This window comes from Scleropages formosus, chromosome 16, assembly GCF_900964775.1.
Source record: "Scleropages formosus chromosome 16, fSclFor1.1, whole genome shotgun sequence".
NCBI classification, from domain to species: Eukaryota; Metazoa; Chordata; class Actinopteri; order Osteoglossiformes; family Osteoglossidae; genus Scleropages; species Scleropages formosus.
The window spans coordinates 2,300,720-2,442,611 of NC_041821.1; the positions used below are offsets into that span (position 1 = coordinate 2,300,720).

The 141,892-nt window shown below is 48.0% G+C and overlaps 2 protein-coding genes across 10 annotated transcripts; both read left to right on the forward strand.

Annotated features, from left to right (window-relative positions):
* The first annotated feature begins 32,303 nt into the window (after positions 1–32,303).
* Positions 32,304–84,876, forward strand: fat1a (FAT atypical cadherin 1a). Of its 9 annotated transcripts, none has more exons than XR_001965297.2 (31): positions 32,304–32,376; positions 36,715–40,007; positions 48,350–48,664; positions 54,279–54,340; positions 57,753–58,082; positions 58,169–58,379; positions 58,803–58,871; positions 59,254–59,393; positions 62,224–62,499; positions 62,675–62,885; positions 63,301–67,374; positions 69,695–69,891; positions 70,006–70,159; positions 71,213–71,446; positions 72,665–73,054; positions 73,224–73,438; positions 73,914–74,051; positions 74,320–74,463; positions 74,850–75,047; positions 75,626–76,430; positions 76,538–76,669; positions 76,754–76,911; positions 77,853–78,315; positions 78,518–78,671; positions 78,767–78,877; positions 78,963–79,573; positions 80,138–80,275; positions 80,502–80,561; positions 80,834–81,652; positions 82,123–82,158; positions 83,488–83,810. XR_001965297.2 is itself a non-coding variant. In XM_018735799.2 (29 exons), exons 2-29 carry the CDS (start codon positions 36,743–36,745, stop codon positions 84,018–84,020), a joined length of 13,764 nt encoding a protein of 4,587 aa, XP_018591315.2. In that variant the 5' UTR covers positions 32,304–32,376; positions 36,715–36,742; the 3' UTR covers positions 84,021–84,876. The 9 variants fall into 9 exon arrangements, 5 of the variants coding, with proteins under 5 accessions (XP_018591315.2, XP_018591320.2, XP_018591316.2 ...); XR_001965299.2 differs by lacking the exon at positions 83,488–83,810 and having other exon boundaries at positions 80,834–80,876; positions 81,593–81,652; positions 82,123–82,142; XR_001965296.2 differs by having other exon boundaries at positions 80,502–81,652.
* Positions 84,877–90,524: 5,648 nt separating this feature from the next.
* Positions 90,525–110,910, forward strand: mtnr1aa (melatonin receptor 1A a). The gene is made up of 2 exons (XM_018735644.2): positions 90,525–90,941; positions 109,968–110,910. The coding sequence occupies exons 1-2, from the start codon at positions 90,758–90,760 to the stop codon at positions 110,834–110,836; spliced, it is 1,053 nt and encodes a 350-aa protein (XP_018591160.2). The 5' UTR covers positions 90,525–90,757; the 3' UTR covers positions 110,837–110,910.
* Positions 110,911–141,892: the final 30,982 nt, after the last annotated feature.

Genomic DNA, 141,892 nt, shown 5'->3' on the forward strand with positions numbered 1-141,892 from the left:
TCCCGAAAAAAAATCTGCGCTGTCCGTCAGCCGGGAAGAGGTCAGAGCGCCAACGAACACCGCGACCAAGTAATGGCAGCAATAAGAGGACCATTACACTGTCATTTTAAAATCTGCGATAAACAAAGCACTCAGGAGGAGAGTCAAACCGCGGAAACGGCCTCGTGCGGCCACGTGATGCACGCCACGTCTCGCCGTTCACGCCTTCGGAGCGCCCCTCACGGTCATGAAGTGGCGCGGGGTGGACTTTGTTCTCGGCCCGAGTGTCTAAGTGCCTCCGCGGGAGGTCAGCGGCAAATTGGTGTAATTTACCAAAATGGGATTCAAGCCAGGCAATTTACAAGGCGGCTTTCAGGGAAAATGCAGCGGTCCTGGGCAATCGCGCCTTCTCTGACTTTGACAGGGGGGCAGCGGCGGCAGCGAGGCGCTGGGGTCTCCAACCCGGTCCGCAGAGGCGCACGAGTGCACCTGTGCCGTCTTTCATTCCAGCTCATTCACCGGGACTAATTGGTCCAATCAGTAGTTAATCATATACGCTGTTATACGTGAGCCAAGTGCCAGAATCACTTAGGTAGAATTTGCACGAAACCACGCCCACATGTCCTCCTGCAGCACGGTGTGGATTTCACAAATTAAATGTAAAGAGCGTGTTAATATTTTTCAAAAGAGCACCGAGAAGTGTTTTTCAAACATTTCACGGTTTTGGTGAGCAGCGGGCTCCCGATCGAGCCCCGTACACCACGCTCGAAGTTTCCGCAGGTGTGCAGAGGGCGCAATGGTGCTCGTGTTTGTGACGACAGCCAGGTGGGCCAGGTTAGCTCCGCTCGGTCCACGGCACTTCTCGGCGACCATCAGCAATCCTCTTTCACGAGATAATCCGTGTTTGCGCTCTGCGCCACGTCACTCCTTCCACCGTTTGCTCCCCAGCTAATGGGATCCGAGCGCTTGGATCGGACCGCGGTAATCTCCCCGGTGTTCGGGAGCAACGTCTGAGCGGTCGCTGGTAAACTGAACTGATTTGTTTAAGGACGAACACGCGGAGTGGGTGTTTATTCCGCTCACATTCAATTATAAACTACAGCCAATTTCGGTGTGGGCAATGTGATGTACAAGTGATAAGCCTGGGACCAATCAGCTTACAGTTTTAATATTTCATGGAGATGATCTACAGTTTAATGATTTAAATCGCGTGTTCCGGGTGTGTTTTTTTTCCCTGCCAAACACACATTGGCGCAGAACCCAGAAGTCCCACACACAGCAATCCAATGCAGCACCCTGTGGCCCGCAGTGAAAGCTTGTTACTGCTCTGGGATTCGGTCCAAGCCCCCCCAACCCCCAGCGTCCAGCCCCCGGCCGCCCCCGTCCATTCACTCCCCGTGCCGGCCACCCGGCACCAGGCAATTTTGAGAAGTTCTTGCGTAGAGGTGTGGAATTAGTGCAGTGAGTGATGGATTCTGGGAGGACTGGGGGTGGAGGCTGAACACAGCGGATCTGAAAGCAACGTTCTGCTCCTGCCGTGGATTGTGAGGAGACCACGGTATCCCGTGAGCGTGTGTGTGCGAGCGTGCGTATGTGTGGGGTGGGGCGTTTGGTGAACAATGTCTCGTTGCCCTAAATTCAACCCCTTTGTGACACTGACCTACGAAGCGCGGATCTCGGGTCCGCTTCCCGTCCGAACGGTGTCCTCTCTGTGGCCACGCCCACTCCACACCAACATTTCTTAGGAGGAAACAAGCACCAGTGCAACCACTTCTGGAGCATCAGGAGACACTTGAAGAGTGAAAGACCAGTCATGAACTTTGACTTTGTATTGGAACTAGTGAGCTCTTGAGTTTTGACCTTTGACCTTTAGAGGGACGAGATTTTGCTGACGTATAAAATTCTGTGGTTTTTGTATATGACGTTTGCATTTTCGGTCATTCATGAACGTCTCTGTTTTCTTAGCTGTTGGGCTGAGAAGCATTTCCGTTTCCTTCGCTGTTTGACTCCGAGCTTTTTTTGTGTTGAGTTTCTATTAAGGGAAAGAAAAATCCTAGACTGCAACTGGGGGTTGTGAGCACAGGTCAGTCTGTGTGGGGTTTGCATGGTTTCCCCTTGTTCATTTACATGTTTAGCTGATGCTTTTCTCCAAACCAACTTACAGTATTAAGGTCGCAATTATTTACCCATTCATGTAGCTGGTAATTTTAGGGTAAGTACCTTGCTCAAGGGGACTACAGCCCTAGGTGGGAATCAAACCTGCAGCTCTAACCACCGCACTACCAGCTGTTCATATGGGTTCCTACCCACAGTCCAAAGATAGAGTTTTCAAGCAGATTGGTGACTCTTCTACACTTCCGGGAATATGTGCGGCTTAATGAGCATGTGATTATTCTGCGAGGTAAATCGCTGGGTACATCAGTGTAAGTACTTTAGTGTAAAAATCTCACGCACTGAACCTGCTCCCGGGTGGACATGGGCTCCAAACCTCCCAGTAAACTGGCCCTTCTGTAGCCAGGCGGAGATGCATGAAGCAGTGTCTTTGTTGCGCAGTTTAGACTTGAAATTGCGGCGAGAAGCCAGATAAGACGCTGATGGATCGAGATGATGGCGGGAGCGTTATCTGGGTAATGGACTTATTTCCCTTTTTTTGTGTTTGCAATAGAGCTTATCAGACGTGGTCTTTTAAACAAGCCCCTTCCTGCTTCCTTCTTTCTCTCTCACACTCACTCACTCACTCACTCACACACACACACACAGAGTTAGGAGAATAACTTTTCAAGGTTCCCTTTTGGTTTATTCTTCCCAGTGATGGATGCATTTGCAGCAGACGTGTGTTCCGGCTCAGGAAGTTAATGAGCAGTATAACTTTTCCATTTAAAGCCTCTTTTGTCCTGCGATTCAGCTTCGAGTTCTGAACAACAGCCGCTCTGGCTCGGAACCAATAATTTCAATTTACAGTTGTTTTTCATTCTATTATGTTTAATAGATACTCCAGTCAGGTGTGTGTAAATGAAAGAGGCAAGGGAAAGGTTTTTTCATTATTACATTTTATATATATATTTATTACACATCTATGTGTGTTGTGTATGAGGGGAACAACGAAAGAAGTGCACGTGATGCACGCCGCTTGGGTTCGAATGCGATGTCTGCGCGGCACTTCAGCGGGGTTTAAAACACACTTATTGGCACAGCTTGCAACACTCTGCTTTCTTATAAGCACCTTTATTACAAGATAGCCGTGAATTAATAATGTGTCCCAGGTTTCATTTCCCTCACTGTGTCCATTTTATGCGTCATCATTTCACAAGGTGCGTGGATGTCGAACATTCAGGCCTTCTTCATGAGCACCAACTGCAGTTATTGATTGTTGTCCCCCCTCCCGTTGCCAGCCTTCTTAATATTTCATACTTCACTGTGGTGGAAGGGGGGGTTATATACTCTACGTAAACCAGGTAATGTCTGTAGCAGCAGGGGACCGTATGGCATTTGAGGAAACGTGACACGGGATTCGCCTTTAAAGCTCACGTCCGAATCCGAACGGCCAGTTTTCCTTAAAAACGAAATTGAAATGTCCAGTTAATGTGTCCTTTGAATGAGAAAATCTTCAAGCGCTTCAGTGACACATTCCCTCTCCTCCCCAGAGGCGTATCAGTACATTGTCATGCAGGGTGTGGAGACAATCTGGGTTCAAGTCCCCGTTGTAGCGCATTAGATGTCCTCGTACGAGACACTTAGCGGCGAAACGTCCCACTGAATGAAATTAAAGCTCCGAACGACACCGACTCCCCGGGGCACCGGTGTCCGAAACGATGAATTCTCGACGCAAAACATGCTAATGAATAGATGTCGCAGGAAAGCGGCATGACTGGCACGAAATCCCCGGCGTCGTTGCTGACGGGCGGCCTGCTTCATGTCCTTCGCCTGCATAATGGCGAGGGATACGCACCGGTGACCTTCCGACCTTCACAGCAGCTGCTCTCTCCCAGCTCCAGGTATTGAGAGCACCTGGTGTCTCCCCCCGGCTCGTGCGGTTGATCCGAGCCAGGCCGTCCCGCGGACAGTTGGCGTTAAGGTTAAATTTAAAATTAAACCTGGGCAGCGGGTGGCGTGGCGGTTCAGCCTGGTGCTTTTGGGCTCAGAGGTCACGGGTTTGAATTTCATCTCTTGCTGCGGTAGCCTTGAGAAAGGTGCTTCTCCGAAAAGTGTTCCTGGGAAAATTACACAGCTGTATAAATGGGTAAATGATTCTCAGTTAATTAATCAATGCTGTAAATACACACACACATTTTCAGAACCGCTTGTCCCATACGGGGTCACGGGGAACCGGAGCCTAACCCGGCAACACAGGGCGTAAGGCCGGAGGGGGAGGGGACACACCCAGGACGGAACGCCAGTCCGTCTCAAGGCACCCCAAGCGGGACTCAAACCCCAGACCCACCGGAGAGCAGGACTGCGGTCCAACCCACTGCACCACCGCACTCCCATGCTATAAATATCGTTATTTATTGTATGAATAAGTGGATGAAAGTGGACCAGGCACATAGTGTCCAGTGTCCATAGGTCATGTCTGGTCAGAGGGCTCCTTGGGCGACTCTTTCTTTCCTCTCTTTTGGAGAGCAGTCGGGCCTGGGGGCTGTTGGTTGTGTGTGTGTGTGTGTGTGTGTGTGTGTGTGTGCGTGCGTGTGTGTGTGTGGTGGGGGGCCTCCACCCCACCCCCACTGGGGTGTTTTTGATGCCACCAGCATGAAAGCAATCAACACTTCCTGGGGCTTGCGCCAGCGGAGCACCAATAAATCACTGGCTACTTCCTTCAGCCGAGGGCCACGGCTCAGGACTCCCCCCCCCCGCTAATCCACTTCCATGAAGGAACTGTGAAAAATGAAATCCTCCCCCCGGGACAAGGTTCGGGGGCGGTGGTGCGAGAGGAAACCCGCGGAGTGTGGTAGCACTGCGAGTACGAGCGACTCGCGATAACAGCCAAAGGTGCTGGGTTCAGCAGATGTTTTCCCCGCGTCCAAATTAGACTGAACCTCTGGGGGGGGAGGGGGGGTGTCACTTGCGAACAACTGAACGAACAATAAACAGAAGTAGACAAAGTACCCAAGGAGCCTCCGACAAGGAGACCTGTCCAGTTGCAGCTCCAGAGCAAGAACAATGGAGGTTTCTGGGGGCTCTTTGTCTAAGAACACAAAGTATCGAACGTAATAAACATTCAGTATTAAAATAAATATTGAGAAGTTTGTCCTGTTTAATTTTTCTCATCGCCGGGATGTTTAAACTCCGCTCCGCTCCCTCTGCTTCCTGTTTCTACGCCGTGCATTCATTTCCATCTCCAGTCCCTCTAGGGCACCTTGAACTGTCTCTCAACATTAGGACCAAACTTCGAGCTCCGACTTCGAGCACCAGGCGTGCCTTTCTGAGGTGGAGGTCGAACGAGGGCACCGCCGCGCGAGGTGGGATCCAAACCCGGGTTCTGCGTTGGCAAGGTGACGATTCCGGTTGCTGCCGCGCCTGCTGCACCCACACGCACGGTCCGGCCTCCAGTGCTGATGGAACCAAGGTTTAAGTGGACCCTGGGAAAAGAGACCCATGTCCTCCTGGGGATGCAACGGCACGAATCAAGTTGTACTGCACCCTACTTCTTCTTTACAAGGGTCACAGTAGAAATGATGCGAAGCTCTAACAGTGTGAAGTGTTCGCACTTATTAAACTACTTTGTATTCCGGATCACCTGATGGCAAGAGAAGAGAAGATGCCATTTTCCAGACAGGCCGTTTATAAAAGGCAGAAATAGGTTCGGGGCCCATTATGTGGTTAGAGCCACAAGTCGGCCATTTTGAAATCCACTCGGGAGCTAGAAGCCGTTCGGCCTCTTAGAGCCAATAAGTGCTCCGGCGAACGAGTTTCTTACCCCGCTAAGTAACGCCCCGCAATTACGCTTTGCGTTTTTTCACTGTGTGAGAAAGGAAAAAGAACGGAGGCATCGGATTTAATGCCTGCCGCTGACAGCGGAGGATTGAGTCTGATGAAAAAGACAGACGCTTCCCCCCCCCCCCCAGCTCTTTCTGACTAAATGGAAAGCGGAGGGAGCGGAGGAGTTGCGTCCGCTAAATGAAACACCGGCGCTAAGTGCCGCCGGCCTCCCCGCTCTCCGCTTCCACCTTCCCCTTCCCTCTCGAGCGCCGGGTAGGAGAACATTGTGCGCGTTTCAGCGCGCCGTTGTCAGTTCTCCATCCTTGGTGGCGCTCTTCATTTCACTGACGCGAGGCGACGCGACGCGCTCCTGCTCCCCCCTACATGGCGGTGGGAAGCGGTTGCCCTTCAGCCAAGCGTTGCCGAAACCCGGCCTCCTTTTCGCGAGCTTTGTTTCGACCCCAATCCGCAACGCGCCGTCTCCCGCCGCCACGTCTCAGGTCATCTTCGAATCGACGACTCTTTTCATTTCAATTTCATTCCCTCCTCTCCTTTCGAAACAAGTCATTGAATATTCATCGATTTTCCCTCCAGAGGTCAAACAGATTTGCCATTGTTTGTTTTCTGTGTGAACTTGAGAATAAAGTTGGAAAACAAATCAAGGCTCGTGTCTACCGACAAACCCGTGAGACGCCGTACGTCGCCACAACTCTGTTTTAATGCGGTACGGCAGGGATCAAACTTCTTCCACGTGGATGTACTGTATTAAACTAGCGGCTCACACATGCACTCAGAGCTGCTCAGATAGAAGCAGTAAAGATGCGAACAGTGGTTCAGCTCACACTTATGGGGTCATTTATGGAAGTCACACATCAGTGCACTTCTGATATGAACTGGAGCAGATGGTATATGTCTACATATCATGTACTGTGTGTATTTAAATATATATATATATATATATATACGTGCCCCAGAGGGGGTGCGGTGGCGCAGTGGGTTGGACCGCAGTCCTGCTCTCCGGTGGGTCTGGGGTTCGAGTCCCGCTTGGGGTGCCTTGTGATGGACTGGCGTCCCGTCCTGGGTATGTCCCCTCCCCCTCCGGCCCTACGCCCTGTGTTGCCGGGTAGGCTCCGGTTCCCCGTGACCCCGTATGGGACAAGCGGTTCTGAAAATGTGTGTGTGTGTGTGTATACGTGCCCCCAGTTTATAATTAGATGAGTTTTTTCACACCTTCTAAAAAAACATACATGTAAAGGATTTGCATTTGAAACACACTTTAAAAGGGTCTCTATGAAATATTGCATATAGCGACTGATTGTCTTTGTAGCGAAGCTCTTATCTTTCAGGTTCGGCCACTGTTTGTAGATCTCAAGGTCCTGCTTTGATGATGTCGGGCGAACCAAGGTCCACTGGCATGTGAAGGCATTCCCATGGCAGCGAGGGACTCTTCACATCCTCCCCCAGCGAGTCATGTTTGACAGGAGGTCCAGGTGAAGAGCTCTGTGTGCACTCACTGTATCTGTAACGGGTCGCCCTTATCTTTCTCTTCCTTTGAGGTGTGAGACATAGTGACTCAAGGTCATCCAAGAGAACCCCTGGGTCTTGATAAAAGTGTAGCCGTTAGGCCTCGGAGACAAGGACCCCAAGAAGAATAGCCGTCCATTGTATGACATGTGACCTGGATGGTCTACACATGGAGTAAGTTAAAACCAAGGAGACATTCTCTGTTTTTCAGATCCGACAGGAGGAACATCTGTGATCTTCTTTGTTACTCATAGCGAAGAGGAGGAAGGTCTCTGCCATTCTCTGTTTTTCAGGCTGAAGAGAAGGAAGAACTGTGATGTTCACTGTTTGTTAAACCCAAGAGACAGAAGGTGCGTGAAGGTCCACAGCATTCTTTGTTTCCAAAACTTGCGTGTGCACAAAACTCCATTTCAGTGAAAAGCTAGAAAAGAGCAGAAGAAGTGAAAGATTAAAAAGATCATCTGTTGTCAACACTCTCCACTGCTCCACTGCAGTTAATATTTCTCCTCATGTCGCGAAGTGTTCGGCTTGGATTCTCCCGTATCTCTTCCCAGACGGCAGGAAGCTGAAAGGCTGTGGAAGGGGTGTTTGGGGTCTCCTACAATTTTGGTGGCTTTGCGGGCACAGCGGACATGGTAGACGTCATGTGGGGAGGGGAGCGGGGTACCAACGATCTTCCCAGCTGTGGTCATTATGGGCTGTATGGTTTTTTTTGGTCGGAGACACTGCAGTCTTTTTTTAATGCCACTGACTGTTTCTGCTGAAACCTCATTTAAATTGATGTCCATACCAAGTGCATTTCTTAAATACATTCTATACCAACCTACATTAGGTCACACTACCGCTCATTTCCACAAACAATTATTGCACAAAAAACCTTACTTTTTTCACTTTCCCCTGTAAAATCTGTTTACATTTCTATTTTTTTTAACTGAACGCTGCACTGCACTTTATCTTGGAGGGAGTGTTTTTAATTTGGTAGCTGGTTATTGTAAATTTTTGTAATAGTGATAGTATACAGTATGTTGTCCTCTGTTTTCACACCGTGGTCCAGGAGAAACGCTGCTTCAGTCCAGAGTATGTCCAAAACATATGGTGGGAATGGCAATAAAGTTGACTTGGACTTTTAAAGCTGCAAGTGATGCTGTTTGGGCTACATTGTGCCCCATATTGACTTCTCTGAAGAACATGTAAAAATTCTATTTGATTCAGCATCATGTCCCTGAAAGTGAATATATGTTATGCTCCTCAACCTCCGGGGAAACTTGGTCACCTTGGTTTTTCTCTCATTTCCTTCATCTTTTCATATTTCACACATTCCTCTATAAAGAAACACATCTTTAGAAGTGTTCAAGCAACAGAATCACATTGTGCCTGAATCTTGTCAAAAAAACAGATTGTGATATTGAGACAGCAGATGGACACCTCTCATCAGGTGTCAGTGATCACATATAATTTCAGTGATTATATTAATTTTGCAAACAAGTGCCTGACATTCACTCTCATATACTGTTATTTATAAATGAATATATACTGTATATATATGTCGCGCCAGGCCGACAGAACCGGGACGGAAAGACCCAAGTGCGGAGTCGTTCGTCTGGAGTCAGAGGATCGGGCAAGTTCTCAGTGTCGGGGACAGGCGGTCAGGGTCGGAGCGGGAATCCATGGGCGAGGTCAGGAGATGAAGCGAAGAGTCGGTCGAACGGCGATCGCAGTTGAAACGAAGATCCGTGGACGTGGTCGAGAAACAAAGCTAGGGGTCAAAATCGGAGAACGTGAACTAAGAACTGGAGATGTGTGTGAGTGAGGAGTCACAAGGAAGGGCGGTTGTCCCTGACGAGATTCCGCAAAGGTATGGGAGCTGAGGAGGGTCTTTTAAAGGGTGTGCGGTTAATCAGGTGCTGGAGCACAGTCAGGTGTTGTCGGTTGAGTTGTGGGCGTGGACGTGACAATATATCCTTTATTCCTCTCTCCACTTTGATAGAGACCTTCTGTGTTTCATTTTCTTGCATCAGAAATGTCAAAACCATCATGCAACAGTTAGCATGTTAGCAACCATGAGAAGGGATGACCTCATGCTCTAAATGTTTTATTCCTGGAATTCATTATTCAGGCTCTCAAACTGTAATTAGTGTCTGAAAACTATTCATAGTGATTCTTGGGCTGCTGCTTTTAAGAAAAATATAAATTTCCACAGACCAGTTTCTTAATGTTTCTTTAAAGTGTTGATTGTTTTGTGGCTAAACTCCTCTCAATGGGCCTTGTTTTCCTTGATTGCCATTCTGAAAGGAAAATCCATCGTCATTTTTCTCTTTTAATGTCAAATAAAATATTGCATTTTCCACGGTTGTTTATTTCACTGAGCACAAGTATGTCAATTAACATTTAATAACAGGCCCAGTTTTTCTTGTTGATGAATCAATAACAGATTGATGCGAAAGTTATTCTTGATGAGCTATCGAACGCTACAATTGGCGAGTTCTATGTTTTTCAAAATGGCATTATCAAAGAATAGCTGAATAAATCATACAGTATCTACTCCTGCCAATCTGTGACTTGTATCATTTCACCATGATTGCTTTGGACACAAAGAAACCAGTGTTTTGTGCCCGCTGCGCTACGAAGTAAACGAATAAATCTCTGAATTGTCCGACAACATCCGTCTCCAAGACGCCATCATCAAGTTCCCTCTAAACCCTATTTACACTCAATATGAGAAACATTCTTTTTGTTAGCATCTAATAGGGAAGAATGTGCCACATTCAGGTAGAGTCATTTGCCTTTTTTACCGTATTTGGCCCCTAATATCAAGGCGTCATTTGTAGCACGTTTGTACGTTTCTATAATCGCCTGTTATAACTGGAAAAGATGCATGTAGTTTATTATTCATTGTGTCCAATTTCAAATGTGTTTCTAAAGCGGCTGTCGGGGAGAGATAAGAGGCACTGTGCCGTATGTGCAGGGAGGTGACGTAACGACGGTTTTATATATTTATCAAAAAAGCGCAATGTGCTGCAGTTCATAGTCTTTATAAGCTGTCAGTCACTAAACTCGTTTGCTTTTCAGTGTCTTCCGCAACTGACATGAAAAAGAAAAACGGCACAAAAAATATCTGCAGGCCTGTGGATTCGCAGTACTGTGTGCTGCCTCCTGTGTTTGAGCTCCTACTCAGACACGGTGCCTTTGTTAATTCTGCTCCTTTGAGTGTCTACGGCAGGAGAAACTCTGCGCGGTCGCGCCATCGACAAACGAGCGAAACGGCCAGCGGTTACGGTCGGCGAACCCGGTCAGAACACCTGGCCACCCTGCCAAGAAATCAAAATTAATTTATAGGACCCCGTACGCTGCCTGTTGTCTGTTGACGGCGTGTGCTGTCTGCACGGTCCCGTTCGAGCCCGAACTGCCAGCCAATTCATCCCGTAGACGTGCGCAACGTTCCTCGTCTTGCCACTGATCGCCAGCGCTCGGGAACACCGGACAACTGCTGTAAACACTGTGGAAGTGAGTTGAAGTAAGGCGGAGCCACACATAGCAGGTAAGCACGGCTTCTGTTTGCCCTGCTGTGGGCAGAAATCTTGGAAAACATCTTTGAAAATTGTCAGCTTCACAACACAAGGAACCAGCGGCGCAGTTGTTTGTAAGCCTTGATGACGAACGCGCGATTACAAACACAAACTGGGAAAGGTGTGGGGGGAAAGAATTTTCCTGCTGGTTGCCTTTCCGACATGGGATTACATTTACATTTACAGTTACATTCACTTAACGGACGCTTTTCTCCGAAGCGGCTTACAATGGAACGGGATCTGCCTGGAACATTTTCAGAAAGCAAATGACTTGGACCGACTACGAGAGAAAACACTTTTGGCGTCTTTATTGGTATAAAGGTTATGTACTGACACCTGCCTTGCCTTGTACCTCTCCACAGGATCTCCTTTGATTTATCTGTAACTGAAGGGAAGGGCATGCGGTGCCCTTCATGAAGTCCCGGAAAATGAGATGAGATGGGATACTTTTTTCTCATTGAATGCAATGCAGTGTAACGAAATGTTGTGTGGTAGCCCTCAGGACAACAACAGCAGAAAGAAAGAACACTTAAAATAAGTAAGTAAATAAACACACATTGTCTGAAACCACTTTTCCCAAGTGGGGTTGCGGTGAACCGGAACCTAACCAGGCGACACAGGGCGCAAGGCTGGGGCGGGGGGGACGCACCCAGGACGGGACGCCAGTCCATCGCAAGGCGACCCGAGCAGGACTCGAATCCCAGACCCACCAGAGAGCAGGACCCGGCCAAACCCGCTGCGCCACTGCGCACCCCGGTAAGTAAGTCAGTAAGTTAGTAAATAAATAAATAAATAAGGTGGAATTAAATTGAAACTTTGAAGTCCTTTCATGCAGCTTTTGTAATGCTAATGTAGCCTCGGCTTGTGGGGGAATGTATAGTGTACCCTACTGCACCAACTGCTGTTCACATAGATGCGCAGTCCTCCTCCTCTGCTCTTCCTAAAGACCCTTGTTGGATTTGCTTCTCATCTCATCCATCTTGTTGGTAAAGACCTGGGGGTGTCAAGGAAGAGGCTCGGAAGCGTTGGTCTATACGGGTTAGCCTGTAGCTGAGCACGTGGCCCGGGTTGGCTTCCCCGCTTCCGTTTCCTCTCCCTCCGGCGCCTGCACTGCCTTGCTGGTGGGATGGCAATTCCGACGGGCTCCGTGGGGCGTAGGATCTCCGAGAGGATGAAAGCGGTGTCGTATCTAGCGCTGGAGTTGGTAAGGAACGGGCTCGGAAGCGCTGGTCCGTACGGGTTAGCCTGCAGCCGAGCACAAGCACAAACAAACGTGTAGGAATGCGTCGTGAGGAATGACCACTGCGAGGGATTTTTTTCTTCCCAGGATGAATGTTGACTTCTTGTCTCCTGAGGTGATCCACTTTCGAACCAATTACTTAAACGTCATTACAGGTTTTCCTGCCTGCATTCCTTCGTGGTGAAGAACACCGGCAACAAGGACTCTGATTGTTTTCCTCGGCAACTTACCCAGTATTTTAAGTAAGAGTCGGATGGGGGGGAGGAAGACTTAAAAGCAGCCTGAACTCTTCAGAGTGCATTCTAAAACCATAATTAGTATTTTTAATATATATTGTTCCTTGGAACTAAGTGCCAGAGGAAACCACTGCTTTGTATGTAGGATATGTAGGTGCGAAGCATGACCCACATGCAGGATTAGAAAACATCTGGGCTTCCTTCTCCCACCTTAGTCCTTAGCAGCTGAAGGAAGGTAATGATGGACGTCTACAGCTTAAAAATATCGAGGCTCGCACCCAAACGTAGAAGATTGAGGAGCACTCCTCCACATGGGTGAGCAGAACCCATCGGCTGTTGGCAGTGCGTTTGCATACCTGTGGCATGTCTCACAATCCCGTTCCATCAGGAGCTCTGCGTTGAGGCCAAGGTGGCCTTAACTCGGGGAGACGGAGACACGGACGAGCAAGGTCCAATTTTATGAGGAAACATCTTTGCTGGCGTGGAAATGGACCGAAAATAGGCTGTGCCACAGGCGTGCCAAATTCCTTCCCACAGTTTGACTTTTCTTCCAGACAGTAACTGTTCCACTTAGAGGACCCTGTGACCACAGATGCTGCCGGTTTACACCAGATTTTACTTTTCGAGGGCATGTGTGGGCTTCTGAGAGGAGTCTAAATCTGTCCGAAGGCAAGGATCAGACAGGCTCGTCGGAGAGCGCGTTGCGCGCTCAGCCGTCAGCGGGTCGTCGACCGCGACACCGCCGTGCAACGGGAATTTACAAGGCTTTGCACGTCCGTTGCCTAAGAAGACAACGCATCGTTTTGCGCTGCGAACCCTCGCTGTCGGTGTCAGCTGTGACAGCTGAAATGACCAGCACGAGGGAGCCACGGAGGTGCTCCTGAGGAAGAGACGAGCAGAAAGGACCCGACGCGGTCGCTCCTCGCGCTTTCGGAAGACCGTTTCCGCTAGACGGCTTGCAGCCCGAAAGCGTAAAGCAGACGCGGGCATGACCAAGATGTTGGTGAATCATCCATGTGGCAGCGTCAGCGGGCAGCGCCGCAGGGAAAGGATACATTTTCGGAGGGGAAAGAGGATACTCGCCTAAGTAAATGAAACATAGGATCCTGCTGTTTGGCAATGTAATTATCTCTCTGCGATAATGAGTGACTGGGTTTCGGGACTCTCCTAAAGAGCACCTTTAATTCTCGTCTACCTCGCACACCGCTCCTCATCAGAATGCCATCAGCTTTTGTCTCGAGATCTTTGTCTGGAGACGTTCGTCTGGAGGCCCCGCTGAGCGAGACCTGCACGGCGGAAGAAACGCTACGTGACGAGATGACGGGGCTCCGTGGACACGGCCGCAGCCTGGATGTGGAGGAGCTGGACGGCGCCGAGATCGGCCGGTCCGAACGGCAGCGCCGCCCTCCGGCCGACAAGCCGGACCGCTGAAGCGCATGCCGGGAACCGCACGGTCACACGTCACGGGGCCGATAGGACTCGCCGCGAGTTCGGCTTTGGCGACACGTCTCGCACGTCTCGCACGTACCTCCTCGTCCCCTCCTCGCTACACGCGTACATCCTGGCATCACTCATCCTCACTCTCCTGCGCACATATATGCTGTGCGCTTATGAATCGATGGCTAATTTTTCATCATTTTCAGGCTGCGTTCTTGGACAAATGCACAAACAAGGGGCTTTTGTAATTCTCGGCGATCCGTCCCGAAGCAGACGAACTCTTCGCCAAATGACACTCCCGCCGGATTCATCATTTCATCGACTCCAGCAGAGGCCTTGATCTTAATTTCCTAAATATGTGCAGCATTACAGCCTTAGCTGGATTTAGCAGGCAGTCAGTAAGCAAGATTATCCCTTTAACTCATTTTCTGTCTCATGATTGAAAAAAGCAGAAAACAAGGAAAAAAAACATTTTCTGATGCAGATTTGCTGCTTTATTCAATAACCTGTAAGTCATAGTATCACTCAAGGTTTCGATGTTGCTGCACAATAGTAGACTATCTCATCTGGAGCTCTTAAACACTATTTAAATGGATTCCTGCCTTTTCTAACTGAGTAAATTAATATGATTCTTCTGTGAGCAAAGGTCAGACTGAGTTTGAATCCAAAAAAAAATAAATAAATTTCCGCCTATTCATTTAAACGGGAACAAACTTGTCCGACTCGGCAGTTCGTACCATCCATCCGCGGGGTTCCGGGTTTCAATCTACTTGTCTTTCTAGATTTTGTATGTTTCCCCACATTCGCATGATGCACTTCCAGACACACTAGCTTCCTCTTGTACTTCCAGCTTCGCTCTTGGTGCGTGACTAGGACCGATTGCCAGTCTAGCGTCCCCTCCAGTGTGTATATGAGAACCACCTGGGACTCGTACCAACAACCTTCTGGTTATAAACACATGTCTTTCATATTGTATTGTTCTGAATGTGTGTGTAAATGTCTGTGCTTATTTCTCTGTGTGTGTCTGTGGCATGCGTGCGTGTATGTGCGTATGTGTGTGTGTGTGTGTGTGTGTGTGTGTGTGTGTGTGTGTGTGTGTGTGTGTGTGCGCGCGTGGGCACATGTGCCTTGTCTTCTCCGTCTAACACTACTCTGCGGGTGTTACCGGGGCTCTGTGATGTACCTCTGCTGCGCGTTACTCACAGCACGCTGTGATCCCAGATCATGCCGTCTGCCACAAAACCAACGACCCACAATGCACCGCCGGCAGGGCCGGTTAATGTCACAGCGTTAGGGTGGAACTGAAGGCAGCAGCCCGTCCACGACTAAAAATAAAGGTCTGCGAGTCGTGGTGCAGCTTTGAATCACGCTTTCAGGGACATGGAAGGAGTCTGGCTGCGAGCCGCTGGGTATCTGAGCTCCGAGAGCCTAGCAGGGGGTGCGCACACACTCACAGCAGAGCTCAAACACAAATACAGAACCAGGAGATACACAAATTCAAATGAAAGATTTCACTGTTCAAAGGCAAACGTGTGCGCTACTGTTTAAATGAGTGCGTTTACCAGTGTAAATTCAAAATGAGGTGAAGAGATGGGCTGGCAGTGGCTTCGGGACCCACCCCGATGGGGTCCGCATGGAGGTGTCTCCTGTCCTGCGCAGCCCTTCCCGGCAGTCGGCACTCGCTCTTCGGGCTCTTGTGCAGCGAGGGCTCCGATGTGATGGTTAGGTGACGCTAATAAAGAAGGCGAACGAGCCGGTGCACTAGCAACCTGACAGCAAGGAACCTCCCCCACCCCCCCTCCTCCGCACAGTTTGGGTCTTTACAGCGAAATGGGCTCACAAAAGAGCAAGAAGCTCAACCAGCCTAAAGAAACAGCAGCTGTTCTGCAGAAGAGAGGTGGCGCTTTGTGGGGGGGCGGGGGGGTTGGAACAACCTCTCTCTGGATCTGCAGGCCTAGTCAGCTGATCCCTGGTCTGGGTGACTGGCAGGCAGCAGGACGGGGGGGCTTCTGAGCAACAGGTAGCCCAGCGTTTGGGGAACTTGGTTTAAAGCCTAACATTCTTGGTTCGAGTCCCAGTGGGAGCCTGTGGTTGGACCAGCCGGAACGGAGCTTTGCTCCTTGCTGAAAACGTCCAGCTGTTTCAAATGGTACCACTGAGAGCTGTGAGAGTCACTTTGGCTAAAGGCATCTGCTGAGCATCTGACTAATGTCACGTAATGCAGTGTAATGTAATGTAATGTAAGGTAATGGACCCTGGCTCTGAAACATCCACTGAAACCCTGGCCAGGACCCTTCTGTGTGGGAGGCCCAAAATCCTGGCTTTCACGCCTCACTTCCAGCCCCATTTACACCAGGAGAAGAGAGAGCTCGCACAAAAGGGCAGAAAAATATTACAATAAGAATTACCATTTTGAATGCCAGGCGGACGGCCCAGCTCTGCAGCTCGGCTCAGGATGAACCTCCATCTCTTCACTCTTCGCTGCTTTCCTTTCCCCCCTGCGGTTCCAGCAATGTGTCCGTTAAGGTCAGCCTGGCCTAAATAAATGCTTCTTCTGAATGACAATGTTGCAAAAGGACTGACAGGTTAAGTGCGGTAGCAGTAGGTGGCTTTCCATGCAGATTCCCTGCGCCAAAGGTAGCGGCGCAGCACCAGCTGACCGCCTCGCTCCGGCTGTGTTGGCAGCAGCAGCTGTGATCCGTGACATAATGAGCTGGACAAGGCAGCGCGGCGGGTGGCCGCTCGCTGTGTCCAAACACGGCCGCCCATCATCCTGGTCTCCCACCGCTCCGCTCGGCCAAGAGCCCAACATGGTTTCGCCAACGTGCCTCCTCTGCTTTTTCTGGAGGGCTCGTCCTGTCCTCGCACCAGGCCTGCAAGACGGCCGCTCACCCTGGACCGCATCCATTTGTTGATAAAGCTGTAGCGGAGCAATCAGAGGTGACGTCTGCCCAGGGGAACGAGTACCATCAGTGGGAACTGACTCACTACTTTATTAGTTGACTGCTTGGGTTGTCTATTTGTTGAGTGGTTGGTTGGTTGGTTGGTTGGTTGGATGGATGGATTGTGGACTGAAACCAACTTTATGAATGGAGAGTTTGCTGGGTAACTGGCTGGTTGGTTGCTTGGCAAGTTTCCAGGTTGGTTGGTTGGTGGTTTAATTGTTCACTGAGTGGTTGGTTTATTGGTTGACCGAATGGTTAGTTGGCTGATTATTTGGTTTGCTAATTGGTTGGTGCTTGGTTGCTTGGTTTACAGATGACCGGATGGTAGATTTGTGAACTGACTGGATGGTGGGTTTGCTGAGTAACTGGCTAATTGGTTGGTGAATTTCAAGGTGGGTTGGTGGATTGGTTGGTTCATTTTTTCACTGACTGGTTGATTTACTGGCTGACGCTCACTTGGTTGGTTGTTTGGTTGGTAAAGAGGGTGACTGGATTGGCGGATTCACTGCTTGATTGTTTCAACAATGTGTTTCAATGAAGAAGATACCAGAATTCATTGCAAAGTAAGATGTTGAAGAAAAGTGACCGTACTATAAACCAGCTTGTAGATTTACTGGATCACTGGTTGGTCCCTTTCTTGGTTTACTGGTTGACAGGCTAACTGGTTTGTTGATTCACTGTTGAATTTACTGTTTACTGTCGGTATCTCGGTGAAGAAAGTGCTGGAACTGGTTCATGAGCGAGATGCTGATGGAGAGTGAGCTCATTATGACACCGAGCAGTGATTCATGGGCCAAGTGCTGGTTCGGTATGACGGTCCCTCACTTCTGTGACCATGGGGCCTTTCTAAACGTCCTCTTCTTGACGCCCATGCCTGCACCTCTTCCTCTCTAGTTCCCACACTCATGGTAATGTCCACTGAGATGATCTTTGTCTGCGTTACACCGGTGTATGTGTGTGCGTGTGTCTCTATGTGTGCGTTCGGGCACGCCGCCAGCCCCGCCAAAGCAGGGTTTGGCAGAGAGCTCCGAGCTGTTGACGTGTCTCTGGCATGCAACATCGGACCATGTTCAGATGTTATTAGCTCTTGATCTGTCCCCCCGGACCCCCGCGCTGAGTGGGAGTTTACCTGAGCACAGCACCTGTAACTAAAGCCCTACCCGGTTGACGGCTTCCTGGGAAATGTGTCCAAAGACGGCTGAAGCACTGATGAACATTACGCAGTAATAAACAGCGCGTGTGTGTGTTATACATAAATCATTCTCCTGTTGCCGAACGACAAAGGTGGCTGGTTACATGATGAAATAAACAAGCGGGCGCCCGTCCTTCAGCCGAGTGCTGTTCAAACACTCAGCTGCAAAGTGGCTCCAATTTTGTGTGTAAAAAGTCCACCCCCTCGCCCCCACCAATAAAAGCTGTCAGAGGAGTTTTCCTGCCCTAAATCATCCATCATCTCAAGCGGCCTCATTTCCCATTCCTGCCGCTCTCCCCCTGTCATCGTCACTTTCTTTCTCTTTTAATTTCTCCTCTCATTTAATTTGAAAGGGGCCTTGGAACGGGCGCTCTATTGACAGTTCCGGATCAGGGGTGCGAGCGGAGGTGGATTTTAGCACCGAAAGCCTCCCGTGTAGCAGTGGTGCAGTTCGGTGGAGCCGCTGGCCTGATCGGAGCCAAGAACCCTCTTTACGGAGGGTGGAGCGTTACGTTTACGTCTATGCACCTTTATACATATGTTTACTTTTAGGGGTTTAGCCACAGCTGTCCTCCAAAATGATGTATACAACTCAAAGTAATCAACACGGACAAGGAGCTTTAGACACAAGTAGAGGATTATGGACACACAGCAGTGTATCTGACGCCACCATGTTGCTGGTTCACATCCCTCCAGTAATTCCTACAGGAGTGACATTCAAGTAGCAAATACAGAGATAATCATAGCAGATGGTGTTGGATTCATTTATGGAGCTGTCAGGAGATCAGGAGAGAAGTGGCTCTCAGAGTGATGGCTTTGAGACCCTTGTTCAGTGTGGGAGGGATTCAGCAGCTCTGAGAGACACACTGTTCATGGGGACAAAACCAGGAAGCCATAAGAAGGAAAACGGTGTCGCGCTGCTCAGGAGCCTGTAGCGCAAGGGTGGGAAGCAGAGTTTAGAGCTATGGAAACATCAAAAAAATAGAAAACATTTATTATTTGTAACGGGTGCGGTGGCGCAGTGGGTTGGACCGGGTCCTGCTCTCCGGTGGGTCCGGGGTTTGAGTCCCGCTTGGGGTGTCTTGTGCCGAACTGGCGTCCCGTCCTGGGTGCATCCCCTTCCCCTCCGGCCTTACGCCCTGTGTTGCCGGGTTTGGCTCCGGCTCCCCGCGACCCCGTATGGGACAAGCGGTTCAGACTGTGTGTGTGTATATTGTCTGGAAAATTTTACACTCTGCCATTTTCTTGCTTCTTTGGGATGTGAGTTGGATCCAGAGACAAATTAAGATCAGCAACACAAGTGACCTCCTGGTTCTCACAATATTTCCCTCCACGGACATTTATCCGCGTTTACTTCCATCCTGTATCACGTAAGGCCTCCACTCAGATCTGTATGCATAATAGACGCCCCAGGCAGCAAAATCAATTGGACTTTCAGGATTTGAGCTTTTTGGGGAGGAATCGAGAGTAATCAATTTCTAAATGGCATTAATCATTTATAGCTCGAACGAGGGCCAGCCTCACCGAAGCCACTGCGATGTGCAGAGTTATTTTTCCAGAAACGCTCGCTTTTTCATCTCAGGAAATGTGATCTGGTTACGGGAAGGGAGCCCAATCAAAGTATTATTCAATAATAAAAAAAAATCAGCCGCAGAGCCCATGTCACTGAAACAAAATGTGGCCGAATAATATTATCTCCAGATGCGTGACGTGAGTATAATCCAGGAAGCTGGATGCGAGAGCCAGACGGGAGTTAGCAGGGGACGATTGTCACCGGAGAAAGAGGTCAGCGCTCGGTGCCGGGGCAGTTGGTTCGAGGGCTCTGACGTAGCGCCTGCCCATACAGCGGGGGATTAGCGGTGCCCGAGCTGCGACACGCTGCCTAGCGCAGGCCTGTAATCCGCCGCCCTCCTGTGCGGGGACACCGAGCGTGTGTTACCAGCTGCGGGTTACGACCCCGGAAGGTCTTTGCTCCTGCCGTCCCTCCGTTTCGGTCCCTGTGCCCAGAAGGAGGGGTTACCGAGCAGAGTTAGTTCATTGGGCACTCGGCATGCCTTTCGCAGCAGCGTGGATGAATTCCACCGCAACGCATTCCACATCGGGAACTAGACGCAACGTGCATGTCCCATCCCGTTGCTTCCGGTTGGTTCCGTATTTATTTGAACCTGTATTCAGCCGGGATGTCGAGATCCTGTGTGTTTGGTAGCACAGAGATCACCGCTGCTTTCCTTCTGCCAAAACCAGGGGCAGCTGACAGGACAGCGGTTAGAACTGGTGCTTTTGGACCCAAATGTTGTAGGTCTGAATCTCGCCTGTTGCTCTAGTACCCCTGAGCAAGGTACTTACCCTAAATTTCTCCCGAAAATGACCCAGCTCTATAAATGGGTAAATTAACATTACATACTTTTCTCCAAAGTGACTTCCAACAAATTCTACGTAGTGTTACCAGCCCCTACACCTTATTCACCACGGTGACTTACACCGCTAGATACACTATTTACACTGGGTCACTCATCCATACATCCGTGGAACGCACACACTCTCTGTCACTCACACACTATGGGGGAACCTGAACAGCATGTTTTTGGACAGTGGGAGGCAACCAGAGCACCCAAGGAAATCCACACAGAGAGAACATGCAAACTCCACATATACTGAGTGGGGGCTTGAACCCACAGCCTTTCACACCCCAGAGGTGCTACTCACTGTGCCACCATGTCACCCGTCATATCTAAGTCACTTTGAAGGAAAATTTCAGTTAAATTAATGGATCTGTCACTCAGGTGTGTGTGTGTGTGCGTGTGTGTCTCAGATACCCATGGCACACTGTTTATAAATCCTCCTCAAGCTGTGAATTTCGACTTTCCTTCTGATGGAAGTGCAGATATGAAGCAGAGTGGAGACCCCCGGCCTTCAGGCGGCTCTCTGCGGTGCATTCTGGGCAACGCACGTGCAGGTCGCTGCGGGGATTAAGCGGAAGGTGCCGCGACCCGAAGATCTCGCATTCCCGGGAAGGGTCCCGCTTCATTTCTCTTGAGTCGGACGCCTCGCCCACCGTTCTGCTCTATAAGCTGCGTAAATGAGTGAGATTTTCTTGGGATAAAAATGCCGGCAGGATTTAAATTCCAGCGAAGCAGGAATTAAATGTTTGCCACACAACCAAATTCTTGATGTAAATAGGATCCTGGCCCGGATATCATTCATTACTGTTGGAGAAGTTGCGGAGTCTAAATGAAAGTGGAACTGCGGTTTGCAGTCTACCTCCGGGTTTGCTTCTGAGGGATAAAAACCTCATCTCTTTCTTTCACGAAATGAAAGTGCTCAATTTCTGGTTTCTCATCAAGTGTTTCTTTAAGATTTCGATCTGGGCTCTGCCCGGTAGGGAACACTGATAGCTTGTTTTTTCACGCCAGAAATAAAGCTTCGGGGAAATGGTGATAAACCTTGATCTGTTAAGAAGCTCCTTTAAAAAAAGGGAGAAATAATCTCTTTCCGGGTTTCCACTGAAAGGCCGACGCAGTGACGCTCTATCTATGATCGGAGTGGGATCGGCGGGCTAATGGGCCTTCCTGTATTGCCATTTGTTTGTTTGTCAACACGCTATTACGCCTCCGATGAGTTACGGACTCCACCCGCATTTTAAGTCGTGTGTTTCACCCCACCTGTGTCTTCCATGGCGTCACCAATGGGCCCGGGGGGGGCGGACGGATGGCTCGGGCAGAAGGTCACCAGGAGGTCCGACTGAAGCTTCTTCCAAAATTACATTTGCGAAAACTGTTTTTTTTTTTCCTACCGGTGGCCAACGATAACAAAGACGGATACTTTGGTCGACGTGAGTTGAAACAGGGCTCGTTTTGCAGAAATAACATGTTAATTAAAGTCTCCTCCGGATGGACTTCTAAGAGTCTCCTAACGGCTCCTCGAGATGCTGCAGAAAAAACACGGTGGTGTGGAAGTCCTTTAATGCACTATTGAACGTGCTCTTCCCCGCTGTTTGTCTTCTCGGACAGCAGAAGAAGCAACAGTCCGTGTATTGAACAGCAATTCCTAATTTCCCAGGAGTCTGATAGTAACACTGGGCTCATAACAATGGGGTTCGAGCAAAGCGGATCGTTTTTTAAAACTTCGGCGGAGCCGTGCGTGTCTGTGTCTGTGTGTGTGTGTGTGTGTGTGTGCGCGCGTGTGTCGGGGAGGCGACGTCCTGGGAGAGGACACCCGATTGGCTCGTTAACCAGTAGTTATGCAAATACTGTTAAATACATGCGCTTTCAATATATTGATGTTTTTAAAGTCGCTTGACATCACGCTTAAGCATGTGTCCAATTCAGGGTCTTTGCGATCCAGAGTCTATCCCGGAAGCACGGGGTTCAAGGTGGGGCGCTCATGGGGCTGGACGTCAGCCCATTGCGGGTATTTATTATTCCGAGCCTTGAATAATGTTTTTAAATATATGGCAGCGTACTTTGGCTCCACAGGACACCATTAATCAGCCGCAGGTGCTCTCTGGGGTAAGAGTGGCAGGAAAACCACCTCTGCGGCTGATCTGCCTCCCCGTCTGGACAAAGAGGCACAACACAGGATTAGACAGATCCCCCTCGGATGATGTGTCACGCTGATTGATATCTCACCTTGGGAAACTCTCTGTTTATAAGCCAGCAACAGCTCCGCCTTGCCGTTTTGCTTGGGATGTTTTTTCCTCTTTTTCCCACATGTGGTACCCAGAGAAAAATGCAAAATGCAGAAAGCCACCATGACAAGGTGTATCGTCGCTGTTGCTCTTTACTGGGGGAAGCACTGACCTCTCACAGGGATCGTCGTGAGGAATCTGCATTTTAGTGCCGTGTCTGGGAAATTAGGCGGCTTTTGAAGACGTCGCCGCGATGACGGCGGCTCGCCGGCTCCCACCGGATTTCTCGAGCGCGGGAATCCAATCCAGGCGTATCGTCGTGCCGAGCGGAGATCAGACCGCGGCGGCGCGACGGCTCTATTCATAGGCCGCCACGGCAAACTGACAGCACCTTAGCACCTCCTGGGCCCGGGGTGGGGTGCGAGAGCTAGGTGCGGAGCCCGCCGAAGGGTTCCCCAGATGCACCCGACGCCTAAATGTTACGCACCGGGGGAACGTGGCAAAAGTTGTGACGGAAAACAAGCGAATGGCAGCCGAGAGCGCTCCGAATCCTGAAGGGGGAGGGAGATGGAGATAAAATGTGGCCCCGTGGGACTCGATTCGCTTTGCGTTTTGTTCTGGGAAACGTCTCACCAACGGCGGTGTGAAAAAAAAGGCGCTTCTTGCCCAAGGGTGCTCTCGGCACGTGCTGCAGATGTGCTGCGCGGCCATGGGGGTCCTCGCTCATCACGAGACAAGGACCGGGTGGTCCGCTTTTTGGACAAATGATGGACGCCGAAAGATGGGGCGCAGACTGGACCGGTGGCGTGGAGTGTCCCTGGCTGTGGTCGAACCCCACATCCCTCAGGTTCCTCTTTGCCAATCGGCTCCGCAAGCGCAAATGCACAGATCTCCACGGTTGGACAAAGCAGGAAGCGAACAAGAAGCAGAGAGCGAGAGACAGTCAATTAGCGGGGGGGGGGGGTGGTAGGTAGACAGAGAGCGGGAGGAGGGAGAGCGCGAGGGCAATAATTAGACAATTATTCAGGCGCGAGCAGGAGCCGATCCCTCTCGGTGACACCCCCAGTCAGATAAGGAGAGCAGAGATGTTAGGGAGACAAAGCAGATCGCATCTAAAGGGGTCCAGCAATTAGAGCAAGCGCTCGGCTCCAGACCTCGGCCACCGCGGGGTACATACATCACGCTCCACCCCGGCCCCGAGCGCCTCTCGCCCACCCGGACCCCCGCCGGTGGCCTGCGCCGACACCCCGGGGGACAGCTGGTAGTGTAGCGGTTAGAGCCGTTCCCTGTGGACCCAAAGGTCGCAGGTTCGATCGCTGGCTATGGTAACCCTGAGCAAGGTGCAAGGCTGCAAAGTGCTCCAGCTGTATAAACAGGTGAATAATTGTAGGTAGACTAACACCGTAAGTCTCATGTAACCCCATGCAGCCTCCTGTCTTTCGGAGAGGGATTTCTGCAATTTGGCCATAAATGTTCAGAGTCTTCTGGAAAAAGAAAAATGCATTTAAATACAGGAATAAAGAAGAAAAACTACAGAGGCTGACTGTCTCAGCGAGCAGGAGCAGGAGGGAGGGAAGTGCACCGTCATGCAGTCTCATCTCTGTAGGAGTAAATTGGATTTGTTTTCATAATCAAGACAGAAGCTTTTGATGGGTATGCATGAGTCGGTAGCCGCCCACCTCGAGCTCGGAGCGGGAAGTTATGTCCCGCGTGACCCCCCCCCGGAGGGGTCGCGGTCCACGAAGCGGGGGATTTCGCGGCGTCGATCGAGCCGAGGCCCGCGGGGCCCCGCGGGAGAGCGATCGTTCCAGCGAGATCTAAACGGAGGCCTCTCCGGGCGCGGCTCGCAAGGATCGCGCGCGGCTCCCGGCCAAAAATCCCTCCTTTTTCCACAAGTTAAGGAGAATGCGTCACGTTCCTCCGGAGCCCTGGCGCAGCACGTGGAATTTTACAAGGACACGGCAAAACAAACGTCCCACGAGTCAGATTGGTTGGATGTACCTTCTGTGCAAATCAGACTCGGCTTGGTAATATGAGCATAAAGGCACATAATTAGCGTCCGGAAACAATACGGTAAAGTGCAGCGCGGTGCGAGGGGCTGCTTCCCCGTCGGTGCGGCGAATTAATGTAAAATGAATGACACTGGATGGCTAGAAACAAACAAACACAGAAAAGCTTTTTACTTCGTATGATTTGTCTGGGTTCATCAGCGTTACGGTCACGGCACAGCGAAATAGACCTGGGAATAAAATAAATCGGAGCCCGGTGCCGAACGTCACTCTTCGTTTGGGACATTCGTAATGACTTCTGTGTTTTCCTTTTGAATAATGGCACCGGAAAGGAGCAGCACGCAATTACGGCGGCGGCCCTGCCCGCGGAAGCTGCCGGGAGCGTGTTTGGCTCCGCTGCCGTGGCGTCCCACCGCGGCCGACGAATATTACAGCCTGCCACGACTGCAGATCTGGACACGGGAGTACGGAAATGGCTCCGAGGCAGAGCGGGGAAGGGCCCCTAAAAATAGCGGGGCCTTTGGGAGAAGGGGAGCCGGCCTTTGCTGTGATTTATTCTGAGAAGCGGATGTTTTTTTTCCCTCTCCGAACACATGTCACAGTACGGCGCCGGCGTGCTCGCTAACGAGGAGCCGCCGCCGACGAGGCCGTGACGGGCCCCCGGCGCTCATCCTATTCATCATTCATGAACTCCCCACACAAACACTTCTACGGCTACGCCGCTCTACCTGCCATCTCTTCCCGTGTGTGCGTGTATGCACGTGCGCGCACGTGTTTCTCTTCTCTCCTACGGTGCTTCCGCAGCCAGGGGAACTAAGTAGCCCACCGACATCCACCCTCCCCACCCGGTCCGATACACCGTGGGCTTCAGCGTGTGGCGCTCCGGCTGCCGAACACGTCCTCTCTTCCACGGCAGCCCGTTCAGCTCATCGTCGTACGCCTTCGTCCGCATCTCAGATCAGCCGGTAGCGCAGCGGTCGGAGCTTCTGCCTTCAGATCCGAAAGCTGCCGGTTAAAATCTCGCCTCCTGCTGTAGTACCCTTGAGCGGGGTACTTACCCTACAATAGCTCCGCTAATGTGACCCAACTGCTCCAGCGAGCGAGTCGCTTTGGACAAAAGCATCAGCTAAACGAGTAAAGGGGAAAGACTTCGGGTTAATTGTTTCGCTCCGCTTTCCTCTGCGTGGACTGAGCCGGGGACCTTCTGCAGGGGAGTCCAGGTCGCGGTCAAACGGAGGCACCGCCGTCGATTTGAGCACATCCAGGGAACGCAGAGCGCTCGAACCGGAGGCACGTTTGCCGAAAAGGTGATGCTGCCGACAACCAGCGGGCCGCTGGCACCGAGTCCAGGAAGTGACTCATTATCTCAACAGCGTTTCAGTGGCGCAGAGTGTCAGCATGCTGAAGACTTTATGAATCATCCACCTCTGCTCCTCTGTGGAAACTTGTCTGATCATCAAACGGCAGCAAAAAAAGCAGCGCAACCCGAGGCAGCGTTTATTAGCGGTGTTTACATATCCCTGAGACCTGGGGTTTCTGGCACCTTCTGTGTGGTGAGGGTGTGGCGTGCCCTGAAACCGTGGCGCATTCCTCAGGTGTGGAGCAGCCGTGGGTGTTGCTCCCCCCGGCTCCATTGACCTCGGAGCTTCTGACGAGCCTTGGAGACGTCTTCCGAGGAACACCCCACATAATGTAGAACATTCATCTATGTTTTATAGCACCGAAGTCATAATTTATGGGTTCGCCACTAATCCGAAGCAGTGTTGACTTTGGACTTAACCGCACACTGTCACCAGGAGGACGACTCCAAACGTGTTTTAGTCCTGCATTAGGACAGCCTTTGATGTACACGCTGGGAGTATATTTAATTCAAAGCAGAGAGCATAGTGACACTTGTCTTCCATAAATCAGATTTTATTTAATACGATGGGGCCTCGACTTCACGGCAACATCCCAATTGAAGATCCCTTTGAACACAAAGGCTGTCATCTCTAGCGCCTTTGCCAACCCCCATCGAAATCTTCTCGAGCTTTGAAAATGCAAAAGCCATCCCACTTGAACCAGAAGAGTCTTCAGAATCGTCTTATGCGCTCGACCAAGACAAACAGAGCGTCGCCAAGATGTGAAGAACAGAGACATGTGTGTCTGCGAGACGATCCCTGAGCCCTGCGAGAGAAAAAAAAAAAAAGAAAAAACCCTGCTTGTCTGCATTCGATAAGCCCATGAATTCATAGAATTACAATGCACACGACATGGACCACTCGCATGTCTCTCCCCTGGAGGATGCGGAAAAAAATATCGGAGAGGTGGGAAAATAGCGGGATTGCAGACACGTGTCTCGATCCCAGGCCCGACTCCACAAGGAAGTGAGTGGGACCACCGGATAAGATGCCCGCTGCGTGGACTTGGCTGTCGGAGCGGCGGCAGCATGACGCCAGAGGCAGGACCTTCGGGCCATTGTGTCTGTTTCGGTCTGATAGAGAAATCAGAGCTGAACCGGAAGCAGGCACTCCAAAAACGTGCAGACGGAAGAACCGCGCGGCCTATCTGCGGGGGGGATCGGCATGGCCCCGCCCCCTCCCGCCAAACAAGGCTCCGTTACAAGGCTTCGATAATCCGGACTCGCAAATCCTCGCCCGCAATCTCCCCTTTACGGATCGCTCCGGCACGGCCTGCGGGCGACTTAAATCGATGAGCTGCAGGTTCGCTCTGCGGACGGCCCCTCAAATTAAATCACGCGTCTCATCCGCGAAATGGCAAAACTACACAAGAAGAGGCGATTTGCGCGACTCTTCGGCGGAACGGCAGAAGAATAACCCATTGTGCGGGACCGAACGAGAAGGATTGCACGTGTTTTCTTCTTCTTTACATAATCCGTTATCTATGCGGCCACATGTCTGCCGCTGATATGAAGATTAGGACTTGTCTTCCTCCTTATGACAGCCTTTTACTTGTCGAGATCTTTGTATGTACCAGATTAGGGTGTGTTATCGTGCGCCCGTGCCACCGTATGCCATTGCTCCCTGCGACGAGCGCCAGGGTTCGGCTCACGGAGGGCTCCAGCTTGATCTGGGGTCGATATTAGGAGCGCCAGGATAGGCCGAGGTGAGCCTGTAAGAAGACGGGGAAGGAGATCTCCAGCACATGAATCGCACTTTAGGTGACCATGCAGGCCCGACCCAAGAGGTTCGTAGATGTTCGAAGACATCCCGACCTCGGCGGTCAAAGGCCACAGGGCACTTCTCCATTCCTCTCGACAGTCGGCGCGCTCCGGAGCGCATTTCAACTCGTGCGGCATCGCTGCCGCTGCAACTCCCGCCCCGCACGCTTTCCGAAGTGCTGAACCGCAGTGGATTCAAGGAACGACTCCGATGCCACTTTCTAGCGCCACGGTGCTTAGCTGTAGATGAGAAGCTCGCGGGCCGTCTGTTTCTCCTCCGCAGGAAAGCACAAACAAACAATTGAAGGGATGTACCAAAGTGTGTAAATCTAATACCAACAACTGGTTTGCATTCTCCATCCAACTCATTCCTGCACTTGGCTTTAGTTAAGCGCCGTGTAAGAAAAAAGCATAACTTCTCCGGGTGCCTTTGAACGCGGTAGGGATCCGCCGCAAACCCCCAGAGAGCCGCCCAACGTCGATGTGCGGAGAAACGGTTCTGTCGACCCTGCATTATTCAACAATCGTTTCAATATCCGTTTTCTCCAGCGCTTTTCGCAAAACCTCCTTTGCTTTGTCTTTTTAGGAACATTTGCGGCGCCGATTTCCAGTAAGTGCCTCATTTGTGTGCCCCCCCCCCCCAGCAGCATGCAAAGACACACACGTGCTTTTTGTTCGTCTGATCGTTCGCGCCCTCGCTTTTGTTCCCAGCCCCTTCCCCTCTCTCCACACAAACCCTGTCTCCTTGTGAGACATTCGACTCCTGTTTACTGCTTGCAGACAAACAGCGCACGCTGGCCGAAAATTGACTTTGTTCTCCGCGGTAACGAGGTTACAACTGCCTCTTTATTACAGCAGTGCTTTGAATCTCAATGGCCCATCCAGATTACCTGGGCAGGAAGGACCTCGCTGTCAGCAACGCAGCAGCACCACCTCGTTATTTACCGGTGCGAAGAAGCGGTCGAACGCAACCGAGACGCTGAGATTTCCGGGACCCTTTGCTTTCACACGCGGGCGGCCTTGGTGGCTTTATCGAAGAGGGAGCGACGATTTCGTCACGCTCGCGTCCTTCGCGTCGCACCGAACGGCAGCAACAAAACAATGTGAGTCCAGAAGTGGCTCGGAATAACCCTACCCAGGGCAAACACTTGTGAAACGGGCACAGGGGTGAGTCTGAAACTTTAAAACGGGCTTCGTCGGCAGAACCCTCACAATCACACCAGTGTTCAATACCGCATTTTAAACGGCATACTTAAATAGGGTTTTTCTTCTCCTGCGATTCTGCTCGAACGGATCGCAGATGAAAAGGAGTGTGTTTCTGTCTGTCAGCTGCTACCGGTAACTATGACAGACTGATTTATTGCTAGTCTAATACGACATTTACAAGGGTGTGTTCTCCCGAGCCAGAGAGATACCCTTCTGGCAAGCGGCAGAACAATGGGGTGCTTGTAAGCGGGCTTACTGACAGAAGACATGTTTGTGTGTACTCCTCAATCGCCCCGTCTTTCCGGAACAATCCGGAACAAAAAAACCTCTCCTGCTTGTTGAACGGCAAAGCTTTGCCGAGGTCTCCGCTTCTCTGCTACGTGAATCACAGAGGGTTTGGAACATCTTCCTTCTGGTGCTGTGACCCGATCTACCAGGTGATGGCGGCCCGAAGTGTGAATTTAAAGGGAGCCAAATCTCCGCGCCGCAACCCAAACTCACCTCTTGTCAGGCTTCAGTTCTGAAACAACGCGTTAACTCACAGATAATGTGAGTCTTCAGTCATCGTCTGCTCACTCTCTGTGCCAGTTAAAGAAACGCGCTTGTAGCCAAAAGGCGGCGGGTTCAAGTCCCAACAGGGGAACTTGGGTTTGTACATCAAACTAAATTGCTTCAGTCAAATATCCATCTTTATAATCAGAGTAAAATTTTAAGAGAAAGACAACACATATAGACAATGTAAATTCAAGGTAAAAAATATATATATATATCCTTAACAAGCTTCCTAAGGTTTCCAGAGAAGATATTTTTATTCCTTCACTTTTTAGTGTTTACTGTGTCTTGTTGATTTTGTCCTGAGGAGACAGAGTCTCATCAAACAGCCGACTTTAATGTTTCATGAAAGTACCCTCGGATCCCAATCAGAGCAATGAGTCCTTTGCTGGTTCTCCATCTCTGATCTAAATAGAGGAATATAACCACGTCACGTGACTGCGATGCGAGAACAGCATCCTGTGGCGGGCTCTAAATAAGGATCGGACCGCAAACCCATTGAAAGCATCTTTCTCAGAGAAGCAACTGGGAAACGGGCGTCTTAGATTATGTGAACACGACGAATAACGCGGGCGTGCACTTTGTGAACGCACACTGACTTTTTGGGTCAGGGCTATTTTTGACCAAATCTGTACACCGGACTCATAGGAAGCTAACAGACAAATCTGCTCCGGTGGGAAACGCGTGAGCACCATGTCATTCCCCGAGGTCCTACTGTTTTTCCTCTGGAGCCTTGATGGGTGGTTTGGAAATCAAGGTGAGGGAGGGTCATCTAATAAGGCGACCAAGCAACAAAAGGAGCACATTCCCAAACGCTGTATAACTGTAAATTACACTGGAGTTCATGCAAATGAGCACATTAATGAGAATGCGCTTTAAAAGCAAGAAAGAATAGAGCACGCTCTCCCTAAAACCCAGATAATCCCACATTCATCCATTAGATGTAGCAGCTGTTCCAGACAGGGCCACGGTGATCAGGAGGCTTTCCTGGCAAGTTCAGGGTACGAGGTGGGTAACAACATGGCCGTGACCCCTTCCGTGACACGTGCCGACGACTCACCAGGCGCACTTAAAAGCACATCTTTAGAGTGCGGGAAGGTAGTGGAGCAGCCGGGGGAAACCCGTTGCGAAGGAATGGAAAATACATGGGCTCCTTAGAGACAGAGCTGGGAGGTGAAAGAGCGAACCAATAACACTGCGGCAGTACGTGGCGAACATCCCTCGTATTCCAGTGGTGGAGACGGGGGCTCGTTGCCTTTCAACGACAGCTGAATGGAAGACTTTAAACGGAAAATGAAAGGGCAGATGGACACGGAGCCGGAGAAAGAAGAGCTTATTCTAAAAAACCAGTGAACCGCTGCAGAAACGGAGGAGGAATCGTTGCCCCTGGCGAAACCGAAAACCCCGTACACCCAGAATCCAGAACCGGAACCCAGATCTTGCAGTGAGGAGGCCACCTTTCTTCCTCCCTAATGCAAATATGAATCATTTGGATAAACGAGATGGGCACGTAGAAAGGGCATTGTTGAAAAGCGCATTGCGTTGTTGCAAAAGCCAGAGCTGTGTAACGCTGTGGCCGGATGAGCCGGAGCTGGAGTCCGGCAAAGGAACGCCGAAGGAACAGCAAAGTCCCAGCAGGATCCAGGAGTCACGACCACACGAGCGGAACCCGGTGAAACGTTTATGAACAACCCCAATCAAATGCTCACTGTGCTGGATCGGGCCCTTCCACAGGCTAAAATAAAGGAGCATCCCACCTTCCACGTAACACCTTACGGCGGAAATAATTTTAATAAGTAACCTATAAACGAGAAGCAGACAGAGCATCACACTACCCCATTATGGGAATATTCTTTTAATTTCTTTTTAATTCTGCTGTGCATAATATATGCATGTGCGCATACATGAATACAGATCACAGCCTGTCGTTATTTCAGGAATATTTTGCACCTTTAAGCTTGTGGATATCCTACACTTGATTACATCCTGCTCTACATATTGCTACTGTATATAACCTACAGCATATATCTTACATTATATATCCTTTATGTCCTACTCTACACATCATATAGTGTTTATCCTATACTCCCTATCTAACACCGCAGGATCTGTGTTATACATTGTGATCTGTACATCGAGCCCTATATATTCTGACTGTGGGTTACACTGTATCATTTCCGATAGGATTTATAGAGCCCACGGAAGCAATCTGTTAAGTTTTGTTACAGTCGGTGATCAATGTTTATATATATGAAGCTACATCGAGACACATCAATGCAGGGAAGATTAGCTGAAACAAAATTAGATAAAAATACACCCTGCGAGGGGTGATGAGTCGTAAACTGACAGAGCTCCCTCGCGCTGCGTCGTGGTTCAGGGTATCACAGTGGTGGGGGTGGGGGTGGGGGGGCAGATGGAGCTGGACAGCGATGACGTCGCAGCCCCCGAAGCCCAGGCATCCCGGCGAAGGCGAGAGCGCAGCGTAGAGAGAGCGCGCGCACGGCGCAGCCGCTGGATTCCCACGCGCCGCCGCCGCCGATCGCTACGATGTGGCCGAAGCGCGACTCCGGCGCCTGGATTCCACCCTCTCTGCGACTTCTCTCTCGGAATTTGTACTTTTCTTAAATTATTATTATTTATTTATTGATATAGCTCCGTCGGGGGACGCTACTATATACATATTATATATATATATCTTTACCAGTGGCGCGAGATGCTGGCGCGCGCGACGTGCCAGCGCTGTCGTGGACACGCGTGAACTGCTCCAACTTGTCTGCAGCCCGCGTGGTGAGTGGGGAGTTGGAGGTGCGTGGACTTCCAGGGAGCGGGGAGCGCGTGGCGTGTGGCGCGTGTGCGGTGGGTTGGCACGAGACGAGCTGCGGACGAACACACGTTAAAACTGTCAAACGCGCGTTTCTCGTGTGTGCAGCCGTGTGCGGCGGCCAGAGTTTGAACGGCAGCAGCGGCGATGAAGTGCCGCGTGCGCACATTTATGGAAACGGTTATTTAAATGGGGGGTGTCTCTGTCTCGCGCTGGTGGGTTCCGATCCCTGCGTGTACCGGAGCGCTTCGCGAGCAGAGTGCGCGTTTCCTAATTAAATTCGCGAGTGGAGATTCAGGAGTGTTTCGGAAGGCGAGACGAGGAGCCGCGGAAAAGCCGGGGAGACAGCGCCACCTGGGCACGGGACTGGCCGCACCGCCGGAACGTGGGAAAGCGCAGCGGCAACTCGCGTGGTCGCAGCGTGTTTGTTTCAATATACTCTTTCTCTGCTGTACTGTACTGCACTGCACTGTACTGTATTGTAGTGCCGGACCGTGCGCGTGAAGGAGGCGCGCGCACTGCGGGCTGCTGTGCGGAGGGAGCTGCGGGAAGTTCGGGAGCGGCGCCACCGAATCACCCCCTACTAGGCTACGGGCATCACGCGCTCTGCTCCAGGTGTCGATGCCCCGCAACGGGGGAAACTAAGAAAGGCTGCGGGAACCGCGGACAGGCGGTACCGGCTCGTGGGTCAAAGTGACTGTGCTCCCGCAGCACCGTGGACACGGTGTGGATGACAAATATGTGTATGACACGAGGCGACGAGCACGTTTTTTAAAGGGTCCGAAATCCTCTCCGCATCATCAGTTTGGGGAACATCTGTTTTCTCTCTTCTTTCCTTTCCTGTGGACAGATCTCAGCAAAAGGTGGCCGCGCGGATTTTTGTCAGAGGAAAAAAAAAATGCTCACTGCTCACCTGCTAATAAAGGTTTATTATTTCATGGATTATAGGGACGATCTGTTCATATCCTAGATGTGCCGACTGAGTCCTGGACTAAGTTGCGAGAGTGTGACTCCAGAGGTAACGCCGGTGCGTGTTAAAACTCTGTGCACACTGTCACCATATGGTATATTTGGGATTTAATTGCAAGCAAGGAACAAAACAACACTGTATCAGTGTAACAAAAAGGACTAGGAGAAATCAGGTAATATTTACTGCTGCTTCCACGGCTGTCAGCAAGAAATACACCATTTTAACTCATGTTACGGTCCTGACGCCTTAATCCCAAGCGACTGACTGGTGTTTGACGGTTTCGTGCAGCTGGGCATTTTTTTTACTGGCGCATTTAGGGGTGTATACCTCGAACAAAGGTACCGCAGCAGAACCGGGACTCGAACCAACAAACTTCCGGTTACAGGTTCACATCGTTACTGCTGCCAAGGGGGTATGAATATTTGACAATAATTTTGCTGCTTTAGTTTTGTTCTACGAATTCAGCGTGCCTCGGAGCACTCTAAGTGCGGACCTGAAAGAGAGCGACAGAAAGCACGAGAGAGAATGATGAGAAGGAGGGAGAAGCGAAGGCTCTGTAAGTAGGTCCGGCCGAGCGGAGCGCGGAGGGATACGAGGGGGCGCTCCACGGGGAGCTGGACGGTGGAGACGTAGCACGACGCAGGAGGAGACGGGGAGAGTGCTGTTCCGAGTGACCATGCCGCGTCGGGAGCGGTCGCGACTTGATGAAAACGGCGCAAATCTGGCACTTTAGGCGGAAAACGGTATGTAAACCTGCAGGAAAACGTAGCGGTTTTCGCGTTTAAGATACAGAGACGTTTTCCAGTCCTTTGATAGATTTTCCTCCAGAGAGAGTAGTAAAGTTTTCTTTTTGTCCAGGATCATGCATTGCCGTTGAGCTTTTGTAGTTTCCCCTGTGGGGGGGGGAAGTCCCGGGACGAAGTTGGCCAAGTTGTGGGCAAAGTGCGGCGACTCCGTGGTCTTACTGGGGCTTTTGCGATCCCAGCGGGGGCACATTCCAGCCGGTTGCGTTTGTCGGGTTTAGTTCTTGTTGTTTTGGGCAGTTTTTACATCCTTTTCATCTGACAGAAGCGAGCGAGTACGTGAGGCGAATGGAGAGCGGCGCGAGGGGGGGCTCTCTCTCTCTGGCGCGCGCGCACAGCACACGCACCGCCACACATTCACATTGCACCGAAAAGCGCCTTTTTTCCACATAAAACAACACTTTTACGACGGTCTCGATGCGAAGTCAAGTTTGAAAGACGCACTTTTCCCTCAGCTTTTCGTTTTCATACCTGCTAAGTTTGCGCGTTACGTACTAGTATTCCAATCGGTGGAAAAACGGAACAGTTTCTGGACACTTCTGTGTCTGTTTTTTTTTTTTTTAACCGCGCTATCAAACCATTTTTTCCTGTACTGAATTCCTGCCCTAAGGTGACAAATACCTCACAGTAACAGTATGTGTTTGCATAAGAAAAGGTTTTTTTTTTTTTTTGTTCTGCTGGAAGGCACAATGACTGTGAATGATGCAGAGTTACGAGTTTTATTGTCTTTTAACTTTTGTTCGTTTAAGTTTTGTTGTTGTCATGATCATGTGTTTAGTTTGCAAGCCTAAAAACAATTTTGTTATTTTTATTTTCCGGAAAAAAAATTAGTCGTATCCACATCCAGTCAGTCTCAGTATTTTGCGTGTTTTTGTAACTTTAACGTTTTTGTAGCAATTATTACATTAACGAACGCTTAAAATAATAAACATTTACTGGACGCAGAAAGGGGACGTGTACAATTATTACAACAACACATTCAAAGCTTTCGAACGAATGTCTACTGTTAAACGAATAGCCCGTTTCTTTGACATCTCGGAAAAAAAGTCGATATTTGGAAAAATTAATTATTGCTTCATCTGCAAATTCCGCAGCACTGAATTATTAAAATTGTAATTATTTATTATTCTGACACTTTTCTCGGAAGAGAACTACAGTCTTAGTTTTGTACACTAAGCTACTTGGATTCTAAGTATGATTTTTAATATTCTAATAATGATTTTTCTGTTTGTACAGCTGGGCAATTTTTACTGTATTGATTTATGGTAAGTACCTTGATCAGTAGTAGTAGAGCAGGAGGTCGGATTTGAACCTGGATCCATGTGTCTGTAACCGCTAGGCCTCTGCCTTCAAAACATTTGGTCTTGGAGTTTGAGCATCACTCTTTATTCACTTGTTAATTCATCTCACAGTGGTTGGAAGAGTTTTGTGCTTGCTGGAGTTGAGTAAACTGGGCTGTTGATGTATTTCGCAAACATGCTTGTGGGTCCGCTCTCTGTTTTGGAAAAAGTCTCGCAGTCATGGCCTTCCATTACTCAAGCTCCCGGGTGGAAATTCGGCAGCGAGCTCCGATTCCTGCATGCCACAGAATTTACCCCAATTAAATAAAGATACTGTCTGAGTGGCTGAAAAAAAGCAGTGTCTCCAGCCTCACAGATTCTCACGCCTTGCATCGCATTGTGAGTCACTCGTAAGGACTGGAAGACTGGCGTCCTATCGTCCGGTCTTTACAAGCCTTACCTTTGCTCTAATGTCTGCTCAGGCAGTTTGCATAATGCATAGCAGATCAAAGAATGTAGGAGATATGTAATTTAAGTGTGATAAAAGGGATTTATAAATCTGTGCATCTTTACTTTGAAGTGTCTTTTCCTTGACCCTTGGATGAACATGAAGCAGTTTTTAAGTTTCTCTGCCTTTCAGGTATATTCCTTAAATCCCTAAGCCTAATACTTTTTTCTCTGCTCTGGAAATGTAAGATTTTTCTTTGGGTGGAGGAGTTGTGAGTTGTTCTTCATAAACATTTGCATAGTTCTTGTTTGCAATTTTTTTTCTTGCTGGGACATAGAAACAGAAGCAGTGTCCAAGTGTGGTGTCGTCTTTCTGCCGGTTGCGCTTGCTCCAGTCAGTTCACAGTGTTCAGCCTCACTTTTCATGTGCGCTCTGAAGAACGAGCTCAGTGAAACTTGGCGTAAATAAGAAATTGTGTCCAACCCCCTTCACCGTCAATGAAATCTGCCACCTATTCGATGAACTGTCCATGGCTCAGTTGTTAAGTCTGGTCCACTTTTTTGTTGTTCCACATACATGTGTTAGGTGGAAAATGCTGATTACTGAAAATTTCCTGATGTCAGTAATGCATGTCTTCAAAGTTTACTTTAATTTTTTTTAATTTACAAAAAAGGGGAAAATACCAAAAATTTCAGATTGAGACTTTCAGTTGAGATTTATTTACGTGGGTATGTTTATCATCAGGCTCTTTCTCTGTCCTTTGCACTAACACATTTTCTCTCCTCTCTTTTGCTGTGGTGTAGGTGTTTCATTGAAGCGCATCGTGCCGCCATGGGGAATCGCCTGACGTCGCTGCTCTTGGCTCTGCTGCTGTTTGTCTCCAGCTGTGTGCGGAGCCATGAGGAGGCGGAACGGACACAAACCATGCGATTCACACATTCAACCTACAATGCCACCATATATGAGAACTCCGCTGCCAAGACTTACCTGGAAAGCCCGGTGAAAATGGGCATTTATGTCTTGGACCCAGCTTGGGAAGTGCGGTACAAGATAGCATCCGGTGACACAGAGAACCTCTTTAAAGCCGAGGACCATGTAGTGGGAGACTTCAGCTTCTTGCGCATCAGGACCAAAGGAGGCAGCACAGCTATTTTAAACAGGGAAGTAAAAGACCACTACCTTCTAACGGTCAAGGCGTTTGAACGGACCACTAATGCTGAAGTCCGCACGAGAGTTAGAGTTCAGGTGCTGGACACCAATGATCTCAGGCCCCTGTTCTCGCCCACCTCGTACAGCGTGTCCCTGCCAGAGAATACTGCCATAAGGTCCAGTGTGGCCAGGGTTACTGCGACAGATGCCGATGTGGGCACTAATGGCGAATACTACTACAGCTTCAGGGAGTGGACGGACATGTTTGCGGTGCATCCTACCAGTGGAGTGGTGACGCTCACGGGTCGCTTGGACCACTCAGAGACCCGGCTGTACGAGCTAGAGGTGTTGGCAGTAGACCGTGGCATGAAGCTCTATGGGAGTAGCGGTTTCAGCAGCACCGCGCGGCTCACTGTGCGAGTGGAGCCGGCCAATGAGCATGCTCCTGTCATCACCGCTGTCACTCTCACCCCCTCAGACAGTGATGGGGACCCCACATACGCCATGGTAACAGTGGAAGACGATGACCAGGGACCAAATGGGGAAATTGCATCACTGAGTGTTGTGGCAGGTGACCCACTTCAGCAGTTCAAGGCTATGAGGACCAGTCCTGGCAGCAAGGAGTATAGGATAAAAGCAGTAAAGGATGTGGACTGGGACAGCCAGCCTTATGGATACAACCTTACATTGCAGGCTAAAGATAAAGGAAACCCTCCTTTATTCTCTGCTGTTAAAGTGGTTCATGTCACATCTCCAAAGTTTAAAGCTGGTCCCCCTAAATTTGAGAAGAGTGTTTACAAAGTGAGCCTTAGTGAATTTGCCCCAGTCCACACACCTGTAATAATGGTGAAAGCTGTCCCAAGCTACCCCCAGCTGAAGTATGTATTCAAATATAAGATGGAGAAAAACCGGTTTGCCTTAAATCCAGATACGGGACTAATTACCACCACTGGGCCAATTCACGCAGACTATGCCCCTAAATATGAACTGGAAGTCGTTACCAGCGACAGTAAAGCAGCCGCTAAGGTTGTGATTGATGTGATTGACATGAATAACAATTCCCCTGACTTTCAGCAAACCTCGTATGAGGCCAGCGTTGATGAGCACATGCCAGTAGGATCCAGTGTGCTAACAGTGAGTGCCAGTGACCTCGATGATGGGGAAAATGGCTACGTCACTTACAGCATTGCCAATGTGAACCCACAACCTTTTGCCATAGACTACTTCACTGGTGTCATTAGTACTTCAGAAGACTTGGATTATGAGTTGATGCCCAGGATTTACAATTTAAGAGTTAGGGCATCGGACTGGGGGTCTCCATTCCGCCGCGAAGTTGAGATTCCGGTCACAATCACGCTGAACAACCTGAACGACAACAAGCCCCTGTTTGAAAATATAGACTGCCAGGTTACTGTGCCAAGGGACCATGCTGTTGGTGCGCAGATAACGACGGTGTCTGCCATTGATGCAGATGAATTACAGTTGGTTCGATATGAAATAAAAGCTGGGAACAACCTGGGCCTTTTTGACCTAAATCCAAATTCAGGAGTGCTGTCATTGAAGCAGTCATTAAACGAGGGCGAAGGGGCGAAAGTGTCCTTTTATAGTTTACAGATCACTGCGACTGATGGTGAACATGTTACTGCACCCATGACTGTGAACATCAGTGTGGTAACAGCCCATAAGCCCATCCAGCTGAAATGCATAGACACAGGGGTTGCTGCCATGTTGGCAGAGAAGCTTCTCCAGGGCACTAAGATCCACAGTCACGTGGAGCCAGAGGATAACTTTGTGGATATTCATACGATTAACCGCTACGCACCACAGTTCTCTGAGTCGTTTCCCACATTTATTGAGGTCAGGGAAGACCTCCCTGTAGGGGCCAGAGTTGCACTCCTCACTGCCTCAGATGCAGATAGTGGCTTCAATGGAAAACTTGTGTATGTGATTTCTGGAGGGAATGCTGAGAGCCGGTTTATTGTTGACATGGATACAGGTTGGCTTCAGGTATACTCTCCACTAGACAGAGAAGCAGCAGATCATTACACGCTAAATGTAACAGTTTATGATCTCGGGATACCTCAGAAGTCCTCATCACGTCTCCTGGATGTCAACATCTTGGACGCAAATGACAACAGCCCACTATTCTTGCAGGGCAGTTACTCTGCAGAAATAAGTGAAAACACAGTGATTGGTACAGAGATTATTCAAGTTGAGGCTACAGATAAAGATCTCGGTGTCAATGGGGAAGTCCGATACTCACTGGTGGCCGATACCAGTCAGTTTGCTATTCATGAGAGGACTGGCGTAGTGACAGTGAAAAGTCCTCTGGACCGTGAGGTGCATCCTGTTTATATTTTGAAAGTAGCTGCCCAAGATCAAGCCACCAATGAACCACAGTTGATATCTACAGTGATCCTGAAAGTAGTTCTGGAGGATGTCAATGACAACCCTCCAAAGTTCATTCCGTCGAGTTACCAGGTGAAAGTACGGGAAGATCTCCCAATCGGTACTGTGGTGCTGTGGCTAGAAGCCTATGACCCCGATGTGGGCCAGTCCGGCCAGCTGCGCTACAGTCTGGTTGACAGCGGAGACGGAAACTTTGAAGTGGACAAATTGAGTGGAGCAGTGCGCATTGTGAAAAACCTGGATTATGAGAAGAAGCAGGTGTACAACCTCACAGCACGAGCTAAGGACAAAGGAAAGCCTGTGTCCCTGTCCTCTACGTGCCACATTGAGGTTGACATAGTAGACGTCAACGAGAACCTGCATCGCCCCTCGTTCCCCTCCTTCGTGGATAAGGGCACCGTCAAGGAAGATGCTGCTATTGGCACCTCAGTTATGAAAGTGACAGCACAAGATGAAGACAAGGGGAGAGATGGGGAAATCAGATACTCCATTCGTGATGGATCAGGCCTTGGAGTGTTCATCATTGATGAAGGCACTGGTAAGTCCAAAGCTATCCTATCAGATGTATCACAATAAGGACTGTTATGTATAATTAAAAATGTATGTATGGTTGTGTACATGTGTATGGATTTACATCTTTGCTGGTATGACCAAGCAAAAGGGTGGAAGCCAGTACTACTGTCCCACTGTTTAACGTCTTTGAACTGTAGGACTCAGAGTTGAGTCCTCTGCTTTTCTGGAGAGGAAGACTATTGATAGCTGTGGCAGATGGGCCAGCTCTCTTTGAGACTCAAGACATTCCAGATGGGTTGCTTAGGAAGCCAGAGGAATATGGGGTGATGGGATTTTTTTTTTTGCCTGTTCTCGATATCTAATTATTATGATTAATTCACTGTGAGGCAGATTATTGTTTTTTGTTACTTGAGGTGTTAAGATATTTTGCATATTTATCCTTTTATCCCCCAGTTTGAAACATTCTGTTGAGTTGGCATGAAAAGTCTGGAGCCACATCACTGATAGAAGTAGATGTTTCTAGATGCTTTTCTGTTGTTTAGATCCACTGGGCCACCTGTGCCACGTGCTGACAATAAGTAATGTTATTCAGATGGTTTTGGATCCACAGAGTATTTTGGTCTTTTTGTCAGGAATGTGACAGCCTCATTCTTGACTTTCTGTGGCCCAGGGAACAGTGTCAGCTTTCTGCTTCTATATACAAAATGCACTGTCCACACATGTCAGGGAGACTGGGAAAGCATAAAGTGTTAGCACTTCACATGTACACATTTTGTGGAAGCCCAAATTGTCAGTGCCTTCAGTTCAGACTCCAGTAACTTTAAATAAATAAAAATAAATAAATATGGGCTACATCTGTATTTTTTTAAAATTGAATGCAGTCACTTTCTTTTGGTGAATGTGAAAGTTGTTTCAGTTGGTAAGACGTGTAAATGAGTGGGTTGGGGAGTGCAACAGCGGGTCAGGAAATCTCCCTATTCTGTGCTGGTAAACGTACCGTGACGCAGACTCTTCGTCTCCCAGCGCTCTCCTTTCCACCCATCTGTTGGTTATTGTGCAAATCCAGGCCTACAGCCATTGCGTTTAATGCCTTATTAGAGTGGTGTTTGACTATTGATTCCTCTTTCTTTTGTTCAAAAATGGAAGAAAATGTAAACTACTGTGCCCTAGGAGTGGTATTAAAGAACTGACAGTTTTTATTTCAGCTTTAACTAGGTTTTCAGCTTGAACCTGAGACTACTTCTGAACTTGCTTTGGGTGTAAAAGAGTCTCTTAGGTTGATGCGAAAACTGGCTGATTGATGTTTGTAATTGCTTCCAGTTATGAAAAACATTTGCTGTGGACATCAGATGTGAAGTGCACGTTGCATGAATTCCTATTACTGTGTGATCTGTGGAAGTGCCCATGTTAAAGTGAGCATACAAAAGAACATCTTATACAAGGGGTTGCTGAAATGATGTCCTTAATGTTGATGTTTCTAGCTGCTCTTCCTTTGCCTATCCTCATCCCACCTGTCCAGCTCCTGTGCTGCTTATTTATCTCAACAGAGCCTGATAGGATTGTCTTGCATGGGGAGCCTATTGTTCTGAGCACAGCCGGAGCTGGTAGCAAACCATATATGCCCAAGGCGGTGTCTCCCCTGGGAGTACGGTGGGGGTGGGGCTGTATGAGGGTGTATGTTGCATTGGAAGGAGGGCTGATGCTGTGGGGAGGTGTGAGGTTACCACATGTGGCTGCAAGATTGGCTTCTTCTTTGCAAGGCAGTTTGGGGAGAAAGAAGTAGTTGGCACACCCATGTTCAGTGCCTGTTGCAGGCAAGAGCACATGGGGGAGATAAGTATGGGTTTTAAATGTGGAGGGTTGTACATTTATTCATGTCTCTGTGTGACCCACCATTGAAAGGAAGACTCTACACAGCTGCAGGGGTTTTGGTTTCCCTGCGCTCTGTCTCCGCCGCTTTCCGCATGTGCCCTTTTTATTTATAAACTTTTATTTTCTCCCTCCAGCCCTTTAGAGGCCTCTAAAGTAGGGGGGTGGCGGTGAGGAATGTGAGATTGAGATTGGCTGCATACTTTGAAGCCAGTCCTGCCTCTTGGTTTAGGAAGAAAGGAAAAGCAGGGTCCCCCTGTTGATTTGCCTTTTTTTCTTGCAACAAACGCATCACATGTGTTCAGTGTGTCCATGTGTTTTGATTGTTTTAAATGTCAATTAATACCTATAATATAGTTTTCCACTAAAAGTTTTAAGAGAGAAATTGCAGTCATTTGTTGCTTTGAAATTGGATAGCTGTGGTTTCCTTCATAGCTTTTTTCCTCCATCAACAAGATCTGATTGTCTGAGCTGGACGGTCTGTAAAGCACATAGAGATGTTCGAGTTGCCTTTGTCTGCAGATCACAGATGTGTTAAGGGATAGAAGGGCATATGGAGACCTGGTGAGATTTTATTTGCAAGCCACAAAGAACTCAGGCCATGTAGTGTTCCATCATGATGTCTTTGGGCGAATTTTGACCATGAGAGCATGCGGAAGTGGCAAGGTATGCTGCTATCTTGATGGATACAGCTGGAGCAGTTTGCAGAATTCGGTTGTTAGCAGCAGAGCTGTAGCAGAATGGGCGCAGTGCATGAAAATTTGATTATACAGTGTGGGGAAAAATTAGGTAATTAATTAGGGCTGCATTTGCTCAAAGAGCACTAGCTTTTACCTTCTGGGTGAGGGCTATTGTGTGATTTCTTCTGTGTTCAATTAAAGCCGTCTTCTGTTTGAACTGCACCTCGTTTTCCCTTGCAATTCATTTAAGAAGCTGGCTTAGTCAGCGCCTCGTATGAGTGTCTTAGAGGACCAATTCTGTCCATGCTCCATCCCTCGTCTTTAATTAAAGTCAGTATTTTCATTGTGTATTAAAACTAAAATGAAAGTAATTGAAACTCGTCCCCAGGACATTATTGTATTACAGTATTTATTTTAGCACTCGTCCTTATCTGCTGCACTTCTGCATGTTTTACAGTGTAATGTTGTGCCTTTTTTGTGCAGTCGGGTATTTACTGAAGGAAAGTCGCTTGTGTATGTACAACCAAGGATACTGTGAGTAGCAATCAGCCTGGCATCTGAACCCTTAACCAACCAGTACTCTGGGAAGCAGAACCTAATACTTTTGATCATGGTATGTTTAAGTGAGTTTCTCTTGAAGTTTCAGTTCATCAACCTTGGATTTCCTGAATGATCTTAGCCAAGTGCTAGGTGAACTGTGTGTGATGCCTTTGTGCAGCTGGTTTTTGGTAACCCATATCTCAAAAGTGGCATTTTTGGAAGGTGGACAGAAGAAACAACATCAAGGACTTGGAGATGTTCTCCTCTTTAGAGGCCTCAGTCTGCTCTTCCTGTTTTCTAGCCACGTCAGATAGCTGAAGAATGCTCCCAGTGGATTGTTTTACCAGGTTTGGCTGACTACAGATCCGGCATATCTATGCCAGATCCCTTAGAGATTAATGTGAACTAAGTACCCCCTGTCCACCCACCCACCCTCCTGTCACACTTTACTTCTATACAACAGGCTTGGGCCAGAAGTGCGACTTCAACACACTCAAAGAACGCACAGCTCTAAATAGTGTTTGCCTGAGCACGGTTGCCTGGGTGACCCAGGCCAGGAATGTGGAGAGAGTCGAAGCTGATTGCAGGGTGCTAAATGAAAACGTATGCCTTACCCAGTTAAAACTGGTTACTTGCCCTGCTACCAAGTAATTTCGGAATTACAGAACTCCTCAAACAGCCGTCTGCCTGTCCCTCTAGTCTCTGTCCATTGTGTTGAATGTTTGCTAGTAGGTCTTACTTCAAATTGGGGAATTTGGAAGCCTCAACGCCAGGCCCTCTAAACACTTTGAGAATAACCTGGTCATAGTAAGGGGTTGAACTCATAAATGGTTCTTGAACAAGTAAAATCTTGTAAACCAATTTAGGTGCTATAACTTACGGTTTCAATACCCCAATCATGACCGCTGAATGTATTCACCCAAAAAAGAGCAATGATAATTCCATAACTTTTTCAGAAATAATAATGACCAGGAATAACTTCTCCTCCTGTATATTTGCTGACTGAATGGTTAAAAGCTGACTCTCAACATCCTGGTGTTCTTGTGGTCACACTCTACTAATGCTGGCAGGACTCTGTTTGCTCCCAGAGCTCAGAGCTCATTCAGCCTTGTCTGAACCTTCAGAGAGGAGATGTGGAACAAAGCCCTTGAGGTGAACATTATAAAATGCAGTTTGTGTTAAAACAGTCGGGTTAGAAACTTACTTTAAAAAAAACATTCATACAGAAGTACTGAACGGTAAAACTGCACTTGGGGACTAGCAGAGGTCACACCGAGGACAGCACCAGCATTCTTCCTCAAAGACGGTGGTCAGTGTTTCTGCTGCATCTGCTGTTTGACCCCTGATCGCTGTCAAATTGCTGGGGAGCCAATCCAAAGGCCTTAGCACAAAAAAGCAGACTTTGTCGCCTGCCATTAACCTGTGACAGATAACACATTGTCATTGGTTGCAAGCTTGTTACTGGTTAGAAAGAATTGTTTTCTGTAAAGTAACTTAAAATTTGTCCTTTTATACAAATGGGTGTATTTGAGCATTTTGTGGGAGTAAGTACCTGGGTCAAGGGTACCGCAGAAAGAGGTGGGATTCGAGCCTGGGTGACTGTGAGAGGTGATTGCTAGATGAATCCCAGACTGTGTGAAAGGAGTATTTGGTTTCCACAGTTTGAGGAAACTTGGTGTAACTTGAGGGGTTCTGTGTTCTGATATTGGGAGATGGCACACTGTTGTCATGTCATCCGGTTTGGTGGGCTTGTGGAAGCCCCAAGGGCCAGTGGATTCTGGCACAGAGATGGGATGCTGGACACCGAACTCCTGAAATAACATCCTGTTACGGGACAATGGCAATGGTCCACACTTGCCCCAATGGCTCTTTTGGACTGGAAGTAATGGGCTACGTCCCATCACTTTCAATCCTCCTTCAGCACCCCATCATTCATTGAATTTTTTTAATGAATACTTTCATTCATTAGTGTTTTTTTTCCTCTCCAACTGAAATATTTTTGGAGCTACTTCAAGCATTTTGCATCTGTCTTTCTTTCCTGATCCATATTGATTTAATACCACTGTAATGCTGCTTCAGTCACAAGTTTTTTTTTTTTTTTTTTTTTTTTTATAAATAAGGATCTGATTGCAGTATGAATTCAGTGACAGGGCAGTGTGTCACTAAGCCATTAAAGTGGTACTTTGGACCTGATGTAGTCATGTCTGTGCCAACTTGAAGGTAGCTCAGTTTCTTTTGATGGTATCAGTGTACAAAACATACGGTCAAAGTGGACTTTCTTTTTGTCTGTTGCCAGACTGGATGACTCGCAAAGTTGTAGCTGCTAGCCTGTGACACTTGTTAGATAACACTTTTTAAAAACTTATCTTGTTTGCTAAATTGCCATGCAGTAATTTGAAGATAGTGTCCAGGATTTATATTTGTGTACTGATAAAGCTGGTGTTTCAAAACCCTTACTGTACCCAGGGTGTGACAGGATATGAACATTTTACAACTCGATTATATTCCTTATATGGAAAGGCAGTTATCTCGCCTGAGGACCCAATTCTGTGAGCACAAATTCCAGCTGTATTCAAGAAGCCACAATTTGATTTCCATGTGTGCCTTGAATTTTTACAATTACATTTAATGGTGATGCTAACTTAATGTAGGCAGGGGGAAATATGTGGAAATATTGTATCTGTTAGTGTAGCCTCAGACCCTATCCAGTGCCTTCAGAATTGAAGCTGAACTAATGTTCAGAGGAAAGAGTTGAAGAGCAGAAGTGCTTTAGCTTGGGGGTCATTGTGGGGAAACTAAGCTGTACAATGAGAACGCTGAGCTCCAGGAGCTAAATTTGCTGCGTTCTCTGCCATGGTGGAATTCGGAGCATTTCAGCGGCTGGATTTGGGGGTGATGGTGGGGGGGGGGTTGATGAGAAAGTTTATATAAGTGCAAAGCAGGAGGCTGGGGAAGGCCACGGAATGTGGAGACTGTTGAAACAAATTAGCGGGACTGGTTCAAAGCAAACAGACTGCTCGCTCGGCCAGGCGCCTGTGAGCAGCCCAGTGAGCAGCCAGAGCAGGCTTGTGTGGCCTCTTCTCTGCTCCTCTGAACAGGCTGTAAATTAACCCACAAAGGGTACAACTGTCCGGCAACCCCTGTCACCCCAGCCCAATCAAGTGGTTGCCCCTTTTAAAGCACGTTTCACAGAGATGAGGTTCTTACTCCACCCATTTGAAGCTTGTGTTTGCTAGCAAGACTGTTTGCGTTAGTTTTGATGTTTTACTTTCTGTTGTCTGTTTGTGTGCAGATGGAGAAGTTGTAGCAATTGTAATCCTCTTCTGACAAGCACTAGTCTTTTTTGAAATCATAATTTGTTTGCGGCTTTAATCTGCATTCAGCAAGAACTATGTTTGAAGGGCATTGTGCTTTGAATGTTGAATACATTTTCTTACTCTTACATAGTGAATCACATATTTGTCAGAAATGTCAATACTTGTGCTAATTTTCCATCCTTCATGCTGTCATTAACCTCAGTATGATTCAATAGGAGTCAGTGTGCTGAGGAGAAATGGCTGCATTTTCCACACTTGTTTTGGAAGTTTTTTTTTTCTTTTCTTTTTTTTCTTCTTTGCTTCGCTTGTTGTGTTGAAGTGTGAGAATATATATCACTGTGCTTGGGTTTAGTAATGAAAAGGACCAGAAATAAGCTTATCTAATAGGTTGTGTGTGCCCTCCAGTTAGAAGCACAACTTTCCACTTGTTCTATAACACACATTGAGGGACTGGAAGCCAGCTTGTGTATGTTTAAGCCCAAGTTTAACTGTTTAATCAAATCAAGCTGCTTTTTGAGTTCACTTCAGCAGACCCTGAACCAACTGGCTAAATAAGTCACCATACAAGGTTGATGGTCTTTATTTGACACCATCAGGTGGTGTTTTGTTTGATGCACAGTATGAGGACACCTGTCCTTATTGTGTTGGCATTGGCACCCTGAAACACAAAGGTGCAGAAGTATGATTACTATCAAAGTTTCCACATATCACAGTGATAGTGCTCCTCCCATATTAAACATTCTTACAGAGCCTGGGTTATGGTTTGTTGAAAGCCATAGGTCTCAGTTTAACCCTAGATGTCCTGGTCATATGTCTGGCCCTGATCCAAACCCAAGGTCACCAGTTCCCATGTTTAGCTGGCCAGTGGTTAATCAGTTGTACATCATCCTTGTCTTTGCTGCAGACTGCTAGTGGGTGCAAATGTAGTCCATACCCAGACCTTAGGTTTCCCATGGGCAGGAAAGACATTCTCTTCTGTTCTTGTATGCAGCTGATACTGATACTTTAGTAACAATTAAGCTGAGCCAAGGAACCTGTGAAGGCTATATTATACCCATCTGAGAATACTTAAGGTCTGTAGGAAATGTCAGTCTTTATATTTTTGCGATATTTGATACTTCTTGCTTAGCCTTACCAAGAGCATATGAAGAGTAATGATCAGTTGAGATAGAAGTCGGAAGAAAACAAAAAGCAAGAATATGAGGAGTTGGAGACGGATCGAGTGAATGACCCCTTGGGGGGAGGCAGCCAACCAGATACGTGAGTCGCAGTCTTGGAGGAAGCACAAAGGCAGAGGCTCATGTAGGAAAGGCAATGCGAGGACACTCTCAAAAGCCCTGTTTGACAGGGGATGGGGTTTTCCACCTCCACCATGTGTGGTGCTCACTAAAAAACAGCTCTTCTCAGACGTAATACATCCACAATTTACCACCTTCATGAGCAAAGTAATCAGTTTGATGAGACCAGTTCTTTATGGTCAGACTTGTGATTTGGAGGTTGACTTGTTTAGCAAATAACGAAATGGTATTTTACTGTATTGATTTATACTCCGCAGCACTTTCCCTCTAAAATGTTTTAGTTGTTCTTTTTGTTTATGAGTGACACAGTGGCACAGCATGCTGACCTGTGGTTTCTGATCTGGGGTCAAATCCATCTGAGTACGTGTGGAGTTTTCAAGTTCTCTCCATGTTCGGTTTCATCCTACAGTCTAAAGATGTGCTGAAGAATGCAGTGATAAGCCACTTTCATACCTTCCTCAACCTTAAAAACCACATGGTTGCGAAGAGATGACTGTGGCTTAGTGGTACTTACCATACCCTACTGTTGGGCTATGGTTACTGTTGAGTGGCAGACATTTGCTGTCTTAGGTTCCAAGAGCCTTCATCTCTATCAGGTGATGTAATGCAAAGAGAAGTGGAAATGAGCAACCCTGATTATGTCTCTCTGTCTCACTTTCACAGGTGTCATCCGAACACAGGAGCTTCTTGATCATGAAACCACCCCCCACTACTGGCTGACAATCTATGCCACAGACCAGGGTGTGGTGCCACTCTCTTCCTTCATAGAAGTCTACATCCAGGTGCAGGATGTGAATGACAATGCCCCACAGACCGCTGAGCCTGTGTATTACCCCACTGTCTTGGAGAACTCTCCCAAGGATGTGTCCATCATCCGTGTGGAGGCCTGGGACCCTGACGCTGCCTCCCGTGACAAGCTCTCATACAAGATAACTAGCGGGAACCCTCAGGGTTTTTTCACCATTGACTCCAAGACAGGTGAGATGCCCCTGTGAGAGTATTCTTTAAGATTTTAGATACTTTAACCTTTAAATTTCTACCACACACCTCTCTTTTTTTGCTTTTTAATACACATGGTCAGGACACATGGTAAACTTCCAGTACTTGGAGAGTCTCTATACATGGTAGCCTTAAAACTGTTACCCTGAATTTTTAGTGGAACTCTTGCTTTGTAGAGTTTAGTGGAAGCAACTCAAGTTAAAATGGAGTACATTTTTCTCTGAAAAATCAAAGATGCTTTGCTTCCCAGATGATTTGAGTTGTGATGAAACGATGAGAAGATTGACTATGGAATACCACTGTCAAGATACCCCCAGGATGTGCTTTGTTCGCGTTTGGGCCAAAAGCCTGTAGATCTGTGTCTGTCCTTTTGCTGCAATGTCCTTGTGTGGGACTGCAGAATGCGCGTTTCAAAGCATCAACAAAATGCTGGCAGTCTCTGGTGGCATGAGACAATGTTCGTTTTCAGACCAAGTAACAGTCCCTTCTCCACCATGCGTTGATCTCCAGAGTGGTGCTGGCAGCAGTCCAATGAAAATTTAAAAAAAAAAAAACAGAACTAGGACAGGAAGCATTCTTCCCCACTGGCAGCATTAAGCACTAACTCAATCTGCAGACACACTCCTTAATGAAGCTTAGTCTTTGTGGCCCCTGTTGGCGTGGGCATGCAGAGGGGGATCTGCATCTCTTCCCATGAATATTGGAATACCCCTGTGGGAGGGTGCATGACGTTAGCAGAGGATCCTCCTCAGATCTGTGGGTGTGTACTGTGGGTTGCCCAATGACTTCATGGCCCCATTCATGGTGATATTGATGTATGCAATATTGTTTGCTTTTTTTCTTGCTCAATTCAGGATAACTGTTTGCTTAAGATGGGAAAGGTGAGCATCTTTTTTTTGCTGTTTGGTGTTAGTGAGAGGAGACTTTCATCAGTGCTCACCTATTGAAAACTTCAGAAGCTCAGTCTGAATGCTCCCACCTAACAGTCGAGGCCTGCTTTGTGGTGTGGTCCCGGGTCTGTTCTGTGCCTAACCCTGTGATGAAAGGCTCGTTTGTTTCTGCTGAGCAAACACGGCTGTTAGATCAGCCATTGGTGTCTAACTCAACTGGAAGCCAGCCCCCTGGTTCTCTTTTCTATACACAGGTCCCCATAGATGCAGACTTGTCATGTGATCCCAATTACAGTTTGATTTATTTGGTAATTTTTTGAAAACTATGCTATATTGAATGAAGTGGATGTGAATATGACTCAGTCTGTGTGGACTTTTGCATGTTTGAGCTCCTGTGCTGTGGATTTAGAAGAGGATTATACTAAGTACAGTACAGCAAGGTGCCATAGTTTGTAGCACAGTGTGTCTCAGTTCTTGGGTTGTGGACTTGGAGGTGGGTTCGAATTCAGCTCAGTCTTTGTGGAGTTTATATGTGTAACTCTGTGAGGGCGATTCCTCTGAGTGTTCCAGTTTCCAGTTTTACAGCTGAATTGGTGGCTCTTAATTTCCTTTCTGTAGTCTTGGCCAGTTGGCGGAAGACCAGACACTTTTCAGGACAACTATCCATAGAGTCCCCGTGAGTCGACACCAGCTCGATGGCACCTAACAACAACAAGAATTGATTTTCATGTGTTTGAGTGTGTGACAGAGAGAAAGACCACTCTGTGATGAACTGGTTTCCCTTCTAGGGTGTACTCTGCTATACACCCAAAGCTTCTGGGACAGTCAACCGCAACTCTTCACGAAACATGCACTTGTTGATGATGGGAGGTTAATCTTATTAGGACTGGATAGGGCTCATTTGCAAGCCTCTGTGCTGATGATGATGATAATTATGACCCTAATGACTCGTCCAACTCGTATTTGGAACTTTTCCAGTGCTTAAAGCCACACTGCATCTGAATAGTTCACATGGTTAAATTTAGTGAGCTACAGCAGACCTTAGGAAAGGGCCATCATTGGATAGTTTCTAAAGATAGCCAAAGATCAGCAATATTCCGTGTGAATTATAACTGAAATTAAGAATGAGTTCATTAACTCTTCATTTTGAAGTGTGTCTGTGTTTTAGACTTTCACATTCTGACAAGGGACTTTTCCAAATCTCTTGTTACCTTCTGTAAGTTTTTTCCTTTTTTTTGATTATGTTCCAGTTGGATCTCAACATATAATAAATTTCTCATTGAGAGATATGTACCTTTTGTTATGGGATATGCCAATCACATCCACTCTTATATTCACTACTGCAATCACCATGTGGTTTGCTATGCAAAAATAAAACTGCACTGTAGCTTGGGGTTATTAGCAAGCAGGCTTCAAACTGTGGCTGAAATTTAAAGGAAAGGCAAACTTGGGTGATTTTATGGACTGAAATGATTGAATCCCACCCCCATCACCCTTTCCCCTTCCTTTGCCTCTTATGCTGCCAGGGGCAGAGAGGTAATCATTGTGGTAAATTGAAAAGGAGTATGTGGGTAATTCTAGAGGCTATGGATTCCTCTGTCAAGTTCACATGCACGGTTAATCCCCAGACTTGCATAAAAAGCCAGAAAACACCCGCAGGCAGCAGGGCAGAGCAGCGAATCGTCCACATGGCCCTATCGGTTTCCAACAACACCCGCTCAGTTCAAAACGATGTCGGCAGCTTTTCTTTTCAAAAGGAAGGCTAGATAGGAAATGGATACTACCTTCAACAACTTCCTGCCGTTTCCTGTGAGCATGGAGCGGCCAGTTTCGGATGTGAAAGGGCACATAGGGAGGGGAAAAATTCCTCCACTGCTCAGTTTAGGGAATACTTTAAAGTGTTTGCAGTGTGGCAATATTTATCTGTCTTTGTCCTTACACACCTGCTGTGTTGGAAACCTGCACAGTGTGATGGCACAGGAACTCAGATAATTTTTCTTTTCTCCCAAAAGCAATTTAAAATTCTTTATGCCATTGCTTATTGTTGCTAAAACATTCCACAGAACGTTTTTTTTTGTATTTTCCTTTAATTTCAGAATATGTTGGATTGGTGTCCTCCCCCAAGTGTTCATTTGTCCTTCAGTTAATGGACTGGGGTTGGAATGAGTTGTGATTTTAACAGCAGTAGTCCAAAAGTGGTGCAAAGAGTGCATCTTTTTGCAGGTGGAAGTTCATTTTTGTGCTGGTTATGTTGCTTTACAACTAACTAAATGACAGGAAATCAGACCAGCATTTCTTCCAGAGAAATGTGTATTTCAACCCATTTAACATTCTTCAGTAGGGATTGTGTGTGTCTATGGAGAAAACAATATGGAATGTAAGCAGGACTTTGCTCTTTGAGTAACAAGTAGGCTCTCACCCTCCTAGTTCAGACGGAAGCAGTAAGAAGGGGGGTGCTGCTGGCACTGTAGATGTGAGCTGCGGTGCATGTGACGTGTGGCGCACCATGCACAATTCCCACAAGGTTTTCCCTGGAGGAACCTGCCTTTTAAGTCTTTTCATGTTGCTCCTGGTTGGGCTGCCTTTACTCGTTATCCTGGGGTTTGGGCAAGGAAATATCTGTACAATTCAGATGAAGGCAGCTGTGAGTAAATGCTCATCATTATGAGATAATTGTGGCCTCAGGGTGTTTCCTTGAAAAGCGATGGAAAAGGAGGGGGGAATGTATTCTAGGTGGAATTGAAATAAGAGAATCCATAGGCTAAGTTCATTTGGCTGTTGGCAAGTAGGCAAGGTTATCCAACCTATCTTCCCCCGACCTTTGCTGCATCTGCATACCACTGCAGCACCCCTGTGGCCAGCTGGACTCTGTCACTGGTTAAACAACATCCATGTAAGTTCTGGAAATTTCTGGTACTGTTGGTTGTGCAATACCCACTGGTGATTTTAAAAAATTTTTTCTTAGTAATTACCTCTATATATTTCAATCCACCATCCCCAACAACAGGATTTTTGAAGGATGTTGCTGCAACTATAGGATTTTTCTGAAACTTTGTGTCCTGAAGTTGTTTTAGAGAACCCATCTGTTTCCAGTTTGAGTACTTTAATAATATTTAATAAAAACATGACTTAATGATTTACTGATTCTAGAAGTTTTAGCAATGCATATTTCATTAAAACAATTCCAGTTGCGTAGTTTTCTCAAGTGTACAAGCAGACTCCTCTTCTGCACTTCTAAAGGCGCTTGTCCCGTAGTGACTGAACCCTCTAGTGGCTCACATTAATTAAATGTGGGTTCTATTTGTTGTCCCACCTGCAACACGGTTCTAATGCTGAGGGTGGGAAGCATGCCGAGAAGCACTTTTTAAAAACAAACACTACTGCAAGTTTAGCACTACACCAAGAGGCTGACCCATTCAACCTTCAGCAGAGCTGTCCTCACCTTTAGCTCGTTGTTTAACCCTTCATGCTTCTGCCTCTCCAGTTTAGTTTGTTGAAAGTGCTGAGATAGGACGAGAGTGACCTCTTCAAAGGGCTGTGCACTCTGAGTCAGACCATGACTAAACAGGGTGAGGATGTGTCTGGATCTGGAGATGAACGGGTGGCTTTGACTTTATCTAAAATGTTTGCTGTCCCGCAGTAATGTTGATACACGTAGAGAATGGAGGGTGTTCTTGGAACAGATCATTTTCATTTATTGCTCACCAAACACAGTGCATCCTTCCTATGCATAGGTTCAATGCTTCTTTTGTCTTCCTAAGCTGTAGCAGGAAATCTGTCCATATACCTTTGCGTAGCTTTTAAAAACAGCACATGAAGCTTAGCAAGCAGCAGCCCTTCCCTCGTACCAGGGCCAGCAGCTGCACTATTTTTGCAGTTCTGTAAGTTGTGGTTGGCTATTCCTGTCCTGGGCATGTGTGCCATGGATGGGATTGGGTTTCGGAAATCCCTTTTTATGCTAATCAGACGCCGCGCAGTCGTTAAGCGTCCCTTGCGCGGTTTACCCTGGAGTGCTTGTTCCGCCCTGCTCTGCCATTAAACTGGGAGTGAGAATACAGGCCTGCTTTTAAATTTACACTTATAATTAAATTCGGTTGCAGCTTGTTTGGATAGTGTTTTTGTTCTTTCTTGTTTTTGTTCCCTGTTGTTGAGTTTGATTCTAGTTTGATTTGGGCTTGGCTCCAGGCTGCTGGGATATTTTTGTGTAAGCGTCATGACTTGATTTGCGCTGTTGGCAAGATGAGGGGAAGAGGTTCTGCTCTTGGATTATGCTGCTTCCAGGGCCTACCTGCCAGGTGGGCCCAAATGGATTGAGGTGAGCCTGGTGGGACTGCTTGCTTTGGGACCAGGTATAGCTGTGCCCCCCCCCCCCCATTTTGCCACTCACAGAATCCTCTCATGCAAATAGATAAAGGTGCAAATGGAGAGGTCTTCAAAGGGTGGAATCAAGGACCTGCTTCTGCATTAAAATGAATAAACTTGGCTTGACACCCCACATATTATAGCTTTTGCTGTAGCATTTTTTGCATGGTTTATGCTAATCTTTATTTTAAACTGTATTTAATAAGCTGCTTCAAATCACTGCCTTACATCTTAACTGTATAAATTGCTATGGAGAGCTAGTGCTTTTCCAAATGGAATTTGGCCAAAAATAGATTAAGTTCTTTGGGAGAGATTTTAATTTTTTAAAATTTCCCTGTCAGGTCTGGTCACCACAACATCAAGAAAACTGGACCGAGAACAGCAGGATGAGCACATTCTGGAGGTAAGCATGAAATTAAAAATAAATACTTGTGTTATGGGGTTTTCACCAGCAGTGCACCAACTGAGCTTCAGCTGATCATGTAAACATCCAAACCCAAGTGCAGAATGTTGTTCATGCAGAGTTGCTTTAAAATGGCAGGCAGCAATGCCTCGGTGTGGAAACTGCTGCTTTTTCTGTCCACTCCTGTCCTGCTGGAGGAGGCAGGTCTCAGTCTGATGTTTTGCCACTGCCGGAGTACAAAATGGCCAGTGGCAGCTCAGTGGTGCCTTATAATTACACAGTTGCAGGTCTGTTGAATTGTGGTTAATACTGCAGTATTAGTGCAAGCCGCCTGTATTTGTTGTTAATACTTTTTTTGTGCACTTTGCTTGATTGAGTTTAATCTCATCCACAAACTGTGATAGTCAAAAGGGGATTGGTGCTTGTGCTGCCTGGCAAAGGAAAGGATCTTCATGGTGATTTTCACAGTTTATAAATGATTTCTTTCCATTCCAATTTATTTTGTGTCTGCTTCAAAAACAGTTGACATGAGAGACACTGGGAGAATTTTTGTCCACCCTGGGGACAAAAGGGGTTTAAAAAAAGTACAGATCGGTCAGGTGCTGGCAGTCAGACACCTAGATCCTGAAATGAGTAACTCGGCATCGTCACAGGATTATGAGGAAGCCAACACCTTTAATCATGGAGAGGAGCAACTGTGAGTGATAAGGGTGTGAAACTGTTCTGTGAACAGTGCAACGACAGGTGGTTTCAGGAGTCACACCCAAAAAGAGTTCAAAGTTCATAAAAACATGTTTTAAAAAAAAAAAAGCTGCTAGATCAGAACAGAATTGCAGCATGGGAAACGTATCCAATTTTAAGTGGTTGGGTTCCTACTCCATCTGAGTCAAGCATAAGTTTCTGGCTGTTAATTGTGAGCTGGTGACTTTTGCCCCAGTTTCCTACCCACATGGGGTAGAAGTGGATTTCTGTTATGGTTACTATGGAGATTGTAGTACTCTGAAACACTGGTGAGTGCAGGGCAGAGTCCAGCTGGGAGCTTTCTATTGACCAAGGCTCCCCTGGGGCAGGAACCCTTGCGCAGGGGCAGTGCTGTGGGTTTCTAAGGGCAGGCAGCCCCTGATGGAGGACTCCTGCTGGTAGGTGGGAGGGGTTGCCCATGGACCTGTTAAGAAGGCATGTTGAGGGGTGGTTCTCTCTTGGTTGTCATTGGTCAAAATGGCAGGATGGAGGTCAATGATGTTGAAGGCTCTCAGCGGAGGAAACGCAAAAGAACCCTTCAGCCCTAGCTGACAAGGCTATTTAACCACTCTGTCTGAACTTACTGATACATTGTGAAGTTCTTACGATGAAGTTGGGTTTCAGGCTGTTCTCCCCTTACTTTGCTTTCCTCTGACCTCCAATCCAGTCTGAATATCAGATTGCCAGCCTGCTCAGTATATCTTGCATTTACTTGCAGTTAATGTGGTGTTTTTTGGACTGTTTGACATGTGCCTGTGCAGACTGCTGCAGTGTGAAGGTTGTAGTGCAGGACTTGACATTGGTCCCTAAGAGTTTGCAGAGACAGACTGTCCTAACAACCTTGGAGATGTGAAAACAAGCTACACTAAATTAAGAGCCAGCACCAGATCGAATACAGTTGTCTAACTGCTTTCAGAACATCTGCACTTTAATTTGAATAACTCCCATGTGCTTATTAATGGTCTATACAATTAAGCAACATTTACCATATTAAAAAAAAAAAAAACATACTGAAGGGAGGCTGTTGATTTTCATCCGTTTTACTTTAGCAAAACATTTACAGGGTTTCAAAAAAATTCTCTTCGGTTTACTTTTATGAGTGTTTTCAGTGTTCAGGAACTAGTACCTCATTGTGGTTTAAAGAAATGCAAGGCGTGTACAAGCCTCCCTTTCCCTAGATTGTCACTAATGCTTGTTCTGTGTAGGTATCAGAATTTTTACCAAGTACTGAGAGTATTCCCTCTTGATTATCATGAGGGGCAGGAAAATTAAAATTCCATGAAGAGCTGTTAGTAAATATGCATTTTTTTTTACATTCACATTATTAATTTAGATGACGCTTTCCTCCAAAACGACTTAAAATATAAAGCTACCTATCAATTTAGGGTAAGTAACTTGCTCAAGATTAGTATAGCTGGAGGTTGGATTCAAACCTGCAACCTTTAAGTCCAAAGCCGCTCTAACCACTATGTTATCTGCTGCTGTGGTTCCCAAAAGCACAGCAGGACATTCAGAATTCAAGATTCAAGAGTTTGTCATGTGTACAGTAAACCGTTTGTTACACCATACAATGAAATTCTTACTCTGTGAATCCTCTCAGCAGCCTATGACATAAATTCTAAGGACATAAGGAAAGAAAAACACAAGGTGTAAATCACAAATTTACAAAAATTACTATTAGTGCAAAAATGCAAGATACGAGGGGGCGCGGTGGCGCAGTGGGTTGGACCGGGTCCTGCTCTCTGGGAGTTCGAGTCCCGCTTGGGGTTCCTTGCGACGGACTGGCGTCCCATCCTGGGTGTGTCCCCTCCCCCTCCGGCCTTACACCCTGAGTTGCCGGGTTAGGCTCCGGCTCCCCGCGACCCCGTATGGGACTAGCGGTTCAGAAAGTGTGTGTGCGCGTGTGTGTGCAAGATACAAAGTTATATACGTATATAAAGCGTGCAGTGTGCAATGTAAACATGGAAGTTGTACATGTGCAAAGTCCTGCAGCGGTAGATTGGGTCTATTTCCAGCTGAAAGGGGATGTGTATTTGTGTGTGCAAGGTATGCGGAGGTAGTCTGTGGTCTCTGATGTTGTTGGCGTTGTGGATGTGTATGTGTGTAGGAAGGATGGGGGGTAGTTGACACCTCTCAGGCTCAGAGGGTAATCTGTGTCTACCGTGATGGGTGGAGAGGCAGTGGATGGGTGTCGTTCACAAGCCTGATGGCCTGTGGGTAAAAACTGTTTTTCAGCCTTGAAGTTCTGGCTTTAACACTCCTGTAGCGTCTGCCTGATGGTAAGGGTGTGAAGAGACTGTGCTGGGGATGACTGTTGTCCTTGATGATGTTAATGGCGCTCTTGATGGTTCTGACTTGATATAGGCTCTCTAGTGATGGTAACATAGCTGCATAAGGCAATGCCTTCAGTTTCACTCGCTGATTGACTGACTGACAGCTATACTGGGGAGCTACCAAGTGAAAGGGGAATTACATATGGATATGGAGTCAGCCATCATCTCTAAAATAGCTTTTTTTTAGTTTGTCTAACCATATATGTGTTTAAAATAGTTTAATTATTTGTATAACAAATGTCTAGTTGTACATCTATGCCCAGAAATTCATTTTCTTTTAAAGAAAACCTTTAAAAAAATTTCAAGTTTGACTTAAGTTGTTAATTTTCACCCCAAAGGTCACAGTGACCGACCACGGGACTCCCGCCAGGTCCACAGTGGTCCGGGTCATTGTGCACGTGTTGGACGAGAACGACAACCGGCCACAGTTCCTGGAGAAGATCTATAAGATCAAGCTTCCGGAGCGGGAGAAGCCGGAACGGGAGCGGACTTCTCGCCGTGAGCCTGTCTACAGGGTTGTGGCTTCAGATCGGGATGAGGGTCCCAATGCAGAGATCTCCTACAGCATTGAGGAAGGGGACGAGCATGGAAAGTTCTTCATCGAGCCAAAGACTGGATTGGTGTCTTCTAAAAAGTACTCGTCAGCTGGAGAGTATGACATTCTCACTGTGAGTATGCTTTCTTACTTTAAGCATTTGCTTAGCGGCAAGTTTTGTCCACAGCTTAAGGGCAAGTTATTTGTCATCATCTGCAGATCAAAGCGGTGGACAATGGACGCCCCCAGAAGTGGTCCACCTGTCGGCTGCACCTTGAATGGATTCCCAAACCCAAACCGTCCGCCCAGCCGCTAGCCTTTGATGAGCCATCCTTCTCCTTCTCTGTTATGGAGAGTGATCCCGTGGCCCACATGGTGGGAGTCATCACGACCGAACCCGTAGACACACCTGTCTGGTTCGAGATCACAGGTATCCTTGCTGCAGATTTGCCCATCCCTTCCTTTGTACCCACTGCTTGCTGAGAGTAGAGGGAAGCAGGACCTTACCACTTTCTGCAAAGTGTTGTGTTTTTAATTGGCTTACTTCATTAGATTCACACATTGTGTGGCTTAGCACACAATTGTACCTGATCTGAAGTGTGAGCCTGTGAACGGCTAAAACCTTCTGTGTTGCTGCTAATCTGTCTCCCTGCATGGCATGTGACTCAATGAGTTTTCCTTGTACTCAGTGCTTTTCTCCTCCTTGTAACCTGCCTTCCTTGACTGACAGCTCTCTCTCTCTTTCTCTCCTGTGTTTTTGTGCTTTTTGCCTCTTTTTTTTTTTTTTTTTTTTTTTTTTTTTCTGGAACATTTTTTTTATTCTGTTTTTGTTTCATTTAATTGGATTGGCAAGGAGACACTCAGGCTAAAGAAGTGTTCTCCATCGTTCAGATGGCTTGTGACCTGAACTGTACAGCAGAAGGTATCTTCTGTGATCTCAGAATCTGCTGCTCTTGTGTTCTAAGAGACCTGTTTGAACGGTTGTGATCATGTGACCTTGTGTGGTGCCTGTGAAATGTAGTGGCTGCATCAGTGTGACTAAACTGGTGGTCCCTCCACTACTTCCTAAACTTTGGGTTTTCAGAACCTCTCTTTTTACTTATCTTAACATTTATATAGCAGCTGTACACATATCATGTTGGTATTGATGTGCCCTTCGTGTCATGCTATTTTTTACTGCATAGTTGAATTTGTTTGCCACTGTCAGCCATAAGCTCTCAGATATGTAGTCATGTGCGTATTTCCCAAAAAGTGCACAACACTCACTTGGTGTCCTTTTCCCCCTTCCTATATGGGGAAACCAGGAGGTAACCACGACAGCCGTTTTGACGTGGGCAAGGGCAGTGGAACGATCATCGTGGCCAGGCCACTGGATGCCGAGCAGCGGTCCAGTTATAACCTGACTGTGGAAGCCACAGACGGAACCAGATCTGTTAGCACCCAGGTAATTCGCTCACCGATGAAATGTGCAGGGAAGGTGAATTTGTTCCAGATCTTTCTTTGATCACCCATGTTATGTAATGAGGCCAACTGATTACAGCTAACTGCAGGGAAAAAAATAACCAGTTAAAGGTGTTTTTGTCTTTTTGTATTTGTTTGTCTTGCGACTTGCTCTTAGTCCATGGAGTGTTTCTCGGTTTACATGTTGCAGCTGCCCTTCTATCAAGTTTACAAGACTAGATTTCTTCAAACAAGCTAATGGGAAAAATAAGTGCCTTCCAAGTTAATGGACACCCTTGCTTCATGTTCTTTTAGTATTTCTTAGTGATTCATCAGATTATTTAGCATGAGTCATTGTTGGCTTCTTGCATCGTTTCACCTTTTGTGCCTACCTTCATCGTAGCTTGAATTCTTCAGGTCCTTCATAACAAAGACAGACATTCCCAGAAGCCCTTGCTGCAGGGCAGCTTGCTGGCAGTGTGTGTAGGGGTTAGGTGAGCATGGCACAATTAGTCACACTGTTCCTTAAGCAAACTCCAGAGTAAAAATTGTAGAATTTATTCAAGTTCTTGTTTTAATTTCCAGTCCTCCCCAGGCAGCAAGTGATGTGCAAATTTTTTGGCATTTCTCAGGTCCAGTGCCACCTTTCCAGCTTCAACGTGATTCTACATTGAAATTTTGGGTTATGAAATGTAACTTTTCATTTTTTCCTTTTCTGCAGCAAAAACTGAGAAGTAAATACCAGACAGATTGAGTGAACGAAAGCTCTTTTTTATAACAAACCAGTTTAGCAGCATAACTTAATCCAAATGAGTGTTTCTGTAACAGTGAGAACATTTTGGATTGTGTCCCCTTGTTCACTTTTTTTTCCTTCAAATCCACATTTCATATCCTTGTGATCTTTGTTTAGCTGTGTTCTTGGCTTCAGACTTCTCATTTTCCTCATCTGCAAATGTAATGGTCTTTATCACACACACACACACACACACACACACACACACATTTTCAGAACTGCTTGTCCCTTACGGGGTCACAGGGAACCGGAGCCTACCCAGCAACACAGGGCGTAAGGCCAGAGGGGGAAGGGGACACACCCAGGACGGGACGCCAGTCCGCCACAAGGCACCCCAAGCGGGACTTGAACCCCAGACCCACCAGAGAGCAGGACTGCGGTCCAACCCACTGCGCCACCGCACCCCCATTTGGTCTTTATCAACTCCTCAAAAATGTTATGTAAAATTTATATGGAACTTCATGGCTGAGAAGAAGAATAGCAGGCTGGGAGTTGTGAACCTGCATTCCATGGCTCATGTATGGTCTCTTTGAGTTATTACCCTCTTGGTGTCCCTTCTTGTGAGCATAACGTGGCATATTTGTATCAGGATGAGGTGACTGCTGGCAGCAGACCAGTGATCATGTGTAGTCTGCTGGTAAGCTACTCCACCATGGTTTCTTTGTAGGCAGGAATCCAAGGAACCAGGTCCACCTTTACTGTGATGCAGAGTGCCTGTTTCTGTGGTACATTGCTCCCACCATTACTCCAGTGCTGTCCTGAAACAGAGGCGGGTCCCTCAACTCCCCCATGCCACTGCAGAACTGGCACTGCCACAGCTAACATACCACACACCCTTTTCAGTGTCAGGTACCCATTAGTGAGGAGCAAAGCCTTATTGTGTTGCCCAGTGTTCATTCATTAGAGATTATCCACACTCCAGGATGGAGAATGCAGAAAATGGCTAATGGGGAGTGTCGCCCCCTGGTGTCTGCTGAGGGTTTGGTGCTACAAGAGCAAAACAAGTTTGAGAAGGAATGTGTGTCTCTGTCTTCTAGGCATGTAAAACCAGGAGGCTCAGTAAATTCACACATTTATGGGTACCTTTTTTATGAAGCTGTAAAAATGGCAGGCTGTGGTTGCAGTGTTTTTGTACTCTGCCTTTTGGGCTTTTGTTTAGTAATATTGTTTGTTGTCTTTACATTTACTTATTTAGGAGATGCTTTTCTCCAAAGCAACTTCCAATGAGCTCTGTGTAGTGTTATCAGCCCACACACCTTATTCACCAAGGTGACTTACACTGCTAGATACACTACTTACAATGGGTCACTCATCCATGCATCAACAGAACACACACACTCTCTCTATCACTCACACACTATGGGTGAACCTGAACAGCATGTGTTTGGACTGTGGGAGGAAACCAGAGCAACTGGAGAAAACCTGCACAGACACAGGGAGAACATGTATACTCCACACAGGCCGAGCAGGGATTGAACCCACGTCCCCTCGCACCAGCCAGGCGCTATGAGACAGCAGCGCTACTCACTGTGCCAACATGCCACCCTTAAAAATTACAGGTTCAGCTCTTGCCCTCTGTAAATATCAATTTCTCAAACAGTTGATATGAAGAGAATAAGCCAGTTTGTGTGTTGGCTTATAAGTTGTGTCTTGGTAAATTGAAAGTTCTTTTAACCTTTTATTACAGCTTGACCAGTCTGTACTTTTTTTTTTTTAAATCTTAGATGGATCGTAAATGTCATATTGAACAGAATTGAAGAGACAAACATTGGGGAAAAGGCTTCGAGAGAAAACATTTTCCCCACCACCTGTATAATTTAGTTGTGTGACAGTCTGTTTTTTTTTTTTTTTTTTAACTTGTTTCTTGAGAATTGCTAATACTGATAATATGGTTTCTTTTCTTGAACAGTATGTATTCTTGTGAGGCCAAGTCACATAGAATCAAAGCTAAAACAGTTGATTTAGCAAGGCAGAATTTTGCCAGCCTTCAGTCAGTGCTGGAGCTGTGATGGAACGCTCACAGCGGCTCTCTCTGCAATAGGTCTCCATCCGCATCATCGACACCAACAACCACCGGCCCCAATTCTCCCAGCCCAAGTATGAGATCAGCGTCCCTGAGGACACGGCACCCGAGACTGCGGTCCTACGGGTCAGCGCTACCGACCGAGATGAGAAGAACAAGCTGACATACACACTACTGAGCAGCACTGACCCGTTCAGTCTGAGGAAATTCCGTCTGGAGCCTGGGACGGGTGTTCTCTACACCACTGAGCACCTAGATCATGAGACCATGCGACGACACATCCTGACTGTGATGGTATGTTCTTTAAACACCATCTCTCGAAAACACATCTTCTGTTTGTTGTCATACCCTGAATGTTCCATTCTGTGCCCTTTATACTCGCTGGCTATGGACTTGTTCAAGAAATGGAAAAAACAAAATCACTGTGTAGGCAAACAGGCATTTATGCAAGTCATTTTTTAACTTACAGGTGCGTGACCAGGACATTCCAGTGAAGAGGAACCTTGTGAGAGTAATCATAAATGTGGAGGATGCCAATGACAACGCACCATGGTTCACAAGTTCTGCCTATTTGGGCCGTGTGTTTGAGTCCGCCTCTGTGGGTTCTGCTGTACTGCAGGTCACTGCTCGCGACAAAGACACAGGCCGCAATGCCGAGATCATCTACAGCATAGAGTCAGGTACACCTCTCTGTGGTCCCCTCAAGGGGATAGATGCTGTGTATAGGGATAATGACATTGACTGGAGCCTAGAAAACTGCAGTATGCAGTTGCATCAGTTTGCTGGTGATTAGTCAGTCCCCTGTATTTAGTAGTGTTAAAAAAGCTGTTAATTACTTCCGTCACTTATCACATCTTAAATACAGAAGTCTGCTGTTTACATGATCCCTGGCCAGAATTATGCTAATGGGAGCTGGTGGTCTCAGCTTTGTTCGTTCTTAATATCCTAATGGTTTAATTTAATTTGTCTCAAGAGGATGAAATTACACTGATTTTAATTGCATAGATCCCCGTTTCCCTGTAGAATGAAAATCAATACTTGAACTAATGTGGTAATCCATCTTTTGTTTTTTGTTTTTTCCTTCTTTTTCAACAGGAAATGTTGCGAATTCATTTGCTATTGACCCTGTCCTTGGCACGATAATGGTCGCGAAGGAGCTTGATCGCAGCAGCAAGAACCAATTTGATCTGGTTGTGAAGGCTACTGATAAAGGACTTCCTCCACTGAGTGCAGTGACAACCATCCAGATTATGGTAACAGTATCTGATAATGCCGTACCTAGATTCACCAGTAAGGAGTTCTCTGCTGAGGTCAGTGAAACAGCTCTGCCTGGAACATTTGTAAGTTTAGCCACAGCGTCCAGCCAGTCTTCCGTCTTCTACCAGATAAAAGGTGGAAACGTGGACAGTGCTTTCGATATTAATCCCAACTCTGGTGTGGTGGTCACTCAGAAGATTTTGGACTTTGAGACATTGCCTTCATACAGGCTGGTAGTGCAGGGGACCAGCATGGCTGGCCTGGCCAGTAACACAACGCTCTTAATACACCTGAAGGACGAAAATGACAACGCTCCGGTCTTCATGGAGCGTGAATTCAAAGGTGTGGTCAGTGAGTCAGCCCCAGTAAACACCATGGTTCTCACAGGAGACAACTCTCCATTGGTGATCCGGGCCACAGATGCAGACAGAGACTCCAATGCAATGTTGGTCTATCAGATTGTGGAGCCATTTGCCCACAACTACTTTGCCATTGACTCCAGCACAGGAGCTATAAGGACCATCGCTGTGCTAGACTATGAAGACAGGAGCTTGTTTCGCTTCACCGTGCAGGTTCACGACATGGGAATGCCACGTTTATTTGCTGAGACAGCAGCCAATGTGACAGTCCTAGTCAGAGACATCAATGACTGCTCTCCACAATTCAGCCAACCCCTGTATGAGGCTTCTGTCATCTTGCCAACTTACAAAGGTGTCCAAGTGATTGCGATAAATGCCACCGATGCGGACTCTGGGCCAAATTCCAAGCTTTTCTTCTCCATTTCGGGCGGCAACATTGGCGATAAATTCAGGATGGATCCGAACACAGGTATAATTTCCATTCAGAATGTCACCCAGCTCAGAAGCAGATACGAGTTGCGAGTAAGGGTTTCTGATGGAAGGTTTGCCAACATGACCTCAGTAAAAATAAATGTGGGGGAGAACAAGGAGAGCAGCCTGAAGTTTACTCAGGAGTTATACACAGCCTCTGTTCGTGAAAACTCAGCAGAGAACAAGACTGTTGCTATCATTGCTGCTGTGGGGAACCGTGTGAATGAGCCAATGTTTTATGCTATACTGAATCCTGACAGGAGGTTTAAGATTGGCCATACGTCTGGGGTGCTCTCCACTACAGGCATACCATTTGACCGCGAAGAGCAGAACTCATTTGATATTGTTGTGCAGGTGACAAAGGAAGACAGATCATCTGGGGTGGCCCACGTTCTTGTAAAGGTGACCATTGAAGATGAGAATGACAATGAGCCAGCGTTTGTCAATTTGCCGTACCACGCTCTAGTGCAGATGGAGGCAGAAGTGGGTCAGGTCATCAGGCAGGTGACTGCAGTGGACAGAGATGTTGGCAGGAATGCTGAGATCCATTACCACCTCACCGAACATCACAAGCATTTCCAGATAAGTCCATCAGGTGAAATTTCTTTAAAGAGGAGGTTGGAAAAGGATGCTCTCAACACAGAGTTTGTAATTTCTGTCATGGCCAAAGATGGAGGGGATCCAGCCCTTTCATCAGTGGTCGAGGTGTCCATAAGAGTTGTGGACAGAGCTGTTCCCATGTTTGAAAAGCCCTTTTACAGCATAGAAATTCCAGAGAACATACCACTACGTGCTCCAGTAGTCCACGTCCAGGCCAGTGACTCTGAGGGACCCCGAGTTGTGTACACCATAGAAGAAGGAGATCCACTCAGCCAGTTTTCCATCAGCTTCAACACTGGGGTCATACATGTATTCAAACCACTAGATTTTGAAATGCACCCTGCCTATAAGTTAAGTGTGAGAGCAACAGACTCTCTGACTGGGGCACATGCTGAGGTTTTTGTGGACATTATTCTGGAAGATGTCAATGATAATAACCCAGTGTTTCAGTCAAACCAGTACAACGTAAGCCTCTCGGAGGCCTCTACCCCTGGCACATCTGTGTTGCAGGTGACCGCTACAGACTTGGACTCGGGCAACAACAAATTAATTTCATATCAGCTAGTTGAAGATGCAGGAAAGAATACCAGTTATTTCACCATTGATTGGGACAGCGGTATTATCTGGACAGCCCACATGTTGGACTTCGAGGAGGCATCTCGACATGAGTTGATTGTGAGGGCTGTGGATGCTGGAGTCCCTGCTCTTTCCAGCGAAGTGACTGTGACAATTTACTTGACAGATGTCAATGACAATGCTCCTGTCTTCACCCAGCAGTTATACAATGCTACTGTCAGTGAACTTGCTTCTCGTGGGCATTTTGTCACACAAGTGCAGGCTTCTGATCCGGATCGTTCTGATGTGGGAAAACTGGAGTTCTCCATCGTCACTGGAAACGAGGACCAAAACTTTGCCATTGACCGGGAAACTGGTGCAATTTTTATTTCAAATCATCGCAAGGTGCAAATGGAATCGAGTTATGATCTGGAAGTGTCTGTGTCTGACGGAGTGTTCAGAAGCTCAGTTGTGGTCACGATTGTAGTCACTGGTGCCAACTTTCACAGCCCTTCTTTTACTCAGATGGAATATGTGGTAGAACTTGTGGAGAATTCCCCAGTTGGCACACTGATTGCAGAAACCAAAGCCATTGACCCCGACTCGGGCACCTATGGACAGGTGTCATACTACATTGTGAATGACTTTGCCAGAGACAAATTTTCTGTTAACGACAACGGAGAGGTTTATGCTCTTGAGGTCCTAGACCGCGAGAACCTAAAAGAGAAGGTTATCTCTGTAAGTTTGATGGCTAAAGATGGGGGTGGAAAGGTGGGATTTTGCATTGTTAATGTCGTCCTAACTGACATCAACGATAATGCCCCACAATTTAGGGCAGCAGAATACAGAGCAAACGTTGCATCAGATGTTCTAAGGGGAACCACAGTGTTGAGGGTCGCAGCATCTGACATGGATGAAGGCAGCAATGCTGACATTACCTACACCATTGAGGCCGAGGTAGAAAATGTAGTGGAAAACTTTGAGATCCATCCCTACAGCGGTGCCATTGTAACGAGGGAAAGCCTCATTGGACTTGAAAATGACCTTTACACATTCTATGTCAGGGCGAAGGATGCAGGGAATCCACCAAAACAGTCTGTTGTACCTGTGTACATCCAAATACTGGCTCCTGAAGTTCCTGTGCCAAAGTTTGTTGAACCTCACTATAGGTTTGCATTAGCTGAAGACCTGTCAGTGGGGTCAGAGATTGATGTTATTCAAGCAGAGAGTGAACAACCTGTTGTGTATAGCCTTGTCAGAGGAAACACTCCTGAGAGCAATCAGGATGAGGTTTTTGTTGTTGACCGAGACACTGGCAGTCTGAAACTGGAGAAGAACCTTGACCATGAAACGACCAAGTGGTACCAGCTCACATTGCTGGCACAAAGCATCCACGAAGGCATTGAAACTGTGTCCTCTGTGGACATTAGCATTCAGGTGAAGGACATCAATGACAATACCCCCTTCTTTGAGTCCAACCCTTACAAGGCAATTGTGGTGGAGAACCTGCCAGGGGGCACCCCAGTGATCCAGGTGAAGGCCAACGATCGGGACTCTGGTACAAACGGACAAGTTGTTTACAGCCTGGACCAGAAACAGGAGACTGAAGAAATCGCAGAGCTGTTTGCCATTAATGGCGAGAATGGCTGGCTGACCACCCTGAAAGAGCTGGACCGGGAGAGGCGGAGCACATACACCGTGGCCCTAATAGCCACCGACAGAGGAGAGAAGAGACAGCTGATTGCCAGCACCAAAGTGGAGGTGACTGTGGCTGACGTTAATGACAACCCACCGCGTTTTACAGCCAAGGTCTATAAAGGTACCGTGAGTGAAGATGATCCCCCACCCAGCGGAGTCATTGCCATTCTCAGCACCACTGATGACGATACAGAGGACATGAACAAGCAAGTTAGTTACTTTATAACAGGTCAGTGCACTGTCTTCCTTTTGGAAGTCACAATGTTGATATGTGTTCTCTACATGCCTCATAAACAGTAATTTACATTACATTTACATTTAATTAATTTAGCAGACGCTTTTCTCCAGAGCGACGTACATCTCATAGAAAACACAATATGTGCATTACCTTAGGAGAAAGACATAGTTGCAGATGTGTGATTAAGCACGGTTAGTTCCTTTCACCATGTGCACCAATGTTCATCACACAAGTAGCTGCATAAAACTTTACCAGAATATCAACGATTTCTAATCACCTTCCTAGATGTTTTTTTGAAATGCATGTACAGTAAACATTTGTTACGTTGCAGGAGTAGCTGTGTAAGGGATTGATCCAGGCATTACCTTAAAGTTATAGTGCATGAACATTTATACCTTGCATGAACTTAAGAGATCATGGGTGAAGTGAGTCTAGAGGAGGTGAGTGTTAAGACCCTTTTTAAATGTGGGTGAAGATTTGGCAGTTCTGAATGGGGTCGGGGGGGCCGGGGGTGTTCCACCACGACAGAGCCACAACCGAGAACCTCAGTGCTTTACCTTTCATGCGTGGCACCACCAAGCTGGCAGAAGTAGATGAGCGTAGCGGTCTGGTTGGGATGTAGCGGATAATCAAGTCTTGTAGATAGCTGGGAGCAGTTCTGTTGATGCATTTGCAGGCTATAACCAGGGTCTTGATTGATCCGGGCAGCTATAGGAAGCCAGTGCAGAGAAACGAGTAGAATGCTTCGGCAAGTCAAACACAACTCGGGCAGCAGCAGCGTTCTGTATCGGCTGTAGAGGTTTCATGCCAGTAGCGGGAAGGCCACGCGAGAGAGCTGCAGTATCCAGATGGGATGTCAGCATGGCCTGTAGTTAGGCAGAGTCGGTTGTGAGGTAAGGACGGATCCTGCGGGTGTTATGCAGGATGTATCCGCAGGTCCGGGTTGCGGCTTCGGTGTGCTGAGAGAAAGATAGTCACGATAGACTCGAGTCTCTCAGACTCTTAGCCGAGGAGGTCGGCAAAATGAGCGAGTTGTCCAGTTTGATCAAGAGAACGTGCGAGGAAGACGGGCCAGCTGGGAGGTGTAGGATCTCTGTTTTGGAGAGGTTGAGTTGGAGGCGACGATCAGACATCCGTGCGGAGATGTTCGACAGGCAGGCAGCAATGCACGCGGAAATGTCCGATGCTCGAGGTGGACAGGAGAGGAAGAGCTGCGTATCATCAGCGTAGCGGTGGCATTTTAATCCATAGTAGTCAATGACAGGGCCAAGGGAGGAGAAGTAGATCGAGAAGAGCAGAGGGCCCAGTACCAAGCCCTGCAGGACACCAGTTGAAAGAGGCAGAGAAGAAGAATGGGAGCCCAGTCAGACCACTTGATAGAATCTGTCAGATAGGTGGGACTCGAACTATCTTAGTGCCATTCCTTTGGTCCCAAGGTGGCTTAGTAGAAGATCCCTAGAAGGCTTATTACATTAAAAGTAAATTAGCTGAAAGCACGAGTTAAGTATTTGAGTCGTTGAAGAAAAAAAATAACTCGTTCTCTCAAAAGTCTTAAACTGACTGGGCACATGCAAAACCTCTGGTGCTAATTAAGTTGTGCACACATCTGTTCCAAGTGTAATACTTTGAGATGTAATAAACAAGAATTGCTATATTTACAGCTGCGCACGTCTCTTAAGACAAATTGAGGCAAATGGAATCAATGATAATGGAGGGAGGTGAAGAGGTGAAAAGCAGGCTTTTCTCCATGTCAGGGTTCCCTGAGTGTGTGTGTTTGAAATCATTTTTAGGATTGTTGATTTTGTCACCACAATATACAGTAATGGGCAAGGAATGTGCAGAAAATTGAAAGTGTTTTGTTCTAGAGGAGGGCACGGTGGCGCAGCAGGTTTGGTTGGGTCCTGCTCTCTGGTGGGTCTGGGGTTTGAGTCCCAGTTGGGGTGCCATGTAACGGACTGGCGTCCCGTCCTGGGTGTGTGTGTGTGTGTGTGTGTGTGTGTGTGTGTGTCCGGCCTTGCACCCTGTGTTGCCGGGTTAGGCTCCGGCTCGCCATGACTCCGCTTGGGACAAGTGGTTTCAGACTCTGTGTGTGTGTGTGTGTTTTGTTCCAGAAGTGTATGAACTTTGGCTCAGGCTGGAAATAGATTGTAATTTGTGCCCTGGGTGCTTTCCTAGGTTTTGGGCAGGTGGGTCCTATTTAGAACTTTCACAGTAGCTGATGGCTGTACATGCAGAACATTTTACAGACTAGGTATCATGGACCATGCAGACCCTTGGTTTCTACAGCATTTTGTGCCACTGCTTATTTCAGGAGGGGATCCGCTGGGACAGTTTGCCGTCGAGCATGTCCAGAGGGAGTGGAAGGTGTCTGTCAGGAAGCCCCTGGACCGGGAGCAGAAGGACCATTATCTGCTGAACATCACTGCCTCTGATGGCACTTTCATGGCCAAGGCTGTGGTGGAAGTGAAGGTACTGGACGCCAATGATAACAGCCCTGTTTGTAAGAAGGTGAGTTCTCCTACCTCCTCTGTACTGTCATGTTTGCAATTTTTCCCATCTTGAAGAATACGATATAGTTTGTCATAGTGATGAGAAAGTCTGAGCGATCCTCTTATCCTGCAGATGCGGTATGAGGAGTCCGTCTCTGAGGATGCCTCAGCAGGCAGGCTGGTGCTGCAAGTATCTGCCACAGATGCAGACATTCGCTCCAATGGACAGATCTCCTATGAGCTCAGCGGATCTGGGTCTGAGAAATTCAGCATGGACTCGGAAACAGGTAAGTAAGCTTTGTCTTTGATTGTTTGTGAACTAGAGCAGGAAAACCAGGAGCAATTTTAGTGTAAGTACCTTGCTCAGAGGTACTACAGTAAGAGGTGGGAATTGGGAGTAGCTCTAACTACTACGCTACCAGCTGTTTTTGACGCTGCGGAGAAGACCCCATAGTATGCTATAGCAGTCCAAAGAGAATGTAGTTTACGTTTTGTGATCGTATGTTGGCGCTGAGAACTTGACACCATCTCGTAGGATGAGATGTTTATCATGGCTTTACATGGAATAAGCAGAGCAGAGGTCTGTCCTCACAAATGTTTGCATTTCGCTTGAGCTGAGCATGGTTGACTGGGTTCATCAGAGATTTTAAGCAGTAAACAAGTTTTGTTGGGACCCAACAGTCTGTATTACTTCATAAAGTATGACAGTGAATCTGTAGGCTGGCCAGCTCTGTTCTGAAGGAGAGCTACCATTTCCTGTGAGCTTTAAGTGTCACAAGATGCCTGTTTTTTTTTTTTTTTTTTTTTTCTTCTTCTTCTCTTTGCAAAGAGAGCGATTATTACATGTTTCAGTGCCAAGTTTTTGAACCACTGTCTTCTGAAAGCTGTTGTGTATCCCTGGACACCTGCACTGTGCTCAGAGCTGCTCTTAGCAGCCTGTCAGTCACCCATGTGGTCTCCTTCCTCTTTTAAGGCCAGTTTATTTCATTCATTCCTGGAACCTGGTGCTCACTCGCCTGCGTGCCACTCTTTAATCATGTAGGAGGAAGCCTAGAGCACTCCGGTCACGCAGATAGACCGATGGCATATCAAACCCATGGAGCATGTTGCAGTTTGGCAGGAAAAATAGTCTCCCTTCCAAGAAGTAGTTTGAAGGCGAGGAGGTTGTGCGATCTCATTTCAGTTAGTTAAGGCCTACGTTTGAATCAATTTTTGCATCTTCTCCCAGTCTCGCTCCGCATGGCCAGAGGCTAGTTTTGCGAGCAAACAAGACCCTTTGAGGAGGGCAGCTGTGTCTTCAGTGAGATCTCCAATCACATTTCAGCATATGTATCCGGCAGGCGAGCTGAGGACTCTGCTGCCCCTGGACCGTGAACAAGAGGAGGACTACCGTCTTGAGGTGCGGGCACTGGACGGCGGGGGCCGCTACTGCCAGGCCAGTGTACACATAACGGTGGAAGATGTGAACGATAACGCTCCGCAGTTTGCCTCTGAGTCCTACAGTGTCACAGTCTTCGAAAACACGGAGGTGGGCACACCGGTGGCACGGCTACAGGCCTCAGACCTTGACCTGGGTAAGTGCATAAATGGCTGCTGATATCCCCGAAAATGCCTCCCACTCTACCCCGCAACTTTAATGCACCAGGCTCTCACCAGGTATTACTGCTGTGGTTTAGCTCTGTTCCATCTTGACAAGTCTTTATGACCAAAGTGTAACCACTTATGGCAACCACAGGGGGCAGCAGATTTTTGGTGTGATTAGAGCTGTCAGCTTGCAGTTGAACAACATAGGTTTGGATCCCTCCTTCTACTGTGGAATCCTTGATCAAGATGCTAACCTTGAGTAGACAGAGTAAAAATTATCCTGCTGGATGAATCAATGCCAGTAGCATAGAGTATAAACCTCACATTGTAAGTCACCTCAGAGAACAGTGTTAGACAGGTGAACATAATGTAAATGCTTCTTGGTTTCTTCTGGCCTCAGTGACAGTAAGGAGAGAGGTCTTTTTGAGAAGACGCCTCTCACAGCTGCCAGGAATGTGCTGGGCTTTTCTATATTTGGGTTACGTGGTTGCTGTGTTGTGTGTGCCCGTGGTTGGTATGCACTCGCCCCATTACTTCTGTGTGCCTTGTTGATCCCTCTAACTGGCCTTATCAGTCACATTATGTGGGAAAGAATGAGTTATATCCTCCATCTGTGATAAGGGGAAGTTCTGCCAGCACATTCCATTCTTGTCTGTCTGGAGGTTATCTTTTTGGAAGTTCCCTCTTTCCCTCTTCTCATATACCTCCAATCACAAGCCTTGTGTTTTTTTTCCCTCCATGCAGACATAAATATGTGCCCTTCTAATCATGGCAGAGGGGGGCCCTAATGATAGTTGCAGCCTGAGCGTGTTCAGAGATAGCAGCTTGCAAAGGAGTTTGACGGGAGGCGTCCACAAGTGTTTACTGATGGAAATAAAGATGGCGGGGTAACTTGGCACCGTCTGCCCCAGCAGCAGCTGCGCAATTTCAGCCCACTAATTTGGGTTCTGATGCAAGTGGTGTGGACGCTGTAAAGCAATAAGAATATGCCTCCTCTCATACTGGCTGCATGGCAGTGTGTGATAATAGGAAGGCCTTTTCTCCCTATTCTATGCATGTGAATGTCATAACAGCCGGTCTGCAAAATGCATTAACCTTATTGTTATTATCCATCTTTGTCTTGTTTAAACTGTTGCGCCTGGCTGGTGAGTAATGATGCTGATATAATTATTAGTTTATTTTGCCCCCCAACCCCACTTTTACACCAGGTGTGAACGGAGACGTCCTGTACATGTTAGAGGACTCCGCCAATGGCTACTTCTCCATTGATGAGCGCTCAGGCCTTGTCCGACTCCAGAAGTCACTGGACAGGGAGCTGCAGGCAGAGTATGAGTTGACGGCCCGGGCCACCGACCAGGGGACTCCACAGAGGATGTCCTCAGTCTGCCGGGTAGCAGTGTCCGTACTGGACATCAATGACAACCCACCGGTGTTTGAACGTCATGAGTACGTTGCCACCGTGCCAGAAAACATTGCCGTGGGAACCCAGATCCTGCGTGTCTTTGCTGCTAGCAGGGATGTTGAGGCCAATGGCGAGATCTCCTATTCCATCGTTAGTGGCAACGAGCACGGGATGTTCCGAGTAGACTCCCAGACTGGTATGTTTTCTTTACCTTTCTGTCCTCATGCTTGGTAGCTGTTTTCTGTGCAGCAGGTCACATAGTGGTTAAAGAAACAGGATTTGGTGGGACTTGCTCTTAAAATACTCTTTTTTTTTTTTTTTCTGCTGATGTTGGTTTACTGGACTTGGCCTTCTCCTCATTGCAGGAGACTTATTTGTGATCGAACCATTGGACTACGAGATCTCCCATGAATACTACTTGACTGTGGAAGCCACAGATGGTGGTGTGCCTCCTCTGAGTGACCTGGCTACCATCAGCATCAACCTGACAGATATTAACGACAACAGCCCTGTGTTCAGTCAGGATGTCTACTCGACTGTGGTCAGCGAAGACTCCGAGCTGGGAAAGACCATAATGGCAGTGAGTTTCCCTAAAGGCAACCCCATCCTCTAGCATTATACAGCAGTCTTACTGCATGGCTACAGTCTGGACCCAAGACAGCTGTGGATTGTAGGCTTATGGGAATGAAATAATTCATTTGACGCGGCCCTTCGGTTGTCAAAATGCAGAATGTACCCTCATGTGGGAGCTTCGTTTCCACAGAACACTTAATCTCGTTTGCTCGCTCCCCCCCCCCCCCCGCCGAGGTGACCGTTTATCAGTCATGTACCTTTAATCACCTACGATATGAATTATCCATGTGAAAATGAGATTTTAATATCCACTGGTGTCAGTCTCCCAGACCCACATAGTGTCTGATTTCCCAAGAGAGTCCCTAGCGACGTGTGGCAGGTGGAGAACATCTGCAGCTGCCGCTGTGGCCCATCTATTAAAATGAGCAGCCAGTGTTCAGTGTTCACCGTATCATGACCCCTCCCCCCCATCGCTACTGCAGCTTGTAGCAGAGGACATCGATGGACCGTCACACAACCGCGTCCGGTACGCCATCATGGGTGGAAACGAGGGTAGCCCCTTCACTGTGGACGCTGCCACCGGTGTGCTGAAAGTGGCTCGACACTTGGATAGAGAGAAGGTAGCATGGTCATTTTAAATATATATATTATATATTATATATATATATATATGCACACACACTATATATAGTATATATACATACACCATATCTGTGTGTGTATATATATAAAAATAAATAAACTTGTATTGGAGAGCTTGTGGATGCAAGTCCCAGGAGTGGACCTGTTGTTCATGTCTTTTGTAAAACATCTAGTTACGTAAGTTAGCAGAGGTGTGACATTAAATGGGTAATGTTTTATAACAGCTCAGTGCTTTCTTCCCCCCAGATATCTGGATACACACTGACTGTGCAGGCCACCGACAATGGGAGTCCACCTAAATCCAGCAGCGCCACCATCAACATTGACGTGTCTGATGTGAACGACAATGCCCCGGTATTCTCCCATGCCAACTACAGCATTATCATACAGGTGAGAGGGCAGCTTACGCCAGTTCTGGGGTGTGGGAATTGTGCTCCACATCTCACCATTTGTCTTAAATGTCCTCTTAATTGATTCAGAGAAGTTATTACAATAGCCCCATTTGCCCTTGAGCAGTACTGTGGTTCCATCCATTCTGATACCAGTATCAAAGGGGCTTAGATTTTCCCCACGGAGGGTGGACTCGGAAGCCTTGGATCTGCTGGCTTCACGGTGGAGTTGCGTGGCTAGGCGGGGTTACAAGCTGCATTTGCTGTGATGGAAGCAATTATATAGGCATGTATGTAGAGTAACAAGGGGGAAGCAAGGAGACTAAGAGCAGAAAGGACATTAAATCTCTATGGCTGTTAAGCAATCGCCTCCTCCTTTCACCCCAGGAGAACTGCCCCCTGGGAACCAGCGTGCTTCAGCTCAGCGTGACAGACAAGGATGCCTCCCACAACGGACCTCCCTTCTCTTTCGATATCATTGATGGAAATACTGGGAGCACCTTCCAGATCGACCCACAGGGGTCGCTGATAGTGGTTGGCCACTTGAACCGTTGGGCTAAAGAGCACTATCTGCTTCACGCCCAGGTGAGACGGGAATGTTTGTGTGTGTTCCCATCCAGGGTCCCTTGCTCTTTTATTTTGTTTTCCTTTGCCTGTAACGGACTCTTACAGGAGACGTTATCTAAAAAAAAAAAAAAAAAAATAAGAAACCTGCATCATTTTGTTACCCCTCCTCATTTTCTCTTCAAAGAATGTATTTTATGGAGTATCGGTGACAATTCTCAGAGTGCCCTCTTCTGTGCGTGTAATGTCACTGCAGTTTTTTCTTTCATTGCAACACTGATAGGGGCATTTTACATTTATTCATGTAGCTAATGCTTTTCTCTAAAACAACTTAGTGTTACGCTTCTTATTATTTACCTCTTTGTACAGCTGGCTAATTTTGACTTGTCAATTTAGGGTAAATGCCATGCTCACAATGGCACTACAGTAATAGATTGGATTAGAGCTTGCGACCTTCGGATCCAAAAGCAGCAGCTCTAGCCCCTATGCTGTCAGCTGCCCTGCTTTGTTTTGTCCTCACAGCAGTTCAGTTGGACAAGGTTCAGCTTGGAGTGATCCAGTGTTTGTGTGGTCTTTCTGAGCACTGTCTGTGTTGTCAGGTCTCTGACAGCGGGAGACCCCAGCTGCAGTCGTCCACCTTCATTAGTGTCAGGTTGATCGAGGAGAGCATCCATCCACCATCCGTACTTCCTCTGGATGTTTTCATCACCACTCCTGGCGAGGAATATGCTGGTGGGGTCTTGGGAAAGGTCCATGCCACTGACCAGGATGTATACGACACGCTGACCTACAACCTGGCATCTCAGCCCACTGGCGCCACTTTCTCTGTGTCTCCTGGCGACGGCAAGCTGGTGGCTCGCGGGCCACTGGACCCCGGCCACTACCAGCTCAACGTGACCGTCACAGACGGCCGCTTCACGGCCGTTGTTGATGTGGGCGTGCACGTGCGGCAGGTGGGACGAGTGGCACTAGATGACTCGGTTGCTGTGCGCTTCACCACAATCACACCTGAGGAGTTTATTGGCGACTACTGGCGCAACTTTCAGCGTGCATTGCGCAACATGGCTGGTGTCCGGCGTGCAGATGTACAGATGGTCAGCCTTCAGCCATCAGAGACGCCAGGGGACCTGGACGTGCTGCTGACCCTGGAGAAGTCAGGTGGACCCTACCCCTCGCCTGAAGCCCTTTTCCGCAAGCTCAACACCTCGGTGGCTACCATTGAGGAGATGATTGGTGTGCGAATTGCAAGAGTCTACAGAAAGCTGTGTGCTGGGCTAGACTGCCCACTTCGTTTCTGCCAGGAGACTGTCACCCTGGACCGAGCTGCCGTCTCCACCTACAGCACAGCCCGGCTCAGCTTCATAACGCCTCGGCACAAGCGCTCACCCATGTGCCTCTGCAAAGGTACTGCCTGGTTAACGAAACCTGCAGCACCGAAAGCCTTTCACTGTTTCCAACAAAAGATTTCACTCTATTTTGTCTCCCCCTCCCCAACCCTCACCTTACTCAAGGTGAAGAGTGTCCCACCTGGAACACGGTGTGTGAAGGAGACCCCTGTCCACAAGGTACCGAGTGTGTGGCTGACCCCAAGAGGGTGGTATACACCTGCATGTGCCCAAATGGCGAACAAGGCGGGTGCTCAGGTGAGGTCAGATTTGTGTGTCCTGCATCCCTGCCCCCACCCCAACAAATGCCCTGTCATCACTCCATTGATCTTGTCTCCACAGAGGGACCTTCACTGACTTTCAGCGGGAATGGCTACATGAAGTACCGCCTGCTAGAGAATGAGAACAAAGAGGAAATGAAGCTGTCGCTTCGCCTCAGGACCTTCTCCAGCCACGGCACCATCATGTATGCTAAAGGGACTGACTACAGCATCCTGGAGGTACGTGTGTCTTCTGCCTACAAAAGCATCAGTAGAACTGCTCCCAGCTATCAACTTGATCATCTGTTACACCACAACCAGACCGCTACGCTCTTCCACATCTGCCTGCTTGTGATGCCATGCACAAAAGGTAAAGCACAGATATTCTCAGTAATGGCTCCATTGTGGTGGAACGACCTCCCCCTCTCTCAGAACTGCTGAATCTTTGTCCACATTTAAAAAGGGTCTTAGAACTCACCTCTTCCACACTCACTTTGCTCATGATCTCTTAAGTTCTTATAAGGTGTAAATGTTCACGCACCATAACTTTGAGGTCATGCCTGGATAAGTCTTTACATAGCTACTCCTGTAACATACGTAAATGTTTACATGTATCTCAAGAAAATTAGTAGGAATGTGATCAGGAATCATTGATATTCTGATCAAATTCTATGCAGTTACTCGTGTGATGAACATTGGTGCATACGGTGAAAGAAACCATACTTAAGAATCACACGTCTGCAACTGTCTCTTGCTTTCTCCTAATGTAATGCACAAATTGTATGTTCTATGAGATGTACATTGCTTTGGAGAAAAGTATCTGATAAATGAGTAAATATAAATGAATAAGTGGGGGGCTGCCCCTTTTAACCTGATGCCCATGACAAGCTACAGTGAGTTACAGAGTTGATATGTTCAGTCTCTTGGTTCTCATAGTGGGGCTGTGGGAATCCCCCCCCAGCCTCAGACATATTTGTAGACTTGGATGGCAACTGAAAGCTTGTTTCCACACGCTCAGTCGTTGGACCCTCATGCCTGGTGCATGACGTCTTGTGTATGAGTGGAACTCACCCATCTGTTTTTTTTTAAGGTTTTTCTACATTTTTACATCTTCTATGTTAGCCAAGTCAGAGTCTTGAGCCACCTAACAGGCAGCCCCTCCTCTTTTTACCCCACCCCAGATTGTGAACGGCCGCCTGCAGTACAAGTTTGACTGTGGCAGTGGCCCTGGCATGGTGTCTGTGCACAGTGCCCAGGTGAACGATGGCGAGTGGCACAGTGTTTCGCTTGAGGTGGACGGCAACTATGCCCGGCTCATGCTGGACCGGCTGCATGCAGCCTCAGGCACTGCTCCAGGCACACTGCGCACTCTCAACCTTGACAGTCGCTTGTTTCTGGGTGGCCATGCCCGCCAGCACGCTCGGGTACTCCCAGGACCTGGAGCGTTCCGGGGCTGTTTGGCTGCCGTTCGCCTCAATGGACAGGAACTGCCACTGGTCCACCAGGTCCAGGCTCGAACTCACGGTCCCGCCATCGTGGAGGAGGCAGTGGATGTGACTCCTGGCTGTGCAGTCCTCGAGGCTCAGGCCTGCTCCAGCAACCCCTGCACCAATGGGGGCATTTGCTCCTCTCTGCCTGGAGGTGGTAAGCAGTTTTTTTAAAAAAAAAAAAAAAAAAAAACTGCTACATACCACAGAAATTTTTTAAAAAATTCTTTACTTAATCTGATCCAGAAGAAGTCTGGGTGTGGCTACAATCCCTTTTTGTCCATTTTTGCTTAGTACTGGAGAACGGCGCTGCTTCCTTTGTTGTATCTAACACGTCTGTCTTTACCTCTGTCCACCAGGTTTCTTCTGCAAGTGCAGCGGTTCCTTCAGTGGGACCCGCTGTGAGCTGAGCACCAACCCCTGTGCCTCCAACCCCTGCCTCTATGGTGGGACCTGTCTGTCTCGGGGCCACGACTTCCACTGCCAGTGCCGGGGCCAGTACTCAGGGCAGCGGTATGTTTCGCCAGTGCCACAGCTGTTGGTACTTCAGTTCTTGAGCTTGGGAAAATGAGAGCTGTATGTAAACAGTGTTTGTATGGCTTTGGCAGGTGTCAGCTGGGTCCCTACTGCAAGGACAACCCTTGCCAGAATAGTGGCAGGTGCATCGACAGCCTGGATGGACCTGTTTGCGAGTGCGAGCCCGGCTTCCAAGGGGACAGGTAAGCATCAGCCACTAGCACACGGACCTTCTTGCCATTGCCCTCGGTTCACACTTTGAGCTGCTGAACTCCTGCCCTTCCCCAGATGCCTGGCTGACGTGGATGAGTGCGTACAGAACCCTTGCACCAACGGGGCACGCTGCCACAATTCTTACGGCTCTTATAGCTGCAATTGCACTGCAGGCTTTGGCGGGCGACTCTGTGAGCTGGGGTCAGAGGTCCGCAATGAGCTGGTGTCCACGCCTTGGAACATTGGCCTGGAAGAAGTAGTGGGCATCGTCGTCTTCCTGGCAGGTGTCTTCCTCCTCGCTCTGCTGTTTGTGGCTGTGCGGCGGCGGGTCTGTAGGCACAGGAAGCAGGAGCCTGAAGATGCTGGAAAGCGTTGCGGTGCCAGCCAGCCTTTCCTGCACAGGCCCTACTACCCGGACGTGCCTCCGCAGGTGCCCGTACGGCCCGTATCCTACACTCCCAGCATCCCCAGTGACTCACGGAACAACCTGGACCGTAACTCTTTTGAGGGCTCAGCCATCCCCGAGCACCCCGAGTTCAGCACGTTCAATCCCGAGCCGGTTCACGGACACCGCAAGGCCGTGGCAGTGTGCAGTGTGGCACCCAACCTGCCGCCCCCGCCACCATCCAACTCCGTCTCGGACAGTGACTCCATCCAGAAGCCCACCTGGGACTATGACTATGATGGTAAGCTCTTGGTTTAAAAAAAGGTATAATTACATTGTTTCCACAGTATACAGACCCAGTTAGGACTGGAAGTGTTTGTAATCCATTTCATACGCCAAAGTCACTTTAAGAGCTAAGCCACAGAAAAAGAATAAAAATACAGACACTCTCAGTCTATTTACTGATATTGCTATAATAAATAAAGTACTAGTAGCATTTTTTTGTTTTATTTCAGCAACATTAAAACTGACGGATTTAAAATGTTTCAACATAAAAATGTCTCCTCAATTTTCTATTACTATTCATTACATAAGTGCAGTGTTCATTTTATTATTTACAGTTGTCATTCAGAATCACCAGGGGTGAACTGTAAACACTGGAAGTGAGTTGAATTACGGTGGTTTCATACTTGAATTGAGATTGGCCGCTCTTTACCGCTGTCTGTGAACACAGGTCACATTCCCTGCATCTTCAGAACTTTGGTAACTTGCCTAGTGTAAGAAGCCAGTGTATAATTAATTAAAATATGACTTGATACCTGACAGGAATGATTCTCCCCTACCTCCACCCCATTTCTTCCTCTAGCCAAAGTGGTGGACCTGGACCCTTGCCTTGCTAAGGAGGCAGTACAGGAAAGTGCCTGCCACCCCTACAATACCCGCGGCAGCCTTTCTGAGGTTCAGTCGCTGAGCTCCTTCCAGTCCGAGTCCTGTGACGATAACGGTATGGCTGCTGGGGGGTGTCAGTTCTGCACCTGTAACTGTCTTGTACGAGTAAAAGAAATGACTGCAGCGTAATTCTTCTTACACGTCTTTGAAATGTGAGCAGAAAGAGTACTCACCCATTCACAGTTTAACATATGAAATGGTGCTATTGTATAAACAACAACTTTGGGTCATTTTTTATCCTTTTTTCCTCCCTTGCCTCCCCTTTTCCACTGCACATTCAGCTCCCATTTGGATCAAACCAGTCCAGAGAACCAGAACTGGTTTTTAACTAGGGGCAGCTTGTAAGTTTTGATTTGCATCAGTACAGAAGGAAGAGACCAAAAACAGGATAAGAGGTTCTCCAGTTTAAAAAAAAAAAAGCTTTCCTGCAGTTTGTCCTCCCATCCACCAGGACGTACGCAAGAGTTTGTTTCAGTTAACTTCAAAAAAACCTTAAAAATTCATATTTTTCTAAACGTAAGGACAGTGTGAAATCAGAATAGTTCTTTCAGTTATGATTTTAACACTTACATTATAATTCTCTTTCTTGTTTTATTCTACTAACCATTTCAAGCTACAAATGGATGTTTGGAGAAGACCAAGCACAGCCTGAAAGGGTACAAAGTACATATGATGGTCCTCCCATACGTGCCATGTCATTGTGCACCAGCTCTCCTGACCTGTTAGAATATGAGGAGGCTCCAGGTTCCGAGAATGTGCTTCTGCTTCAGGTCGTGGGATTGTGGTTCCATCCATTACTTTCCACCTTCATCTGTACTTACCCCAACCCTGCTACCACTGGTCATGCAGTGCGACCTCCTCCACTGATCTGTGCAGCTCCCAGGTTATGGTTAAGAGCTCTACCTTGACCGAGTTGAGCTTCAGGAGTCCTTATCAGGGGTTTTTACTGGGTGTGTTTGGGCAGGAAAGGCTTTTTTTATCCTTGAGAATTTCACTGGTCCTTCCTTCCATACTGTCAGTCTCATCTTCAGCATCTCAGTGCCGTGGACGTGAATGTTACCTTGCGCAAGATCCAACCTCCCTGCCCCGCCCTCACAGCCCCTCGTTCTGTTGCAGTCCTGTGTTTTTTCGACCGGTGGTGACCACCCAGGCATCCAGCTTTAGACCTCCTCCTAGCATTTGTGGTGATGGCCAGAACATGTACCCTTGTTGTCCTCTCCCAGAAAGAGAGCAGTCACATCCATATGGAGAGTGCACATTTGTGAGATGTGTCTGTACATTTGTTGTCTTGCTTATGCAGTGAATTATTATTTCTCAATCTCATGTACTAATGCTGCCTTTTTATATCTGCTCCCTCTCTGCCTGTCACAAGCCTCCATAGTGACTGTAATACACCTTGTCAACTCTGTCGTTGACACGGTGGAAAAAGAAGGTATCCTTTTTCCTTCATACTTAGTTGTGCCGGTTTTGTGCTCCTATGTGTGTCCTCACGTGTTTAGTGTTTGCACTGTGAAGTGCTACTAGAAATGTCATTTACTTATTTGACAGAGCGTCTTGGTAAGATGGGCACAATGGCAGCAAGAACACAATTCAAGGGGTTGTTCCGTAGTGGCACAGAGTGCCATGCTCCTTGCTCTAAATACCAAATGATATAGACCGAGGTGTCCACCTTGGGTGGAATTAATGAGCACAGACGTCAAGATGTCTCATCTTGGATGAGGTTCGCCTGGTGCTTCACTCCTTCCATTAAGTAAATGGCAAGGCTGCTCACCATAGTGTTACTGTAGAGCTCCTCTCCTGGCTGTTAGGACTCTCAGTTCTGTTCTGGTCTGGACTCAGCTCTCTGAGGTTTTAAACCAATCTTGTCTTCTCTGCTCTTCCTCTGCCTCCTCATCTTCAAAGAGTCTTTCTCGGCTCACGACCTCAAGAACCCCAGAGGTGACTCTTTGCATGAGTTTCTTTGGTTGACTTCATGCTGTTGGCTTTCACTTCACCTTCACACATAACACAAGCATTGTTACTAAACAACCCTTAGATTTACCACATATACTGGCTCCTTGTGCTACAAGCTTTCGAGTTACAAATTTTCAGAGATAAGCAATTTTTTCATTTAATCACATTTTCATCACTTGCCGGTCGGTTTACTTCAAAGTGAACGCAGACTGTTTGCCGCCCTATCTTATGCCAGTAAAGGAGTGTGGGAGTGCTTCAATTTTGCTTAATTCCGCTGTGTTTACAGCTCATTGTGCTCTTCCTGACTGTTGCTGATCAATAACAGGATGAGGAACATTGCATACGTTAATGGGATGAATTGGTTAGCAGTTACTTTTGAATATGAGTTAGTGGAGAGAAAATATTTTTCAGTCATTTTAAATCAATTTCAATTTTACAGTAGCTGAAAATGAAAATGTTTCATTGTGTGGTTTTTTTTATTTTTTTTTTATTTATTACGTTTACTTATATCCAAGACACCCAGAACCTAACTGGTGAATAAATCAAGGGGTGTCCGGATTAGCCTTTTATTAATTGGCATAGTGCCTAAAGTGAGTTATAAACAACTAAGAGATATAAACAAACTTTTGTTAGCAATTGTTTGTAAGCTGAGAAGCCAGTGTGTTTGTGGTAAGTTTAAACATGGTAACATGTTCACCTGATGCAGATTTTGCAGAGATATTTTTCAAAACATGACTAAGTGGCTAAACACTTACACTGCACATTTAGAAGTCTTTACTAAAAGCCTCACTTGTGATGTTCACCTAAGATCCAGTGATTCATTCTCACTGTGCACCTTAATGTCTGAGCACAAGCCATGTGGCCAGATTTTCCCTGACAAGGTGCTATTATCGATTCTCATGGTTCTTGACCACCTTTGATTTTCAGAAGTACTCTTCAAAATAGACTGAATATTGCTGCTTCCTTTCAGTGTTGTCTGCTAATCAGTTTTTCAGTCAAGTGTTTTATTTTTGTGTACCTGTGCAGTATGTTTTGAGTTACTTGGTGTGTTTTTGCATTGTGCTGCATGCCAACGTGCGCAGTAACATTCAGTTTTTTGTTTAACTACATGTAATAACTTCTGTCTGCTTTTCTTAATCAGAGAACCCCAGAGTTACGCTCCTTACTGCTCTCTGCTTTACAGAGTTATTTGTGTAATTACTAAATTTGTAACTCTGGGGATTCTCCTTCGATAGACTTGTTTTACTAAATGATGGGTCAGGAAGACGGTCCTCAGTTTGATGCCACTTTTGCGGTTCCCTTTGAATCACGCAGGCTACCACTGGGACACATCGGATTGGATGCCAAGTGTTCAACTTCCTGGAATCCAGGAATACCCACAGTATGAGATAGTGGAGGCCCCCGTACCGCTGTACAGCGACCTCGACGCCATTGACACCGACTACTACCCCGGAGGCTATGACATTGAAAGCGACTTCCCACCACCACCTGACGATTTTCCTGTCCAAGAGGAGCTGCCCCCACTGCCTGAGCTGCAGCACAGTGACGGTTACGGGACATCACGGGCCACTCCCCCACCAGCATCCAGCCCCGGATCATTTTCACGCGGCCGACCACCGCACGACACCTACTACAGCCTCGGGGAGTACCTGCCACGGCACCGCTACCCAACGGACCTTCCCGAGGGTTACGGCAGCATGCCGCTGTCGCTGTACACCTCGGCGGCCTCCTGCTCCGATGTGTCGGCCTGCTGCGAGGAGTCTGAGGTCATGATGAGCGAGTATGAAAGTGGTGATGAGGCAGCCCGCTTCCATGCCCTGGACTGCCAGCAGCACACAGAAGTCTGACACTAAGACCAAATTGAAGTGCCTGAGTCCTTGAACTGCCGTGCGTGCACACGCACGCACACTCTCACACGCACGCACGCACGCACGCACACACACGCACTCTCTTGCGCGGCCGTCATATCCGTGGCTCTCCAGACTGGGCTTGTTCTTTGCCTCCAAGGCTCTCCGTCAGCGGATGGTTTTCAGCAGCTGGCGGACACCACCAGGTGTCGGAATGTTCTGGGTACACATCCCACTGTACTGGAACCCACATGGGGGTAGGCTGTGGCATTGCTTTAAACAACTGTCGTCATGTGCAAAACAATAATGAAAGTGTGAAAAGAATTGCAAAAACAGAACAGTTGACAACCAAAACAAAAGAAACAAAAAAAAAAAATCATGTTTATCTGTATCTGTGTAGTTGTTAACGATGCAGACTAATTTTTTAAATTCAAATTCCCATTTGTTTTAATGTAAATTTTAATGTACAGTTCTGATTTTACTAGGTTTTGTAGATATTTTTTGCTTTTTATTTTCAAAACACCAGTATAATGACGCGACATGTTCAGCCTTACCGTGTCTTCATCACCGCACCAGGAGAGCGTGGTCTCCTCACTGTGTCTACTTGCGGTTCCTGCTCCTTTCTTGCGGTCTTCACCGCACACTCTTGTGTCATCGTATTTGACTGTAAATTTTTGCTTGAAACCTTTTATTTTTCCACCACAGAAGATGGGACCTGATATATTTATAGTGTGAACTGAATCATGGACACTTGATTGATTCTCTCCCCCCAAAAGTGTCTGTATGTGTGAGAAATGCAATGGTCTTGTTAAGGTTTTTATTGAAAACTGCCATTAGTTCACGCTTTCCTACTGGCAATAAATTATTCCTAAAAGTGTGGCTGTATGTTGCTTTCTTTACTTTCAGGTCACTGGGCAAAGTGCTCATGGCGGGGAAATAACATTTAAAGGTTAAAAAAGGAAACTCTGAAATCAATGTAAAGGTTCCTCTGCAAGCAGTTGCTACAGAAATCTGAAAGGTTGATCCTGTTAATACAGATTTTCTCCACCTGAGCTTGTAGACACTATTTACCTTTCTTTCAGTAAGAGAGAACAGCCTCAGTCCTCCGGCATCCTCCGTCAAGAAGGGTCCTGAAGAGAAGTTCCGCCTGTGCTTTGGGGTGTGGAGATGGAGGACCACCCCCTGGACAGTGGAGGATGGTAAGGTGTTGCACCACGTTCCATACTGGGGAAACTCGTCCAATACAGCTATCACCTTGGGATCAAAATCGAAGGTCCTGGGTGCAAAAAAGTTTGCGAGTTTAAATCTCTCCTGCTGGTAAGTACCTTTGGTCAAGGTTTTTTCTTTTTTAACCTGAACTGATACAGTACAAATGACCCAGCTATAGAAATTGGCAAATCACTCTCAGTAACTTGCACAGATGTTAGATAAATTAATTAATAGTAATTAACAATGATGTTTGAATTCCACTCATCTGTCTTTCCAGGTTCCAAAGGTCAAGCTCATGATGAGCATTGAACTAGTGTCTCGCACTGCTGGAAATATGTTGTTTACTTTTTATTTGGAAAGTATTCCGAACAGACTGAGAGTTTGGGGTCTGTTATTTAAACAGATACTTTCACTTACTGCACATTTCCATTTTTATGGGTTTTCCTAAAATATAAACAACGGTGGCATGAGGCCGTGGGCTGGATGATGGGATTCTTCGTATACAGTGACATCCATCAGGTATGGGAGGAGTATTTGTAGTAGATGAAATCTGATAAATTCATGGTGGATGCAGGGGAGCTGGTCTTGCAAATATGTCGGTGGTGTTTGAGATCCTCCGATGTGTGTGCACACAGCCCCCCCCCACCAGGGTGCCTGCTCGCTGTGTCCTTGAGAAATGTCACCTTTGGAACAGATGTTTTGCCAAGGGGAGAGAGGGAGGTTATGTCTGTCAGAGCTCAATCTTCCTCTTCCCAGAATGCTGCTGCTAATGTTCTCTTCTGACTCCTCTCTGGTTTTATTGTTCGGAGAAAGAGCTGTACAGTGTGCATGTAACTGCTGCCGTCCTTGTGTCCCTCACAGCCACACCTCTGCCTGAAACACACTTGCTTTCCAAACCTTCAGGTTACAAGTGCAAGTCCCACTCCCCAATCCTGCTCTATTACCCCTGAGCAAAGTACTTTCCCTGATTCTTAGTGCCTGAAATCATAGTAATTTGCTTTGGAGAAAGCATCAGTTAAGCAAACAGTCTGTAACGTGTGTTGTTCCTCTGCGTGCGATTAATGATGCAAATCTGCACTGAAATACCATATTTAGATTCAAGCCTTAAATGTTCCATGATTTACTTGAATTGAACTTCTCACATTTGGAATGTTGCAGTGATAATGTATGTATAGTGTACAAATAGTCTAATCTTGTGTTAAAATCCTGTCATTCTTTTCTCCTTATATATAGAATATACATATATAATGCACATATTACATATAATCAGTTTTTATTAAATTCTTCACCCTTTCCAGTGTAATCCTTTTGGCTGACTGCAATATTCTACACTCAACACCAGGTGGCAGAGTGTCCTTAAATGAACGTTGTCTTGGAAATGTGTGACGAGAGTAAGGAAACAGTGGGAGGGGGGTAATATAAAAGTGTTTCGCTTCTTCCAGGCAATTTGCAGATACTTTCCCAAGCAGATACTGCAAATGGCCGATTATGAGGTGGCGTTCTGCCGTTGGGACCGCGGTAACCGCAGCCTTTCCTTTCCGCAGGCTGGGATTTCACTCTTTTGTTGCCGCTATGGAGGACAGTTTTATGTGTAACAGCTGACAGTCGTCGTGTTTGTTTGTACACAGTCCAACCACAGATTGCCTAGTAAATCAAGTCAAAAGCAGCGAAACCCCATAATGCTCCTCTTATGTAACGTCCAGTCTTGAATGTAATGTTCTGTGACTGCATGAGTCCTCAGCAGTCTGTCGGTGCGGCGAAGGCTGTGTGCGCTGCTGCCTCTCCTCTCCTCTCATCTTCCTCTTTTTTCGTTAACATGTAATGGAGTTGAGTGCGTGGCCCCAAGCCCGTTTGGGCCCTCGTGTGAAACGGCTCTGCTCCATTTGGGCTTTGACAGCATTTAAACACGCTGACGGGTTATGACAGGCACCCGGAGGAAGGAAGGAACGCGTCGGAGCGCACGTCCTTAACACGCTGTGACAGGTCGATGACAGCGGTCGCAGCAGGTCACGTGATGCCATGCTCTTATGAGAGCAGGCCACACATCCCCTGGCCTAACAAAGGATGTGGAAACGTGAACCTTATAGGTAAGGGCATCGGGAACAAGCTGCATCTGAAAGGGGGAGGTTTCCAGATTCTTCAATGCTGGGATGGATTCAGCAGTTCTGAGGGACTGAAGGAGTTGTACATAAATTTACATTTATTAATTTAGCCAGTGCTATTGTACAAAGTAACATACAACAGAAAAATAAGTGATTTAACCACAAAGCTTTAGACACAAACATTGGATTGATACACAGCTTGTGTTTCTGACGCCACCATGTTGCTGGTTCACATTCCTCCAGTAGTTCCTCTAGAAATGTCCTTCAAATAGCAAATCTATAGTCATAGCAGATGGTGCTGGACTTATTGAGCTGTCAGGAGAGAAGTGACTCTCAAAGAAATGGTTTGAGAGCCTTCATGAATATGGAAGGCATTCAGCAGCTCTGAGGAACAGGAGCTTTGTTCCATATTTTCTCCCACTCATGTTGTGTATTAATCTCATTATGGGAGCAGCTGGTAGCATAGATGTTAGAGCCACTGTCTTTGGATCCAAAGACTGCAGGTCCCATCTACTGTTGTAATACCCTTGAACAAGCTACTTACCCTAAAGTGCTCCAGTAGAAAATACCCAGCTGTATAAAAAGGTAAGTAATTGTAAGTAGCTTAAGATTGTCAGTGACTTTGGAGAAAACACACACATGCTGGCTAAAGCCACTTGTCCCGTACGGGGTCGCGGCAAACCGGAGCCTAACCCAGCAACACAGGGCGCAAGGCTGAAGGGGGAAGGGACACACCCAGGACGGGCGTCCAGTCTGTCACAAGGCACCCGAAGTGGGACTCGAACCCCAGACCCACCAGAGAGCAGGACCAGGCCAAACCTGCTGCGCCACTGCGCCCCCTTCACTTTGGAGAAAAGCATGAACTAAACAAATTGACGTGATTGAGCGTCTGATTTCATGCTTTTACCCCCATGTTTATGGATCTTCAGGCAGCTGAAGATGTTTGTTCTTCTGTTTAGCTCTCATTGTGTACTGAGCTCTCACTGAGTCACTGACTGCCTCGGTGGGTGGGATTTGGGACGTGGTCTTCAAGTCCAACAGGAAAGAGGAGGAGATGGGGTTCCTGACGTGGGGGGTGGGCAGCAGGAGGAGGCCTTCATTTCTACATTTGCTCAGTTTCCTTTCTGACCCAGGCGGCCGATGTGCTCTGCAGATCAAATATGTTTATTTTTTGTTAAATTTCGGTTTTCTTAGGACGTCAACAAAAGCGAACATTATGTCGAGTTCCTGAGTTCCTCCAGAAAATTCTGGCCTGTTACGGTGTCTGTCCTCTCGTTCTTTTTCCATCATCTACATCATCATGATCTTCTCAAGAGAATCCGACCTTCTCGGGACGGGTCCCAACTACAATAACCTCAGTCTCATTTGTGCCTCCAGTCACAGCTATAGTTTGATTTGATCCTGCATCCATGTTTGTTGTCCTTGCTGTCCATGGCGTCCTTAAGTCTTGTCCAGCTCAACAGTTCAACCGAGTCCACGATTCTATTGTCCTGCTCTCATTCATTTCTAGCACAACACAGCAGCATGTTTATAGGCGTAGGTTAAAGGTCCAGCTCTTCCACACCCGTGTACGTGCAGCTGGACTTGGCGTGTCCTGAACAAGGAGCAGAAGAGCGGCATTACCGTGGACCACCTCTCCACCTGTGGCGCAGTGAGGCAGAAGTGCAGTATCACCGCTGCATTACTTTCCTGCACCTCTTGATGGAGAGGCTCTTTCCTCAGTGCTGGAGGACCAAAGCCTGCTGCTTGCTTGCTTGGCGCGTTTCAAGAGAAAGTGTAGAACAAGAGGGCTCCGTCTTGGCGCCGGTCGCTCTGATGCCTCCAGGAGTCCTTACGGAATCGTGTCCCGGTGAGCCACGCGGTTCGGGGGCGAGAGCCAGGTTCTCCTGCATCTTCCCGCCGGAGCCGGATCCACATCCGCTTGTCGCGTCCACAAAGGGCTCCGACAGCGAGTATTGTCCCCTGCCTGCATCACGAATCAACGGTACTAAGCTCGAGGTTCTTGGCATCTTGATCCATCACCCAAAGTGTGGGGCGTGTGAAGGAAAGGTGTCATGGTTTCAATCCCTTTAGTGGATTTGAGAACGCAGCAGGGGCTGAGCGTTGGGGCGAAGCAGCAGCGCTGCTCTACGGCCCGCATCTTGGCTGTCGCTCGAGTTGCTGCTCCGCATCTTGGGCCACAGCTAATGAAGACCACAATGAACAAATCTGATCTCGGGGTTGCAAGTTCAAATCCCAGGAAGGGGCTGCTCTCCCTCATCAGCCAAAGTGCAACACGTAACTATTTTTTTTTCCATAAGCAATTCAGACACACTCCAGCAGGGGGCGCAGCGCTTAGCACTGCTGCCTTAGGACCTGAAGACGTCCGCTTCGGAACTTCTGCTCTAGTATCTTTCATCAAGATGTTGGTTTGGTAAAAATTACCTGCTGTATAAATAGGCTACTTTCACTGTTTTATCTAACAGAAAAAGGTCAATTAATAAATATAAATTACTGTATGCAAATGAGCAGGCTCTAACAGGGTCAGGAAGTATACAGGCCCTCACAGCAAGTCTGAGTGACTGAGACTCGCACCCTCCTCCGACGGCGCCCTACTGTCCGTTCCCTCCGGTTCTGCTGCGCTCTGCAATCTCACGCTCTACCTGGTCCATTGTACATTTCATCCGTTCATCCAGCAACTGCTTGTCCTGATCAGGGTTGCGGGGGTCGGAGCCTATCCTGGCATGACTGGGCTCAAGGGGAGAGGGACACCACTCTATCGCAGGCCCCCCCTGCTGCCGCTACTCTACCTGGTGCAAGGAACTGCTTCTCGTGTATCAGTATTAATTTGAACAAGATTTTGCACCTACAATCCTAACATTTTTTCAAACGGAATAATAAAAATCGAACGTTTGTTTTCAGTCCCTCGTCGCCGAGTTCCTGCAGACATCAGTCAGTGCCGCCCCTTTGATCCATAACAACAGCGACGACCGAACACTTTGATGTGGGATGTGACTTAAGACTCGCCTTCACAATGGAGCGCGCGCTAACAATGAATGGGCGAGACCCCGAACTGAATGAAAGCATGAATGAGCGCGCGACGCCAACAACACGCACACCGGCCGTGTCCGCGCGGCGGCAGCAACGACGCGCTCAGCGCGAGCGTGCGCCTCTTGAGCGTCGCGCGCGGAGGAGGTCCGAGAGGGAAGTTGCCTCCGCGCGGCGACGGTCCCACGGGCGCGCGCGCACAGCTATAAAAACGCTCGAGAGGCGACACGCGAGCGTGCGGGACGGAGGAGCGCGCTCGCGGGATGGACCGGAGCGAGCTGAGCTCGCGCCGCCGCGGCGGCGCCTTGGACCCGAGCGCGAGGCAGTGAAGGACGAACGTCAAGCGGGAAACAACAAAGAAAGTGAGAAAGTGAAGCGAGCGGCGCGCGGAGCTGTACGATGGTCATAAATGGGAGTCACGTGAACGGTTCCTCGGTGCCCCAGCAGCAGCTCGCGCTGGAGCGCCCCCCGTGGGTCGCGACCACCCTGGGATGCTTCCTGATCTTCACCACCGTGGTGGACATCGTGGGCAACGTGCTGGTCATCGTGTCCGTGGGCCGGAACCGGAGGCTGCGCAACGCAGGTGGGCGAAAGCACGGGAGAACGGGGTGAAAAAAACAAGGTGAAAACAGGGTGAAAGTGCTGGAAGCGGCGCGGTGGTGCAGGGGGTCACGCTTGGGGCTCACACTCACAGCGCCTCGGGGGTTCGGAAGGCTGCGAGTTCGAGTCCGGCTCAGTCTGTGTGGAGCTTGCACGATCTCCCCGTCTCTGCGTGGGTTTCCTCCCGGCGCTCTGGTTTCCTCACACAGGCCAAAGACGTGTCTCAGGTGAGACACGCTGCCCGTAGTGTGTGTGTGTGTGTGTGTGTGCGTGCGTGCATGCGCGCTGACCTGTGATGGACTGGCGTCCCGTCCGTAGTGCACCCTTCTTGGATAGGCTCCGGACCACCGCGACCCTGACTCGAATGGGCGGTCAGTGAGTTAACGTGAAGTGCTAGGAATGGTGGAGGTGGAGGACATGTCCTCGGACCCGCAGCTTTCCATGGAGCCCACTGTGGTCCTCCTGCTGGCGTTACTGAGTGCATGGTGCACTTTTACTGTGAATGACACACACACACACACTCGATGGATGACTGCAATTACATTGACAGGGAAACACCAGGTTCATTAAAATCTCGGTCTGATTCATCTTAATTCCGTCTTAAAGAAGGTTATCAAAACATGAATTATCCTTAATTTCTCCTGTCATCTGGTGATGAACAACAGCAGGTGACTCACTGTGTTTCACTCTCTTTCTTCGGTGTGTTTCTGTGTATTTCTGCGGTGAAGGAATCCCTCCCATCAGGGTCTCCTGAAGGACTCTGCTGCTCCGCTGTATTATTATTATTATCATTATTATTATTGATTACTGAAATGCTCATGGGGGGGCTGCACTTCATCAGGACCCCATGTGACCCCTGACCCCCCCCCCCCCCCCCCAGTCCAGCAGGGGTGTGAACTGTGTTGATGATGGAAAAAACTGCACTTCAAGAGCCAAGCAAACATGGGAATGACCTGCAGGCTGGACTGGGGCTCACAGGAGGATGGAAGTGTACCTCCTGTTACACACAGCTGCGCAAATTATTGGGGAACATCTGGAAATAGCCCCCCCCTTGTTTTTTACACCCCCCCCCCCAGTGTGTGGACTTGATGTGTGGAGAGTCAAGGAGCGTCTCGGTGGTTAAAGAGGTCTTACCTCCTTGTGTTCTTACCGTGGTAGACCTACCCTTTCCCAAGTTCACTTTGCACATCAGCGAGGAAAATCCCATGAATCGTGGTAAAATGCTGCCGCAGATGTTTACTTGGAGTGAGTGGCTCATGCAGCTCCCACTGTCCTGGTTTTGGGGCTTTTATAAGAAATTCCACATATATGTGTTACGTAAATAGATTTTGTTACGCAGAGGTGGCATGAAGCTGCCCAACTCGCTGCTGTCCTGCACATGTGGCACCGCAGGAAGATCGGTTCACGACCCCTGATGGCACCAGTGATCACAGTGGAACTGGAGAGCCAACACTGGGCATTTGGGTGTGTGTAGTCGGGAATACCTCCAGTGGGGTGTGTGTGTGTGTGTGTGATTACCAGAGTATCTCCATCCAGGCCGTACCCTGCTTCAGTCCCTACGCTTCCAGGATAGGCTCCGGACCTCTGCGACCCTGCACTGGACGCAGCAGTTATTGATAGTGAATGAATGTGACATCGGAGCACAAGCTGGAAAAAATTTCCATTAGAATTATAAAATGTGTTAGTGTTGTCCTGTCCTTATTCCGCATGAAAACACCTTTAATTTTGGTATTTTAATTAATTCCAGGTAACATTTTTCATCTAGGAGCCCATTACTTCACTTAGCTTCCATAAGAAATAGCGGTAATTCGATATCCTCCCGGCGGGAACCTGCCTCACGGGTGAGGAACGTGAGGAACGGCTGCAATCGATCGATGGATAATGAAAGGAACGTATGAAAAGAAATATCACCCCCCCGTAAAACAGGCTCTCCTGTAAGTGATCAATGAGCAATAATTTCTTAATCTATTTGTATGATAAATGCATTTTTGGGCCTTTTCCCTCCATCTGCCGGTGTCCTGCTCCTCTCCCTTCCGTGTCCCTTCAGTTGCTGTAATTCCAGGGGCAAAACTGAAATGATTTGTCTTTCACTGCAACCCCTTATTAATCTGAGTGACAAGAAAAAAAAATATGTCTTTTGCGCCCGGTGACGTCACACAGGTGTGTGTAAACAGCTCGTGCACCAAACAGGTCCTGGTTTATCATCGCCGAGATCCGCCGTGATCTGGTTTCATCTCCAGCGGCATTAATTTCCTGTCCCACGTTGGAGATTTGAGACGGTATCGTGCGACAGGTAAACGGCGCGGACGCACTCGGCGTTTGACTTGGACGGTGTCGGGTGACATTTCCGTGCCGCGGAAAACCTTGCCGTGGCTCCGCTTCGGGTCGGATTCATCGGGCCAATCGGCGAGCTCCGTTTAGGGCGCTTCGCCGCCGCCGCCGTCATGCCATATGGCACCGAGCTCTGCCAGCGGATGAGAGGGGGTTTATGGGAATTATGCTGCATGTGCATCATCCGGTTGGATTAGGGGTCGCAGTCCCATTCAGGACTCCACAGTCCTGTGTGTGTGTGTGTGTGTGTGTGTGTGTGTGTGTGTGTGTGTGTGAGAATACCCCGGGTTTGTTACAGTTAGAGAAACTCGCGCTCCTACACTTTGTTGGTCGCAAACCTGTTCGCTCGACATCCCTACTTTCCCTGCCTGCTAATTGCACCGCCTTCCGGGAGATTCCTCGTTGCTCCACTTATTAATACTTGGACACGCTGCGGTTTTTCCGAAGCCTCCGCATGTTGGGTCCACATCTGTTTCAAGACCAGCCTCGGTTTGCGTGCCGGCGGGGCGTGGATTTGCGCTGAACCTCTCCTGCCGTTTCGTCACACAGGGCTTCTCTTGACGCAGATGGTGGGAATGCAAATGAGATAAAAATGAAGACGTGCCTCGTTGAGGAGGACCGATGGCACCGATCGCTGGTTGGATTTTTTTTTTTTTTTTTTTTTTTTTGCCCGCATTGTAATGTACAGCAAGTTACGTGACATTTTGGCAGTAAAGTGGAAGTAGAGTGTCTTACTTACCGTGTTAGTCAAGAGATCAGCATGGTGCGATAAGGGTGCGAAGCAACGGAGGGAAAGTTCATGAGGACAGTTCCTGGCTTGGATCCCAGCTGATGCACGCAAAGGGTTAAATGTTTCGGGGGACGGGAATGAAGGGACGAGAAGCGGACACTAGTACTAAAGGCGCTAACGTTTTACCTCACGGGTGTTTAACTCGGTTTCCTCAAACTGTCCAACTGGCACAACCTTCCACTTCAGTCATAACATCACTCATAACATCACGACCAGCTGGTCTTCAAGATGGAGAAAAGAAAAAACCGAGGTGCTCGTCCGGATCAGGCTGGGCTTTGGAGTCCTGCCGGTACCGCGCTGCACCCACCGTCCAGGTAGGAATTCACCACCCGGTCGGCCAACCGGGCCCCGGAGCTGCTAGCACGTGGACCTGAAGCGTCTCGCACAAATCGAGGCAGTTCACGTGATCACCAGCTAAGGCCTTCATCCCCAAAAACACGTGTTGCGTGTGCAGTTACGTCAACATGTTTTCATTTATCAGACAAAATGCATCAAGAACAAAGAGCTTCAGACCAAAGATTACAGACACAACCATGTTGCTGGTTCACATCCCTCCAGCAATTCCTGTAGAAGTGACATTCAAATAGCAAATACATAGATAATCATAGCAGATGGTGTTGGACTCATTTATGGAGCTGTCAGGAGATCAGGAGAGAGGTGGTTCTGGAAGAGATGGGTTCAAGACCCTTTTTGAATGCGGTAGGGATTCAGCAGTTCCAAGGGACACAGGGAGCTCATTCCAACACGGGGGGTGTAAAACTGAGGAAGGGTTTGCTTTCGGTGTTGGACCCCTTGTGAGTGGGACCACCAAGCGAACCAAGAGGTGGAGGAGCTACATGTGTATCTGTTATGTCACATTGCGAGATACTCCAGATATAGATGACATAGAGCAGCACGATGAGTTCCATTCGGACCATTTTCTTCTTACTTCCCTGCTTTCATGCTTCTCCTTGCTGTTATCGCTGACATATCTGCAGCTCCCACCGAATTCTCCCACCCCACCAGATGCCTATGTGACGGAGTTTGTTGCGGTTTGCTTCCTCTGGGTCTCTGCCATTGAAGAACTGCCCGTCCCGGATGAGCGGGGTTCGGCAGCGCAGCCGCTCCTCGCTACAAGGTCTCGCTAAACGTGCGGCTCAAACCCTTCCCCATCCAGCGTGACTGACGGGCGCGCGGCGAGCTCAAGGCGTCAGGGTCGGAGGGACGTCGTCGCTTATGAGAGGCACGAGCTCCATTCCCGCTGCTCCGGAGGATAACGAGCGCCGTCTTCCATCAGATATGCGATGGGATGTTGAAAGCACGAAGGACACGTGCGAAAGCTCTCCGTGCAGAGTGTGCCTGAAGCTGTGAATAGAGCGCGAGATCTTCTCTGCTACCACTCTGTCGCGTTTTGTCCTTCACTTTGAGGATGAACTCCTCCTGCCACCCTGGCAGGGATTCCCCACACGCACCTTTGGGTCGGAGCACCTTTCACGGCGGCGTCAGGCGGCCGGGTTCAGGTGAGGGGCACTCGAATTTCGGAGAGTCGGAGACGGAGCAGCCGTTGCAGAATTCGAGCTTCCTGGACGCCGGGCCTCTGGTCCTCCTTCGACCGTGTTCCTCACCTGCAGATGTGGTGGACACATGTTGGGACGGCAGAAGCTGTTTATGTGGCCCTCTCTGACACAACAACACACAGTCGAACCCACAACACCGCTTCTACTCCAAATTTTTTGAAAAAAAAAAGAAAAAAAAAGCCCTGGAGTGGAGTCCACTGCTGCTTCGGGTTAAAATTTTTGGTGGGTGTGGCCAATCAGCAACAGGGGTGTGGCTACATCAGATGGGTGGTGCTTGAACTTCATGTACTCATTTTCTACTTTGTCCAAGGTGACTTACAATGAAAGGACTGTGCATCATTCATTCATTCATTCATTCATGTCGTTGACGGTTTTTACCAAAGCAACTCACGACGTTAAGATGGTGCCAGTATTTTATCCATTTATACAACAGGGTCCTTTTTACTGTATCATTTCAGGGTAAGTGCTTACAGCAGGAGGTGGGATTCAACCCTGGGTTTTGTGAGAACAATGTGGCAGCTCTAAGCACCACCCCACCTGCTGGCTGTAGCTCGGAGTCACTCAAAGCAAAGGCTCCTCTTGGCCGTCCGGCGCATGTCGTGTTTGCTGATGAAATGAGTAAAAATATGAAATAATCCCTGTGTTCCTTGTTTGAATTCACAGAGCTGAATTGCACTGCATGTACTGCATTCCTGCACTTGTCTTGTACCACTGCCCCTTTCTGCCTCCCTCTCTCTCTCTCTCTCTCTCGCTCTCATTTTCCATTGAACACATTTGCCTTCTTGGACTTCACAGGCTGCGCCGCTCCTGTCCGTTCTGATCACTCGCGCGACACGCTCCCGCCGACCACATTCCTCGCGCGCCCTCGGGTCCGGTTCCGCTCGGAAGCGCGCGTGCGCCGAGCACCGGCCGTCACACCGGAGCGGCACGCGATGCCGCCGCTTTCGGAGTTACGTGGCCGAGCTGCGGCCGCGTCGGGCATCTGCTCTGGAAGTACTGTCGCGCTTGGGGGCGAGGGGGTAGCTGGTCGGGGGGGGGGGGGTTGCGCGAGTGTGTGTTTGGAGGGAGGGGTCCTTCTCTCTCTGGGCTATTTTTAGCCCTTTGCAGCGTTATCCAGTGTGCCGTCTTTCTGCTTGACGTGAGCGTGGATGAAGCTCAAAGAGTTCCAGGCAGTGAGATCAAGTGGAGTGTGATGCTTGTTCGAGGGGAAACGGCCACAACACATCACACTGTATGCAGCAGGCTGAATGGAGGCGATGTAGCGGCGGGAGAGCTAATATCGTACCTGGGGACAGTGGGGGTGGCCTTCTGTATTCTGCGCTCAAGTAGAGCGTGGTTTTATCTTTTACTCCGGTAAAGGGGCGAAGAGACGCTGGGTGTTGCTGTTGAGGGCCGCCTACCGAGGACCCCATCGGTTATCCGGTGCTCTTTATATTCATATATTTAGCTGTCGCTTTTCTCCGAAGCGACTTGCAGCGAAGTACCTGTTTATACAGCAGGTAATTTCAGGTACAATTTAGGGTACGTGCTTTGATATAGGGTAACCCAGCAGGAGGTGGGGTGCAAACCTAATTCCTTGCGAGCAAGGCGGCGGCTGCAACACGAGCACCTGCTGCTCCAGGCTTGACACAATATGACGGGAATGTGGTGTCATATTGTACGTTTACATTTATTAATTTAGCAGACACTTTTCTCCAAAGCGATTGTGACAAACCGCCCGGTTCACCGGACGAGGGGGCGCCGACTCCGGTTTCTCGGTTTCGGTCGGGAGGCGAAATAGAATATCTGCCGTCACTTGAGAAGCTGGCCTGGAGATGCCAGATGCCTTTGCAAATCGTTGAGGACGAGGATGTTGTCGTCCAGATAGGCAGCAGCGGAGTTTTTGTGTGGAAGAACAATCTTGTCCATAAATTGTTGGCGCGCAGCAGGGGCTTCGTGGAGTCCAAACGGAAGGATAACAAACTGGTGCCGCCCAAATGGAGTCAAGAAGGCTGAGATCTCCCTGGATTTTGGAGAGATCTTGTTAGAACCAGGTCTGAGCAGAAAAAATTCTCCACCTCGTGGATTAGATATGCATTAAATTTTGAAACGGTATTAACTTTTCTGTAATCCACACAGTATCATATGTAGCTGCCCCCTTTAGGCACTGGTGCCATCAGACTACTCTGTTCACTTTTTCACTTTTTTTCTTATCCCTGAAATTTTGTCTAGTGTCTCTTTCACAAACTTGTGTTTGTTGACAGGGAGACTTTACCGCAGTGACGTACGTGTGTTCGTCGAAACCCATCGCCTGTCCAAGGTAATGTACAGTGTTAAAAAAACTGCGTTAAACTCTCCAAAATCATTCGGCAATCGGTGCACCAGACCAATGTAAGAAACACAAACGCACACAGACACTATAGGAACCGGTCTTTGGACTGTGGGAGGAAACCAGAGCACAGTCAGGCTAAACCAGAGGACAGTCAGGCGAAACACAGGAAGAACATGCAAACTTAACGCGGACTGAGCAGGGATCGAACCTGCTTCTAGTCGCACATCCCAGGACGCTAGAACAATTTGCTGTGCCACCTTTATTAATACGTAAATATGCATGTCACTTTGGGAATATGGCATTTGTATATTTAGTGTGGAGGCCTCCTTATTTACCAGGGTACCAGGGGTGTTAAGGATTCCGGGGGGGGGTACGGTGACGCAGCGGGTTTGGCCGGGTCCTACTCTTTGGTTGGTCTGGGGTTCGAGTCCTGCTCGGGCTGCCTTGTGACGGACTGGCGTCCCGTCCTGGGTTTGTCACCTCCCCCTCCCGCCCTGTGCCCTGTGTTGCAGAGTTGGGCTCCGGCTTGCTGCAACCCCGCTTGGGACAAGCAGTTTCAGACTGTGTGTGTGTGCGTGTGTGTGTGTGTGTGTGTGTGTTAAGGATTCATACATACTGAGGACACGGTTGGTTTCACACAGACACCTGCTGTTGATGACAAGATCAGTTAACCATTGCAACATTTTGATGAATCGGTGGTTTTTTTGTTTTTGTTTTTGTTTTCACCATCTATGTGAGATCAGTTAACAATAACTCCTTTTAGCTCACACTCTGGGACAAAGGGACGTCTTGTGTTTACTGGTAAAGTGTGGAACTGCTGGGATGTTTTCACAAGGATGGGCAGTAAAATAAAACCATGGAAAACAAGGAGTTTCTGGCCTCGGGGTAATGAGTAACCGCCCTGCTGGTGTCGGGATACAGGGACAGAGGCGCGGAGCGCTGGCAGCGATGACCTCGGGGGCAGCGTTCGTTACGGAGCCAGAAAAAAATCGCATTTGGGTTTTGGCTGTACGCGATTACGTGGCTGCAGAAAGGAAAGGAAGTCTTGGTTCTGAACTGTGGCACAAAGTGCTCCGTCTCGCATCTCTGCGGGACCAGGAATCGAATTGAAATGCTGCCGATTGGTTTGTAATTGAGTGTGAAATTGCATGTTTTGTACAAGCACTTGATGAGTTACAAGAAGCAATATGCTCTATTTAACATGTTCGATTTCATGGGGGGAGAAAAGTTTTTTATTACTTCACGATAACACTTGTGTTGTGAACCAACAGAAACGGCTTCTCTGCATCCAGTCTGCTTGTCTCTGCACAGCGTCCGTCCTCCCAGTCCTGCTCCATCCCATCACGAGTTACCTGGTCCAAGTGCTCCGCGGTCGTCACTAGGAGAGCGATGTTCCCTGCTGTGTTGCCTATACCAGGGATGGCAGCTGTCTGATGGTGACACCTACTGCGCGGTGCTGGTCCTCTGATTGCCACCTCTGGAGCAGCAAGAGTGCTGCGCTGCTCCACCTCTGGCCGCTTGATGTTCCCGCTCACAAGGGGTCCGAAGCTGAAAGCCCGAACGTTCTTAGTTTTGGTCCCAGTGTGGTGGAATGAGCTCTCTCAGCTCCCCCTTCCCCTCGCTTTATCTACCTGTGTCACTCAGAGCTGCTGGATCCCTCCCACGTTCCAGAAGGGTATCGAACCCGCCTCTTTGAGAGCCGCTTCTCTTCCGATCCCCTGACAGCTTCATCAATGAGTCCGGCATCACCTGCTATGATTATCTGTATGTATTTGCTATTTGAATGTCACTTCAACAGGAGCTGCTGGAGGGCTGTGAACATGACGGTATAAGACAACTGTGTCTCCATAATCCTGTGTGTGTGTGTGAAGCTCTTTGTCTGTTGTTCATGCGCTTTCTTTTGAGTTGTGCATCACTTTGGAGGAACGCTACTGACGAACAAAGAATTGTTAATGTAGACAGCAGGTTCTTTTGGTCACAAATTCTGGTCTGTCTTTTAACCACAGTCCCGCAAGCGGTCAAACCGCAATCACAGTCTCCGGTGAGCTGCTGAAACCTGGAAACCGACCGCTTTGCTTTTGGTGGCGTCGTTCCCAGAATATTTATATCCTCCGCCTGCATGATTAGATTTAGCTCCTCCTTATCGCTCCTTCTCCTTTGTTTTGTATGAATTTGTTGTGTTTTTCATGGTCAGCGCAACAAATTATCGTGGAATGTTACGAATCGGTTAGTTCCATCTCTTGTAAACGGGCTCGTTGGGTGAGCCAAGCTCATGGCCCGCAGGAGCACACTTGGCTCACCCGTTCTTGGCGCACAGCGGCAAATTGAGGCCGGGGTCCCCGTCCGTCACGCGCGCAGCTTAACGGACGAATGAATAAACTGCCGAATTTTACCTGACGGTTATCTTCTGTCTTTCTCCCCCCGTGATGCCAGTCGAGGATATTCTGCCAAAGTACCTCAAGAAGTGCAGCTAATAATTGAAATATGAAATATTAAAATATTGTTTTTGCTGTCTGGATCCAAATTTGTTGCCACTCGTTGTCAAATACAGAATTCTTAGTTAAGTAAGTTTTTACGGTTACACCATGTCCTCCATCAGTAAAATCCACCGTTCTGGTGCCATTCTTGGCAGACGTTGCCCGAACGTGTGTCTCGTCGGTTCAGCACTCCTTCACAGGAATCCTTCGCAGGGACCCGTAACAACATTGCCGTGTTGAATGCATTTCCTGGCATCCCACGCAATGTTGAGGATTTTCATCTGCTCTGTCATCTCCGGGTGATTCAGATCAGCTTCCATACAGAAACATAGCGGGATATTTGCAGGAGAGCGGTCGTTTCTCAACGTGGACGTAAAGCGTACGCTAATGGTCGTTAGTGAGACCTCGCGGGTGCCGCGTGGTTGGATTGTGTTCGTTATTCATGACGAGACTGTGGTTAAATCGGTGTGTCGCAGGAAGGCTGGGATACGGTATAAAGGGATATATATACCGTATGGTGCAGGTTTGTGAACGCAGCACTCGAGAGTGTGCAGCTCTTGATTCTGTACATTCTGCCTTCGCTCTGATGACACTGATGACATGACAGCATCTGAACACCTTTCGTCCAGCATCTGCTGGAAAACAGTGAAAATCACTTTTGCCAAAGACCAGTTTTTTCTTTTCATCTTACCTGCATAAACTGGAAAATTAAAATACGGGCATGCGTCGCTTAGTGATGGGGTTATGTGCTGAGAAATGCGTCGTTAGTAGATTTCATCGTTGTCAAAACATCATAGAGTGTACTTATACAAACCTAGATGGTATAGCCTCGATCATACAGTGTACCTATACAAACCTAGATGGTATAGCCTCGATGCAGTCAAGAGATGCAGTAAATACAAGATTTATGATGCTGCTTGCTGGTGTAACACAGCACACTGTTTTACAGTCAACTTTTTTAAGTAGAAAGATTACACTGTAAAATTATAAGTACAATACAGTAAATACATAAAGCATTAACATAGGTGTTTATTATCATTATCAAGTATTATGTACTGTACATAGTTGTATGTGCTGTACTTTTATACAACTGGCACCGCAGGAGGTTTGTTTACAGCAGCACCACCCCGAACACATGAGCAACACGTTGCGCTACGACGTCGCTAGTCAATTTTTCAGCTCCATTGCAATCTTATGGGACCACTGTTGTACATGCGCTCAGTGTTTAAGCGAAACGTGACTGTATTGGAAAATTTAATACACACTCACCGAAGAGTCCACGAACGGATCACTCCAACGGGTACTGAATTCTCCAAAATGGAATAAAGTATAGCTTGGGTAGCGCTCTTGCCTGTGGCCATTTACATTTATTTATCAGACACTTTTCTCCAAATTGACTTCCAACAAACTCTATGTAGTGTTATGAGCCCACATACCTTATTCACCACAGCGATTTACACTGCTAGATACACTACTTACACTGGGTCACTCATCCATACATCAGTGAACACACTCTCTCTGTCACTCACACTCTTTGTCACTCGAACCTGAACAGCATGTCTTTGGACTGTGGGAGGAAACCAGAGCACCAAGATACACTACTTTACACTGGGTCACTCATCCATACATCAGTGGAACACACACACTATGGGTGAACCTGAACAGCATGTTTTCGGAGTACAGGAGGAAACCCACAGAAACACGAGGAGAACATGCAAATTCCACACAGACTGAGCAGGGATCGAATCCTCATCTTCTCACACCACTCAGGCGCTGTGAGACAGCAGCACTACTCGCTGTGCCGCCCGGCCAATTTGTTTATTGCGAGTGGAAGTGAAGCTCACAGGCCTTCCTCAGTGTGTCATCATACTTTAGAACTGAAGTGGAGATATTTACTTCTTGTGCTTCAAACAGTGAGTGAGAAGAGGATGCAGAAGGGATACATGATGTGTGGAAAGAGAGTTGAGGTGCACATAGGAGCTGCTCCCCAGTTACTGCACAATGAAAGCTGCGACTCTGCTGGGAAAACAATGTCCTTTTGGGCAACTTGGCACGACTCAGATTTTGGTGGCCAGCAGAAGAATTTCTCGTGAAACACGTCCTGAAAACCAGCGGCAGGACCACAGACCTCCTTCCTGCCTCCCGCGCTTCCGCCAGTTCGGTGGCTCGGAGAGACGTGCGCTAGTCCTCCTTTTTCCGTCCCGCTCCAACAGTCAGCGTCCCGCCTGCTAAAGGGTCGCGGTGGAGAAGGGATTTTGAGAAGGTGAGCACCGTGTCGCAGAAGCTGTGGACCATTTTTTGCTGACTTGGACACACGAGCTCCCGTTCACGAAGCCGTGAGCGGCGGACAGCGGAGCCTCTCTGTGCACAACTTGCCGTCTCCCATCTGTCTTGCGTAACTCTCCTCGGCGTCAAGTGAAAATGATCCCTTTCCACAGCCTGCGCTGCGGTCAAGTGGCTGTGTACCTGAGTATCACTTCATCTGGATGAAAACACAGCAAGAGAAAACTGTGTGAGGGAGGGGGATGACAGGATCAAAGAGAGATGGCCTCTGTCGGCAGCGCCTGGAGTCACTGAGTCAGTCCAGAGCTGCTTATATGGGAAGGGCTGTGTTTGCCATGGTGCGAGATGAAAGACCTGTGGATGGATGGATGGCTCTCGGGAGAATATAATGTAACCTTTGTCAAAACCCGGATAACTGATGACATCACTGAGCGTCCTATTAGCTGAGGAGTGGGGCTGCCGGAAGAAGGACTACGTCCATCGCGAAGAGGAAGCCCATCTATCTCAACATGCCTTTCTAATACAGACGCTGAGGCTCGATGACAAATGCAGTCCTTGTAATTTAGCCGCCAGGTGAGACTTATCATCTCAAACCACTTTGCCGCTACAGGGTCCGACCAGAGTAGCATCAGGCTTGAGGTGGGATCTCCTTTGACCGTGTAGCTGAGGGTTCGACACACGTCTGAGGTACCTTGGAGCAGTTTGTACGAGAGAGCCCCCACAGAGCCGAAGGAAGCGAGCCGATGCGCGCAGCCGCATCCCTCGACAACGGGCTCAACGGGCATCCGCTGCGCCGTGCCGTGCTGTTCTTCTGCAGTGATTATGATTCAATTGCTAACAGAGCGTTAAAATAAAGAGACTCGGCTCAGGCGGGGAATTTGGTTATTCAGTCCTGCCTGGAGGCACAAGTGGTCTGTGGGTTGAGTTAATGGGGGCAGTGAGGCTCTTTTCTCAAGAAGCTTCTTTTTAGAACTGTAATAAAGACAGCGGTTCAGGGTGGTGGGAGGGTTTGTAGGTCTTGTGGTTTCCTCTCAATGGAGCCGCCTTTGATTCGGTGTCATCTCCCCTCCCCCGACTTCACGCTCCCGCCTTTTCAGCTGAAATGCGGAGCTGTGGGCGCGAAGGCGCGGAGTTGGCCGCCGCACGCTCACGCGGCATGCTTCCCGGGTGGGTGGTACGCGAAAGAGGTAGCGAGCAAAATCCAGCACGTGCTCTGTGGAGGTGTTCACCTTTGTCCATCAGAAGCAGCATGAAAAATACTTTCACGTTGTAAAGAGTAGCGTCGGGTGCCCCGGTAAATACGTTGGTCTTGGCTCTGGTTGGACCCGTTCTGGCTGCTGTCTTCGGCACTCCTGTGTTTTGGATCTGGATCTTTCTTCTAAGAATCCGTCTTCATTCTACAATTTCACACATACAAACTTCTCTAAGGGGTCAGTCGTATTGTATTCCGCAGCCAAATTTGTTGGTCTAACGTTGAAGAAGGGGGGGATCCTCTGTGATGCATTTCCTCTCTGTCTTTTCTCCAAGTGTGGAAGGGATGAACAGAAGTTCCTTGTTGGTGAATTCTCACTGTAGGTGTCAGACATTACATGCTGTGAGAGCGGTGTCACCCAGTATCATCTTCATCACCTTCACTACCATGGTTACACGCACAGCACCTTCAGGTACATGTTACCGAAACGTGTTTCCACCAGATTAGTGACTCATTCAGAAACGCGTCCTCAACCAGCACAATTAGTCCAGACGAACTTGAACTTGGGCCTGATGGTCCCAGCGCATGTTGGGAAAGTGTTCTCCGCCTCCTTCGGATTGACGGTCTTTACTGTCCTCGAAGCAGGGTCAGAAAAGGTTGTGTTGGGTGGAGAAGCAGAACTCCAAATTTGAGTCAGTGTCCCCACCTTGGACATGACACCTGCCTTGCCAGTGTCCAGTTCACACCACAACCCACCTCTACCCCATCACGCAACATCACACATCACCTCTGTCCATTTTGTGCTCTATTACACTCTAATTCTGCCCTATGATAAAACATCACACCCCAGTTGTGCCCCGTCGCACTTCACCTCTCCCTCAGCGTGTCCATCATTCCCCAATTCCTCCCCATCTTGCAAAACCAGAGGTCAGCTCAGCCCCCGTCATCCCGTGCCGTACCTCACCTCTGCCCTGTCACGCCCATTATACCTCATTTCTCCCCCATTATGCAACTGCATACCCCAGGTGAGCTCCATCATACCCACTTCTGCCCCATCATCCCTTCTTTGTTACTGTTACTGCATATTTTCGGAAGAACTGAAGGGCAACACTTCTTCCATGTAGCGAAACAGCCCTGCTACCCCTGAAGCTACGATTACGATGAAGAGGACATTTTCCAATACCACCCGCAGCATCAACGTCAGCAGCCGATATGTGGGCACTTTTGCTGTGGCATTTGGGCTAATACAATAATACACAGGGAAAGATGTTCAACCCTTTGTGCCAAAATCAAGGGGGCTAGACACAAACCAACCATGCCACCAGTACTCCACCCCTCCCAAAACCCCACATGCCCCACAGGGATGGAGTACTGGAGTACGTGATGGTGGTGTTGCCTGGGCTGGGGAAGCGACCACCCGCCCCCAACACGGCTCAAAGTTGCGGTCACCAGTGGACAGCAGTCGTTAGGGAGCGGGGGAGGAGACCCCAAAGGACGGGGCTTTCTCCAGAATTCCAGCTCGCCTCTCCCACTTTGTGCCGTGGAAAACCTGTCTGTTGCATTCGGGCGGCATCGGTCAACCGGCCACCGAGTCTAAGTGCTGAACCGTCGCCGCTTTTCCGGAGGAAGAGACGGAGGAAGCATCTGCTGTTTGCACACCACGCATCCCTCAGTAATGAACACGAGGAAACAAGTGGCACGCTGCGGAACACGGCAGGGTCGAGAGGCTACAACAGATTTGTCCTGTAAGGAACCCCAAGCAAGGAATACACGCGTCTTTCGAACCTTTCCGACAAATGGGAATCTGGGCCGAGAAGGAGAAAAATGGAAGATCCTGAGGGAAAGCAGCTGTTGCGCCCTTGACTGCTTTGCACTTCACTCGAGAAGCATCCGGTTGCGTAAATTATTGAAGGAGTTAAAGTCTGTATCGCGACTATATAATAGGACGACGAAATTAAAAACGTGAGCGTAAAAACAAGCGCAGCGATGACACCAGGAGAGACCGCCGCTTTAATCCGGTCGCTGGAACAGCGTAGGCCGGATGGTGGCGGAGGCCGGGAGGGATTGGGCGGTCGCGGAACCAGAGGTTAGGAAAAGGTCCCTCGCTCTCCATTCCGTAGATTAAATCCAGGGTAAATCCCACAGGACCGCGGTTGAACACTTTTCGACGGTCAATGTTTCACTGCAAAGTGACACTCCCTGGGCCTCAGATCAGCCCCCCCCCCCGTGCTTCCCAAAGTGGAACAAGGAGGGGTTAACATGAAAAAAATGAAGGTCAATGCTTTCCAGGTCAATCATGGGTAATTTTATCACCGCGGTACAACCTCTGCAGCAGGTATATCTCTGTCATCAGGCTTCATATCTGTTCGGTTTGTCTATAAATAAGTGTATTTAAGATTTTTCCCATCATATTTTTTTAAAGAAAATCTGGATCATTTTCACTTTTTACTGGGTTTTGCAAGCACAATGTACGCTTTAGTGTGTCGTTTAGAGGAATGGCATAGTTAGAGGGCACAGTATTTCCGCGGTATTAGGATTTGCACACATTTATTTATTTAGTTAGCATTTATTTTTGTAACTTTAAATTGCCCCCAAAAAACATGTAGCATAAAGTGGACAAATGTGCAGTTGTGATGGAGCAGTGGCTTTGGGCAGGCCTAAGATATGTGCAGTCAGAGTTTTCCGCTGCGCAAGCTTGAGTTAATTCTAATGGTCCCTCGGAGAGGAGAAACGGACGATGGAGGCGGAGAAACACGGCCCCCGGACTAGTCGAAGCGTGTGAATGACAGTCCTGTCGCCGCCCGCGACCCAATGACAGGTCCCGAGCGAGCCGAGACGCCCGGGTCCCCGGCGGCCGCCGTCACCGCGGGCTACGGGCCGCTGATGTGTCAAGGTCGAGGTGTCCCGTGGGCGGGCCTGGTCCTGCGTGAGCCTTGTGGCAACGGCAGGCGGGGGCAGCAGGTGGCGCAACGGTTAGGGAGCGGGACGTGTCAGCAAAAGGTCGCCGGGTCAAGTCCTAGGGGCTACCTTTGCTCGTGTGCCCTAGAGCAGGGTCCTTAACCGGTATTGAGTGAGCTGCATAAATGGGTAAAACTGTCAGTTTTGTATGAAAGAAAAGTGGCTTGCTAATCAAAATAAATAAATAATAGCAACTGCACGATGGCATCTGACGTACTCTGACAGTCGATGGCTTCCTGTTTGTTCTCGGGGTCTTTGGTGCGGCAGCTGTGCCCGATGCCTTTTAGAGGGCAAATAGGTGGCATATGTAAGGGGGCAGGATTTAACTGGAAATAGTTGTGATCGTTCCAGACGAGGACCACCGGTGTCTCTTACAACGAACCCAACCGTGTTAAAGCCCCTCGGATTAAGTGAGGGTCCATGCGTCCAGCTGCCAAGTCTGCAGAGCCAAGGGGGATGTCCACTAATGGTCAAACAGAGACACCGTGGTGACGTTCTTTTTCCGTCCCCTGCCGAGTATGTCCACCTGGTGCTCATCACCCCGTTAACGCCACGGAAACTCGTTGTCCAGAAACGCCACACGAGGATGACCTGCTGTGCTTACGCTACAGTTCAGCCTGGTGTCGTGTTCTGCAATATTTTACCTTGGAAACACACGCACACACTGTCCGAAACCGCTTGTCCCGAGCGGGGTCACGGCAAACCGGAGTCTACCCCAGCAGCACAGGGCTGGAAGGGGAGGGGACACACCCTGGACAGGATGAAAGTCCACTGCAGGGCACCCCAAGCGGGACTCAAACCCCAGACCCACCAGAGAGCAGGCACAGGCCAAACCCACTGCACCACTGCGCCCCCCAGGCCACAGACACACATTTTCTCAAAATATGCAGAACAACTTGTCCCTGAAGAGCACTTGGGATGCATGGAGTTGGACAGGGTCTGGTTGGAGGGCAAGGGTGTAGAGCCCCCGGCGAGAGTTGGTCTTCCAGGGGTTGGAGGGGTGTTATGAGCAGGAGCCCCCGAAGCAGAAGATCATTAGTGGGTTTCCAGCTGCAGGTGTCGGTTGGGGGCAGAAGCGGCCAACGCGACGTTGCACGCGCCGCCGTGGATACGGCAGGCCGGCGCGATCGGGCCCGATGCGCAACGACGGATTGCCGCTCGGGGCGGCATCACAACGCCTCTGGTTACACCGATGAGGACAGGCTCCGCCCCCACGATTCGGCCGGGTTCGGCGGAGGCTCCCGTGCGTCATCTCGGACCGCAGTTGTGTCTGCGGGACGGCCGTGAAGCCCCGCCGGCCACGGTCCCTGCGAGGGAGGCTCGTCGGCCACGATTTGCTGTTCCTCATCTCTTCCTTTGCCTCCCCTCCCCCGTGGAGAGCCTGTTTTCTTCTGCGAGGTCAGGCATAGCAAGACAGCGAACAGGAGATTTGTGGGCTTTACAAACCAGGTCTTCAGATACAAACCAGCCATGTGTTTACTTTTGGTGTTTTTGTTTTGCTTTGTTTCCGCCCAAGGCTGTCAGCGCTGGCATTTTCCCCAAACCTGGCGGCAGAGTGATCGATCAGCTCTCTGATTGGCCTTCGGACCCACGGTCGTCGCCCGCAGGAATTCCGATTGGCCGACAGTTTGTTCGAAAACGCCCTGCGTGGCTGTTCACTTTGACCCGCGCCAGTGTGGACGGGTGCTTCGCCGTGTTACCTTCAAAGCGATTGTGTGACCTTTGTGTTTTCGTTCTGGGGCAGAGATGTTGTTTTTCTTCTGTCCTTTTCTTTCATTGCCTTTATTCTGAGCGGGCGAATCCGCCGAGCTCTGACAGCTCAGTGCGCGCCGGGCTCCATGTGCTGCGTATCTCTTCTGTGTCCTTCTCTGCCTTCGCTTCTCTCCGTGTCTTCGTGCGTCTCCTCTTCGGAACCGGCATCTTTTGACCCGCGCACGAGCCGGAGCAAGCCTTTCCCCAGACTTTTACTGTTAGGGTTGGGGCGTGGTTTGACGCAGAATTCTCGGCATTGCGTGTCCTTCTTTTGCGTGCAGGATGCCCAGTTACTCAGCTCTGGCTTTGACAGATCGGTGAATAAAATGCCGGTAAGAGTACGATAATGGTCTGAAGGAAATGTTAGCCTTAAAGGACACTGTAATTTTGAAAAGAACAGAAAACATGCTCAGCTAGGTGTTAAGTTAGAAGCTTGGGTGCTTGGGAAGCTCGTGTGCTTCCCCGCTTCGGCCTCATCGCTCCAATTTTGGCGTCGTCCCCGGCGTCCGGCCGTAGTTTCACCGACCGCGCGTCAACGTGGCTGCCGAGAGAGCGTCTTTGGGGATGAACGGCGTCACGCAAGGATGTTCCTCAGCACTGAGCTGATGAGAAGATGAGTTGCCGGCAGAACGTTTGGACCTCGTGTCGGGCTAGAGAGGGAATCCGTTCCCGGTGCTCCGAGCACCGCAACCTCCTGGCTGCGGCAGAGGGTCGCTCGCTCCTTCGTTGAGGGGTGCAGGGAACGCCAGCTGTAACGAGGCCTTAGCGGCTCCCCGATCTACGAAAGTGACGCTTGAGCTCTAAAGGGACGTGTCGGGGGCTCCTCGGTCGGTACAGGAGTGTCGGCAGCCTCCCGTTCTGTCCCACCAGCGACGGTGGAGCAGGAGGCAGCCGCGTACTAGGCGGAACACGCCGGTCAGCGCGGTGACCTTTCCACGTGAAAGCCAGCGGCTGGCTGCAATTTCTCTTCTCATTAGCAAGCTTCTTTTATTGCTTTTCCCGGAGCGGCGACAAACTGTCCTGACCTGCTTCGTGTAAACAGAGCAAGCGGAGAGACAGTGGGCATGTGTGAAATGCCACGTTTACTAAAGGGACGGCGGCAAACTCTTAAGAGCCATTAAGGAAATGAGGGCTGAACATAACTGCGGCGAAACATTTGCGAAACGGTTGCGGTGGGGAAACTGCTGTTGTGCCGTAGAATGCGGTGCTAAACCAGCAAATAAACACACCGCAGTGTGTCCTCACAGGATGGACTTCGGTGCTTTTTTTGCTGCTTTGCCGCTGATATTCGTAACGGGAGACCGAACGTTGTCGTGCCGTGTGGACTCTGCGCTGAACGTCTTCGTCTCTCTGTGGCAGGGAACATCTTCGTGGTGAGCCTGGCGGTGGCGGATCTGGTGGTGGCCATCTACCCGTACCCCCTGGTGCTCACGGCCATCTTCCACAACGGCTGGAAACTGGGCTACATCCACTGCCAGATCAGCGGCTTCCTCATGGGCCTCAGCGTCATCGGCTCCATCTTCAACATCACGGCCATCGCCGTCAACCGCTACTGCTACATCTGCCACAGCCTGCGCTACGACAAGCTCTACAGCGACAGGAACTCGGTGTGCTGCGTGCTGCTCATCTGGGTGCTCACAGTGGTGGCCATCATCCCCAACCTCTTCGTGGGCTCCCTGCAGTACGACCCGCGGGTCTACTCCTGCACCTTCGCCCAGTCGGCTAGCGCCGCCTACACCATCGCCGTGGTCTTCTTCCATTTCATCCTGCCCATCCTCATCGTGACCTACTGCTACCTGCGCATCTGGGTGCTCGTGATCCAGGTGCGCCGGCGGGTCAAACCCGACAACCGGCCTCGGCTGTCGCCGCACGACGTGCGCAACTTCGTCACCATGTTTGTGGTGTTCGTACTCTTCGCTGTCTGTTGGGCGCCGCTCAACCTGATCGGCTTGGCGGTGGCCGTGAGCCCGGCCGCCGTGGCCACCACCATCCCCGAGTGGCTCTTTGTCTCCAGCTACTTCATGGCCTACTTCAACAGCTGCCTGAACGCCATCGTCTACGGGGTGCTCAACCAGAACTTCAGGAGGGAGTACAAACGGATAGTGGTCTCCGTGTGCACCGCCCGCATCTTCTTCCAGGACAGCTCCAACGACGCCGCAGAGCGCATCAAAAGCAAGCCTTCCCCTCTCATGACCAACAACAACCAGGTCAAAGTGGACTCGGTCTGAGCCTCAGGAAGCACTGTGAACCACATACCAAATAGAATTCAGTCCCGCTTCCACTTTCTGAAGCCACCTGTGAATTCTTCTGCCTCTATACAATCTACACAATATCTCTCTATATATGTTTATATATATATATATATATATATATATATATATATATAGGTATTTTTCTTACTAAGCACTTTCTTCCCCTTGATTTTAAGGTACCCTCCATTTATTTTGTTGTTTTGCCCTTTTGTTTGAATGTTTACAGTGACAATATGAAGATATGTATGTCGACATACAGTATATTGTTGTATTTATTTTCTATGAGTTCTGTTTTGGGTTCAGTATACCCAAAGTTACGACAATAGGATGCACATTTGACAAAAATCATGCCGTGAAGCCTGGCGACCGTACCGAATCTGTCCCTGAATGCCTCCAAATGCTACCAAATCAATTTGTTACAGGGTTTACTTATTGAGTACTCGTTCACCTCACTTGCTACGAAACTGTTAGTCCTCTGGGCAGAGCAATATGGGAAGTTGCTGTTTCACTGTACCATGAGAACTGATCACTATATGAAATAAATGCAATTTCCAGGACAGCATGTTTTTTTTTTTTTTTAAACCATCTGTTTCCACCTCATTAATGAGCTCAATGAGTAGAGTTTAAACACCCGTGCGGAGGTTGGATCGCGATCCCTCCTTCGTAGCATCCGTTTCGCAGACAGACTCCAGCATCTGAACAGACTGCCCTATAGAGGCCCATATGGTCACCATGAGCCACCCTCACTCTGTCCCTGCTGGGCTGGAGGGGGCGGAGCGGCTCCTCTTCCTGCCCCTGCTGCAGACGGCCGCGTGCTCATGCGTCCGTACTCTGGAACAGCGCCTTACGTAACATAAGGAGGCTGCGGGGCTAATGGCACGTCGAAAGTGCAACCAGCTACCGACAGCATGTTGGGGGTGCTGCGCAGGGGCTGTACCTTCAGCTTTGGCGCCCATTATATAAATCCCATAATGCACTATAGCAGGCTGCTTCCTGCTGAACCGATGGGGACCAAGGAGCGGAATCCGTTTGCGCCGCTCCGGCTCCTAATTCAGCAGCGGGGCCCCGCCTCCGGCTGAAGGAACACCGAAAAAGCCATGAGAATGGACTTAATCCCTAATCTGGGTCTGCCCTAGAACTGCGTATCCCGTGGCAACGGCAGCATCCCCAGTCGCATCCTAGTCGGGCAGCCGAGGTGTGAAACCGGGCTGACCCGCGGGTGATGCGGTGGCCGCGACGCCCCAAACACGCTGCCAAGCTTCGACTCGTCGCACAGCCTCGCACGCACCCTGCTGCCGCACCTTTTCCCATCACCCGGCTCAAAATACACTTTACAGCCACTCGTGGGAGGAAGAATTCATTGGGAAACAGTTATTTTAGCATCCAGGGGCTGATCCAATCTATCGGAGCTTTTAGCTGGATTGATACCTAAAAATAGGTCTTCTCATTACTGTTTCACGCAGTGGATGTCTTTTCTGATGGGTTTAGGACGGATTTTGGGGATAAATAAATAAATTCCCGAATTTCCCTGAAGGAAAGCTGAACAGAGAATAGCGAGTAAGGGCGCTACTCCGATTCTCTTTGTGTGGCTCATGGAATCTCCGTGCGGATTAGTGCGTCACGTGACGTGTCTTTATTGTTCCTGAGGGACCCTGGGACGGGATGTTCGGCCCCCGGCCCCCTCGTCGACCCCCGGCACGGGGCGGCACAGCCCCCGGGGTTCGCCGGAGACCCATGTGCAGGACCACCGGGAGATTACTCAGAGCTTGTAATTGGGTTTATTAAAAGCTAATTGAGTTACAAATATTTACCTTTGCCTGTTTTCACAGGCAGCCCGCTATTATATACGGAGGTGTTTTCATTGGCTCCGAAAGGGGTCCGCACTTTTATCCTCGCAGCCCGAGACCGATGTGGAAATGGGGTCAAGTGACTTTGGAGGCGTTTTTGAGCCCTCCTCGGAATAAGTAAACAGGGCCTCTCCTTATCACACGGCTCTCGTGTTGGTCCAGAACACTCACGGCATTCTTTTCGGGTCCATTTTCGTTACTTATTTCCCTCCGTCGAGGGTCGGCGAGGAGTAGAGGTGGGGCGTGTGCCGCGGATCTCCGAGTTCAAGGTTCGGGTTCTTTCTTTGTTGTGCGTGAGGCCTTTCAGAAAAATGGAACACAGGACTAATCTCCCCGTGTGAATGATGGGGTCGTACACCCCCCCCCCCACCCCCCAACACACACACACACCCACCCGACTCGGACATGTCACACACTGGCAACCCTAATGGATGGACCTGGACCTGAAGGCTCTAATGTGCCCAGTGGCTCAGAAAGGAGAGGACGGGCCTGTCTCCCGGCACAGCGGGGTGCCTGCGGAGGGGTAGGCTGTCAGCGATGGGGGGGATGGGGCGGATGGGGGTACAAGGGCTTCGGCACAGGCCTGGTCCTCCAGCAGATCACTAAGCACTCATGTAACCTCACAGGAATGCAAAAAAGTGAAATGTTAAAAACACGTTTCACTGCAAGGTGACCTGCTACTTCTCCCTGGATGTAGTCCCTCCTGGCAAGACCCCCCGGCACTGTTCACGTGTGACCGTGTGTGCATGTAGCTACATACGTGTGTCTTTGTGCTTCAGCTGGACTAGAAGTTGGCAGGTGGAGTGAGTGATCCTCGGTACCACCATTCAGAAGAAAGAGGGCATGGCCAGAGGGCAGGAGGGCAGAGTAGATGCCCCTCTGAGAAGCCAGGACAACCACTGAGAAGAAAAGGTACCCCAAGAGAGACCACAATGAGCATAGGTCACCTTTCTCAGTGTATGACAAGATGTATATGTGGCTCATAAGTTAGAGTCTAAAAACATGGTGCAACATTCATGAATATTCTGGGGAGCAAAAACATGAGTACTTGTGTATGTGTGCGTGTGTGTGTGTGTGTGTGTGTGTGTGTGTGTGTGTGTGTGTATACACTATATATGCAGTGGTGTGAAAAAGTTTTTACCTCTTTCCAGTTTTCTCTTTTTTACAGGTTTTTTGCAGGTCAAAGCTGACAAGATTTTTTTTTGTCAGTTCTAATAGTAAATGAATGAAACCCTGGAGAGAGAAAAAAAATGGCAACAACATTGTTTCTTCAGTCACTTCCTTTGTGTGGAGGAAAATAAAATGTGCAACTGTATGAAAAAGTAATTGCAGCAATACAGTCAATAACTGAGCCACCTTTAGCCTAAATTTCAGTTTTTGATGCTGAGAAAAATGTGTCGTTCATTCACTCATAGCAAAGCGTCAGGGTACTGTAGGAGCAAGGTATCCCCGCAGCATCACACTGCCACCACCATGCTCCAAATATCACCAGATTTCAAACAAAAATTGAATGTAAAAGAGCTGCAAAGATAAAGAAAATTAGAAATACGTTTTCACAGGATTGTATTCGTGCAGAGAGACAGCCATGAAAACCGCCAATGAAAATATTGATAATATTGGAAATTTAATCTGTTGTGCCCCAACACAATCCATTCTGAGCGTCGCCATCGCTGTGCAAATGAAATCGGAGAGCAGCGAGACACGATGTTCTGCGTACAGATTAAGATCACTGAGTTCGTATACTATCTGGGGATTTTTAATCCTCATGAATGCCGCCATCTGATGAAGAATGTGCAACGGGTGGAGGGAAAAAGTCATTCAAAACAACAGACAGCAGAAAGAATAATCCCAGGAGTGATGAATTGTGATGTTTGCATTTATAAGTCGTCTGTGTGTGATCTACGATCATATATTAATGTACAGTTTTCCATTATTTCCATTTTATCCACATCGCTGTTTTTTCTTTTTTTAACCGAGGGAGCTGTGGTGTGAATGATGCACATTAACCTGAGAAGAACCAAGGCTCTGGCTCCGGTGCTGCAGGGCTGATGTGTCTTCTTGCTGTTTCAGTCAAGGCTTTTGACTGACTGCGTTGCCTCGGATGAACCTGGAGCTCCCACAGAGTCCATGGAGCTTCGCGGCTCAATTCTTTCTTAATCCCTCCTCCGTGTGTATTGTTGAAAGGAAGAGGTTAAAGGTGCGAAAAAAGTTTGCGAAAGAAGTCATCTGCAGGGGTTACTTTGAAACTTAATGCCACGAGAGGATGGTTTTGGGTCACGCTCACACTTTTACGTAAAAGTCATAAATCACAGCTAATTTTAGCCACAGTTCGAGCATTGTGACCGATGCCAAGATGATGAGAAGCACAGTGGTTTCGCTGAGGATTCGGCGCCGTTGCCCTGGAGGCTCATGGGAGTGGACAGCACACCGAGTGCAACCGTGACCGTTACGCTCGGAGGGGCCCCATATGGTGCTCAAACACAGGCCGCTATTCAAACTCATTCCGGGACGGGGATCATGATTTACTGAACCCATCTGTGTCCATTTCACACCTCTCAGCACAAATAATTGCAAAAAGTGGTAAAATTAATTTATACCCGGTGTTGCTGGAAGGGGGCGTAACTCTGATGATGACTGCAAGACACAGAAAGACAAGCACATGACCGAAGGAGCTTGTCGCATGGACAGCCAGCGCACGGCGTTAATGATAATCTGCTCCTTGGCCAAGGCCTTCGTTCCCATTGACGGGGGGTAAGAAAGCCTACCACACACACACACACACACACACACACACACACACACACATTGCAGTTCCTGTGCTCCTAATCATCCTATCTTTCCGCGTCTGGGAGGGTGTAGTGTTTCGAGCTACGGCAAGGTACTCACCCTAAATTGCTGCAGTAAAATTGCTCAGCTGTATAACTGAGTGAATAACTGTAGGTAGATTAACGCTGTAAGTTGCTTTGGAGAAAAGTGTCAGATAAATGAAGAAATGTCCATGTCTGGACGCCCCCTCTAGCTCATAGGGTTGATCCCGTAGGTGGAATGGCGGCTAAAAATCGGAACCAACAACAAGCACTTTTGTCAGCTGCGCGACTCAGGGGTGGTGTCATCGCGGCATGACGGGATGGGGGATTTTCATCCCCTTGGGTCCAACTGTATTTTTACACAAGCAGCTTCACGTCATTCCCCACAGGTCAGTGCAGGGGAAGATCTTTCAAAACAAGCGTCTCCCGACCGCGGCCTTGACTCTGAGAAGGTCCGCGGTGTCGATTTCAGTTTTCCGAGAGAGGCGTAAGATCAAAAGTGTGACTTGCGCTGTTTTCTTGCGTAAAGTGCTGACAAAGCGGTGTGGGGGCGGAGCTTGTCGCTCAGCAGATCTGCACTTTGCAGCGCGATCTCGCAAGGACACGCAAAGGCTTTTTAATGAATAGAAACAACGGCGGCTATTTTTAGCCCCCTTGCTGCAGTCATTGGGAGAGGGGCCCGCACCGGTTGGTGGGCTGCGGTCCGTTCGCCCCCCACCCGGATCGCCGGACTGCAGAAGCCCGGCTCCGAGCTCAGACTCTCCCAAGCTCCAAGTACGGTAAAGTACCGCAGTCCGGTGGAGGCACAGCTGGCTCAGGGCCCGCCGCCCCACAGTCTTATCTGGCTGGATCGAGGTGACGGTCGTGACGGTGCTGATGAGGTGGGCCCTGCGGGGGCGGGGCTTACAGTCTCGGTGCACGGGAGGCGACGCAGGGTGCACACCTGACAGTTCACATCCAGACAGGAACTTGGGTTTGAGCACCTGAGTCACATACCGGTCCTCTACCATTTAATTCTAATTAGTCATCATGGCACTTTCCTCCAAAGTGACTCTCGGCATGAGTTTTGTACATTAAGATGTAAATTTACAGCAGGGTAATTATTACTGTGTCAATTCAGAGTAAGTGCCTTGATCAAGGGTGCTAAAGCAGGAGGTGGAATTGAGAGACAACGGCTCCGACCACTACGCCACCTGCTGCCCAACTTGGTCCCAAGTCCAGTTTCCGTTTTTTTCTAGGTATCAATTCAGAAAATGACTCTTTACCCATTACTGCCACATTACATGTTACATTAGGTTTTAGGGATGGTGAGAAGTGTTTCTACGTGGAGGAACGTAAAGAATAGCAAACATTTCCTGAATGAAACAATTAATGTAGCTGCACACTTTTTTGAAATAATAATCACGTCCACTGCCTGATTTTAATGGTAAAGCAGCAGAGCTTCACTGAAGAGAATCCAGTTCCTTAACCACCATGCTCCTCCCTGCCGCTTTTTTGCCTCTGTTCATCATCGCTGCCGTGCGTGCGGTGCGTGCGTGCGTGTGTGTGTGGGGCACTCTCACCTACACCCGCACTTTCAGGCTCAAAAGCAGGTAGAGCCCAGATACTCAGTCCCAGCTCAGCACCGTTAAGTACATGTAAATTATGACAGATTATAATCATAAAGATGAGATGCTGATAACCATCCACAATTAACATGCACCGTTATGCTCACAATTAAGCGTGGGGTTAGGCCAAAGCAGACCTTGCACCCGTGTGAGCGCGCAGTGGCACTGTCGACGAGACACGAAGGGCGTTTCAATAGGGTGCCGTCGACTGGCCCACCCGATTTCTTAATTTCAGCTCGATTAGAGCCAGGCTGTTCAATCATGTAGCATCGTTTCTATGCCAACCCAAGCTTTCCATAAGCAAGGATCTAGGAGGATGGAGAGGAGCACAAGCACCCTTTCAACTTGCGCTGCTTCCAGAAACACGATAGCCCGTTTACAGCCTCATTATATACATGAAAGTGAAAAAAGAGCTGGTCGCTTCCCAAACCGTGTGTTGAACCCCACTGGTATATTTACATTTGCTTATGTGGTTTTACCGTAGGCTTCGTACCCAGGAGCGCATGTCCGGGAGGTTCTCTCCGTCGTTGTAACGCGAAGGTCCTCCCTACCGCCCCCCTCTGCTGACCAGGAGCGTGATGCCAGCGGCAGCTTCTCACCAGATTGAAATGGACTCGAGGCAGATGTTGGGACACTTGGCTCTTGCTAAAAACAACTCTGTCCATCTTTGGACGGAAGTGTGATGCAGCTGCCTGTGACGCACTTTGGAAATCTGGATTTCATAACTGTGTAACTGGTTTAATAACTGATTTTATAACTATGTGAACCTAACCTTTCGCTTAGGGGTACTGAATATGTTAGGGCGCCAAATGGAAAAATAAATTGTAATCCTGGAAAATTTAATTTAAAAAACAATAAATAAACAGTTTTATTGGAAAACTCAAGATTTGCTTCCTTATATGTTATGTAAGCATGGTGTGATGCATCGCCGCCCTGTGTCTTTGACATGTTGCAACTTTGTAGGTAACATTTTCAATGTTCAACAAACTGTAAATAGTTTAAATCTAGTAAATAGTTTATATCTCTTCAGTGTTGAAAATAAATTTTCGCTTTGTTTTCAGTCATTAAACTATACATTTCTGTCCTGTGCGCATGTAATGTAACGAAGTGCTCAGTGCCACTGCCTTTGGACCTGAAGGTTACCAGCTCAAATCTCAGTGCCCTAGTACCATTGAGCAAGGTACTAACGCCGAATTGCTCCTCTAAACTTACACAGCTGTATAAATGGCTTTCGAGAAAAACATCCTCTAAATGAATGTGTCATCATAAGAAATACCACAAAACACAACTTTTTTGATTTTAAATTAAAATTTTATTTTCCCTTCTTCATAATATGCGTGTATCTATAGAATAAAAAAGTAATTTGTTGTCATATATATGTATGTGTACCTTTTTTAATTTAATTTAAGAGGTGCTGGATTGATTCTTGTCTAGCAGTGCCAAAAATCCAGCCCAGAGCAGCTTCAGACAGTTGCCACCTTACGGAGTCACTTGATGTTTGAGTTCGTACCGAACCATTCCGACCGGCTGTTCCGTAAAACCGGTTTTCGTTTTATCCCAAAAAGTTCCATGATTAAATTCCTTTACAGCCCTGGTATAAACAAGCATATGCTGGAAAATACACACACGGTCGTAGTTCCCACGGCAACAGGGCCCTTTATGTCACACTCCCCTAAGCAGCTGGAGTGAGCAGGCCAGGCCAAGCAGGACCCACCCACCCAAAACGCCGGATGGACGTTGGGTTTGGTTCCAGTAGGCTATGGTGATGTGGGGCAATCCAAAGCATCGGCACATCGCTCCATTCCCCATACCGCACTCGGGAGCTCGAAGGTTAGTCACATGCACTCTTGCATATTTGTGCATGTTTATTTGAGTGGAAAATCAGTGAGATTCCCAGAGAGGAGACTTTGCGGACGAGTGTGTGTGTGTGTGTGTGTGCGTGTGCGTGTGCGTGTGTACGTGCACGACAGGGTTGGAGCAACAGAGACATTAACGTTAACAGTTACCAACAATCTTCTTGCTGCTGCCACTGGGAATCTGGCGCGTGGGAAAAGAGACAATGTCACTAATGTTAATGTAGCTTTATGAAAAGGTTAATTTAATTCAAAGCACATTTATAACCCAAATCATATCGCTACCCTAGCGAGCGAAAGGAGGCCTTTACAGCTGCACACTCGGAATGTGTGTGTTCATGCCAGGCAAGCATCTCAACAGCAACAAAAAGAAGCTGTGAGGAAGATAAAATCAGATTTCTGCCCTATTGATAAAGAGGGAAAAATATTAAATATACGTATATATACTGTATATAACGTATATAATGCATATAATATGTCTTTTTGTGCTGGAACGAGCAACTGCCCATGTATCTTGTGTTGGCTTTGCTGGCACTAATAGAGGCACGATGGTGCAGCAGGTGGTGCTGGCTGGTTTCTCACAGTGCCTGAGCCGCACACTTGGTTGCAGGTTCACATACAGTTTTTGGTGCAGGAGCGTACATGTTCTCCCTGTGTTTAAAATCCAAAGATATCTATGAAAGCATATCATGGTAAATCACTGCTGTACCCTCCTTTACCATGAAAACCCCACGAATGGTTGCTCCGATACAAGTCTGACTCGATGCACTAACCCCACCCATTATCAATGAAATTTGTCAACATGTTTGGAGACATTTACATGTATTCATTTACAGACACTTTTCAGCGATGCGACATACGTCTCATGGAAAATACAATGTGTTCATTACATTAGGAGAAAGAGAGACGTGGTTGCAGACGTGTGATTCTCAAGTGCAGTTGTTTTGTTTCTTTCCATCATATAAAGCAACGTTCATCACACAAGTAGCTGCAAAAAACTTTATCCAGATATTGATGATTCTTAATCACTTTTCTAATATAATATATAATATATATATATATATATATATATATAATAAACATTTACATTACACTACAGGAGTAGCTGCGTGAAGGTTTATCTGTTATTTAACAGTCATGATCTCAAAAATATAGAGCATGAACATTTACACATTGCATGAACTTAAGAGATCATGGGTGAAGTGAGTCCGGAAGAGGTGAGTTTTAAGAGCCTTTTTAAATGTGGACAGAGATTCAGCAGTTCTGAGTGAGAGAGGGAGGTCATTCCACCACAATGGAGCCAGAACAAAAACCTTTGTGCTTTACTTTTCGAGCGTGAGACCACCAAGTGGGCAGATGTGGAGGAGCGTAGCTGTCTGGTTGGGGTGTAGTGGATGATCCAGTCTTATAGGTTTCTGGGAGCAGTTCCATTTATGCTTCTGTAGCCCATAACCAGAGTCTTGAATTTGATCCGTGCCGCTATAGGAAGCCAATGCAGAGAGATGAGGAGGGGAGACACGACAAAGGAAGTTCAACCTGACGTGACAGCCAAGGAAGTTCAACCTGAGCCCAGGGAAGGTAAGATATCGAAAAATAAGAAAATTGTGAGACCGGTCTAGTTAGAGGATGGGCACTTACTGTTACACCGTGATGTGTGATATCAAAATTCACACGGTTACCAACAATCGCGGACCCCCGTGCAGAACAAGGGCAGCAAAAGCTAATGCTTGCACCAGACGGGCAACCGAATATAGAGCGAAGTAAGTAGAGCCGGTTGTCCGTAAGCGATGTTTTCGCAGAGTGAGTAAATACCGGTGGTGGCTACAAGAAACCTACAGTTCTGGCCAGACAAGAGGCACCATCCTTACTACCGCTAGACATGATTAACGCCCATGCATAACTGAGGAACTCTCATTTGAATATGCAACTAACAATCGAAATTATTAAGTTATGTTTCATGCCCGGGAGGGGGTGCGGTGGTACAGTGGGTTGGACCGGGTGCTGCTCTCCGGTGGGTCTGGGTTTCGAGTCCTTCTTGGGGTGCCTTGCGACGGACTGGTGTCCCGTCCTGGGTGTGCCCCCTCCCCCTACGGCCTTACGCCCTGTGTTGCCGGGTTAGGCTCCGGTTCCCCGCGACCCCGTATGGGACAAGCGGTTCAGAAAATGTGTGTGTGTGTGTGTGTTTCATGCCCTTCGACCTCCCGTGACACACAAGGCTACTTATTTGAAAGAAAAAAAAGGCTGAAAAGATGGAAATTCGAAATAAATGTTTAATAATTCACTGGACTTACATGCATCACTGGACAGAATCCCTTATGTTAACATCAGAAATGGGACACAGTATGTACGTGTGGTCCGGTTTCAAGGGAAATGGAAAGAGAACGAAACGTTGGAGCCAATCACGTTGAGAAGAGATCAGAGTCTTTTTAATGTCGCCCTGGGACAAAATGGTAATTCAAACTGTTCCTGGATAAAATGGTTGTGTAATTGCAGAAAAAAAGTGAAATCCTTTTTAAATCCATTTATAGAGTGTGATTAGAACATAACACACAAAAAAAAAGCCTCTGAGCAAAATCTTCTGAAAAGGTAGCCGCTGGGATCAGACCTCAATTCACTCGTGCCCCTCTAGTAGCGTTCCGCGCTTTGAATTTAATCTCTGAATTTAAGAGAGGGCAAAAAAGAGTAGGAAAAAGCGCAGTTCAAAAAACCTGACTGTCATTAATACCAGAGGATTTTCAGCTGATCATTAGGCACTTGCGGAACCAAAATACCAGCAGAGCTAAATAACCGGATCGATGTTTGCTCGGCCTCTAGCGTGATTCAGGTGTCTCGTTTGGACCCAAAGGATGAGGGCTCAAGCCAAGGGAGGGTCCACCTGGCCAGCGCGCTACAGTGGTACATCAGTGGGCCGCGGCCACATGGACGTGACAGCTGTGTCCTTTCTCCAGCCACGCATCCTTCCGTCCAACAGCGAGCCCCACGACCTGCCGTCCCATTGATCCGGGGAAGCTGTCCAACCGTTCCTCAGGAGCCGGCATAACCCGCGGCGACACTTACACACGCACAGACTCCCACTTACGCACATGTAGCAGGTCTCCAAACACCCCCCTGCGCTGAAGGACACCGCACTGGGTGTCTGACATTCCCACAGTGGAGTCACACTGTGCTCTTCCTGCCCATGACATCCAGGATGAGAGCCTACAGGGGCGGCACCACCGTGGGAAGGCGGTGCTGCCCCGGTGTTGGAGGCCTGGAGGCTGTGTGCCTCAGCAGGATCCAAAGCTGCATATTGACATCATTTCTGAGTTCTCTTTTAGTGGAGTAGCTGTTAGCTTTCTATATAATGATGGAATAAAACCCTACAAATAGCATTTATTGCAGATTTATTTTGACCAGGATGCCACGGATGTGTCCAAAGTCATTTTGCAACGCGGTGCACATTGTGCAGCCCGAATGGTTGCAGGCTGAATTTACATAAGCCGCACCGCTCAGAAAAAATGCACAAGCCATTGGAAATCATCTACTGTCATTAATAAGTGAAACACAAACTAATTAAACTAGCTCACTTAAGCCCCGACATCATCTGACTCAACTAGGCTTCCTGGGAGAGTTCTTCAACAACACGAGGCTCTCGATGATCGCCGAACACAACACGCCCAGGACTGTAATGCTGTAATTCGAAAGAGCGTTCACCAGGACGGCAGAGATATTTTTAGCGGCCTGTTGCCCATCTGACGTGCACGTGAGCACGGCGCATTTCTCCTGGCGCCAGGCGGATGGGATGCAGCACATGAAATGCCACGGTCAAGAGGGAGCGGCTCTCTAGAGCGATGCACACCCTCGATGTACCAGGCACAGTGGCCCCGAGCTGCAGATATGTCACATCAGGTGTAATCACTTGGGATCTTTTGTTTTAAACTCTGCGTGTACGCGTGTGTGTGTGTGTGTGTGTGTGTGTGTGTGTGTGTGTGTGTGTGTGTGTGTGTGTGTGCGCGCACACACGTGTATGTGCATGTGTGTGTGCTTCTTTCATTGGCTGCCTTTAAATCTGCACTGATGTCAAGGTTTGCCTTTCAGCCAAACAGGAGAATCGCAACACTGGCTAAGGGTTCGACCAAAGACCGTGGTTCCTATTTACACAAATGGGACCGCGGTCGCAGTTGAGCACAGTCCTCTTTGATCTCTACTGCACCCGTTGGTCTTCCCCGGCCCGTGTGTGATGAATCCGGTTTATATTTCACGGGACCCACAAATGGTTCAGCAGAACTCTATTTTTTTTTATTTCCAATTTCCTCAGTGTGCCTCTTCTGAACTCCCATACTTCAAAAGCAGTCTCAGCGAGGTTTTCTAAAGCCCTGCGATCCGCACATGAGCCGCAGCGACGGAGAACATCCCCCAGCTCCCTGTCTTTGTAGCACCGGTTCCACTGCTCTGCTCTGATTTCCATGGTGTTCGGCAGAGTCGCCTCCTGTCTTCCCTCCTTTGACCACACAAGAAGTGTCCTGTTTGCTTGGCTGTCTCCGCAGAGCAAGCAGTAAGGAATTAAGTCCCTATAATAAACCATCTCCACAACAGACCATAACAATGACTTCTAGCACAGGGACTGACTCTTGGTGGTCTGTCATTTTTTTCCTTTTCTGTCTTTCGCTTCTTAATCATGCGAATCGGTTGTCTGAGTGTTTTTTTGCTTTCTGACGATCGCTTTGATAGAGAGCAAGTCAATTTTACAGCAGAGGAGCAGTTGAGGTTTCTCTCAGACGAACTACAGTAAAGCCCATTCTTTGATAACCCACAGGTTACAACATTTATTCATTTATCTGAATTCATTTTTCTCTGAATTGACTTAGAATGTGAGAATATGTACACTGAGCTATTTACACAATTTACTGCATCAGTTGATGGTCAGTACTTTGATCAAAGGTACTACAGCAGTAGGAGGAATTTGAACCTGGGACCTTTGCAAGGCAATAGGTCTAAGAACTGCACCACCTGTTGACCCTCTGCATGTCAAGGTTGTCAATTGACAGCTGTCCCCATAGTGTAAAATACAGCTGTCAACGGTATTATAAGTGAGAATAATATTATTTCCATTTAAACACATGGCCAAAAGTGACATGCGGAAATTGTTTACAAAAGTGTGATGCCTTCCCGTCCTGGGTGTGTCCCCTCCCCCTCCGGCCTTACGCCCTGTGTTACCGGGTAGGCTCCGGTTCCCCGCGACCCCGTATGGGACAAGCGGTTCTGAAAATGTGTGTGTGTGTGTGTGTGTGTGTGTGTGTGATGCCTTTTGAGTAAATTACATGAAATGTGACTTTTTAAGACAGACGTGTTTGAAATGTTTCCAATTACCGAACTGAAGGGTAAACTAATCATTGCATATGTAATTTAATTTCCCTGCAAAAGACCTTTTTTTCGAGGAGGTGTTGATGTAGTGGCGGTGTAATCAGGCTCGGTGTCAAACAGGGATTCGAGCTGCTCGTAGTTCCACATAAACGTACATTTGCTGGAGACTTTGGAGCTCAAAGCTCATGCCAGCTGTCTTGTTTTTAATGCCCAGGTTGGGTGCTGCAGCCCCCTGGAGCAGTCCACAAATCTCTAACCACCCTGCCCCCTAATGATATGAAAAAAGCGTTGCGTGTGTGCTCTCTGAAAGGCACGAACAACAGAATTTCCCAAAAGGGAGAAAACATAGAGCAGTGTGTTCTTTTCTCCTAAGACATCTGAAGATAGTTTTTGTTTGGCTTGAGTGCTTTATCCCTTCGGAAACCCTTGTTCCAGCAGGTTATTATGCAGCTCCCCAATGAGACAGCAGCAAATCCACTGCACTAATGGGCAGCAAAGTCCAGGTTTAACAGAAATCAGGAATATATGAACACAAATGCGTTTCCTTTTGGATAATTATGCTGTCAGGGTCAATGAAGAGGCAAAGGACTAAAACTTCACCACACAAGACTTCTTTGTTTATAGTCATTTGCTTTTGTGTTTAAATTGTTTTGCATTCCCAAACAAAAGCAAACCATTGTCATGCAAAACATAGGGAGCCAGAACGGCTGGACCCAAGTGCAGCGTCGTTCGTCCGGAGTCGAGGGATGAGGCAAGTTCTCGGTGTTGGGGACAGACGAAGAGTCGGTCGATTGGCGGTCAGGGTCAGGGCGAAGATCCATGAGCGAGGTCGGGGGACGTGGCGAAGGGTCGGTCGAGCAGCGAACGGGACAGGAACGAGGAGCCGTGGATGTGGTCGGGAAACGAAGCGAAGAGTCGAAAACCGGAGGACGTGAACTGAGAGTTAGCGATGCTTGTGAACGAAGCGTCACGAGGAAGGGCGCTTGTCCCTGATGAGATTCCGCAAAGGAGTGTCTTTTAAAGGGTAGGGAGCTAGTCAGGTGTTGGACCGGAGTCAGGTGCTGTCGATTGAGTTGTGGGCGTGGACGTCACAACAATCTGCTCTTGCAATATATCTTCTTTTATATGCTACGAGAAAATACAGTACTCTTGTAGCCTATATTGTGTCGCTCATATTACGTTAACATTATCATTAGTTTTCCTCCCAGTCGGTCCGTTGTGAATCAGCCATTTGTCCAATTTTAATATCTGCAATGAATTTAAATGCATTTTAGTAGGCCTCATATTTTTCATTAACTGCATTTTTATTGGGATGTGTTGAACAATACATGATGACAATGACAATAGTCTTGAAAACAAGCTGTGTAAATGTGATCCAAAGATTTAAAATAGAAGACGGAGAGAGGAGCCTGGGCCTTTTCTCCAGTTCTGGACACGCTGAGCTAGTGAGAATGGTCGCACGGCTGGACACCGGACACCGCCGAGAGGCTCGCTCTGACGTTCCTCTCTCCCGCAGTCGTCCGCGGTGGATTTGTCCCAATCTCTGCTGTCATGCTGACTCATCGCGACCGCTTGTGCCTGTGGGTCAAGCGTTCAAATTTGGTCCCGCGGGTAAGAATCCCGGCAGAGTGAACTGCTCTACCGCTTGCTCTCCTGCATGGATTCTGTAGTAGGAAATCCAAGAGTGGTGCCACAGTGAGTGTACGCGGCTCCGGACGTCGCAGCCAAGCTAAGCGGCCTATGAAGGTAAATGGAACGCGGCCCAGTTTTCTGTCACACACCTAAGCCCTGCTGTTATTTTTAAACTGCAGGCTATGATCTTAGTGAAATTATCATTTCCTGCTCCCTTATCAGGTGTTTTAGGTGGTCTTCAGTCGACCAGAGGTAGGGGGTGGGAAAATTCGATAATATGTTCCAACCAGAGCACCTCTATGTGGTCACTGCGGGGGGAATGAGACTAGACCGTTACCATGCGGTTAACGTGCCAGGATTCATGGAGGAATGACACCAGACCATTACTATGCATTCATACAGTGGTACATTGGCGAGTGGGACAAGACCATTACCAGGTGCTCACCATGCATAGCTCGTGGAAGAATGAGGCCAGACCATAAGAGTGTAGTATTGCCAACCAGGCATCACATCACACCCCTACAAGACTTGCACCTCAGCACAGATGACCTGGGTTCAGTCTTCAGGTTTCAATCTCCTGTGTTCAAGACCCCCACCCACTTGTTTTTTCCTATAATCACCCATTTAATCTCAGCTGCCATGGTAACAGAGGAGCTAGATGAGAAGAGGAGACGAGTAAGATTTTGGTGCTTTGGTTATCTGCCGATGATGTCAGGGTAAGAGTTATATACACAAAGTGATCTCATTAATATCAGTCATTATTGCATTATTGGAGGCTATCTTTCATTGTCTTTCATAGATGTTCAAATGTGAAAACCAGTGTGATAGAAAGTATCCGATATGTCATTCATGACACTCAAAATAGGATATGAGGTGGTTTGTGGAACATGGTGATGAATGGCTCACCACCCTCACCGTAAGTGTCTCACTGAAAGGCATGGATCGCAAATTTGGCTTTGCTCATTCTGTTAACTCCTCGTCTGTTGTGTTTAAGTGCTTTTGAGAAATGGAGACCCACGACTGCTGTCATTTCCATCAAAAAGGGCTTTTCTCCACATCCAAAGTCAGGATTTTGATGCTCAGCTGCGGCGCCTGCAGAGGCGTGTTGCGACTCAGAAGGCGGGAAGCTCACGTGGGGTGGTGTGTGTGCGGTCAACCAGGGGGACACCTACCTGTCACTTTTTCCAAGGGACAGGCAACTTTCCAAACAGTTCATCACAACAATCCCTTTTTTTAGCACATTAAGCTAATTGCGGCTGACAGATTCAGTTCAGGCCTCCACCGCTGGAGCAGGAGCCACTGCCGAACTGTTACTGATCCTGACGTTGCTTTCAGCAACTCCACCGCAGCCATTTCTGTCCAGTCTGCAGGTGGTCTCACGCATCCCTCTCTGGCGAGCTGCTTGGCTAACCTCTGGAAGTTGAACCGATAACACGGCCAGATAATTGAATTTTCAGAAGGTCTGTTTGATGGCCTTGTACAGACATCTCAGGTCATGGTCTGGTTTCTTTATTTGCTAAGTCTTAACATATTCCCGAGAAGCTTTGTACTGAAACAGGCCTCAGAAGTTGCAGTAACCTCGCGCCATCTAATTGAGATTCAGCACAGTGCGCACCAGAATGAGATTGAAGTTTGCTAGTTTTCTGGATGGCTTTAAAGACCATTAAGGTCCATTCTGAAGTGCAGACGCGCTTGGACTTTTAAAAGCCTATTGCCACGGCTTTCATGGGAAGGTTTTTAGAATAAGGAGATCCAGGGTATCCAGGGATCGGTGTAGAAAGACTGCAAATTGCCCTGCTGGCCTTATGGTTGGTCGTCAATTTTTCATTTATTTATTCATCATTTATTTTTGAGTAATATCAGCAGAGATACTTTCAGTCAGGTTACCTCCACATATGTAAATGGTGCTGTGGACTAGACACACAGCATCGGTTGATTCCATGACTCCATGGCTCTTGACCGCTGTTGACTGTTGACTGTCCATGACCCAGTTGAGTCAATAGGGATCAGGAGTCATGAGGTTATGGGATCATCTGGTGCTGGGCATTTGTTAACATCTTCGTTCTTTAGGAATTTGCCATTTTCCTTCCATGCTGATTTGGGGTTTTTAACATTTTCACTTCTTTTGCACGGCAGCTGATATTTTGCTATTTTTTGAAAGGCCAATTTGTCTACAACCATGGCAAGTGCAGAAGTGAGGTCTCAAGAGGAAAAGGTGACCTTCTTGGTGCCAAGAAAGCTGAGTTAACAAACTAAGAGAAGTGCAGCAGCTCATCTGGGGCGGTATTTTTTGTCACTTCTTCGGCAATGTGTTGAGATGTTGACCTGAAGTGTGTCATTCAGCCTTATTTTTCAAAAATTGCTAGAAAGGATATATTTGACATCTGTGCCTGCATGCGCATGTGTGTTTGTGTGCATTTGCGTATGCATATCTGGAACGTAGAGTTACATTCATCTCTTCCTTTCATTACGTCAGCTTTCGGAACATTCAATGATTTCTCCGATTCAAGATTCCTGCTTTGGCGTCAGCCAAAAACCCAAGAAAAAACAGCTTTTGAACTTAGATGCTCTTACGAGAAAAGTTCGCACTTCTCACGTTTTTGGAGCTTCTGCCGCAACACGAAAACAAACTGTGGGGGAGATGAATCAAAACGCTGCTCCTGGTGTCTGTGGAGACCAAGATGAAACACTTGTATTCTTAATCCGACACGTTAGCTCCACTGCGTCGCTGCTATCTTTGGAAAAATTACAGATTGTGGTAAATATTTTAGGGAACAAAGCTCTCTCTGGCTGAGGTCGGCACGTTTCAGAAATAGCAACGAGGAAAAGCAGCATCTGTAATACATGAATAATTGACCTGCGTGTTTGAAAGCCCACACTGCGGATATCTGTGAGCCTGTCCCCATGTTACTGGCCCCTGGTTTTTGCCACCCTTTTGATTTTGCTTTCTCTTTGTGCAGAAGTGTGCACAACAAGAAACATGCTGGTGGGTCTCACTTAGTGGGGGGCTGTAGCCAGGCATAATGGAGGTGGTTAAGGTTTTGGTTAGGGTTAGGGGGTGTTTGTTGTAGGTGGACAGCTTGCACCGGACACACCCCTCCTCCATTCGCTTATTCTAGGGGTTAAAATGAATCTACAATGACATAATGAATGATATGATGAAGGATGCATAATGGCTATATAGAAAGAATAAACAATACAGTAAAATAAAAAGTAAACACACTCTATTAGTGCATTGGCCTAAAGAAAGCTCAAGGGAAACAAGTAACGGAGGAAAACCGTCTTCTAGTGTGTTAGAGGTGGTCCCGCTATTCTGTTCAAGGTGCTCTTGAACTCCCGTACACCCTAGAAGCATTAGCATCACAGTAATAACTTATTTTACTTCAGTCGAAGCACCGTCAAGCTCCTGGGTATACAGAGAACTCCAATATCATATTGCAGCACGCAGCCCTATGAGTTCGGAGAGGGTGAAGTAAGACACAGAGGTAACATTCCTGACAAACACTTTATTACAACACCAGGAAAACACTGCTCTCAGTCCAAGGACCCACACCCCATATTCTCTCTCCAACAGACTAGCAAACACAGTCACCCCATTATTTTCCCCTTAAGTGCCACCAGTGGTTACACACGCTATTTACAAGTTACCCATAATGCAACTATTTACACAAAACATCTTTCCACCTAAATGCCAGTAACGCAGGTCGTTACAATATTATTTAATTGATTGCTTTTCACAGTTGTTCCAATTCTTGTACTTTTTGCAACTGAAATCTTATGGAAAAAAAACCAACAACTGAACTTCTTCCCGCCGCAGGGAAAGAAAATCGTGAAAACTTTATAGCAATCCACTCAGCTGCGGCTAAGCTACTTGTCTCCGCCAGGAGCCCGCGGTACGCGCGTGCCTGCGTCGCCGCCTATAAGGAGTGTCGACGCTATTGGCCCGCGCGCAGCTTTTGCGCGCGCACTTAAAGCGGGAAGAAGTATAACGACAGGTAAACTCAGTTTACAACTTTGGAAAAGACGGAAAGTTGAAAAGACATTAAAGTCCGTCATTCTCTTTTGTATACGGATTAAATCAACGCATGTGTATAGAAACGAACATGTTATCACAACAACAGTGTCAATTGCGGAGTTTTATATAAAATAAAATAGTTTTGTATGCCGCGTACTGAATATGTGATGAAACTGATCTGTCTAGCACACCTAGCGCAACCTCTGTTACTCTTCTTCGCAAAACTACAACATTTAGTCTCCTTTAGAATACTTCTTCTTATGTGTTTTATAATCATGTCATAATTTACAATTCATGTGTTTTCCCGGATGTGTGTTAATTAACTGATTTGAATTGGTGGAGCCATGAGAGGCTATCAGTCAGTGGAGCTACAGCTTGTTATCGATGGTGACGATAAATGAATATCATGTATTAATAAATTATTTTTCTGATGAGACAGCGAGTAATAGCATATTAAAAATATAGAGGGGTACATCAGTGTAGCTGAATGTGAGGAGTTTCTTCCCTACACGACCTGGTGTTGAACTTCCTTCAGGCCTTTGGTCCTGACCAGGCCTCAGGCTTCCTTGAGCAGAAGAAACCAACTGTATGTGTAGTTGTCAACCTAGTTGGTGTAAGAACAGATTAAGTCTTGCCTTGAATGAAATCACATTATCTATACAGATTCTTTGTTCAAAGTCTTTCGTTAATCCAAGACAGTGGATTAAAAACCTTAAGTTTTCGTAGGCCACGCGCACGTTGAAGAATCCCAGAGAAGCTAAGGACCCCTGCTAGAAAAATGACCACAAATAAATTCTTAGAAAATATTGCACTCAGTTTGTTCCAGGGAAAATCGATTGCTTTCGCATGGAGTTCTGTCATAAATATAAATAACATGGTAGAAATTTGTTTTGTTTTTAATGTTAATTTAGTTAGTCATTTTCAAAGCCAAGTCCATGCTTCACGGAGCCCTTGAAGCCGGTCCAGTGGCCCCAAGACCCTGGTCTCAGACTAATCCATATTTGGAAACCTGGCTCTAACTGCTCAGCACTTTCTTTATTATAGCTAGAGATTTGTGGTTGTGATGACCTCAGTAAAAAATGATGCTCTGATGCTCTCTGAGTGTTCTGGAATTTTCCATTGCAGGTCGTCAGCAGCGTTATTTATTTATTTATTTAGGTATTGTGCTGAAGTGTTTTATGGACAACTTCTCTGCTGTTACGTTGTTTATCAGCACTCTGGCACTTCATAAAAACCAGTAAAGCAGCTAAGGTAGCCAGAGCATCCAGTAAATCTCAGTAAGGCTCGTGAATAGCTCTGTTGCTTTAGTTGTTTTAGGTTCTGAACTCATTTAGAACCTGCAGTGATTGAGTTGGGGCCCCTCTCTGACCTGTTGGGGGATCTAGGGAAGGCTTGGGTTCCTCCTGTGGTCCCTATATGATGGGAAAAGCACTGCAGGGACCTGCAGCCCCACCACAAAGTTGCACTCCAAGCTGAGATCGATTCCTTCCTTCTGTCCTTCCGCTCAGTTCTCACCCAAACCCTAAAACTCAAGTTACCTCCAAAGCTATGAAAATCACACAGCTTGTTTGATGGCCTCATCTTTTATGGCAAGACCCCCACCAGCCTCAGTCACTCTTGCCCTTTGGGATGGTGACAGCAGACAGAACACACTTCCATGATGCTCATCTCTCAGCTCCTGAGGTGCCACTGGGTCACCGTGTTGTAATGAAAGTATGTTAAAGGACAGTGCAGTTGTGCCTCATGGGAGACACAGTGTAATCTGCTTGTGTGAGGACAGTCTTGTTTGTTTAGCTTTTCTGAAAGACATAATGTGCTGTGCAATCTGCATATGACACTTAGATGTGATATGAAGTATATGTCTGCAATAATGCAAGGTGTTTGGTTCCAGTCCTAAATTCATATTCAGTTTTTAATTTTCCCTTCTTCTGACTGAAATACCTGGAACCAGCTGGGCAGAGAAATTCCTGGGCTTCCTTTGGGCCGTACGTTGATATCCATCCAGTACAGAAAAATTAATTAAAAAGTTTTCCGCAAGACATTATGGATCATTTGCGCTTTTGAAGTGGAACATGTGATTGACAGGCAATTCTAACATTTGCCTGGCAGCTGTGTTCAGACTGCTTAGCGAGAGTCAGCCTGTTTCAGCAGATGCCTCGAATTGATTTTGTCTAACTGCTCCTCTCATTGACCCGTTTACTCTGAGGATAGGTGAGATGCAGATGAACGCAAGTGCTCTTGCGTGATAACGCAAACACTTATTTCAGAAACTTACAGGTGAAACTGTTAGATGAGTAGGGAGTTCAAGTTAAATGGCAACTGAAATTAATCTGTATCTGCTTTCTCATTGCCATTATGTCATAGGACAAGGGGTATGGATGGACCATCAGTAAATCAACAGTGTGGTCACCATTACTCTGACAATCGGTTCTTTTTGTTTTAGATTCCTATCTGCATACAGTAGGGACCTTACAATAAATTACTGGTAGTAATATTCAGCTATGAAATTATAATCATCAGGAAAGTTATTAGTCGGGATCTTTAGTTATGGAGGGAAGTCGGGCGTAAATGTAGCATGGCGTAATAAATGATATATAGGAGGCTGCATAGATATTATTCCATTTTTTATTATTGGTTTTTCTCCATGAAATTGATGATGTCCCCTAGATAACTGTTGGACCAGAAGAACGAGATGGGCAAAGAGGATAGTTTTGGAAAATCGGTCTTGCATTTTGAAATTTCTCCCAAAGGTGTCATTGGTCATTAGCCATGTTTTTTGCCTTTGATACATTACAGTGCCCATCTCTTTGATCGTTCTGTGGCTCGTGCTCGACCCTGTGCCCCTCTGCCTATTTCAAAGTCACAACAGTGTTCAAATGGAGATTTATTGTTTGCCATGTAATGGAACCGCCAGTTCATCTGCAGTTTGAATTACGAACCAGTTGGCTGGATGACAGACAGATTGTTAGGGTGAGTTCAGGTGGGGGGGTTGGATGATTGAAAGTGAAGGGGGGGTTACCGGGGGCAGAATACATCCAGACCTGATTAATCAAATGTCGAGGTTGTCCCAGAAGCCCTTCAGCTTTAAAAGGTTCACCTATTTGCATAGTGTTTTTTGCCTTAGGTCACCCTGTAGCCCAAGTCCTTGGAGTGTGTGGGGCCACACGTCAGCAGGTTTATTCGGTGAACATCTAATGTGCCCGTTTTCTAAACCTTGTCAGTGACACAGATAAGTATGACTGGCTCGGGAGAAAGATTTAGTGGCCCTTGGGGAACAGAACCTAGCTGCCTTCATCAGCATATATTTCATTCTGATTGAGTGATTAACTGCCTGTCTTGCTACACATCTAAAAGTGTTGCCTCCTTAACATCTGAACACATATACACACAGAGCAGGTGCAGGAGTCCAGTGAAACATGTTATCACTTAGCAAAAGTTGCAGGAGCTCTGGTCGGTGTTGGGGCATTATTGGTCCTGGGGGTCTGTTGGTGCTGAGGAACTTGACGTTTGTTGCGTCGTTGTCTTATGTGGAACGAAACTAATTTTTCACCTGGGGTTCTGTGGTGTTGACGTTGCACAGTGCTGTTTGCCGCGAGTGAATTATTCACATGGTCGTCCCTCACCAGTGTGGAGGGCACTTCAGATTTCCACGTAGGTCAAACAGATGAAGAACAGCTGTGGTTCATGGGATTAAATCACGTGGTGAAACGTGTTCTACTTCTGCAAGTTGTGCGTTTATGCCACATCGATAATTAAAGTGAAGCACAGGGTTCCCTCATTTACTAAATATCAGTTGACCCTGTTTCGCTGTCCTTGTCGTACAGCAGCAGCGGAGGCCGTGAGCCATCCTGACAGCAATGTGAGGTCAGTGGCAAAGCGCTTCCCTCAATATGCCTGTCAGTTCTGTGTCTTCACTAATGACTGCATTTCCATCCATGAATCATTGAACAAATTATCCCAGTTTCCATTAAAAATACATTTTTTTTTGAGGATACATGGCCTTAAAAAATAATAACCATTGTTCAATACTATTCATTATCATAGATGAGGCACCTGTCTGGACTTGGACAGGTCAGTCCAAACATTCAGTGAGGCTGCAGAGAAGCTGTCTGTCGTCCTACTGCTCCTCGAGTTATCATTGACCTCTGACTCACTGACCTTTTGGGGAGAGGAGTATGGGTAGGATCAGTCACCCCCAGCTACCAGATCCCTTAATCAGAGTGGTGCTTTTTAACAGGGTCTCAAATTACTCTTGCAGTGGATTCCAAATATCTTGTTATGCTTCTGACGACCAGGAGTTGAATCCATGACCCTTTAAGGATTAATAGCGAGCCCTAGTCCTGCAGCTCCAGCAGCCTCCATGTGCCATTCCCGTGGACCAGGGACTGGATGGACAAATGGGGCTGAATTGTGGAGTCAGAAGGTGGATCGCTCATGCCGGACTACTAATGGTTGGTGGCACTGAGATATCTGTTAGCAAAATGCCACAGATTTTCTTCTACACGCCCACAACTCCCGTTACCTGAAGACAACTTGTCCTCCTCTGTCATGGGATTGCCCTCTTCCAGGTGATTTGTGCCCAGCCTGCTCCCCTCAGCACCCCTCGCATACGCACCTGATTATGGTGCAGATGGGATGAGCTTTGACAACATCATCTCACGCAGTTTTTTCCACTTACGCGATACGGTTCACCTGTATGTCAGCTTCTACCGTGCGAAACACTCTGGCAAAGAGACACCACCTGCCACCAGGAAATAACAGTAATAACTGGTATGAAAGGCAGAGCTATTAGTGACTCTGTGCATGACCTGGATTTTGGTCCCTGTCTGTTCGTCTCCCCTGTAGCCCTGAGAAATCCCGGACTCCCTCCCTGTGCCACCTTCCAGCCGTCCTGCTCTTCAGCACGTGCCGCGTTGCACTGCAACAGGAATTAAAACACACTTAAGGTTCCTGTCTCCTACTACGCACGTGGGACATTGAGAACAACCACATTCATTCTGCCATTTGCTTCATCGAAGCGAATTTGTCCGGCGTTTCCGGTTCTGTTAGCCTGGGTTCCGAACCAGGCTCACTTAGGGTGACCAAACGTCAGCTAGCCGGTTGCCATGTAACTGTCTACTCCGAAAGGAGGGAAACTGAGGCTATGGCAGGGAATTCCCTTGCATTTGCCCCATAGCGTGAGGCCTTGGGAGGCTGGCAGGAAAAGGGCCACTTTGAGAGGTCTGTTTCATTTTTGTCCGATTTTCTCACGAGACTGTTCATTTTGTGCGCTCTGCTCTGAGGTCCCTTGAGGGCGGATGTCGACGGGCAGTCAGTAAACTGGCTCCATCAGCCTACATGGCTGAGTGCATCACTGCGCACGCCAGTATCCAGACAACTCTCCCGGGCACTGCCACGCAATCCCTCTCAGCGCCTGAATTTTGCTGTATGTGCTTTCGTGTCTGTTTGTGCCTACAAAGCAAACTTGAAATATTTACATCCTCCTTTCCACAATCGTCAAAATATCTATACACATTACATACTCATGGATGGCACAGTGCCTGCCTTTGATCCCAACTCTGTCTGTGTGGAGTTTGTGTGTTCTCCCTGTGTCTGCATGGGTTTTTCCTAGGTGCTTCAGTTTCCTCCTACAGTTCAGATGAACTGGTGCCACTAAATTGCCCTTTGTGTGTGTGTGTTGCCACCCTGCAATGAACTGGCATCCCATCCAAGGGGTAAAACCCTCAGAATTGCACCCAATGCTTCCGGGATAGGCTCCAGATCACTATGACCCTGCTTAGGACAAGCAGTTATTGAAGGTGGCACGGCGAGTAGCGCTGCTGTCTCACAGCACGTGGATGGTGCAAGAGGATGTGGGTTTGATCACCATTCAGTGTGTGTGGAGTTTGCATGTTCTCCCTGTGTCTGTGTGGGTTTCCTCCCACAGTCCAAAGACATGCTGTTCAGGTTCCCCATAGTGTGTGAGTGACAGAGAGAGTGTGTGTGTTCCACTGATGTATGGATGAGTGACCCATTGTAAGTAGTGTATCTAGCAGTGTAAGTCACTGTGGTGAATAAGGTGTGTGGGCTGATAACACTACATAGTTCATTGGAAGTTGCTTTGGAGAAAAGTGTCTGCTAAATAAATGTAAATGAAGGTGGATGGATGGATTGCCTACTCATTCCCCTACGTATCGAGTTTAAGAAACAGGTGAGCATTGCTTTTTTTGTAGTTGTTGGTGTGTTTTAGGGTGATTTAATCTTTTTTTTATACTCTGAGTCATGTTCCAGTTGTTTCCCTTATTATTCAACACCCGCAGTGCTCTTACTTCAGCCCCAACCACACTCAACAGTTCTGCCCACAAAAAGCAGCCTAGTGCTTCTTGCTGCATACTGGTGTTAACAATTATCATTATCGTTTTCAATTACCATTATTTAGAGGTCATTTATCTATATTACAATGTTAGATAATAAAATTTACAGTCATTTACCCTTTTGTACAGCTAGTTATTGTCACGCCCTCCACCGCTGTGCAACAGGGGACACCTGCCACTAATCATCAGGCACACGCATAAAAGGGGAGTTTGGAGCGCAGCAAGATGCGGAACCTTGTTCAGCCTCGTTACTCACTCGCGCTTCTTGTATTAGATCTCCTGACCTCCCTGATTCCTGCTTCTCGTCCACGACTGCCTGGTTTACCACGACTTCTCGCCTGTCTACCGGATTAGGACTCTTGGATTCTCTCTTCGGATTTCGTTCGTACATCGGTGACCTTTTGCCTGTTTCTCGACCATGTCTTTTGGATTGCTCCATGAGAAAGCTTCCTGTGCTCCACACTTGGGTCCGACGCATCCGCTCCGGCGGAACACCATGACAGTTATTCTTAGTGGAGTAATGCAGGGAAAGTACATTGATCAAGGTAGTAAAGAAGGAGCATGTACCTGGGCATGGGGTTCTTTCTGGTCACACAGTGAGGTGGAGCTGTAGGTGTACAGTCAGGGGACCCTAACAGCGGACAAGTGAGGCACTCGGGCCAATTCAGACCCTCTGACTTCACAGCGCTTCTTCACTGAGGGGGTTCTCATTAGGCATGAACCCCACCACCTACCCCCTCTGTGGCCCCGTGCCTCTTTTACAAAAAACACACCCTCTATCACAGGAAGCGAAAAAACAACCATCACAAAGCTGTCACCCCAAGAGCGGTTTAGATATTTCTGATGTTCTGCACTTGATAATGTAGGGGCTTAGGAGCCACCCTGCCAGTTGCGGTAGACGTCAAAGACAGCAATGCATGTCGCTATAAAAAGTGCTGGGAATGTCCACCTTGTTGTGATCGCTTGTATGTTGCCGTTTGCTGGCACCGCTGGTTCGGAAACGGTGTGTCAAAGTGTGCCAAATGGGCACCCCGAAACAAAAAGTGAAAGCAGACAGACGGAGAGAAAGAAAAAAGGAACGAGAATCGGTGCCAACGTGACCGAAGCCTGAACTTGTGTCCTGTCGAGCTAAAAATAACAACAATCGAGTCGCGTGACCATTCAGCCTGTCCTATCGCATATTCATTTCATCGCCATACGTTGCTTAAACAAATTAGAATTAAGAAAAATAACCCCTAAAGAAATTTTCTTCAGTTTCTCTCAAGTTTATTTCAGTGTGTGGACTGGGTGGATGCATGTTAGGATGTGTACGTTTTTATACCAATAACATGCATTGAAAATGTACAAAAGACCATTACAGTGCAAAATTTCATGGAAGAAGATGCATGGAACTGGCTTTTTGGATATATGTAGGTGATGAAAAAGAAGAATGAGACTTGTACAGTGGGAGAAAATTGTATCTCCTTGTCTGTAGAAAATTTTGTCTGTTTACATTTCAAATGTGCAGGGGGGGAAAAAAAATCATGGGTGGTGAGGAAAATTTTAATTGTCTGGTTTAGGTTTGTATTTATTTTAGATTTTGATACTAAAAGTCAGGCTGCATAATCAGGGAGAGGCATCCGGGAGGCTGAAGTCATTTCCTCTGTGAAAAGAACACAGTTGCAGTGCAAAGATGCAGGAGATGAAGAGAGACGCTGCACATGTAGTGTACTAAGTGTAAGTTATTCATAGTCCTAGAGGTGTGTGACCCTCATCCTGCATGATAATGTCTTTTTAGGACCCCTCAGAGAAGAGCTGAGGCATCACAGTATAAACAAATACAGGAGTGTTTCTCCTTGGCAGATGGAGCGCTAGAGCATAAATACCGGGGTTACAGCATCCCGGCATCCTCAGAGGGCTCGTGCGATGCGGTACGGAGCCATTTCGGAGATGGAAACCACCTGATCATTTTTCTATTATCATAAAGTTACGAGCAGCTTCACTGAGCATACCAGTTAACAGCTCGACTCTCTTTTCAGCTTCAGTATTTTGGGGAATCTTTTGCTGCAGCACCACACTACACCAAACTGCTCACTGAAACTTGTTAGCTTCGTCTAGTGTCGTTTCAATAAAAGCACACACTGACGGGTGCTCTGCAATTTGCATACGCTCTTAAACTGTCAACTGTATTTGTGTGCATTAAGTGGTAATTTAGGAGTACTCATTATTTACACAGAACTGTTTAGACTAAAAGAAGGAAAAATCGCAACAAAAAGGACACTATAGTAGTCGGTACAAAAGATGGGAAGCTTGATACTGTAGCTCAGAGAGAGAATTGATTGTAAAACCACTTTTATTCCTAATTCTTTTCACTGCAATTGCTCATGAATGGTTTCATTCATTTAGCTGACACTTTTCTCCAAAGCCACTTTCAACATTAAACTATTTCCAATTATATAGCTGAGTTATTTTTATTGCGCAGGATGCAGAAGGCAGCGGGCTTGGCTTGTCCCTGGTCTCTGGTGGGTTTGGGGTTCGAGTCCAGCTTGGGGTACCTTGTCGTGGACTGGCGTCCCATCCTGGGTGTGTCCCCTCCCCCTCCAGCCCTGCATCCTGTGTTGCTGGGTTAGGCTCCAGCTTGCTGTGACCCCGCATACAAACTATGCGAGCATTAGTAGAGCTAATGTCACACTCCAGAATCTGCTACATGGATTACTAAAGCATACAAATTAATTTGAATGTTTTTAAAAATCCTGTAATATTGATATTAGAGTGTCTGTGTGTATTTCTTTAGCCATGCGTTGCCAACCTTGAGGGACATTTTACGGGGAGATGTCCCCACAAGGATAGCAAACTGTAAAAAATGGTCCTTGTGGGGACATTCTCACAAATGCTACTGGGTGTTTCATGTAAAGGGGGCGCGGTGGCGCAGTGGGTTGGACCGCAGTCCTGCTGTCCGGTGGGTCTGGGGTTCGAGTCCCACTTGGGGTGCCTTGCGGCGGACTGGCGTCCCGTCCTGGGTGTGTCCCCTTCCCCCTCTGGCCTTACGCCCTGTGTTGCCGGGTAGGCTCCGGTTCCCCGTGACCCCGTAAGGGACAAGCGGTTCTGAAAATGTGTGTGTGTGTGTGTTTCATGTAAGCCTCCTCATCCTTCCTCAAGTCAACTTGCAGTTGTGGTTTGCCTTGTCACTCATGGTTCCATTCCATTGGGAGACATGAGGTCTGGCCAATATCGTCATAACATGCAGTGCTTATGGACACATTTAATGTATTTAAGGTGGGCCATGGACAGCACAGTCCTCTGAGACCTACAGCCTCTTGACAGCAAGAACATCTATTTGTGTGAATAAAAAAGAGATGTTTAGAAGTGTACTTTCCAAAGGCCAGGACCTGACTAAAGAAACCTTTTACTGAGAACAGTCTGACCCCCGTCCTGCTGTCTAACCTGATATTGCCACTGTTATGAAGTCAGGGTTGGAGAGGTCTTCTGGAGTAAATTCCCAGTTGTACAGTAATTCAGAGTTCATTTCCTAGAAAGTCCACCCCATCTTCATGCCAATAAATGTCATCTCTAGCAGTGATTCATTCAGCATTGACAGTGATGTGAAAGATTCAACCTGAAAAGACCCAGTTAGCTCTATTGGGTCTTGAGCTTGAGCAGCTCGAGAACAAAAGTTACATGTTCTGCATACCTTGAATACGAGACCTCTTTGTGTTTGAACCGCAGTCCTAAGTGGTGGAGGAAGGCAGCTCTAGTGGAGCACTTGTCCTTCGTGTGTACTTAGCCAGGAGGCTGTGTCCTCCAGGTTCAGGCATCCTTGAGTGCAGGTAACAATGAGGGCAGTCTGAGTGAGTAGACAAGGCCTTGTCGAGTACTTTGTTTGCTGTGTGTATTTGTTACTGCTATTCCTTCCCCACCCCCACCCCTCAGCATGTTTCTCTCATCTCTGAATTTTTTCGACTCAGACCTGGGGCCATAGGAAGCCAGTGCTTGGCTGAATATCCCTTTCCTCATTCACTGCACCAACATTGACGGAGGAGCAGCGCCAAGCCAGCTGGGTGGGGTCGCCGTGTCGGCGGTGCCGAGTAGTACGGGTGGTGGCGGCAGGTTGTTTCCTTGCCGCTTAATAATGTGCCGCTCACCTGCACGTGGAAACGAACTCAAAATAGAATCCAATTATCATTGCTGAGTGTGCTCTGAATTGTGTAAAAGCCATCAAGGCGTTTACATGGTTCGATGGCAAGCGCTTCTAGGGCTTAGCGGATGCCAGCATCCGGCCCGTAATTACCGGCCTTATAGGTCCCACACTTCACCCATTCAGAGTACAGGCAGTCCCTGGATTACAAACAAGTTCCGTTCCTAAGTCTGTCTTTAATTTGAGTTTGTACGTAAGTTTTGCATACATCAACCAACTGTATATTGCAGGGATGCTCAAGTGCCTGGGGTCACCTGAGGAGAGCCCTCAGGCAGCGCAAGCCCATCTCCGCGATCCGATTTTGCTTTCCGCCATTTCCTGGAAATTGACGCCAGAGCAGCCAGTAAGCAGGGGAGCGGAACAGTTTGTCCACCGAACTGGCGACTAAGTAGTTGTAGGTTCACGAAGCATCTGATGTCAAGCCCAGTGAAATATTAATGCCCTCAACTGAGATTTCTTGAAATATTTTATTTAGAACCTTACCCACACTTCGGTGTGACAGATATTCGGATGCCACGTCGTTCTGCCTGCAGAGCACAGGAGCAGCCCATGATGAGGTGAAACAATCAGGCAGGATTAGCCACCTTCGCTCTCCGCACCCTCTTCCAGCAGGAAGCGGCTGTACGGGCAAGATTCGCCCAGCAGTCTTTGAAGATTCGCCGCAGTTAATGGTGGGAGCCGGCGGCAGCCAGGTGGAGCCACGCAAGGCGAACACCGTCTCCAGCAGGTAATCGGTAAAGGCCTTTTAATTTTTCCTCACAATGCCTTTTGTGGCTAATTACCACCGGTTAATTGTCGTGACAGACGAGCAAGTGTTGGAAAGCTACAGAAAGCGCAACGCTCACAGGGTGTGTGGAAAACAAACCGAACAGGCTCCTGTCTTTAAGAACCAGTGAACATTTTTGTTGCCGTTGCCATTTTCTTCAGTTTCCACTTTCAGGTTCTGTTTTAAATGCTTTTAATGCTCATAGATTTTGCCGAACTTAAACGATAACCTCCTTCCGCTAGGAAGTCATCTAACAGCACAATGCACTTGATCAGCGTCAGATCAGCCCATCGTTGTCCAGGATACTTCTGGGAAGGGTTTCACCGTAGGTCCCACGTAAGGTGTTCCTGTTTAGGCAGGTAAAGGCGTGGTACCTGTGGCGGTTCTGTGCACGTGTCCCTGGCTGCCTGTACGACGCAACAAGGAAAAGAATCTCCCTCAGACATCCCACAGGTGTCCAGGAGCTGCGAAATCGCGACCTCACCACGATTGAACCAAAACTGCCCACTGCTTGGCTGCAGAGCCTTTCTGGGGAGGAGCAGCAGTTGAGCGCGGGGAACGAACGTTTGCGCAGAGGCAGACGGACAGGTGGCAGCAGGCTGTTCGGGGTCAGCGGCGAGTGCAGTGGTGGTTTT

Coding starts and splice junctions, on each gene's coding strand:
- fat1a (XM_018735799.2), top strand. CDS start 36,743: ATGGGGAATCGCCTGACGTCGCTGCTCTTGGCTCTGCTGCTGTTTGTC. Junction 58,380..58,802: donor TGTCTGGTTCGAGATCACAG/GTATCCTTGCTG, acceptor TGGATTGGCAAG/GAGACACTCAGGCTAAAGAA. Junction 75,048..75,625: donor ACTATCTGCTTCACGCCCAG/GTGAGACGGGAA, acceptor CTGTGTTGTCAG/GTCTCTGACAGCGGGAGACC.
- mtnr1aa (XM_018735644.2), top strand. CDS start 90,758: ATGGTCATAAATGGGAGTCACGTGAACGGTTCCTCGGTGCCCCAGCAG. Junction 90,942..109,967: donor CCGGAGGCTGCGCAACGCAG/GTGGGCGAAAGC, acceptor TCTCTGTGGCAG/GGAACATCTTCGTGGTGAGC.